Here is a 144,179-nt window from a genome sequence, read left to right on the forward strand (position 1 = left end):
CAAAGGCAGTTTCAATGAGAAGGGAGAACAGATGGTTGGAGAAGGGCTCAGGCCACTGTATAGTGGCAAAATCAAGAATGACCTTGTTTTGTGGGCAGGCTGGTAAGGACTGCTCTTATAGCTATGTGTGAATGTGACTGAAATCCATTGTGACTGTGCTCAATTATTTTTGGGAAAATTCATTCTATAAATATTTATTTCTTCTCTTCCATTTGAAACCACTTTATTTTTCTCTCTTTCAACACAATCATTTTAAACAGTGGGGCACTTTTTATCACATGGTTCTATCATATTTGATTTTAGGATCTTGCTATTTTTGGACTTTTAGGCTATTTTGTGCTATCATTAATTATGATACAGTAAACATCCTTCTTAATACAGTTTTGAGCACAACTATTATTTTCTTAAAATAAAAACTCTAAGTGAGGTTCCAAGATGGCCAAATAGGAACAGCTCCAATGTACAGCTCCCAGCGTGAGCAATGCAGAAGATGGGTGATTTCTGCATTTCCAATTGAGGTACCGGGTTCATCTCACTGGGGCTTATTGGATAGTGCGTGCAGCCCACAGAGCATGGTGGGGCATCACCTCAACCAGGAAGCACCAGGGGCCAGCACCCTCCCAGTAGGGGTCAACTGACACCTCACACAGCCGGGTGCCCCTCTGAGATGACGCTTCCAGAGGAAGGATCAGGCAGCAACATTTGCCGTTCTGCAATATTTGCTGTTCTGCAGCCTCCACTGGTGATACCCAGGCAAACAGGGTTTGGAGTGGACCTCCAGCAAACTCCAACAGACTTGCAGCTGAGGGTCCTGACTGTTAGAAGGAAAACTAACAAACAGAAAGGACATCCAAACCAAAACACCATCTGTTCGTCACCATCATCAAAGACTGAAGGTAGGTAAAACCGCAAAGATGGGGAGAAACCAGAGCAGAAAACCTGAAAATTCTAAATATCAGAGCACCTCTTCTCCTCCAAAGGAATGCAGCTCCTCACTAGCAATGGAACAAAGCTGGATGGAGAATGACTTTGACGAGTTAAGAGAAGAAGGCTTCAGACGGTAATAACAAACTTCTCCTGGCTAAAGGAGGATGTTTGAGCCCATCGCAAAGAAGCTAAAAACCTTGAAAAAAGATTAGATGAATGGCTAACTAGAATAAACAGCATAAAGAAGACCTTAAATGACCTGATGAAGCTGAAAACCATGGCACAAGAACTACGTGACACATGCACAAGCTTCAGTGGCCGATTTGATCAAGTGGAAGAAAGGGTATCAGTTATTGAAGATCAGATGAATGAAATGAAGCAAGAAGAGAAGTTTAGAGAAAAAAGAGTAAAAAGAAATGAACAAAGACTCCAAGAAATATGGGACTATGTGAAAAGACCAAATCTACATCTGATTGGTGTACCTGAAAGTGACGGGGAGAATGGAACCAAGTTGGAAAACACTCTTCAGGATATTATCCAGGAGAACTTCCCCAACCTAGTGAGGCAGGCCAACATTCAAATTCAGGAAATACAGAAAACGCCACAAAGATATTCCTCGAGAAGAGCAACTCCAAGACACATAATTGTCAGATTCACCAAAGCTGAAATGAAGGAAAAAATGTAAGGGCAGCCAGAGAGAAAGATCGGGTTACCCACAAAGGGAAACCCATCAGACTAACAGTGGATCTCTTGGCAGAAACTCTACAAGCCAGAAGAGAGTGGGGGCCAATATTCAACATTCTTAAAAGAAGTTTCAACCCAGAATTTAATACCCAGACAAACTAAGCTTCATAAGCAAAGGAGAAATAAAATCCTTTACAGACAAACCAAGGCTGAGAGATTTTGTCATCACAGGCCTGCCTTACAAGAGCTCCTGAAGGAAGCACTAAACATGGAAAGGAACAACCGGTACCAGCCACTGCAAAAACATACCAAATTGTAAAGACCATCGATGCTAGGAAGAAACTGCAACTAACAAGCAAAATAACCAGCTAACATCATAATGACAGGATCAAATTCATACATAACAATATTAACCTTAAATGTAAGTGGGCTAAATGCTCCAATTAAAAGACACAGACTGACAAATTGGATAAAGAGTCAAGACTCATCAGTGTGCTGTATTCAAGAGACCCATCTTACATGCAGAAGCACACATAGGCTCAAAATAAAGGGATGGAGGAAGATCTACCAAGCAAATGGAAAACAAAAAAAGACAGGGGTTGCACTCCTAGTCTCTGATAAAGCAGACTTTTAACCAACAAAAATCAAAAGAGACAAAGAAGGCCATTATATAGTGGTAAAGGGATCAATTCAATAAGAAGAGCTAACTATCCTAAATATATATGCACCCAATACAGGAGTTCCCAGATTCATAAAGCAAGCCCTTAGAGACCTACAAAGAGACTTAGACTCCCACACAATAATAATGGGAGACTTTAACACCCCACTGTCAACATTAGCCAGATCAACGAGACAGAAAGTCAACAAGGATATCCAGAACTTGAACTCACCTCTGCACCAAGCGAACTTAATAGACATCTACAGAACTCTCCACCCCAAATAAACAGAATATACATTCTTCTCAGCACCACATTGCACTTACTCCAAAATTGACCACATAGTTGGAAGTAAAACATTCCTCAGCAAATATAAAAGAACAGAAATTATAACAAACTGTCTCTCAGACCACAGTGCAATCAACCTAGAACTCAGGATTAAGAAACTTACCCAAAAGTGCTCAACTACATGGAAACTGAACAACCTGCTCCTGAATGACTACTGGGTACATAATGAAATGAAGGCAGAGATAAAGATGTTCTTGAAACTAATGAGAACAAAGACACAACATACCAGAATCTCTGGGATACATTTGAAGAAGTGTGTAGAGGGAAATTTACAGCACTAAATGCCCACAAGAGAAAGCAGGAATGATCTAAAATTGACACTCTAACATCACATCACAATTAAAAGAACTAGAGAAGCAAGAACAAACACATTCAAAAGGTAGCAGAAGGTGAGAAATAACTAAGATCAGAGCAGAACTGAAGGAGATAGAGACACAAAAAACCCTTCAAAAAATCAATGAATCCAGGAGCTGGTTTTTTGAAAAGATCAACAAAATTGATAGACCGCTAGCAAGACTAATAAAGAAGGAAAGAGACAAGAATCAAATAGACACAATACAAAATGAGAAAGGGGATATAACCACCAATCCCACAGAAATACAAACTACCATCAGAGAATACTATAAACACCTCTACACAAATAAACTAGAAAATATAGAAGAAATGGATAAATTCCTGGACACATACACCCTCCCAAGACTAAATCAGGAAGAAGTAGAATCCCTGAATAGACAAATAACAGGCTCTGAAATTGAGGCAATAATTAATAGCCTACCAACCAAAAAAAGTCCAGGACCAGATGGATTCACAGCTGAATTCTACCAGAGGTACAAAGAGGAGCTGGTACCATTCCTTCTGAAATTATTCCAATCAATGGAAAAAGAGGGAATCCTCCCTAACTCATTTTTTGAGGCCAGCATCATCCTGATACCAAAGCCTGGCAGAGACACACACACACACAAAGAATTTTAGACCAATATCCCTGATGAACATCGATGCAAAAATCCTCAATAAAAAACTGGCAAACTGAATCCAGCAGCACATCAAAAAGCTTATCCAACACGATCAAGTTGGCTTCGTTCCTCGGATGCAAGGCTGGTTCAACCTATGCAAATCAATAAAAGTAATCCATCATATAAACAGAACCAAAGACAAAAACCACATGATTATCTCAATAGATGCAGAAAAGGCGTTCAACAAAATTCAACAGCCCTTCATGCTAAAAACTCTCAATAACCTAGGTATTGATGGTACGTATCTTAAAATAATAAGAGCTATTTATGACAAACCCACAGCCAATATCATACTGAATGGGCAAAAACTGGAAGCATTCCCTTTGAAAACTGGCACAAGACAGGGATGCGCTCTCTCACCACTCCTATTCAACATAGTGTTGGAAGTTCTTAAACTTTCAACTTAACTAAGAACTTAAACTAAAGAGCTTCTGCACAGCAAAAGAGACTACCATCAGAGTGAACAGTCAACCTATAGAATGGGAGAAAATTTTTACAATCTAGCCATCTGACAAAGGGTTAATATCCAGAATCTACAAAGAACTTAAACAAATTTACAAGAAAAAATCAAGAACCCCATCAAAAAGTGGGCAAAGGATATGAACAAACACTTTGCAAAACAAGACATTTGTGCAGGCAACAGACATATGAAAAAATGCTCATCATCACTGGCCATCAGAGAAATGCAAATCAAAACCACAATGAGATACCATATCACACCAGTTAGAATGGCGATCGTGAAAAAGTCAGGAAACAGCAGGTGCTGGAGAGGATGTGGAGAAATAGGAACACTTTTACACTGTTAGTGGGACTGTAAACTAGTTCAACCATTGCGGAAGACAGTGTGGCGATTCCTCAAGGATCTGGAACTAGCAATATCATTTGACCCAGCCATCCCATTACTGGGTATATATCCAAAGGATTATAAATTATGCTGCTATGAAGACACATGCACAGGTATGTTTATTGCAGCACTATTCACAATAGCAAAGACTTGGAACCAACTCAAATGTCCATCAGTGATAGATTGGATTAAGAAAATGTGGCACATATACACCATGGAATACTATGCAGCCATAAAAAAAGATGAGTTCATGTCCTTTGTAGGGACATGGATGAAGCTGGAAACAATCATTCTGAGCAAACTATCGCAAGGACAGAAAACCAAACACCGCGTGTTCTCACTCATAGGTGGGAATTGAACAATGAGAACACTTGGACACAGGGTGGGGAACATCACACACCAGGGCCTGTTGGAGGGTGGGGGGAGGGGGGAGGGAAAGCATTAGGAGATATACCTAATGTAAATGACGAGTTAATGGGTGCAGCACACTGACATGGCACATGTATACATATGTAACAAACCTGCACGTTGTGCACATGTACCCTAGAACTTAAAGTATAATAAAAATAAAATAAAATAAAGACTCCAGAGGGGGTCAAAGGATACAGTTTTCAAGTTTTTAATAGCACTACACCTTATCCTCCACAAGGTTGTGCCCATTTACACTCACGCTAGGAGGGTAGAAGTGTTTACCCACATCCATTTTAACAGTGGGCGTTGTTATATGAAACACTTTTGTGTGTGCGTGTGTGTATGTGAAATGGCTTGCTCTGTTACCCAGACTGGAGTGCAATGGTGCGATCATAGTGTGCTGTAACCTGGAACTCCTCCCACCTCAGCCCTCCCAGGTAGCTGGGACTATAGGCATGCACCACCATGCTCAGCTAATAAAACATTTTTTTTAGGTGAATATTGGTGTCTTGATTTTTCACCTATGTTTGACAGTCATTAGTGAGGTTAGATATGCTTTCCTTTATTTGTTGGCCACTTGTATTTGTTTTTTTAAGTCACTTTTTAAAACATTTACTGACATTTAATGTGTGGAGCACAAAAAGAGATAATAAACCTTAAATTAGAATATTAAGGCCAGGCGCATTGGCTCACACCTGTAATCCCAGCACTTTGGGAGGCCAAGGCAGGTGGATCACTTGAGGTCAGGGCTCAAGTGATCTTCTCACCTCTGCCTCCCAAACTGCTGGGACTACAGGTATGAGCCACTGTGCCCAGCCCCCATGTGATATTTAAATGGCTTTTCTTTGTGTCTCTGGTGGTTAACTCCCATTTCCCCCTCTGCCCAGATCCTTTTAAGAACTGAAGTCTGCTTATCAAGTAAGTTTGAAGGACAGACTCTGCAAGTTTAGCCTGAGGCCCTCCCTGCCCTACTTCCAGGAATGTAATACTCATCCTCTTGCATACAGCTGATAAGCATGCATGCTTTGGGAAACTCCGAAACAGGATGCTTCCTGTCCCTCCCTTCTTTTATTTTATTTTATTGTTTTAAAGACAGTATCTTATTCTGTCCCTATCATAGCTCATTGTAACCTTGAACTCCCAGGCTCAAGGGATTCCCCACAACCTTAGTCTCCTGAGTAGCTAGGATTACAGGTATGCACCACACCTGGCTATGTTGAAAATTTTTTTGCTGGGACAGTCTCCTTATATTGCTCAGGCTGGTATTGAACTCCTGCACTCAAGTGATCCTTCGGTCTCAGCCTCCCAAAGTGTTGGGATTACAAAAGTGAGCCACCACCTCATACCCTTATCCACCCCTTCTAAGAAAAAATACTAAAGCAAAATATCGCTGAGGTCTCAAAATACAAATAGTTCAGTTTTGAGATACATGAATTGCCCTAGTCACTCAGTAATGACTTTGGAAAAACACACAGGCTAATGTATCCTTTTCAGCAGATAACATTTCTAAGGCTGTCCACAGGGACACATTTATTTTTAGAGTCCTGTAGCTAGCACACTAGCCTAGGGCATGATTGATCTCTTCATTTCTTTTTTTTTTTTTTTTTTTTTTTGAGACGGAGTCTCGCGCTGTCACCCAGGCTGGAGTGCAGTGGCCGGATCTCAGCTCACTACAAGCTCCGCCTCCCGGGTTCACGCCATTCTCCTGCCTCCGCCTCCCGAGTAGCTGGGACTACAGGCGTCCGCCACCTCGGCCGGCTAGTTTTTTGTATTTTTTAGTAGAGACGGGGTTTCACCGTGTTAACCAGGATGGTCTCGATCTCCTGACCTCGTGATCCGCCCGTCTCGGCCTCCCAAAGTGCTGGGATTACAGGCTTGAGCCACCGCGCCCGGCCCTGATCTCTTCATTTCTGCTCTCTTTAGGGTTGAAGGAAATTGCTGCAGTTGAATCAACTGTGTCATGAACCAAACTCGTAACCACCAACACAAATGGTTTAGTGGTGCCTTGGGCTTTTATTTTGTGGGCAAAGTCATCATTTCTCTTTGGTTCCATTCAGAATCTGAAGGAAAAAACTCTTTGTAGCCATGATGAATTTTGGGGGGAACATAAATTGCGAAGTGTTGATTCTCTGACTGAAAACCTTTTTAGGTGGTGATGTTTTCACTGCTGGATATAGCTGCTCCCATTTAGATATGCAAGTCTCTCATTCTTGGTCTAAGTGCTGGTGCCCTTATTAAAGAGTTGTCTGGGCCAGACGCCGTGGCTCATGCCTGTAATCCCAGCACTTTGGGAGATTGAGGCGAGTGGATCACCTGAGGTCAGAAGTTCGAGACCAGCCTGGCCAATGTGGTGAAACCCCGTCTCTACTAAAAATACAAAAATTAGCCTGGTGTGGCGACGGGCGCCCATAGTCCCAGCTACTCAGGAGGCCGAGGCAGGAGAACCCCTTGAATCCAGGAGGTGGAGGTTGCAGTGAGCCAAGATTGTGCCACTACATTCCAGCCTGGGTGACAGGGCAAGACTCCATCTCAAAAAAAAAAAAAAAAAAAAAGAGTTGTTCAATTGTGTTTTGTGGGAACCTGCAATTCATGGCAGCCAAGTTTCCAAATTGTTCGTTCTTTGCATTGCATCATTTCTTTTCTCTTTCTTATGTGGAATCTTGTTAGCATTAAATAAAATGATGTTTTAGCCAGGAAGACAGGAGAACAAAACCCTAATTCTGGCAGGAGCAGGACTTGAATTATTGGGCTAAGCATAAGGAAGGAATTATTTCAGAGACAGAGAAACATTAAACACCAGTTGTAAGCAGTAAATTTTATCATTGAGGTGATGCCAATGTATAATCACTGTTAACAGTCTATCATCCAAGTCTAAGGCTCCTTGGATGTTTTTTGCCATAGTTGGTTACTCTTTGCAGAATTTACACATTTTGAGGGCGTTTTCTTTTAACCAGCTTGGGAGGTAGGGGCTGGGGGAGTTGCTGATGAGAAAAACAAAGACATGAGCCAAAACCAAATGTGCAAATAAGTGCAATGGGAATGATTGGATAGACTCACCTCTCAAGAAGACAGAAGAGAAACTATTGAGAAGTGGTTCTGGTAGACAGTGCTCAAATGGCACAGGAAGTACTTGACTTTTTTTTTTTTTTTATGAAACAAAGTCTTGCTCTATCACCCAGGCTGAAGTGCAGTGGTGTGATCTCAGTTCATTGTAATCGCCACTTCTCAGGTTTGAGTGATCCTCCTATCTCAACCTCCCAAGTAGCTGGGGCTACAGGTGCATATCACCATTTCCAGATGGTTTTTGTAGAGATGGGATCTCCCTATGTTGCCCAGGCTGGTCTCGAACTCCTGGGCTCAAGTGATCTGCCCACCTCAGCTTCCCAAAGTGCTGTGATTACAGGCATGAGCCACTGTGCCCAGCCAGGAGTTACTTTAATGTGAACACTCCATAGGTATGCTGTGAGAAGTTATTAATTGACCTTGTGAGAAAAGCAGTGACTAATTCAGACTGTGCTTTGAAAATAATGGCTGGAAATCTTTTTGCTTCAAAGCAAGCAAAGCAAGAACACAGATTAATGAAAGAATTTTGGCTATCTTGAAAATAGGAAAGAATAAATAAATAATAAATAAATAAATAAATAAATAAAAATAAATAAAAGAAAGAATAATAAATAAATAAAATGTTTTTAGCAGTTGGTACCATACTTTTGCTTCTAGTATTCTTGAAAACATATTTCTCTGACTTAATTTTAGATTATAGAAGCATTCGGCCAGGCACGGTGGCTCACACCTGTAATCCCAGCACTTTGGGAGGCCGAGGCGGGTGGATCACCTGAGGTCAGGAGTTTGAGACCAGCCTGGCCAACATGGCGAAAACTTGTCATGGTGAAAAATTACCCGGGTGTGGTGCTGCGTGCCTGTAATCTCAGCTACCTGGGAGGCTGAGGCGGGAGAATCACTGGAACCTGGGAGGCGGAGGCTGCAGTGAACCAAGATCCTGCCACGGCACTCCAGGTTGGGTGACAGAGTGAGACTCCATCTCAAAAAAAAAGCACTCACTAGTTAACCTTCCCAGGCATCTAACTCTCCTCCAGTTTAATCAATTAGTGATTATTAGATTATTAGAATTCCTGAATTTTTCTTAGATGAGATTGATTTTACCTTTGTTTCTGATGTTCAACTTTCACCACATTCTGATGATCTTGGCTCAGTGACCAATTACAAAGCCAAGAACATGTTCAGTCTATGAGATTTCTCTCTCTCTCTCTCTTTTCTTTTCTCCTTTCCTTTTCTCTTTCTCTCTCTCTCTTTTTCTTTCTTTCTCTTTCTCTTTCTTTCTTTCTTTCTGTCTCCTCTCTCTTTCTTCCCTCCCTCCCTCCTTCCCTCCCTCCCTCCTTCCCTTCCTCCCTCCCTTCCTTCCTTTCTTCCTTCCTTCCCTCCTTCCCCTTCCTTTCCCTTCTTTCCCTTCCTTCCTTTCTTTTCTTTTAAGACAGGGTCTCACTGTGTTGCCCAGGCTGAGTGTAGCAGCACAAACACAGCTCACTGCACACTCAACCTCCCAGTCTTGAGTGATCCTCCCACCTCAGCCTCCCAAGTAGCTGGGACTACAGGGACTATATGTACATGCCACCACACCTGATTAACTCTTTTGTGGTTTTTTTTTTTTTTTTTTTAGAGATGGGGTTTTGCCATGTCGCCTAGGCTGATCTTAACCTCCTGGCCTCAAGTCCTCAAGTGAACTGCCAGCTTTGGCCTCCCAAAGTGCTGGGATTATAGGCACAAGTCACCATGCCCAATGAGATCTTTTTTTTTTTTGAGATGGAGTCTCCCTCTGTCACCCAGACTGGAGTGCAGTATGGTGCAATCTCAGCTAACTGCAACCTCTGCCTCCCAGATTCAAGTGATTCTTCTGCCTCAGACTCCTGAGTGGCTGGGATTATAGGCGTGGGCCACCATGCCTGGCTAATTTTTGTATTTTTAGTAGAGACAGGGTTTTACCATGTTGGTTAGGCTGGTCTCGAACTCCTGACCTCATGATCTGCCCACCTTGGCCCCTCAAAGTTCTGGGATTGCAGGTATGAGCCACCATGCCCGGCATGCCCAGTGAGATTTTTAATTGTCCCTGGCTCTCTAGGTATTGGTCATTTGTACCTCACGTACCATGCTCAACCTGTTCATTACCGCAAGTCTTCATGACACCACCTGTTTTCTGCCTAGATGGATCATAAAAAGGTGTTAGGGCCTTTTTATAGTTTAAAGTCAAGTCTTATTGCTCAGCTCATACTTTCCTACTTACCCCCTCTCTTCTCTGCTTGCTCAAAAGTAGTAACAACAAAACCCATAGGTACTTCTCATTTTCCTCCACTCAAACATTGAGCTCGTTCAGGTCTCCAAGTCTGCTCCCAGATTCAGCTCCAGGACCCCAGTGAGGCCTCTAAACATCCGTCTAATTCAGTTTTTATACAAGGGGTATTTTTCTCCAGCCTGTCCGAGGTGAGGGTGTCCAATTCTTTAACTTTCAATAGAACGTATTAAGTCAGATAAAATCACAAACTTTAACACAATTATCACTTGCAAGGGCTCACAAACCTTCCTTGTTCAATTCTGAAGAGCTAAATAAAAATGCCTTCAATATATAAGGAGCACTCAAACTATAAATAGGATCCATTCCCAAGTATATATTGGTTGTTTAGAATGCTAAACACGTTTTTCTTTAAACAAAGATTTATTGAGAGCCTAATGTGTGCTAGTCACTTTTTCCATCAAAACAATAGAATGAGTATTATTTGGGTTCCAGGGCCAGCTGATTAAAGCCGTTTTACCTAACATGGAATTAAACTATACCACAAATTGTGCAACTCATATTTTTATTTTATTTTATTTTATTATTTTATTGAAGCAAGGTCTTGCTCTGTCACCCAGTCTGGAATGCAGTGGTGCTATCACAGTTAACTGCAGCATCAACCTCCAGGGCTCAAGTAGTCCTCCTACCTCAGCCTCCAGAGTAGCTGGGAATACAGGTGTGAGCTCCTACCACACTACCACCAACCCCCATGACAACTCTGCCTCCCACCCCCGGTGGCAAGTAATATCTTTGAGTCTTGGAAACAGCAGACTATGTGATAAGAAAGGAGGGAGAAGAAGGAGAAGAATAGAACTTTCTCTCCCTGTTGTGGCAACTTACTAGCCCTAGGACCATTGATTAGTAAATACTTATTTGGGTCTAGGTGCTATTCTAAATGCTTTATATAAGCAGCTGTTCAAACATATTAAGCATATGTTTTGGTTTGTGTTGTCATTCGTCTTCCTTCTGTACCCCTTCTCTACTCTTTGAGAGCCTCTCTGTAAGGTACAGGGCACACCTGTGGACCTGGGCACTCCCTCTGCCTCTTGCCCTGGCCAGTTCTACCCACCAAAGTGTTCCATGCTCTCAATGTCCTATTCTCCAACCTCTGCTCATCAAAATCCCCATTTCCTCAGTGTAGCTAATCTCAGGTGCTAGGAAGAAACTTTCCAGAGATGTATGTATGTATGTATGTATGTATGTATGTATGTATGTATGTATGTATTTGGAGATGCAGTCTCACTCTGTCGCCCAGGCTGGAGTGCAATGGCACGATCTCAGCTCACTGCAACCTCCGCCTCCTGGGTTCAAGTGATTCTCTTGCCTCAACCTCCGGAGTAGCTGGGATTCCAGGCACCCGCCACCATGCATGGCTAATTTTTTTGTATTTATTTTTTAGTAGAGATGGGTTTCACCATGCTGGTCAGGCTGGTCTTGAGCTCCTGACCTCAGGTGATCTACCTGCCTCGGCCTTCCAAAGTGCTGGGATTACAAGCATCAGGCACTGTGCCCAGCTGAGATGCTTTTATTTTTAAAGAGGATACCTCAGAAATCAAATGCATTTCTTTTTTTTTCCTTTTTGAGACAGGGTCTCACTCTGTAGCACAGTGCAGTGACACAATCACAGCTCACTATAGCCTTGAACTCCTAAGCTCAAGCAATATTCTCGCCTCAGCCTCCCGAGTAGCTGGAGCTACAAGCATGTGTCACTATGCCCAGCTAAATTTTATTTTTAAAATTTTTTGTAGAGACGGGATCTCGCTATGTTGCCCAGGTTGATATTGAACTCCTGACCTCAAGCAATCCTCCCACGTCAGCCTCCCAGAGTATTGGGATTATAGGCAAGAGCCACTGCACCCAGCATCAAATGCATTTCTGGTGGCATTCAGGCAGATGGATCTGGCAGTGAAGGACTGGCAAGGGAGTCCTGGTTACTGGGTGGAAGGGTTGATCCTTTTTAAGAGTCAGTCCTGGCCAGGTGTGATGACATGGACCTGTAATTCCAGCTACTCAGAAGGCTGAGGCGGGAGGATAGCTTGAGCCTGGAAGGTCCAGGCTGCAGTGAGCTATGATTGCACCACTGCATGCCAGCCTGGGTGACAGAGCAAGACCTCATCTGTATAAAAAACCAGTCAGTCCTTGGAGGCCACACCTCAGAGCCATTTCTATTTTTATAGCCTCTTCCCTTCTCCACTTTGAACATAAAGGAAGCACAGGGGGAAAGTACCAGCAAAGGTAAATTAGCACCCTCAGCTTCTCAAATTCTGTAGAACACAGCAAGGCAGGGGCAGCGAAGACAGTGTTGTGAAGGAGATGGAGTCGTCTTTGTGACCAGTTTCCTATTCTTGTTGTTAATGTGCTGACACCTGTATCTGCTGATTACTGACTGACCCATATGAAAATTAATTCACATTTACCCCATTTCAGGGGACCTATGGGAAAATAAAGTCTTTTTTTTTTTTTTTTTTTTTTTTTTTGAGATAGGGTCTCACTCTGTCGCCCAGGCTGGAGTACAATGGTTACAATGGTGTAATGTCGGCTCACAGCAACCTCTGCCTCCTGGGTTCAAGCGATTCTCCTGCCTCAACCTCCTGAGTAGCTGGGATGACAGGCGTGCACCACCATGCCCAGCTAATTTTTTATTTTTAGTTTCACCATGTTGGCTAGGCTGGTCTCAAACTCCTGGCCTCAAGTGATACACCGGCCTCAGCCTCCCAAAGTGCTGGGATTACAGGTGCGAGCCGCCATGCCTGGCCAGAAAAGAAAGTCTTAAAATTAATTTCAACAAATTCTTAGTCCCTGATGGTATTTTTTTATATCAGCTTTTAATGATGACAATGGACTAAAGCTTTCAAAGGCAGGAACTGCTGGTTTATCTTCATCATCTTTTGAGTATAACTTTCTGATGTAAGAATTAATTATTTCACAAATCTTTGCTTGTCAATCTTAACTTCTACACAGGTTAAGACTCTATTAGTCTTTATCTTTTCCAAATTAATAACATAGATGCCAAAAGAAAAGACATCTTTTTAACTCAATTTTCATTTTTATTATAGCAAAACTACTTTATATATTTAAGAGATGAATTTTTAAAATTATAGTCATACTGAAAGAAAAAAATGAGAGCAAGAATACTTATTAGGTGCTCCCTTATAAGTAAAAGGGATATTTATGCCTCTTATTTATTTTAATTTTTTTCTAATATACTTACTATGAAATTATATACAATGAGATATAAGCATATAATAGAATTGCCGACTGAATCACAAAGTTTGCTTCCAGAGGTTCTTTTTATTAACCAGTTCATTAAACCAGGCCTGTTTCCTGCACAGATCATGCTAACATTTATTTACCATTTGTGGCTCTTGTCACATTATGAACAATCATTTCTGTTATTTATGTACTTTTTCTCTCCCTTGTTAGACTGTGGGCTACCTGAGGAGATTTCTGTTATGTTTCACCATATTCTATATCCCCAGAGAGTTTATACTCCTGGCAAAAAATAGACCTCATAAATATAATAATCGTATGTTGAGTAAACAAATGATACCACTAAGCACCTGAGATAAGTTCACTGCGATAGCTGAACAATGAATTTGGCAAGGTTTCTAGGCAGTTAAGGATTAAGGAAAAACATATTGGTTTATGTAACTTTTCTTCTAACTAAAAACAGCATGTGCGTAGAGACGGTTTTTCTTGAACTAAACTCAAAGACATTGAGTAACAGAAATGACCACATCTGTGGTTTCGCAGGACAACCAAATGGCTATTCAAATGAATTATTTTATAGACCCTCTGTAAAAGTTTGTTACATTTAACTAATAAGAATGTTGTCGCAGATAACAAATTATGTGGCCCAGGTGCGTTGATAGCAGTTAACCAAGACCATTTAGTGTTTAATTGCTTAAGCTTTGAGTAAGAAAGATCTGGGTTTGCATCCTGGCTGTACCATTTAGAAGCTGTGTGATATGGGCAATTGACTCACTCCCTCTGAGCCTGTTTCCTGTCCATCAACTGTGACACTAATCCCTAATCATAAATGTATGAATTAACGAGATAATTTGTGTTATCCTTCTAACAATAAGTAAATGCTCAAGTATTATTCGCCAGCAATATGGAAACAAAACTAGAGGAATTTGAAAGGATCAATAATAACCATAATGATAAATCAGTTTTTTCCAATCTCAAGTCCTTAAATAAGCATTATGTGAGTGGTATCTCTCAGTCAATTCTTAACTAAATTTTTCTGGTCAGTATGGGAAATGAAGAAATTTTATGTTGATAGCTAAGGAGAGAGTATGTTTTAGATACCACGTAGTAGGGAGCAAATTTGTTCTACTAGGAAAGAAAAATATCCAGACTTATCTTTTGATCCAAACAGGATTTTCATTCAATCAGAAGTACAGGCAGCAAGAGTGCTTGGGGATATAATCAAACCCTTTTATCAAAACTTAAACAAGGCTGGGAGCAGTTGCTTACGCCTGTAATCCCAGCACTTTGGGAGGCCGAGGTAGTTGGATCACGAGGTGAGGAGCCAGCCAGTTCAAGACCAGCCAGTTTGAGATGAGCCTGGCCAACACGGTGAAACCCCATCTCTACTAAAATTACAAAAATTAGCAGGGCGTGGTGGTGCGCACCTGTAATCCCAGCACCTTGGGATGCTGAGGCAGAACTGCTTGAACCTGGGAGGCAGAGTTTGCAATAGCTGAGATCTCGCCATTGCACTCTAGCATGGGCAACAGAGCAAGACTATCTCAGAAAAAAAAGAAAAAAAAAACCTTAAATAACTACTTGATTGACGTTCCAAATGCCACCTAACAAGAAAGAGCAGCAGAAAACTATGAAAACTATGTCATCCTGATGGACTGCCAGATGAGTCAAGTAAAAAAAATGCATCTCCCAAGGTGGTGAATAAATTGAGGTGCCTTTTAGATCTGCTTAAGGGCTCTGTTAAAATGTTGCAAACTTGGCTAGATACAGTGGCTCATGCCTGTAATCCCAGCACTTTGGGAGGCCAAGGTGGGTGAATCACCTGAAGTCAGGGGTTCGAGACCAGCCTGACCAACATGGTGAAACCCTGTCTCTACTAAAACACAACATTGGGCATGATGGTGCGTGTCTGTTATCCCAGCTATTTGGGAGGCTGAGGCAGGAGAATCACTTGAACCCTGGAGATGGAGGTTGCAGTGAGTCAAGATCACTCCATTGCACTCTAGCCTGGGCAACAAGAGCAAAACTCCATCTCCAAAAAAAAAAAAAAAAAAAAATGGCCAGGCGTGCATGGTAATCCCAGCACTTTGGGAGGCTGAGGTAGGCGAATCACCTGAGGTCAGGAGTTCGAGACCAACCTGGCCAACATGGTGAAACCCCATCTCTACTAAAAATACAAAATTAGCCAGGCATGGTGGTACGCACCTGTAGTCTCAGCTACTCAAGAGGCTGAGGCAGGAGAATCGCCTGAACCTAGGAGGCGGAGGTTACAGTGAGCTGAGATTGTGCCACTGCACTCCAGCCTGGGCAACAGGAGTGAAACCCTGTCTCAGGAAAAAAAAAAAAAAATGTTGCAAACTACCTACAGAGTACAACTCTTCAAGTTTGGGAGTAATGACCAGCAAGACATTTGTCAGCAACTCTTCAATGGGTCTGATTGTTTCTTAGGACAACATTTATTATAAGAAACCACAGAGGCTTGGACAGTGGTTTCGAATTTGAATGGCGGTGGGGTGAGGGGCAGGTCTCAGACCCATCAGAAATGGAATAGCCTATCACAGTAGACCATTAGTGGAGGGGAGAATTTCAGAAAGTTGGAATCTTTTGGCAAATCTAAAGTAACATTTCATTTTCATGGAGGACTAGTCTTCATTATTCTATTCCTTCTGCAGATCGAGATGTCACAGACAGGAGTACAGGAAGACAGGATCAAAAACATCAGCCAATAGCAAAGGAACCATTTATTATTACACAACCTGATTGAATATATATATTTTTTTCTTTTTTAAAAATTCTTTTTCCTTTTCTTGTTTTTAAAAATACATGGGGTCTCATCATGTTGCCCAGGCTGGTCTTGGACTCCTGAGCTCAGGTTATCCTCCCTCCTCGATCTCCTGAAGTGCTGGGATTACATCACTCCCTGGGGCATGTCCTCATCCGCACTTTTGAAGACTGTTAGCCACAAAGCCAGGCTATATAGTGGGAAAAGCAGTGAGGACATGGAGAAGGCATTATCAACTGTTAAAACCCAAGCTTAGGAGCATACACATCATTTCTACTCATGCTCTGTTGGCAAGAGCTTAGTAATACAGCCACAGCTCAATGTTCAGAAGACTGGGGACCGTATTGCAGGAAGGCAGCCACGTGCCCAGGAAGGAGAAGATAATGAATTTTGGTGGGTAAATAATAGTCTCTGCCAAGGGGTATTCTCCTTCCTGGACTGACTGGGCTTTATGCCTTGGGCAGAAGGAATGATATATCTGCTTGGGGAGTTTGGGGGAAAAAATGGGCAAGAAAGCCCAGTCCCTTCTTGGATTTCCTTTTCTTCAAACTTGCCTGTCCAGGTCTGCATTCTGATTTGCTGTAGGGGAGGGAGAGGCATGTGCCTGCCCAGGAGGGCTTTGTTAGTCAGAGGTGAAGTTCACTGCAGATACAAAGACAAGTTCTCCAACCTTTCTTATCTGTAAGAAAGGTGATATTCCATATGTCTGTCCCCTGAATCTCTTCTCCAATTGGTTTCAAACTTAGGCAGGAAAAATAGGTTTTATTTACCAGTTCCCTGGAACCCAACAAGTAAATAGAATCCTTCACCTTCTTTGCTCATGAAAGTATCCTACACTCATTGTAAAACTGTGTCTGAACCAGGTGAGGTGGCTCATGCCAACAATCCCATCATTTTGGGAAGCTGACATGTAAGGGTCGCTTGAGGCTGGGAGTTTGAGACTAGCCTGGGCAACATGGCAAAATCCATCTCTACAAAAAATTTAAAATATTAGCCAGGCTTGGTGGCTCAAGCCTGTAGTCCCAGCTACTTGGGAGGCTGAGGTGGAAGGATCGCTTGATCCTGGGGGTCCAGGATGCAGTGAGCCCTGATCATGCCATTGCACTGAAGCCTAGGTTACAGAGTGAGACTCTGCTTAAAAAAAGAAAAACAAGGCTGAGGCAGTGGCTCACACCTGTAATCCCAGCACTTTGGGAGGCTGAGGCGGGTGGATCACCTAAGGTCCAAGACCAGCCTGGCCAACATGGTGAAACCCCATCTCTAGCAAAGATACAAAAATTAGCTGGGCATGGTGGCAGGTGCCTATAATCCCAGCTACTTGGGAAGCTGAGGCAGGAGAAATGCTTGAACCCAGGAGGCGGATGTTGCAGTGAGCCGAGATTGTGCCACTGCACTCCAGCCTGGGTGACAGTGAGGCTTGGTATCAAAAAAAAAAAAAAAAAAAAAGAAAAGAAAAAAGAAAAACAAATTGTGTCTGAGCTAAGCTATAAATTATTATTATTATTTGAGATGAGGTCTGACTATGTTGCCGAGGCTGCTCTTTTAACTCTTGGGCTTAAGGGATCCTCATGCCTCAACCTCCTGAGAAGCTGGGACTATAGGCACATGCCACCTAAATCATTTTTGATATATGAACCAAGTTTTACCTTGTAGATATGAAGAATTCTGCTTTGTATATAATTATGAACCTAATTATTGCTTTTCCATAAAAATTATAGTTTTTGTTATTGGTGATTCTGATGAAATTTGTTAACTATCCCAGAAGTTTCAAAACATCCTAAGAGCAAACGATACCAAAAAAGAACACCTGAAGAGATAACATAATAATTATAATGGTAATAAAATACCACTGAAGTTGGAAAAATGGAATTAAAACACTTCTTTTTGCTTGTTTGCTTCTGAGACAAAGTCTTGCTCTGTAGCCCAGGCTGGAGTGCAGTGGTGTGATCTCGGCTCACTGCAACCTCCACAAGTGATGTTCCTGCCTCAGTCTCCGAGTAGCTGGGACTACAGGCACCTGCCACACACTTGGCTAATTTTTCTGTATTTTTAGTAGAGACGGGTTTTCACCATGTTGGCCAGGCTGGTCTTGAACTCCCGACCTCAGGTGATCCGTCTGCCTTAGCCTCCCAAAGTGCTAGGATTATAGGCGTGAACCACCGCACCCAGCCCTCTTATTTTCTTCTTAATTTACACCTTTTCCATGAATAGCTCTCCTTTCTGCATGCACACTAAAGATTTCTGAATCTGTGCTTGCCCCACAAGTAATTTTCTTGAACCATACAGTCAAATTTCTAACTGCTGGACATTCTACAGCTAGCGAAAATGTAGCATGTCCAGAACAGAGCTCATTTTATACACTCTTTCTCCCAAATTGGAAGATTTCATATAAAAATATATTTTTCCAGTATCTCTTGAAAAATTGGAAAATGTGAGAATACTGTCCCCATGTAACAACAACTAAGGTTGGTAGCTGCCCCCTTTATTTATTTATTTATTTATTTATTTATTCATTTATTATTTTTTTAGAGCCAGGGTCTTGCTCTCTCAGGCTAGAGTACAGTGGTGAGATCATAGCTGGGATTACAGGCGTCCACCACTGTGCCCTGCCCAGCTTCCCTCTTTAAACAAAGCCTGTGGTCTCCTGTTATTCATAATTCTTATTGCTCCCCACTGTCTTACACTTGGCTGACTTCACACAATACGTTTCTGGAATGGCCCCTATAGGTATTTGCGTCTGTAATCACCGATCTAGGCCATACTAGACCATCTGTTGAATTAATAAATTAATTAAAGTACAAATAGCATCTTTTCTGTGAAAGCTGGAATTTGGCCAGGCGCGGTGGCTCACACCTGTAATCCCAACACTTTGGGAGGCCAAGGCGGGTAGATCACCTGAGGTCAGGAGTTTGAGGACCAGACTGGCCAATATGGTGAAACCCCATCTCTACTAAAAATACAAAATTAGTCAGGCATGGTGGTGGGTGCCTGTTTTCCAGCTACTGGGGAGGCTGAGGCAGGAGAATCGCATGAACTCAGGAGGCAGAGGTTGCAGTGAGCTGAGATTGCACCACTGCCCTCCACCCTAGGTGACCACCCTGGGTGACACCCTGTATCAAAGAACACAGAAAAGAAAACTGGAGTTCCCTGATGTCATTGAACCCTGGATCCGGCAGTTGCTAAACTGATTGCAACTTTGTGTAAGTTACTCAACCTCTCTGTACCTCAGTTGCCTCATCTATAAAATAGAACAATACAGTAGTCTCCCTTTATCTGTGATTTCAGTTACTTGTGGTCAACTGCAGTCGGAAAATACTAAATAGAAAATTCCTGGCTGGGTGCGGTGGCTCAGGCCTATAATCCTAGCACTTTGGGAGTCCAAGGTGGGCAGATCACGAGGTCAGGAGCTCAAGACCAGCCTGACCAATGTGGTGAAACCCTGTCTCTACTAAAAATACAAAATTAGCCAGCATGGTTGGCACGCGCCTGTAATCCCAGCTACTAAGGAGGCTGAGGCAGGAGAATAGCTTGAACCCAGGAGGCTGAAGTTGCAGTGAGCCACAACTGCACCTAGGCAACAGAGCGAGACTCAATCTCAAAAAAAAAGAAAAAAAAGAAAAGAAAATTCCAGAAAGAAACAACTCATAAATTTTAAATTGTGCATCATTCTGAATAGGATGATGAAATCTCATGCTTCCCCACCCTGTCCCACCCAAGATGTAAATCATCCCTTTGTCCAGCATATCCCCACTGTGGAGTCTGCCCTCCCCACTAGGCTGTAGCTTAATTGTAGTAGATTGTTGCGGTATTGCAGTGCTTTTGTTCTAGTATCCCTATTTGACTTAAATATGGCCCCAAAGTGCAAGAATAGTGATGCAATTCAGATATGCCAAAGAGAAGTTGTAAAATGAAAAGGTGAAAGTTTTCAAATTAATGAGTAAAAGAATCGTATGTTAAAAAAAGTTTGTTATAGTAAGAATGAATCTAAACGTGAAATTCTGAAGAAGGAAAAAAGAATTTGTGCTTGTTTTGCTGTCGCACCTCAAACTACAAAAGTTTATCACAATGCATAACTGCTTAGTTAAGATGGAGAAGGCATTAAATGTATGGGGTTGAAAACATGAATAGAAAACATGTTGTGCCAGAAAGTTTTGAGGCTGTATAAAGACTTCAGCATGGGATCCCCTGAAGCAAGTGACATTTAGCCATTTACTATAAGAAATGCATAGTGTTTTTGTTTGTTTGTTTGTTTGTTTGTTTTTTAGACAGTCTCGCTCTGTCGCCCAGGCTGGAGTGCAGTGGCGCTGTCTCGGCTCATTGCAACCTCTGCCTCCTGGGTTCAAGCCATTCTCCTGCTGCAGACTCCTGAGTAGCTGGGATTATAGGTGCGCACCAACACAACTGGCTGATTTTTGTATTTTTAGTTGAGATGGGGTTTCATCATGTTGGTCAGGCTGATCTCGAACTCCTGACCTTGTGATCCTCCCACCTTGGTCTCCCAAAGTGCTGGGATTACAGGTGTGAGCCTCCGTGCCCGGCTGTTATTATTGTTAATCCCTTACTCTAATGTATAAATTAATTTATCAGAGGTATGTACACATAGGAAAAAACAGTATATATAGGGTTCGGTACTATTCATTGGTTTTAGGCATTCACAGAAGGTCTTGGAAGATTTCCCCCGCAGACAAGGGGGGATTACTGTAGTAGTTACTTCACAGGGTTGTTATGAGAGTTAAATGAGATAAAGCATACAGGCAATTTAGAACAGTGCTCAACAGATAGTTAATGGTAGCTGTTCTTGTATTGCTATAAAGAAAAACGTGGCCAGGTGCCGTGTCTCATGCCTGTAATACCAGCACTTTGGGAGGCCGAAGCAGGCAGATCATGAGGTCAAGAGATCAAGATCATCCTGGCCAACATGGTGAAACCCTATCTCTACTAAAAATCCAAACATACAAAAATTAGCCAGGCATGGTGGTGCGTGCTGTAGTCCCAGCTACTCGGGAGGCTGAGGCAGGAGAATCGCTTGCACCCCAGAGGCGGAGGTTGCAGTGAGCTGAGATCGTGTCACTGCACTCCAGCTTGGCGACAGAGTGAGCCTCCATCTCAAAAATAAAGAAAAAAAAAAACCACCTGAGGCTGGTTTTATGAAGAAAAGAGGTTTAATTGTACACATGGTTCTGCAGGCTGTACAGGAAGCATAATGTTGGCAGAGTGGAGTGGGGGAGGTACCACAGTTTATAACAACCAGATCTCATGAGAAATCATTCCTCACTCACTATGGTGAGGACGGCCTCAAGCCACGAAGGATTCTATCCCATGACCCAAACATTTTCCACCAGGCCCCACCTCCAACACTGGGAATTATATTTCAACATGAGATTTGAGCAGGGACAAATATCCAAACTATATCACACTGCCTCTAGGCTTCCTCAGTGGGCAAAGCTAGGAAATATATTAGCCTATGTATATGTACATCTTTATTGTCCATCTATTTATCATCCATCTATCATCTATCTATCTATAAACATGACTTCATTCATACTTCTATCTCTGACCCTAATCTAGCACCACATGGTTCATTCTAGCCTTCTCTCCTTGCTTATTTGTGACTTGTTCCCTGGTAGCAAGAGACCTGGCTCCCATTATCTACAATTATTTAGTCATTTGCCAGACCCTAGTGTTAGGAGTTGAATTGTTATCCTAAAATTCATACATTGAAATTCTAACCTCCAGTACCTCATAATGTGACCTTATTTGGAGATAGCATCTTTACAGAGATAATCAAGTTAAAATGAGGTAATTAGGATGGGCCCTAATCTGACTGATGTCCTTATACAAAAGGAAAATTCAAACAGACACACACATAGAGGGAGGCACAGGGAGAGGACAGCTATTTACAAGCCAGTGAGAGAGATCTGGAACAGATCCTTCCTCCACAGCCCTCAGAAGGGACCAACTCTGCCAACAACTTGATTTTGGATTTCCATCCTCCAGGACTATGAGAAAATACATCGTATTGCTTAAGCCACCCAGTTTGTTATGGTAGCCCTAGCAAATGAATAGCGGTATCTTAGGATACAGGGAAATTAGTTTCCAAATTGCTAATGCTTATTATCCCTTTGATAAATAAATTTATCAACTATAGTGCAATGCTTATGTGTAGCTCTTTTTGCCTTTAGCTTTATAGTGTCCAGTCAAAATACTGTTTTCAAAAGTCAACTCCTTTTTCACTCACCCCCTTGTGAGATTATATGTTTATAACTCAGTTAGATGAATTTGTCACAGTCTGCGTTTTATCCTAGTATTTCCCCAACATCTGGTTGACTTTCTGAGAAACTGAATATAGCAAATGGATTTTGCTCAATGTATGTAGTCATATATGTACTACCTATAGAATATAGAACAATTCCATTATCTTTAAAAAATCCCCCTACAACCCCTTTGGAGTCAACTCTGCACCTCTCACCCAACCCTTGGCAATCACTGATGTTTTCTCTCTTCATAGTTTTGCCTTTTACATATGCTGTAGAAAATGGAATTGTAATATATAAAGTTTTGAGTCTGACTTCTTTCACTTAGCAAAAATGCATTTGAGTTTCATCCATGTTGTTGAGTGAATTAATGCAGGACAGGTGAGCTCCAGAATTGAGGCTTAGCCCTGGAGGGTTCTTGGCTTTGCCCAGGAAAGAATTCAAGGGTGAGTGGCAGTGTTAAATAGCAACTTTTATTGAAGTGGCAGTGCACAGCAGCAGCAAATGTACTCCTCCTGCCAGAGCAGAGTTACCCCATAGGCAGTGTGCCAGAGTAGCAGCACAGAGGCACTTCTACAGTCCTATTTATACCCACTTTTAATTATATGTAAATTAAGAGGTGGTTATGCAGAAGTTTCTAGAATGAGGGTGGTAACTTTCAGGTCATTGCCATGGAAAGGGGTGGTAACTTTCAGGTGTTGCCATGGCAATGGTAAACTGACAAGCACACTGGTGGGCATGTCTTATGGAGAGGCGCTTCCACCTTAGACTTGTTTTAGCTAGTCCTCAATTTGATCCTAATGTCCAAGCCCTACCTTTGGAGCCAAGTCCTGCCTCCTACCTCAGAATCAGTAGCTTTTTTCTTTTCATTTCCATCATATGAATGCGCCAGTTTGCTTATTCACTCACCTGCAGAGGGAGATCTTGGCTGTTTCCTGGTTTTGCCAATTAGAAATAAAGTTGTATATGTGTGTGTGTTTGTGTGTGTACATAAATTTTCAATTCATTTGGATAACTACTCAGTAGAAAGATTACTGTGTCATATAGTAAATGTATATTCAACTTTATTTCATTTATTATTTATTAAAATTTTTTGTTCATTTTTGTTGTTGTTTTGTTTTGTTTTGAGACAGAGTCTTGCTCTGTCACCCAGGCTGGAGTGCAATTGCGTCATCTCAGCTCAGTGTGACTTCCACCTCCCAAGTTCAAGTGATTCTCTTGCCTCTCAGCCTCCTGAGTAGCTGGGATTACAGGTGCGGGTCACCACGCCAGGCTAATTTTCTATTTTTAGTAGAGATGGGGTTTTGCCATGTTGGCCAAGCTGATCTGGAACTCCTGACCTCAGGTGATCTACCTGCCTTAGCCTCCCAAAGTGCTGGGATTACAGGCGTGAGCCACTGTGCCTGCCAGCCTATTTTTAAATTTTTTTGAGACAGGGTCATGCTCTGTCACCCAGGCTGTAGAACAGTGGCACGACTGCTCACTGCAGCCTCGACCCCCCCAGCATACACACACCCCCTCCCCCCGGCTCAAGTGAACATCCCATCTCAGTCTCCTGAGTAGCTGGGACTACCGGCATGCACCACCATGCCTGGCTAATTTTTAAATTTTTTGTAGAGACAAGATGTTGCTGTGTTGCCCAGGCTGGTCTGAAACTCCTAAGCTCAAGCGAAACTCCCACCTCAGCCTCCCACCTCAGCCTCCCACAGTGCTAGGATTACAGGCATAAGCCACTAAAGAAACTGCCAAACAGTCTTCTGAAACGATTGAACCATTTTGCATTCCCACCAGCAGAGTTAAGAGTTCCTGTTGTTTTATGTCTTTGTCAGCATTTTGTACTGTTATATTTTTTAAAATTTAAGCAATTGTAATAGGTGTGTAAGAGTATCTCATTGTGGCTTTATTTTGCAACCGCTACATTTTAAAGATTCAATATTGCCATATTACATTCAATGTTCTGCTACATAATACTCCATGTTGTGCGTATAGGACATTTCACTCTCAATTGTCCCAGTAATGGACTCTGATCGTCTCCAAATTATACCATGTAATTTGTTTTAGTTATTCATTATGATCTAAAATATATCAACATTTCTTTACTTTCTTTTTACCAGCAAATGGATGAGGGAAAATAATATCCTAACAAATACCCAAATAATATTCAAATGAAAACCCAGACAATGTCCAAACCATATCCAAAATCTTCTTGTGCAGATTAGTCAAATTTGTCTACTATAGACTCTATGATAAATGTAGAATTGATGTAATTGACTTCAAAAAAGGATTATTTACATAAAATATTGTGACTTCCTGATTGTTTTCAATAGGTTCTTTATTTCCTTTCTCCATCCTTCCCTTCCTTTCTTCCTTGAATCTTTCCTTTCATTTCATTTTTTCAAGCAAATAAATATCTACTGAAAGCCCTTCACAGCCAGTCACTGTTTAAACCAAGGGTATGTAAAAAACAATAACACTGCCCTGCAGCAGTTAACAGTCTAGAGTAGTGCATGTTGTGGGAGAAGGAAACACGGGCTCAGGAATGAATGAATACATATCTACATAAATACCCACATACAAGTGTTGTCCACAAACAGAAGGGTTTGCAGCCAGCTTTGTCTTGACGAGTCAGAGAACCTTCTCTGACTTGATTAGACTTACATTTTAGAGCAATAACTTTGGTAGATTGAAGTGGAATAACAGATTGGTATTAGGGAGACCAACTGTGAGGCTATTGCAAATGGTTTAGGGCAGAAATATTGAAGGCCCGCACAAAACAATGGCATATTTTCTTTTTTTTTTTGAGATGGAGTTTTGCTGTTGTTGCCCAGGCTGGCGTGCAATGGCGCCATCTTGACTTACTGCAATCTCCGCCTCCCAGGTTCAATCAATTCTCCTGCCTCAGCTTCTCAAGTAGCTGGGATTACAGGCATGTGCCACCACGCCCAGCTACTTTTGTATTTTTAGTAGAGACAGGGTTTCTCCATGTTGGTCAGGCTGGTCTTGAAATCCCGACCACAGGTGATCCCCGCCCCCTGCCTCGGCCTCCCAAAGTGCTGGGATTACAGGCATGAGCCACTGCGCCCAGCCTAACAATGGCATATTTTCTACCTAAGTGGTCTATGTGTGAGAAACAAAATAAAATCTAGGAATGCAGAACATTGTGTGGCATATAAAAAAACAAAAAAACAAAAAACCCTGACCGTAACAAAAGGTCAACATACACTGCAATAATCCTGTCCAGGAAAAAAAAGAACTAAAATTTAAAAATAAATGAATGAATAAAAGGGCAACATAAAGGATCCTTGGGGTGATATAGCTGATCTGTATCTTCTTGGTGATAGATACACAAACCCACAAATGGTAATATTGTATAGAACTAAATCCATAAACACACAAATGGATGCAAGTGAAACTGGGAAAATCTGAATAAGATGGTGGATTGTTACCATTATGGTAAACTGGGGAAAGTTTTCATGGATCTCTCTGTAGTTATTTCTCAAAACTTCATGTGAATCTATAATCATTTCAATAAAAAGTTCAGTTAAGTAATGACAGCAAAATAAAAATATTCTTAAACAAGGCAGGCACAGTGGCTCATGCCTGTAATCCCAACATTTTGGGAGGCTAAGGTGGGAGGACTGCCTGGGCAACATAGTGAGAGCCCCAAAATAAAAAAAAAATAGTCAGGCATGGTAGTGTACATCTGTAGTCCCAGCTACGTGGGAGGCTGAAGTGGGAGGATTACTTGAGCCAGGGAGGTCAAGCTGTAGTTGCACCACTGCACGCCAGCCTGAGTGACAGAGTGAGACCTTGTCTCCAAAAAAAAAAAAAAACCAAAAAACAAAATACAGGTGCCGTGGCTCACTCCTGTAATCCCAGCACTTTGGGAGGCAAAGGAGGGAGGATCACCTGAGGTCAGGAGTTTGAGACTAGCCTGACCAACGTGGAGAAATCCCGTCTCTACTAAAAATACAAAATTAGCCAGGCGTGGTGGCGCATGCCTGTAATCCCAGCTATTTGGGAGGCTGAGGCAGGAGAATTGCTTGAACCCCGGAGGTGGAGGTTGCAGTGAGCCGAGATCGTGCCATTGCACTCCAGCCTGGGCAGCAAGAGCAAAACTATGTCTCAAAGAAAAAAAAAGATATTTTTAAACAAAAAAACTATTAATCCTTTTTTTTTTTTTTTTTTTGGATGTAGAGAGAAAAATTTAAGGCATCTTGTTCCTAATTTTCCACTTTGAATTTGATTACATTGCAGCTATAAATTAATTTGGGGAAAAGTAGGAAAAAATAAAAAAATCCAGATCTAACCAAGGTAACTGTTATTTAAATGTATCTTGTGCAGTTTTTAGATGATAATTATTATTAGTTCCTTTGGATGTTTTACCTACAGATTAATTCAGAGGGAAGAAAATAAATATTGAGTACTTAAAGGGCAAGTCATTGCTCTGGGAACTTACAGACATTTCTTTATTTTATGCTAATAAAGAGACAGGTTTTATTATAATTATTAATGCATTTTTCAGATAGGGAAGCTTGAAGATCAGAGTGGGTAAGTACTTTCACAAGGTCACAAAGTGTTGGAGGGAGCCTATACCTGTCTGATGTTAAGGCCTATGCTTTTTTCCTACTACATAGGGGCTGAAATACAGACACAAGCACAGGTGAAATACCATCTTTGTCATCAACTTTCTTGTTGATCTCTATAGTTCTTATCCAATATTGAGAAACGTTGACTATAATATTTTTATTGTAATTGGTGTGGATTATTGCAGCTCAGGAAAATGTCTTTTAAAAGTTGTGACTAGATAGCTTTTAATAAAATATTTCACAAAAAGTGTCAGATACTATCAGAAGACTTTAAACCTTAAACCTTTAAATAAAACAAAAATAAAAACAAAACTTTGGTAAGAGGTTGAAAATGGTTACCTTTTATTGAGCATTCACTATATATGTCAGGCATTATGTTAAGCAACTTAAATGTGTTATTTAAAGTTTCACAGCTAAGCCAGGCACAGCAGCTCACACCTGTAATCCTAGCACTTTGGGAGGCCGAGGCAGGTGGATTGTCTAAGCTCAGGAGTTTGAGACCAGCCTGGGCATTGTGAAACCCCGTCTCTACTAAAATACAAAAAATTAGCAGAATGTGGTGGCACACACCTGCAGTCTCAGCTACTTGGGAGGCTGAGGCACAAGAATTGCTTGAATATGGGAGGCAGAGGTTGCAGTAAACCAAGATTGTGCCACTGCACCTCAGCCTGGGTGACACAGTGAGACTCTGTCTCCAAAAGTTTCACAACTGGGCAAGGTGGCTCAGGCCTGTAATCCCAGCACTTTGGGAGGCTGAAGTGGGAGGATCTCTTGAGTTCAGGAGTTCAAGACCAGCCTGGGTAATACACCAAGACCACTCTTGATTAAAAAAAAAAAATTTTTTTTTCTTTTTTTTTAAGTTTCACAACAACCTTGTGAGAAATACATGCTTATTTTCCTCATTTTACAGATGTGGAAAGTGAAACCTGGGATGGCTAAGTGACTTAGCCAACGTTACACAGCTATTAAGTGGTAGAAAAATAGGGACAAAACAGGCTGTTTGACTCCAGAGCCACACCTCTAAGCCTCTAGGCTACAATGCTATAAAAATCTACCAAATGAAAATCATGGGAGATAGAGAAAAAAGAAACTTTATTTTAGTATATACGCTGCCAAAGAGAGCATGAGAAAAGGAACCATAACAGAAAATTTGGCATTGCCCCAGATCAGTGACCAGGGTCACCATTTATTGCAATTAAATTAGATGAGTTAACTACATTGTGTGATTTGGGGGTATAAGAGGGGCCAATGTAAAAAGCTCAAAGGTGGCCAGGTGCAGTGGCTCACACCTGTAATCTCAGCACTTTGGGAGGCTGAGGCAGGCGGATCATTTGAGGTCAGGAGCTCGAAACTAGCCTGACCAACATGGTGAAACCCCATTTCTACTAAAAATACAAAAAAAATAGCTGGGCGTGGTTGTGCATGCCTGTAGTCACAGCTAATCAGGAGGCTGAGGCAGGACAATCGCTTGAAACCCGGAGGCAGAGGTTGCAGTGAGCCGAGATCGGTGCCACTGCACTCCAGCCTGGGCAACAGAAAGAGACTCCGTCTAAAAAAAAATAAAAAAGCTCAAAGTTATCTTCAAGTCAGTCACTTTCTATCCCTTTTCTCATTATATTTTCTTTATAGCTTTCACTTATCAATTATTTATTATTGATAAGTGAAATTGTTTTATTACTAATAAAATATTTTATTAGTAAAATTATTTTATTGCTAATCATTTGCCTCACCTCACTAGACCATAACTTCAATAAAATCAAGAACCTTGTCTTTCTTACTAAATGCTGTATTTCTACAGTCCAAAGTTGTGCCTGACATAAATATTTGTTGAATGAATGCATAAATGTCTGCCCTTCCCTGGACTTTAATTCAAAAGACTATATAAAAAAGGCATGCATTATTAGAAATATTTTATTGTTTTAGTTTCTTAGATTGGCTAGGATACACTGAAAAAAGAAGAGGAAGCTGGAGAAAAGGGGGAAAGAGCATATCCACTGGTAATGATAACACCTAAGTTATAGGGGTTGGCAGGGACTGGCGGTGAAACCTAAAAAATCAAGAGCCTTCATGGGTGAAGTGCCAAAAATTGGTGAGGCTCTCTGGTGTAGGATAAAAACCATCACAAAAGCTAACTTCTCAATTTTGTCTCAGAAATTCTGCTACCATAAAGATTTATGGAAAGTGAAAGTTATTTAGTTCATTTTAATATGCTAATTACCTTGCATTGTGCAAAGCTTTGATTAAAATGCAACATTCCTGAAGTTCTCATTGAAATTAACGTGTCAAATTTATGTTCAAACTGAGCACTGATCTACATTGTTTATGTATAGTGGGTTCTTCCTGAAGATCCATTATTGATGCTATTACGCTCCTTGTTAGCATTACATCAGTGTTGAGAAGGGTGTATAGGAACAGGCTCTGAGAACAACAAAGGAATTGTATATGAAAAACTAAAATGAATGAATAAACAGAGGCATCTGCAGTGTAGAGTGGGAAAGGCAATTAATTTCAATGAGGTTCTGGAGCGCCAAGGAAAACATCGTATCCCCTCAAATGGAAGATACAGCTGTTAAATGTGTGGATTACAACAGGGGATTCTAGGCAGTTTGAAGTTTCAAGAAATGTAAGATTTAGAGAACAGGTTCTCAAACTTTGTAGTCTTAGGATTCCTTTACACTCCTTTAAAAGTTGAGGACCCCAAAGAACTTTTATGTGCATTATTGATACTGATACTTATGTCAGAAATTAAAAGTGAGAAATTTTAAGAGTATTTCATTTAAAAACAATAAAGCAATCAAATATTAACAAAAATAATTTTTTATATGAAAAATAGGCCCGGTGAGGTGGCTCACACCTGTAATCTCAGCACTTTGGGAGGCTGAGCCGGGCGGATCACGAGGTCAGGAGATCGAGACCATCGTGGCTAACACGGTGAAACCCTGTTTCTACTAAAAATACGAAAAATTAGCCAGGCGTGGTGGCGGGTGCCTGTAGTCCCAGCTACTTGGGAGGCTGAGGCAGGAGAATGGCTTGAACCCAGGAGGCGGAGCTTGCAGCGAGCCGTGATCGTGCTACTGCACTCCAGCCTGGGCGACAGAGCGAGACTCCCTCTCAAAAAAAAAAAAAAAGAAAGAAAAAGAAAAAAGAAAAATAACTACTCCCTCTTGCCCCCAAATCGAGTTTTTGCAAATCTCTTTAACGTCTGGTTTAACCGCAGATGACTGGATTCTCCTATCTGCTTCTATTTTCAGTCTGTTTCCTTATCACATGTCACATAGCCTCCGGAAAACCCCACTGTACACTTGTGAGAGAATGAGAATGCAAAAGACAGTCTTGACATTAATATGGAAATAGTTTTGACCTTCCTCTTGAAAGGGTCTGGGGACCCTCAGACCATATTCTGAGAACAACTTTTTGAGTTAATGTTAGTCAATTCATCATCACTTGAAAATTAGTTATGAGGTTTTACAAGCCTGAGGATTTAATGCGATTTACTTTTTCAGAAAGATGAAACAACAGACATACTGAATGTCCTCATTACAACGCATCCAGAGAATGCACAAATATGCCATTTTCATCCGTCAAAAGAACTGAAGGGACTGTACATCAGGTACAAGTATGTGGCGGGGGGATGGGGAGCTAAGGATGACGAGCACCCCCTAAAGGCACGGAGACCCGCTGGCATAGTTCGAAGCAAAACAGGCAGAAGAGGCCGCCGAAGTGGTCTAGAGGAAAAAACTGTTTTTCTTAGGCGGGGAGGGAAAATAGTTACCGGGGGCCGGCGAGTTGCAGGAATTAGGCCCTGACAGGGAGCGCCCGCCGTCTAGGCTGCGGCGAGAGAGGGACCAGGCGACTAGCGCCCGCCCTCAGCATTCCCAGCACAACGCCGAAGGGGGCGGAGCGGGCCGGGCGCCGGGCACGCGGGCCAGGCCTTCCCCACAACTGATGGGGTTGAGATTTCCTTTCCGGCTCAGCGGGGAGAAAAGAGATGGTGGGGTGCTTAACAGAGAAGGTTAGACACCGGCGGGAACCAGAGGAGCCCAAGCGCGGCGCTGGGCCTCGGGGCTGCAGGAGTCCTAGGGTCTGCAGGAGTCCTCGGCTGCGGTATGGAGGTCGCCGGGGAAGAGGGACGGTTCAGTTGCTAGGCAACCCGGCCTGGACCCGCCTCTCGCTCGCGTTGCTGGGAGACTACAAGGCCGGGGGGAGGGCGGCGAGAGGGCCCTACGTGCTGACGCTAATTGTATATGAGCGCGAGCGGCGGGCTCTTGGGTCTTTTTTAGCGCCATCTGCTCGCGGCGCCGCCTCTTGCTCCTCCCGCCGCCGCTGCCGCCCTGAGTCACTGCCTGCGCAGCTCCGGCCGCCTGGCTCCCCATACTAGCCGCCGGTAACGGATGGGGGCCTGGAAGGGAAGGGGGAACGTAGTTTTCGCTGGGCGGCCTGCGCAGATGGGAGGGCCGGAGGGATAGAGGGACTGGGAGCGGGGAGTCGGGGCCGCTGGCCGCCCAGGGCCTCCGGGGTCGTCCTGTGAGGTCGGACAGGACCGCGGAGTCTGGACCCCGGAGTCTGAGAGGGGCCCTAGGGCCGACCAGCGCTTTTATCTGGGACGGCTGAGGCGACGTAGGGGTTGGCGCGGCCTGGCGGCGTGAGGTTCTCTGAGCTCCACCGTCTTCTCCGCGTGTACCGGAGCGAGGCCGCGGTGACGCCCGGGTGCCCTGAGAGTCGACTGCGCCGCGGGGACCGGGAGGCCCCCGGCGTACGGGCCGGGCCAAGTGCAGAGCCGGCCGCCTTTTCGACACCCCCCTGCTTTTCCCTCAAAAATAATACCAGGAGGGAGGCCGCTGGGAGATGAAAGAACGGCGGAGGCTGCGAATTCCGACGGGAGGGAGGGGCTGTGGAGGGACGAGGCCCCGAGGCGGGGAGGGGGCGGGGGAGACTGCGACGCTCCCGGGCTCTCCGCCCATTGGGGGCGGCCGCGCGGGGAGGGGAAACCCCCCGGCGGCTTCCCTCCACACGTGGTAATGGGCTTCGTGGCCACCAGCTGGGCCTGGTTGGAGACCCTTGCCCTCGGGCTATCCTTACTTTGAAAGTTGTAGAGACGGTGGAACGTGAAAAGGGAGAGTAAGCTAGTAAGCCCTGTCCCTGGGTTTCAAACTCTTCTCTGCTTCTCTTTGGTCTTAATCTTTCTATTGGTACCGGAGATTGTGGATGTTAGCTGATGAGGAAGGGCCTCCACTGCTAGTATTTTAAAAAGTTAACGCGTATATAGCGCTTATGTTAACTGTTATTAGCAAAAGGTTGTTGTTGTGTTTCCCAGGTACAGTTAGATGGGTGTCTTGATCAGGATTTTTTATTTGGGGAGTATTGACCCTAATCGATCTAAACCCCTAAACCAAGCTTGTCCAACCCGCGGCCCAGGACGGCTTTAAATGTGGCCCAACACAAATTCATAAGCTTTATTATTATTATTTTGAAAAAGCTCATCAACTAGTTAATGTATTTTACGTGTGGCCCAAGACAGTTCTCATGTGGCACAGGGAAGCCAAAAGATCGGACCACCCCTGCAAACGGTTCTTAGATGAAAATAAAAAGTTTGGCCCTTTGTGACTTTAATTGTTCTTGGCTTTCTTATAAATTAGTTCGTTTATTGAAATCACTAGAATAAGATACTTAAACTGTTTCCTTTTTAAGATAGGAGGTAGGATGGAATGAGGTGTTAGTATAAACTTAGCCAAGTTTGTAGCCTGCAACCTTGTCAACGAACCCCACTCCCCTAAAGATCTCGGGGATGGCAGTGTAGGGAGGCTGGGACTGAGGTCCTATCTTGGAAGGCTAGACTTTGAGAGTACAAAAAGGATGAACCAGGCACAGGATGTCCTCAAGGAGCCCCTATTTTAGACGGTCACTGATCAGTTCTGAAACAACTACATTTTAAAAATATCACTGCTAACATTTTAAGGTATCTCACTGCTGCAATTAAAAATTCACACTGCTTCCCTGGTTTCAGAAGAGCTGTAAAATGAAATTTGGCCTTTTGAAAATAGGTGGATTCAAAACATCTTTGGAAACGGGTATCTGGGTCCTCTTTTTTTGGTCAGCTTAAATTAATACTCACTTTGGAGTTAATGGAATTAACTCACTTAAATTAATATTTACTTTGGAAGTAATACACATGACCTGTGGTTGAATAAGGGAAAAACCTTTTACGTATGGGTTACCATTTAAAAATCAAAGGGAAATAAATGACATTTACAGTTATTTTCAAGGCACTCTTGTGTTTCAAGCTTGTTCGAATTGCCCAAGTTTAAATAAATGGCCTAAATCTATAGTTTAGTTCTAAGAATACCATCCTTTGGAGAATATGTGGAACTAAACCCTAGTAGGTGGACTTGGACATCTTCTATCATAAAACCTGACTTTCATGGATTCTCCTTCCAAGTCAACATTATGTTTTTTTTTTTGTTTTTTTTTTTTGTTTTTTTTTTTTTTTTTGAGACGGAGTCTCACGCTGTTGTCCAGGCTGGAGTGCAGTGGCGCGATCTCGGCTCACTGCAAGCTCCGCCTCCTGGGTTCACGCCATTCTACTGCCTCAGCCTCCTGAGTAGCTAGGACTACAGGCGCCCGCCACCGCGCCCGGCTAATTTTTTGTATTTTTAGTAGAGACGGGGTTTCACTGTGGTCTCGATCTCCTGACCTTGTGATCCGCCCGCCTCGGCCTCCCAAAGTGCTGGGATTACAGGCTTGAGCCACCGCGCCCGGCCAACATTATGTTAATAAATAGAAATTTAAAAGTTTTCAGTATACCGATTTGAATATTTTTCTAAATTTTATCTGCTAGAAAGTACCTATTTTCATATTAGGCCCATTGATTTGCAGAATTATAAAGCTAATACCGAATATGGTAAATTACTGCACTTGGCCTTTAATGAGATTTTTGAAAAGAATACCTGTACCATGACGAGTGTAATCCAAAGTGCCATCTCTTTTTATTCAGCTTGCTCCTGTTGGCTCCTGGTAACTGAGTTGATTCTAAGTTGCTGAAAATATGTTAAAAACTAAGGGTCTTTTTGTAGAAGGGGCTACAGAAGCAGTATCTGTTGGACTTAAAAGGTCTGAAGATGTCAAAATACAGTATTTTATTTGTTTACTTCTTGGTTGTAAATTTGAAACGAAGGATTAGAATGAAACCTCATCAATATCAAAATATTAATGATCAGTGTATTCAGATCTTCAAGTTTAATCAAACCTGTAATTACTTGTGTTCTCAGTTTATTCTTTGGGTAACTATCTGGCACCTGTATGGACATGTATCTCATGAGCAAAAGAGGCAAATTGGTTGCTTAGATGTGAAATGTCAAATTGTGATGAGAGCTGTGAAGGAAGAAAAAGGTAAAGGGGGCATAGGGTAATACAACGTTTGCACGAAGGAACCTGTTATAATTGATGATTTTAAATTCCGTTTCAAACTGGTTTCATCTAAGTAAGTTTTTGGGCAGTATAGGGGTTAGAAGGAGACTTGTTACTTTACACCTATCCATATGTAAGTTGTTTAGCTCAATGACTGCAGAACATTAGAGTACATTACTGGGCTTGCCATAGAAATTGGCTTCTATACCTTTGGTTACCAACTCTGCCTTTTACTTCCTGCATATTTGTATACATTTTTACTTATTCAGAAGTTTTGTACATTTTGATTTTTATTGGGAAACAGGGTTATATATATTTTTTCCTTGTGGAGACAGGCTTTTGCTGTGTTGCCCTGACTGGTCTTAAATGCCTCAAGTCAAGTGATCTTGTTTTGGCTTCCCAAAGTGCTGAGTTTACAGGTGTGAGCCACCACACCTGTCTAGAGTTATAATTTTGGTCTTGGAATTACTTCCTGAAGAGGGTACAGAAGGGCATAACAGGGGTAAAAATAATGTGGTAGGCAACACTTACTGATTGATTATTCAGGCATTGTTTTAAATTCTGTGTGTATTATTAGCTCATTTAATGCACTTAGAGATAGGTAGCATCAACATTTTAACAAGGAAATAGGTATGGAGTGGTTAAATAACCCGTCCATGGTTATGTACGTGAGCAGTGATAACTTATGATGAGATAATTTTTGTCCTGGTTTTGAAAGAATATTGACTTACACTGTTTTACTGTAAATCAGCATGAATAAAGAATTTATTTCTTGAAGTTATAGAGGCTGAGAAATCCAAGATCGAGGGGCCCGATGTGGTGAGCACCTTACTTGTGGGGACTCTGAAGGTTCCCAAGGCAGTGCAGGGTATCACATGGGTAGGGGGCTGAGTGTGCTAACTGGGTAGCTCGGATCTCCAGTTCCCCTGGTGGGAAACTGTGTAATTTATAAAGAAATACGTTAATCCACTAATGGATTAATTCATTTGTGAGGGTGGAACCCTCATGATCCAATCACTTCTTAAAGACCCCACCTCTCAGTGCTGCCACATAGGGGATTAAATTTCAATATGAGTTTTAGAGGGGACAGATACTCAAACCATAGCAGCATGGAATTCAAAAGCACTCCACCTTGTATCTCGCTGTGCTCTAGGGAAAAGCTGTATAGCAGTTATGGTCATTAAGTCTTCTAACATAGAATTTGTTTACATATACAGTCATGCATGGTTAATAATGGGGATATGTTCTGGAGAAATGCATCATTAGGCCGTTTCATCCTTTTATGAATGTCATAGAATGTATTTACACAAACCTAGATGGTACAGCCTACTACACACCTAGGCTATATGGTATAGCCTGTTTGTTGTTCCTAGGCTACAAACCTGTGTAGCATGTTGCTGTGTTGAATACCATAGACAGTTTTAACTTTTTAAAAAATAAGAGTGTACTCTAACCACCAAAAGCATAGGAAATACATAAACCAATAAGTCATTTATTGCCTTTATCAAGTATTATGTACTGTACATAATTGTAAGTGCCATACTTTTATATGAATCAGCTCCATTATAATCTTATGGGACCACCGTTGTATATGCAGTCCTGGGTTGACTAAAATGTTATGTGACTGCAGTTGGGTAATGGTTTCTTAGCCTTATGTCAGCTCTATGTATCTAGTTCAGTCAGTTGCCTCCCCGCTTCGGTGGAAGATTTTCTTTGTTTTTGGTTCAGTTTAGGAAGGAAGATTTGCTTTCGGGAGGCCAGGCGTGGTGGCTCACACCTGTAATCACAGCACTTTGGGAGGCCAAGGCGGGAGCACAGGATTTCCAGACCAGTCTAGGCAACATAGTGAGACACTCTGTCTTTACAAAAAAAATTTTTAAACATTAGCTGAGTGTGGTGGTGCATGCATACCTGTAGTCCCAGCTACTCAGGAGGCTGAGGTGAGAGAGTGAGAGGATCACTTGAGCCTGTGAGGTCAAGGCTGCAGTGAGCTGTATCACGCCTAGGCAACAGAGCAAGGCCTTGTCTCCAAAAAAAAAAAAAAAAAAAAGAAAAAAAGAAAAAATGCCTTCAAGCATGTTTTTAGGGTCAGTTATGTCTTTTGAGATCTTATATACACCATATATGTATGAACCTTTTATTATAAAGTGACCTTTTTATCTCTTAATGTTTTTCCTTGAAGTCAATTTTTTCCTGACAATACATGCTATCTTGGTTAGTGTTTTATTCTGAAACTGTCTTTTACTTTTTTTTTTTAAGGAGATATGTTGAAGTGCAGCAGCATGGTCATAGCTCACTGTAACCTCAAACTCCTGGGTTCAAGTGATCTTCCTGCCTCCGTCTTCCAAGTAGCTAGGACTACAACAGGCATTTTAATTTTTTGTAGAGATGATCTATATTGCCCAGGCTGGCCTTGAACTCCTGGCCTCAAGCGATCCTCCTGACCCAGCCTTCCAAAGTGCTGAGACTATAGATGTGAGCTACTGCACATGGCCTCACCTTCGTTCTTAAAAGATGTTTTGGTTGGGGATAGTATTCTAAGAGCCTTAGTTATTTTCAACATATAGAGGATTCTTTTGTCTTTTGGTGTCTTATTGAAGAGAAGACAGCTGTCAGTCTTTTTGTGGCTTTGAAGTTAATCTCCCTTTTCTGTGTGTGCTTTTGAGATGAATTTGTTTTTGCTATCTTGCCTTTTTACTGATATATCCTGAGCTGGATAAATAAACCATATATATATATATATATAAATAACCCATATATATATATATATATAAATAACCCATATATATATATATATATATATGGGTTCTTTATTTTATGGTTTTGATTTGTAGGGCTACCTGAATCTGTGGATTAGTGTCTTTCATCACTTAAAGAAATGGAAAATTCTTGCATATTAACGTCTTCAAATATTCCATCCTTCTGCTCTTGGAACTTGTATGAAGTCTTTTAGGCTTTTTTGGATCCTAAAATGTCTTTTCTTTTCAGTATTTTCAGTCCTTCAGATTCTGTGGCTCTACCATATTTTGAAAGTTTTCTTCTAAGCTTCATTTCAGGTCACTTAATTCTTCAGCTGTTTATCTTACTCTTAAGCCAGCCCATTTAGTTTGATTCCAGTTATTTTTATTTCTGGAAGTTCTAGTTTTACAAATTTGTTATATCACCTTTAATAGATGACTTCCTTGCAGACAGTGTACTTTCAAACTTAGATCAAAGATAGCCAGGCTTACTATGCCTATAGGTATATATTTGTTTGTAGTCTGTATGACAGTATTTAAGTCTTTGTGTAGGATTGATTTGTGTTTTATTTTGTTTCTCCTGTTGGCTGTGAAAATTACTTGTATGAATTTTTTAAGGTCTAGAAGGAAGCTTTCATTTATATTTGGATGTGCAGGTGTCTAAATATACCAGGGACAGGTCATTTTAAGTACATAGGTTGGGGTTTGGAGGGCAATACAGATGAGGTAAATTGGCGCTGTTTGTCCATTAGAATGAATTTATTCTTGAGGATATAGCATTTTGGGGTTCCTGCTTAATTTGGGAGAGTTGCCATAAAGATACCCATCTTGGACAGGCCCAGAATTTTAACTGGTTAAAACCAAAGTTCACATTGCTGATAATTGGCAGTTGACCTTAGTGTGCAAGTGCCTTCCTTCTGCTTCCTGTTTTGCCTTCAGTTTTGGACTGGTAATTCCTTACTATCTTGTTAGTATTTCGGTGCTTTTAAGATTTTTAACAAAATGTTTTTGTTAAAAAAGTCTCTACTTTTAATTATTTTTCTTTCTTTTTTTTTTTTTTTTTTTTTTTAATTTGAGACAGGGTCTCGCTCTCACCCAGGCTGGGGTGCAGTGGTGTGATCTCGGCTCACTGAAGCCTCCTCCTCCTGGGTTTAAGCAATTCTCCTGCCTCAGCCTCCCAAGTAGCTGGGACTACAGGTGTGCGCAATCATGCCTGGCTAATTTTTTGTGTTTTAGTAGAGGCTGGGTTTCACCATGTTGCCCAGGCTAGTCTTGAACTCCTAAGCTCAGGCAATTTGCCTGCCTTGGCCTTTCAAAGTGCTAGGATTACAGGTATGAGCCACTGCGTCCAGCCGTATTTTTCATTGGTAGAATTGATCTGCATAATCTAGTTTGTTGCTTTCAGGAATGAAAGTTTTTCACAGAGATCTTGGAATGCAATTTAATGTCTAACAACTAAGATTCTCACTGATTTTATTTAATGTCAACTACAGAAAAAAATTAACACAGGTATTAACCTAAACTTGTGTTTGTCAGTGTGGTCTAACTGAGAACCACCTCTCAGAAGCTGAGTTTTTTGTTTAGACTGCAGATTTTTGGGTCCTACTCCCTCAGATATTTTTCTACTTTATATAGGTGATGAAATAGAGCCAGAAGTTGTTTGCCTTAGTTTATGGGTTGCTACAAAGTTGATGTCAGCCCAAATGATCTGAATACAACTGACTAGAAAATTAGGTCTATCTTACAACCAAGAAATACAATGTAGCCAGAATGGGCAGGTTAGAGCAGCCTTCTCTGTAGGAGTAAATGCCTCCTGTTAATGTTCTTTAAATGTTCTGTCTTGGATCCTCTTTACTAAAGATAAAGTTTCATTTTAAGAATTTAAACTATAAATATAATGCTGCAAATGGACATTGAGGTTAACAGTGTAGCCATTCTTCTGTGAGCACATTAGAATGTTATAAAAATTAAATTTGGAAGTTTTGGGTTTTGTTTCTATTTTTGACAATTGCTGGGTTTACTAGACACTATATATTAAACCCAGAAAATTTCAGAATACATTTGTGTATTGGAAATTATTATATAAATCTGTGTATTGGAAAACCAAATGCAGTCATGCACCACATAAATACTTAGCCATTACATTAAAGTTGCCTACTGTGTTCAGTACAGTCACATGCTGTATAGGTTTGTAGCCTGGGAGCAATAGTCTGTATCATAGCCTAGGTGTGTAGTAGGCTATACCATCTCGGTTTGTGTAAGTATACTCTGATGTTTGAACAACAATAAAATCACTTAAAGACACATTTCTCAGAACATATAATCCACACATGACCGTAATAGTGAATGGGAAATTAGTTCTCATTACCCCCAGTCCCTTCTTTCTCGTTAGGTTACTCTGGTTGGGTTTTTGGTGTATGTTTTTAAAAAGGTTTTATTTATATTAAAGCATGTGCATATATGAGTGGAGATTTTATATATATATATATATATATATTTTTTTTTTTTTTTCCCCCATATCCAAATGGGATTTTGGCATACATTCTCTACCTTGCTTTGGTGTTCCTTCATATCAACTCAGATATGTTTCATTTGTGACTACAAAGCATTCCATTTATGCACATTCCGTTATAGTACTAAGTTTATAATAAGCTTTGTGTGCTACCCCAAAGAAGACAACACTGTGATTGGCAAGATCAGATTTAATTCTTGTAATCATGAATCTTGTCAGTTGGAAGAGACAGACCATAGGTCACCCTAATTTATAATTACAAACTGAGACATCTTATGGTGGAAAGAAAGCTTTACAGGAGTGTGTGTACAACCAAGAAATCTTACTTAACCAGAATCTGCAGGTTGGAGAAAGCATCTCTGGGGAGTGAAACTTTGAACTGAGAGCCAAAGGATGTGCAAGACTTGTTCAGAGCTGTGGAAGAACCTTCTAGGTGAACATGGAAAGCAAAGGCATTAGATTCTTTGTAATTTTTTCATGGTAGATCTCATAAGTGAATAAATCTGGAGATGGACATACTTTGTTTTTTTAATTTTTATTTTTTAAGAGATAGCGTCTCATTGTGTTGCCAAGGCTTGGCTTGAACTCCTGTCCTCAAGCGGTCCTTCTACCTTGGTCTCCCAAAGTACTGGGATTGCAGGTGTGAGCCACGGTGCCTGGCTGAGATGGACATGTTCAAGACTTTTGATATTCCTATTGTCAGATTGCTCTCCAGAAAGAACAATAGCCAGAAATAAGGATACATGTGCACCACAAGTTTCTTGGTATTAAAAGGAAATTACTGATGATGTGATAGACAAACTGGAATCCTACTTGCATTTCTTTGATGTCAGAGATTCAATGTTTTTCTTATTTTTGATTAGTATTCATAATTGCTAAACACTTTGTAAATGCTGAATCATTACCCAGCATCACTAGAAAAATTCATCAGTACTATTAGGAATTATTTACAACAAATACAAAATATTTACAAAGTTAAATACATTAGGAAGAAAAATTTTCTTTATAATTACTCTAAAGGATAAGTACTAGGTCAGTAATACTGTTTCCCCCAAATATTAGCACTTAACTGCTAAAATCAGGATCTTTTCCATTTGCAACTCTTTGTTCATAGGCATAATACGTTGCTGTGAAAGTAAACACATGCAGGATTTTGTGGATTAAATATGTACTAAGATTTTTTTTTACCAGATAGCTTGATTCTATTTATTTATTATCACTTTTTTAGAGATAGGGTCTTGCTGTGTTTCCCAGGCAGGCCTTGAACTCCTGTGCTCAAATGATCTTGCCTCTTGGGCTGCTGGAACTACAGGCTCGTGCCACTGTGCCTGGCTAAGAAGATAAACTTGATTTTAATGTGGATTCTATCAAAACTTGGTTTAGTTTTTTTTGTAATTTGTAGATTACCTGTGGCATTCTACCATTGTTTGCTGCCTGAATATAGCACATCTACTTTTAAGATTTTTCTAAAAGCAGTATTCTCCAGGTTCATACTAATCTTTTAGTGAGAAGGAACTTAGGATGCCCTCTGGTCAGTCTTAACAGTAAACTTACTCAGGTCTGGTAACCACAAGTCTTGACAATGTCCCCAGCATATCTAGGGGAAGCTGGAGGTTGGTGGTTATCAGTTATCTAACATGAGGTACATGTACGTTTGAAGAGATAGGGAAGGCTTACCTGACATTAAGATTGGGACCCACAGCTTTTGAAATAGTCTAAATGGCTATTTGATCCAAGGATTAAATCTTCTTTAAAAAGAGATCTAGGGGGCATAGTGAGTACAGTAGCCGTCAGGTTTTGGTTTTCTTAAACATGAATTACATAAAAATGAATATTGCTAAATACAAAATGGATTTGTTTAAGATGCTAAGTAGTCTAAAAATTTAAGCAGAAATTGACCTTTCTTGGTTGTTGAAAGAATTTGAATGAAGATCCTTTGTACTGTTCCTTTCCTATGAGTCTAGCAAATGTTAGTTTTTTTTTTTTTTAACCAATGGTGCTATTATCATAGTCTATATACAACAGATTCTAAAAGCTTAGTCTATATACAACAGATTCTAAAAGCTTAGTGGTAACTTTTCTTGTTTTAAATAATATCCTTTGAAAAATTACTTTTGGTACTAGTAAGGAAGAATTTGCATGTTCCGTGAGTTTTTCTTCTTAACACCGATGGTATTTTAAAGGAAATAGACATTTCTTGGGATAGTTTTCAGCATGGTATTGATTTAAAGGGTTTTGGTTTCTTTTTTTTTTTTTTTTTTTTTTAAATAAATCATATACTTTTTTTTTAACATTAATGTTTCTCTCCATAGATATTTGGAGTTCTTACAACATGGCAGACATTGACAAGTAAGTGGCAGAAAGTTGGTTCTTTTTCCGAGATTTGGCATCACTTTGTACTCTGTTACTAACAGCAAGTAGCATGAATTATATATCATGAAAATGTAGTTACTAATGCTTACTACCTACTTTTACAAAAGGGTAGTGCAGTGTATTCAAGATAAAATATAGAATATATGATCATTAGTATATTTATGATCATATATTCAAAACCATCATATATACTGAACCATTTGTCACTGTTTTTAAGAAAGTGCAGAGCATGATAATGGATTATAAATACTTGTAGAATTCATTTTTATTGTATATATTTCCCAAAGATTTTACTGCTTGCATTGTAATGTACCAAACACCCAAAATATGTATAAAATGTATTTATATGTAGAGCTTAAGGAATATTAAGACAAGTTAAAAATAGAACATTACTATCAGAAGCCTTGTGTGCCCCTTCTCATTTGCACCTTTCCCTTGCAGACATATAAGTGCTATCCAGGCTTTTGCTAATTCCTTTCTTTGCTTTCCTTTAGCGCTTTACCACCTATAAATTCTCAACCAGTGTTTAATTTTGAAAATCTGAATAGTGATCACCAAATTAGCTGTGTAAAGCAACATTGCCACTTTGCCACTGTTAATTGAAGGCTCTAAGATAGGATAACAAGGAAAAAAAGACTATCTGGGTCATAGTCTGGCCTCAAGTGTTCTGAGGCTTTATAAAGACTTATGGAGAAGTATCGGGCAAGGTCATGTGTCCTGGGAAGCATAGGTTTAATCAGTTTGGCATGTGGCAGAATTCTAATGTGGATGGATGTTTTACAGAAACAGGGTCAGGAAGAATGGGATGAGGTGCACAGGATTTGTTGTGTGTAATTTTACAGTAGCCCGTGTTAAAATAGAGCACTTGGGAGTGAGGGGTTGCTAAATGATTTTCCATAGCTGTTGTAGGCATCAGCGAATGATAGTGGGAGGGCTGGAAACTTCAGTACAAGATCAACACATAGAAGTACAAATAAGAATTTGGGCCATTCTTATGCATTCTGTCTTCAGCATTAAACAAACCAGAAGAGTGGAAACAGCATTTTTAGTGATAGTAGTTCTCAAAATGATCGTCTCCTGTGTCACACTTCTAATTTGGATTGCTTAACCTTGGTGACATAGCTGTCATTGGATCTATTTTACTATCTTCCTGAGTTTTCACCTTGTTTCTCCTCTTGGGTTTGTTGTTTGCCAAATCTCCCATTGCTTTCTTGGTGTGTTAGTACCTTCTTGGAATAGTACAAGGGAGGTAAATTATTTTAAGACATGTCATGACACAAAATGACTATTCTACCTTTATGCCGGATAGTTTGGGTGTAGGATAGTAAGATGGGAATCATTTTTCTTCAGAATTTTGAAGGCATTGCTCCATTGTCACCTTGCTTCCAGTGTTGCTGTGTTGAAGTTCAGAGTCATTGTAATTAACTATTTGTGTATGATAATTAAGAAATAGATACAGTTACAGTTTATATACATTTCTTTCTGGAAGCTACTATGGCTTCAGAGTTCTGAAATTTTCACATTATTTTTTTTTTCTTTTAACATTACATGTTCAGTGGTGGACCCTTTCAGTGCAGCAATTCAGGGGCTTTTAGTTTCAGGGATATTCTTGATTTAACTTTGTGATTGCTTCATTTATTTTTTCTCTTTCTGGAGCTACTATTAGGTGTTGTGTGTTGGATTGGTCTTCTCATGATCTTTTGTCCTATTTTCCATCTTTGTCTCTTTGCTCTTCTTTCTGGGCAGAACTGAAGACTTTCAGCTCGTGTTGAGTTTTAAGATTTCTGTTGTTTTAGTTTCCAAGACCTGCTTTATTCTTCCTGTTTTTTTTTTTGTTGTTGTTTTGTTTTTTAAAATAGCATCCTGTCCTTGTTTCACTGATGATAATCTCGTTTGTCTGGATATTTCTTCCATCTTTATAGTCCATTTGCTCTTACATTTTCTTTCCCTCATTTGGTCTCAATCTAAGACGCTTTCCTAAAATATAAATCAATACTTGGTTGGCTGCTCATTAAGATTGGGTTGGGTGGGGTGCAGGGACAATTCAGAGATGATTAAAAAAGAAAATTGATTGGAAAATTTGAGTGTTGAAAGGGGAGGCTCGTTAATTTGGGATTTCAGTGTAGGGTCACCAGAGTGGGCATTTGTTAGAAACCCCAGTGTTAGAATGTTTTTTTTTTGTTTTTTTTTTGTTTTTTTTTCCTCTGGGCTAGTCAGATTAATCATTGAACAGTGTCTGGGTAAAGATCTGGCCTCTGGTGTTTCTTGAAATGTAGAGGAGGCTCTACATTTAGCATTCTAATGTGTACATAGTCCTGTATCTTTGATACTGTTAACTGTGTCTGTTGTCTTCCAGTCCAAGTTCTGAATTTTACCCTTTCCGAGAGGAAACTGAATATGTCTGCTAGTGTAGAAGAGAAGATATAATGATTTAACTGCTTATCAGTTTTTACTTTCTTGTTTTAGCCACCTTCTCTCCTGCCCCACCTCTTGCCCTAGTTCTAGAAATGTACCTGGTACCACCAGTTCTTATCCTTTTGAAGACTGTGATTGGGCTGCTTCTCAGCTTTCCCCACTGCTAATCTTAGATTTCAGTTCTCTCAATGAAATTATCACCTGTCTGGTTTCCAGCTTCCAAAATGTTGCTGCCCTTGTTTCTTTGATTTCAGTGTTAGTCTGCTAACAAAACAAAACAATAAAACCCTTTATCATAATTTTAGTGTAGATTTTAGGGATTAAGATCAGATGAGTTTGTGGTATCTGCCATCTTAACTTTGAAATTCTCATTTTAAACTTTAAAAAGAGCAAATTGGTTGTGACAGCTTGATTTCCCTCTTCCTTATTATTTAATTTTGGATGCTTGTTAGTCCTGGGAGGGTGGAAGTCAGAAGGGATTCTTGTTCTTGAAAACCAGAGTCAGTAAACCTTCCTCTGTAAAAGACTTGGTGGTAAACATTTTCAGCATTTTGGGCCACATGATTCTCTTAACTGCAGTTGGCCCTCTGTGTCTGTGGTTTCAGTTTGCATCTATGAATTCAACCAACTGCAGATAGAAAATATTAGGGTAAAAAACAATAAAATATAATAGCACAATAATAAATGCAAATAAACAGTAGAACATAACAACTGTTGTTTGTTTTGTTTTTAATAGAGAATTCTCACTGTGTTGTTCAGGCTGGTCTTGAACTCCTGGCCTCCAGTGATCCTCTTGCTTTGGCTCCCAGAATGTTGGGATTGTAGGCATGAGCCACTTTGTCTGGCCCAGCATAATACAACTATTTACATAATGTTTACATTGTATGTAGTATTATTACAAGTAATCTAGAGGTGATTTAAAGTATGCAGGAGGATGTGCATAGGTTAGTTGCAGTTACTGTGCCATTTTATATAAGGGACTCGAACATCCCAGGATTTTGGTAGGGAAGTTTCCTGGAACCAGTCTACCATAGAATCTGAGGGATGACTGTACTCAACTCTGCTGATGTAGTGTGAAAGCAGATAATACATACATGTAGTACATCTGTGTTCCAATAAAATTTTATCTACAATAGTAGGGTGGGCTGGGTTTGGCCACATGGACATAGTTTGTGGACAGCTGTTTTAAAGCCTTTGCATATAGATGTTCAATAAATGATTAAAGACACTAGAGGAGGAGTTGCTCCAATTATCTGTAACCAGTGGCCCTTAAGTGTGTATACTTATGAAACACTTAAAGTTTATACTAAATCAAAGTTCTTCCAGAAATAGGCTGGGCGTGGTAGCTCATGCCTGTAATCCCAGGATTTTGGAAGGTCGACGTGGGAGGATCACCTGAGGCCAGCCCAGCCCACATGGTGTAACCGTGTCTCTACTAAAAATACAAAAATTAGCCATGTGCAGTGGCGCACTCCTGTAGTCCCAGCTATTCAGGAAGTTGAGGCGCAAGAATTGCTTGAGTTTGGGGGACAGAGGTTGTGGTGAGCCGAGATTGTGCCACTGCGCTCCATCCAGCCTGGGTGGAGCGAGACTCTGTCTCAAAAAAGAAAAAAAAAGCTTTCAGAAATAATATGTATCATTTCTGAAGACTGAATTCTTTCCCTCAGTTGACAGGAACTTAAATTATGCTGGCAGAGTACAGTTGATTTTTTTCTGTAGTTGTATGAAAATTAAGTCGTCGTTTGTCCCTATGGAAAATTAATTTTTCAAATGCTGTTTAAACACAAAAGCAACTGTATTTCTAATCCAAATGTTAAAAAAAAAATTCACACAGGAATTGTACAATGACCTTTTATATTGACTTTGGAATCCTTATTTTCCTTTCTAATGCTAGATGTAATCTCATTTTCAAAAATTTGATTTTTGGTGATTTTTTTTTTTTTTAAGATGAAATGAGAAGGATGCTATCTAACTGCTTTTTAACTTTCTCTTTGAATGGTGCTGTCATCTTGGCTTTGTTCTAAACAAGAGCTAGACTCTGAAGTCTTCACTTTATTCTTTCTTAACCTCCACTATGAAGTAAAGAAAAGGAAAGTCCAAAGATAGTATAGGCTGGTATAGTTGCTCCACATCCATAAGGGATCCAGGATTCTTCTGTTTTTCCTTACTCCTTTTTCTTTAGCTGGTGGCTTTCATTCCCTAGGATGCCTCCTAGTCCAGTGTGGCTGCTGGAGCTCGAGCCACCACATTAATACTCTAAGTGGGAGGGGGAGAAGGGATTAAGATAAAGGCTTCCCAGCTGTCTGCTTTCCTGTTAAGGATACTTCCTCAAAGAAATGCAGCACTTCTGTTTTTCTCTCTTGCTGCCAAAATAGTCTAGCTGAAGGTAGGCTAGGAAATGTAGACTTTTAGGTTGGTGTGTTGCCATCTCATATAAAATGAGGATGTTGTTACTAAAAAGAAAAAGTAAAATCAGTAGATACTGGGTTGAATGCACATACTTGTTGACATCACATTCCCCAAAAACCTACAAAACCAATTTCATAAAGCTTGAAAAGTATAAACTTCACATTTGACCAGATGCTTTTAATGAAAGTTTAAACACTTCCAGTTTGTACTTGTTTACATCTGAAGTTAGAAAATGGAATTACCTTTTGAATTTCCTATTTCATGTCTTTGAAAGAGATACTAATTTTGAAAATGAATTTTAAGTTTTTCTGTAATTTTTTTTTGGTAATTGGTACATTTGAACCTTGGTGTGATACTATGATATTATAGCAAAGAACAGTCTGAACTTGATCAAGATTTGGATGATGTTGAAGAAGTAGAAGAAGAGGAAACTGGTGAAGAAACAAAAATCAAAGGTATTACTTTAAATTACTTCAGGAGCCAATGATTGCTGGCACATGTCTACTAGAGGGTAGTTATAAGTACCAGTCTGTTTTTTTGGACCCTTCTCATTGTCCCATTTTATCTACTGGTCCATACCTCTAGAAACTGTGTGTGTGTGTGTGTGTGTGTGTGTGTGTGTGTGTGTGTGTATATTTGTTCGAGAGAGAGAAAGGAGAGGTTAGGTATAGATACAGTGACTCAAAAGTCATTGTTTGCATCCTGCACTGTTGGAGCGACTTGGTGTACCTGTGTCAAACAGCTGCCCATGAGTTCTGTCTGAATTTAAAAGTGTTACAGGTTGTGATGTGGTGCTTATAACAGTATGTTTAGTGTTTAATTTTGTAGAGAACATGTAGTGTGTGTCTTCTTAAAAATCCACTCCTTCAAGCAGAAAAGCCATTTATTAAATGTAGGTAATATTCACAATTTATTTTAGCAGATACTTTTTAAAAGGAGTGGTGGTGGGGGCTTGTACTGCTTATGGTATGTCCTGTAGATCTGGGCCAAGAATATTAAGGTACCTGATGACTCAGCTTTTCATTTTTAAGCCAGATGGAAGTTAATTGTGAAAAGACTTCAGAACTTGTATTAATAGCTTCAGCTTTCATTTTGTAACATTTTCTTAACAGATATAGAACTGTATCCTCATTGACCAATATTGATATTTAAAAATCTATATTGGTTATCCTGGCTGTACATCATCCAATAATTGAATTATTATCAGAAGTAAATTGACCTCCAAAAACATAATTGGGAAAATTAAGTTTATGGCACTTTGTGTAATAACTGTATTGATGATGAAGAGAAGATTAGTAGCGTAATTTGTTTTGTAAAAATCTAGTGTATATTTGGATTATGTTTTTAAAAAGCCATTTGTAACCACATTTTGTTTGGCTTCAGTTGCAACTGTTGACTGTCTCAACTATTAACTTTATTCATACACATAGAAATACATTACACAAGCATCAAACATAAACATTCAGATCACTCACTTCACCTTTCTCCTGGGCTTAAAACTGTCAATATATTTGCAGTTTTTCTGATATGTGTTGTCTGCATTCAGAGGACTGTCAAGAGTCATAGATAGGCATCTGAATGAAGCTTTAAGCTTCCTAAAATGCAAGGTGGGTGAAACACAAGATACCAGGAAGAGGAAGGATATTGTTCATAGTAGTTGTGGCAATGACCTTGAGAAATGCCTTGACTAGGGATAGATTAGGAATCTGAATTATTCCTGAACATTGGGTTTTCCTAGAGTATATTCTCTTTAGCTTGCCCTGCCCGTCTCTACTCATTAGATACACCAGCAATTTATGGGCCAGTTAGGAAAACTTCATGAGATTGGATTGTCCTATTAAAAAAGCATAATACATTTTCATAAAATCCTTCTTTCGATGCCCTTTTTTTTTTTAAAGCACGTCAGCTAACTGTTCAGATGATGCAAAATCCTCAGATTCTTGCAGCCCTTCAAGAAAGACTTGATGGTCTGGTAGAAACACCAACAGGATACATTGAAAGGTACAAGTTCTCCTTTTCCATGGTCCTTATTTATCTTTCTATAATCAATCAACGTTGCAGGCGTATCTGTTTTTAAGACCATCTAGGATTTAGGTATGCAGTAGTGGAAACCTGTTGTCTGTTAGTATCCAGTATAGGATTATTGGAAGTTTAAAATTGTGCTTAGTACCACCTGTTTACATTGGTCTTTTAAAGTTTATTGTGGTTCAAGTTTATAGGAAGTATACTGATCTTAAGCATTTCAGAGATTTGTTTAGAGGTATGTTAGAAATGCACAGAATTAGAAGAAATACAGATTTCTTATTTCACTGGTGACATAAATCATTACTAATAGCATGAATATCTTATGCAGCTTACACGTTAAAAAAACTTTTTTGTGATTTTAAGATCCATTCAGGTTACTATCTATATGTTAATTATAGTTAGTAGCTTCTGAATGTTGCCTAGTTCTGTGTGGTGTGTGTTCGCTGTGTTTTATTATCTGCTTTTCCTACAATGGACTCCTTTATCAACACAAATTCAATTACGTAGCCTGTAAAGGAACTGTGTGAGAATTTCTTTGAGATGTGTACTCAGCAGTGGGAGTGCCACTTACATAGAGTATGCAAGCCTTTAAGCATTATGCTTCTAGCATGATTTCCAGAAATACTGTACCCAGTGCAAGAAGATGGATTCATCTTCATGTCTGCCAACAATTGGCACCATCCAGCTTTGTAGTGTTTTTGTTTATATTTTTAAATCAGTCTAAGAGGTACAGACTCATTTTGTCTTATTTGTGTTTTATGATTTCAAATGAGTTTTTAGCTTTTCTTCATAATGCTTGAATCTTTTTGGTTGCCCATGTTGGGATTGCAATTTTTTTTTTTTAATGCTTTGCAAAAGTCTTTGTATTCCAAATATTATTCCCTTATCAGTTTTTAGACATTCTAAATAATGTGTCATTTCTACTAATTTAGCCATGGAGTCCTCTGGTAAACAGTTAAGTTTTATTTTAGTAAAATATTTTGCCCTAGGGCTTGTGCTTTTGAAACTGTTTAAGAAGTCCCTCCTGGATTCTGCTACGTTTCCTATTGAATAGTTTTACCTTTTACATTTAGGTCTTAAATCCCTCTAGAGTCTACCTTTCTATTTGGTGTATGTAAACTTCCAGTTCCTTTTTTTTCTGCCTCATTTTTTAATGAGCAAGGTTTATTTATTTGTTTATTTTGGGTCTTCCTCCAGTGACATGAGCTAGTTTTTTTTTTCACTATTCACTAATCAATCCATTCTTCCCCCATTTAGGTGTACCACCTACCTTCATTGCATATCAAGTTGTAAACACCTGTGTTTGTCTTTGAGCAGCACTCTTCTGTTTTATTGGTCTTTGTCTCTTGTCATTGTAACACTTAATTACTATGACTTTATAGTTGTCTTAATATTTGGCAGGGCAGGTTGCATCCTTTCACACTTTTCCCCCAAACACAATCATCCACATTTTTGACAGTTATGTTTATCAGGGTTGTCAACAAGCAAAAAAAAATATTAAAACTCTGATAGGAATTGTATTGCATTTATAGATTTACAGAATTATATCTTTTAATATTGTCTCATCCACATACTTCTAATTATTCAGGTCACATTCTGTGTCTTTAGTTTCAAAGTTATCTTCATAGAGTCTGTTGGTTAAGTTAATTTCTGTGTATTTTGTGTGGCGTTGTGAATAGCATTTTTTTTATTGTATTTTCTGTTTGGCTGTTCTTGATTTACAGAGGATTGCTGTTGTTTTTTTTTAAGTTGCCCTTGTATCCGGTAACTTTGCTAAATTTATTGTAGTAATGTGTTCTGTTTTGCCCCCTTAGTCACAAGATTTTTATCTGCAAATAATGGCAGTTTTAGCTCTGTTCTTCCACATTACGTTATACCATGTATTTTTCTTTACAACATTACCAGGACTTTCACTACTGTGTTAAACATTAGTATTAAAAAAGGACATCTTTGTCTTATTTCTGTTCATATTGGGAATGAATATAAAATCTCTATTAAATTCAGGCCTATTTACTGTTTTTTAATCTGACCTTTGTTTTTTTCTATCAATTAAGATGCTCTATTGAACTTTTTCCTTCAATATATTAAGTATATAGTAAATACATGTTTTGGAAATATTTATTTTGGATATCAAACTAGCCTTGCATTCCTGTAGTAAATTGAATCATGATGTGTTATTGATACATTGTTGAGTAATTGAATTTTACAGTTCTTACTTGTTAGTGAAATGAGCTTGTGTTGTGTGCATGCATGTAGGTATGTGCATAAAGAAACTTTCAGGAAGTGGTAATACTTAACTGGTTTTTGTAGGCAAATTTCAATTGCCTACTCTAATGAATGGCTGCTTTTTTTTATTTTTACTATTTCCTGAAACAACTTGTATAAGATAGGAATTAGCTGTTCTTAGGGTAGAACTCTTCTAAAAATTTAGTTTGTACCTTTGGAGTTTGGGAAGTAGAGGTCCTGGGGAGTTTTGGAGAATTTTTTTTTTTTTTTTTTTGGTTTGACATACTAATTTATTCAAGTTCTCTCATCAGTTTTGGAGTTTCATATTTTAAACATGTACACATTTAGGTTTAAAATTGATTAGTACATAGTTGACAATAGTTTTAAAAATCTGGTTTTCATATTCTGTATTTTGCATCTTAATTCTGCTAGTTGTCTTGATCTTACTAATTTTTTAGAATATTAATTTGGCTTTTGATTTTCCTTTTTTCCAGACTGTCTTTCGTTATTGTGGCTGTCTGATTTCTGGCATTAATGTTATTTCTTTTTTAGGTTTGCTTTACGGTACTCTCTCTCTCCAGTTTTTTAAATTGAATGCTTAATTCATTTGATTTTATTTTTTAATTTGTGTTTTTTATGGCCTTAATACTCTTACTTTTGTAAATGTTGACTGTGAAGATCTGTATGCTGAAATTAATAGCTCAAGCTTATTGTATTGTTCACAGCTTCTCTTTATTTCTGCTTATTGGTTGTCTGTTTGACTTGACAGTTTTTTCTGTCATTTGTAGATTGAAATATTTTGAAGCCATATTAGGTGTATAATATTTGTGATAAACATTTCTTCTCTTGTTTCATTTTACTGATATGTGTCTTCCTTTGTATTTTATAATTTTTGGGGGGGGCCATAATTTTTATTTGTCTGATATTACGATAACGACCCCCAGCTTTTATGACAAAGCCTCACTCAGTGATCCACACTGGAGTGCAGTGGCACACTCATGGCTCACTGTGATCCTCCCACCCCAACCTCACAAGTAGCTGGGACCCACAGGTACATACCATCGTGCCTGGCTATTATTTTGTAGAGATGGGGTCTCCCTGTGTTGCCCAGACTGGTCTCGAACTCTTGGGTTCAGTTTGGTGTTCCAAAGTCCTGGGAATACAGGCATAAGCCATCACCCACAGCCTTTTTTTTTTTTTTTTTTTTTTTAGACTTTTAACCTAGTATGTCTTTTTCATCTTTTCATCTTTGTTTCTTCCTGTAGATCAATGTTTGCTGCTTTTATATTTTGGATATAGTGTCTCGCTTTGTCTCCAGGCTGGAGTGCCATAGCACAATGACGGCTCACTGCAGCCTTAGCCTTGGGCTCAAGCGATTCTCCTGCCTCAGCCTCCCAAGTAGCTGAGACTATAGGCACGCACCACCATGCCTGGCTAATTTTTTTATTTTTGTAGAGATGGGGTTTCACCATGTTGCCAAGCTGGTCTCAAACTTCTGAGTTAAAGCGATTCAGCCACCTGGGCTTCCCAGAGTGCTGGGATTACAGGCATGAGCCACCACACTCAGCCTCAATGTTTGCTTCTTTATTATTAGTAAGGCTGACTTTGCATTTCTTAAAAGTTATATTGTTTTTGGATTTATTGCTGCCATCTTTCTCTTTTTTAATTTATTTTACTTTGGGTCTTTCTTCTTTTCGGCTTCCAATTGGATAAATCAAGTTGTCTTCTGCTGGTTCCAAAGTTAATGCATTGATTTTTGTTACTATGGTAGTGGCTTATAACCTAGTATCTAAGTTTATTTACCCCTATTGATATCTTAAATTTACCAATATTTATATTGTTTATAAACGTGCTTTCTCTGGCCCTCTATTTTTCCCTTCAAGGCAAGAAATTTACCAAGATATTTGACTGCACCCATACCTTACATAGAATCTGCTGGATTTTTTTTTAATTTCCTCCAAAGTTGCTTTTAGTAATATATAGTGAGTATCTGTGGCAAACCTGAAGCCTGGTATACCTGATACAATTTTTGTCTTGCTTTTATATCTGAATAATAGTTTGGCTATGAAGTAGTAAATTCAGAGTTCTTAAAAACTACAATTTATTTTTTCTTTATTTCAGCGTTTCTTTTAATGCCTGTTGTTAGTCTGATTCCTTTTTCTTTGTAGGTTATTCTTTTTCATTGGATACCTTTAGAAATTTCTTGTCTTTGATATTCATAAATCTCATTAACATGTCTAGGAAGCAGAGTAAGGATTTTTATATTGCTTTAATTCTGAGAAATGTATCATTCTCATATGTTAAGATTTTGTACCCCTTCTCTGTTTGTCAGCTGTTGCTACTTTTGTCATCCATATCTCAGAGCTTTTCTATTTTCCATCTGTCTTTCATGCTGCCTTCTGGTAGAACTTTTCAACATCATGGACTTTATCTTCAGTTTAATCTATCCTGTTTCTCTTATTTGTTGCCTATTTTAGTTATTGTATTTTTCATACTTAACATTCCCTCTCTGTTTTAGATTTCTTGGTCTTGTTGCATGTTGTTAATCTTCCTCATCTCTAAGTATATTTACATTCTTGTTTAAATTCTCTAATTATGCTGCTTCAGATGATAATCATTTCACTCTTTCATAGAAATTGTACCCTTGAAGTGTCTAGTTATTCTTCAAGCTCTGGCACATTAGGCAATACCAGTTACCCTAATAATGAATATTTGGGGAGAAATGAAGGTTTGTGACAAGGAGAAGGGCACAGGGTGAGCCTAAGTAGTGCAGCACTAGTTGCCTTAGACTGAAAGTTTGCTGCCAGTCCAGGCAATTTTTATGGTGTGCTTTGTAGGGGTGGGGGACTAGTCTTCTTTGGTTGTCAATTCATTATTCCTAGATTGGAGCAAATACATGTTTGAGGGCTTTGAACCAGTGCAGCTTTCATCAACCCTGGCGTTCGGCTCTTGTGAAGGGTGAAGATGACAGACAATGATTGTTGCAAGGCAGGAGCAGAACTTAAAAAGTTTTCTTGTGGAATTGCTATCTTCCAGCCTGTCCGCATGGCTACCTACTGTGGCCATTCTCTCCCGAAGTTGTTGGTCACCCTGTACCAGTTAAACACAACCTCCAGTCTTACCTGAAATTGCTTATGGTGTGTGTGTGCCTCAGTAGTTGCTTCATTCTTGTTCTAAAGTTTCTGGGATTAGCTTTTTGGGGGAGCAAGAAAAGCCAGAAGCCCATGCTGGTTCACCACCTTGGCAGAGTAGTGCTTTTTACTTAAAATTAGCAGAAATAGAAAGTTGGTATCTTCAAGGGTTTGTTTTTTATTTCTAATAATATTAAATAAACTAGTGACTAAGTGAATTATTTGATTCACAAAAGTTTGTGGCAGGAAATTTTAACCTGGATTTTGTATCTGTTGCATAGATTCCCTGATTATTAGAGAGGTTTAATCATTCTTTAGGAGACTCAAAACCTAGTGTGTATAACCTGTTAAAAATCAGTGCCCCCATTCACAGTAGCAGACATGGAATCAACCTAAATGCTTATCAATGACAGATCTGATACAGAAAATGTATACATCACATAATACTATGCAGCCATACAAAGAACGAGATCATGTCTTTTGTGAGAACATGGATGGAGCTAGAGGCTATTATCCTTAGCAAACTCACACATGAACAGAGAACCAAATACCACACATTCTTACTTATAAGTAGGAGCTAAATGATGAGAACTCATGAACACAAAGAAGGAAACAACAGACACTGGGGTTACTTGAGGGTGGAGTGTGGGAGGAGGGAGAGGAGCAGAAAATTAAGTATTGGGTACTGGGCTTAATACCTGGGTGATAAAATAATCTGTACAGCAGACCTTCACATATACCCATATTTTAGGGTATACATATATATAGGGTATACACATATATTTTAGGTTGACCTAAAATAAAAATTAAAATAGTGCTTCACAGTGCATTGTATGGTGTATGTATTTTATCTCATCAAAGCTGTTATTTATTTTTGAGACAGGGTCTCATTCTGTCAGCCAGGCTGGAGTGCAGTGGTGGTGCAATCTTGTTCAATTCGGCCTCGACATCCCAGGCTCAGGTGATCCTCTCATCTTAGCCTTCCAAGTAGCTGGGACCACAGGCATGCACCACCACACCCAGCTAATTTTTGTATTTTTTGTAGAGACAGGGTTTTGCCGTGTTGCCCAGGCTGGTCTTGAACTTTTGGGCTCAAACAGTCCACCCGCCTTGGCTTCCCAAGGTGCTGGGACTACAGTTGTGAGCCATAGCACCTGGCCTAAAGCTGTTATTTTAAAAATACATGTCTGCTCTTTATAGTATGTTACACTCTTATTTAATAATGTGATTACTAGTTCCTAATTAAATATGGAGACTAAAATAAAATAATGGTGTGTGGAATCTTGTCCTTTTTCCTGATATACATATGCTCCCCTCCTTTTCCTAATAACTAGTATAGGTGAGATATATGTAAAAGAAAAATCTAAGTAATCATTATTCTCAGAATTAAAATGATTAGTCCATGACTTCAGCAATGACAAGTCCAGCACTTAACTTGGGTAAAGATTTAGGGTTGACAATATAATGTACATTTTATCAATTTACCTAGTTACATTTCTACTTTTGAAATATAGCCAGTGGGTCAGTATATTTATATCTATTTGATTTTTATTTACTTTGACTCTACCTTTTGCTTCAGATAAAAAACCTATCATTCACTAACTCCAGTGCTTCAGTTTCAGTATGACAAAAGAAGTGTGACTTCCGTTTTAGTGTGATGCTATGTAACTGATTTCTAACCTTTCAGCCTGCCTAGGGTAGTTAAAAGACGAGTGAATGCTCTCAAAAACCTGCAAGTTAAATGTGCACAGATAGAAGCCAAATTCTATGAGGAAGTTCACGATCTTGAAAGGAAGTATGCTGTTCTCTATCAGCCTCTGTTTGATAAGGTAATGCTTTCTCCTACTTTGTTTAATTTAACATTCTAGAAGATGAAGTGTGGAAATATAAGCAGACTTGGAAGAGGTTAGTCTTTAGAACTCTCATTGAAATTGTTATTAGAGGCACTTGGAGGAACTATCAATAATAGTTAAAGTTGTGGTATGCATTTGTTAAATTTATAAGACTTCTTAGTGAGAAACCACTGGTTTTACCTTGGATGCCAGTGATTTTATACAGCCTTTTTTTTTTTTTTAATCATTTTAGCGATTTGAGATTATTAATGCAATTTATGAACCTACGGAAGAAGAATGTGAATGGAAACCAGATGAAGAAGATGAGATTTCGGTTAGTACCAACTTTAGTATGTTTTATAGATGGTAAAATCTTAGGACTTGTCAGAAATGTTAGCATTTAATGATGGAGTACAATATTATATAACTAGTTGTATTTTTTTCATTTTTTAATTTTACATCTTACATTTTTCTAATACTTTATATTAAAAAAACAGTCATTCAAGATTGTAATTTGCATGGCAATAAGCAGTGGTTTCATGGATTCTTTCTTAAAAGTGTCCACAGCATTAAAACTACAAGTCTTCTATCCAATTTGCAGCACCTGACTTAAAGTTTAAATTCATCTAATGCATCATTAAAACTGTCATTTTCTCTTGTGAGAAGACATATTTCAATTGCTATTTCCAGGACTATATATTGAGCGTGGGTGTACATTATTTTTAATTGGTTAGCAGAATTTTACTCATGTGATTTATGGCCAGAATAAGAACCTCTAGCATCTCTGAATGGCCTTCCACTCAGAATGATGATGATAAATGTCTAAGATGTATCTGGTATGCCCCCACTTGGCATTACCAAACATGTTTCCAAATAATCTTAGAAAATATGATTCTTTAAACATATATGCAAACCACATCTTTAAACATAAACATACCGCACAGTGTGCACCATCAGTTCCTTAACCATTTTCCAATTGTTCATTTATAACATTTGCAATTTTTTATTATAAATCATATTGTGAAGAATACTTTCATCCATAAGTTTTATTGCAAGGCTTATTGTTTCCTCTAATGTCTTCTAATGTCAAAGAAGTAGCTTATTGGTTCAAACAGTGCACATACATGGTTTTAGGGCTTTTAGTATACTTTACCAAATAATCTCCAGAATAGCTCGAACACCTCCTACCAACAGTATGTTATTGTGCCCATAGGGTGGACTTCATAACAACGAAGCAGATTCTGCCACAAATCTATTAGATTCTCACCCATCTCAAAACTATCACATCAAAGAAGAAAGGAGACATATTATTGGTGAGGGAGCCAAATTCAATTTCTTTTAAAAAATCACTCAGCTTTAGGTCAATAAAATAATCAACAAAAATGCTCCCCACAAAAAGTCTGCTGGGTTTTTTCAAAAAATAAAAAGAGAAAGAGAAAGGCTAGGCACAGTGGCTCATGCCTGTAATCCCAGCACCTTTGGGAAGCCGAGGGGGCCAATCATGAGGTCAGGAGTTTGAGACCAGCCTGGCGAACACGGTGAAACCCTGTCTCTACTAAAAATACAAATTATTAGCTGGGCGTGGAGGCAGGCGCCTGTAATCCCACCTACTCAGGAGGCTGAGGCAGGAGAATCACTTGAACCCGGGAGGCAGAGGTTGCAGTGAGCCAAGATCACGCCACTGCACTATGGCCCAGGCAACAGTGCGAGACTCCATCTCAAAAAAAAAAAAAGTCAGTACCAAATGACTGAAATTTTTTATTTGACTAAATTGTATTCATGCATGAACATGATAGTCTCCCCTGTTTATTTGACTTTGGCAATAAAAACAAGCAGCCTTGTACAGAACAGTGAAAATGCCAAGGATGAGGGAGGGCAGTCTACAGTTTTACTGTAGAAAATATATATATATATGTTTATAAAGGCCTCTCTCCCTTTGGCCATATCAACTCTAAGTTCAGGCCATTAACTACAGACAAATTTTCAAATTCACTTCTCCAAGATCTTCGATGCTGTCATCATGTACTTCTGGCCATTTTTCCTGAATGACATCAGTTGTGTCATCTGTAAAGTCTCCTTGAATGATAATTTCATCCTCCCCTGTTGCTGAGGCACCACAGGAGAATTTTTGAGCAATAAATCTTTGTGTGTTTTAAGATCAATTTCAAAAGTTACAAGGCTACACACACTTGTCACATATTTCTTTGCTCTGGGAATTTTGGCTATAGTAATCTTTTGTGGTATGGTCTTTGTTTTTTGTTTTATTTGACCCCTTCCACCTCTCTTCTGTTTTTTCTTCTCCTCTTCTTCCCCTGCTGTTCCTTGACCCTGACTAATTCCAGCTTCTTGTTTGGGTGAATTTTCTACAGTAAGTTTTGCAAATTCATTTGGAAAATTCTTCTCTAATCATTGTCTACATTTAGCAACATCACCTCCTGGGTTCAAGCAATTCTCCTGCCTCCTCCTCCCAGTAACTGGATGACAGGCATGCGCCACCATGCCTGACTAATTTTTTGTACTTTTAGTAGAGGTGGGGTTTGGCCATGTTGGCTAGACTGGTCTCCAACTCCTAATGTTAAGTGATCCACACGCCTCAGCCTCCCAGAGTGCTGGGATTACAGGTGTGAGCCACCATGCCTGGCTAACAGTTTTTAGTTTGTAGATTCATTATATACTTTTTTTTTTAACTTCATGATAGGCTGAGGATTGTTGCCATTTTCAAGTGAAGACATGGAGGCTTCTAAGTGACCTGCCCACAGTGAATAATGGCAGAGCTGTGACACACATTCAGTGCTGTGTTAAGTGATCCAACTCTCTAGCATTGCTATTTTATGTTGTTTGGTAAAGAGAATATAATGTTTTGATTAATAACACCATGGGGTGAGGCATTGGACCAAGTTAGTATTTCTGTTGCTTTTCTTGTTTACTGTGCTTAAGTCTTCATTTTTAATTAGTTAAAAAAAATTTTTTTTTTTTTTTTAAACTAAAATGGTTTTTCCTACAGATCTTGGTCACTTTAGTGGCTCTCTTTGGAGGGGTGTGGTAGCAGTAATTTTGAAGGGATTAATTAAGGTTTGTTACGGACAACGGCAGTGTTTACACAGATAGACTAGAACTTTGAAGGTAATATCTGGTGACTGTGCGTTTTGGTTTTTATACCTTTGTTACTTAATCAAGAGGTCTAATCTATGTATTACGTAATGTTTGCTGTCACTTATCAAGGAGGAGTTGAAAGAAAAGGCCAAGATCGAAGATGAGAAAAAGGATGAAGAAAAAGAAGACCCCAAAGGAATTCCTGAATTTTGGTTAACTGTTTTTAAGAATGTTGACTTGCTCAGTGATATGGTTCAGGTAATTTTATTCATAAACGTGCCAGTTTACTTTGAAGGGTAAACTTTTGAAGTTTATATGGCTGTGATGACTGTTCTCTTCAGTGTTGATCTTTCTAGAATGATTGCTTACTTTTTAAACAGTTAATATCTGTAGAAGGGAAATTATAGCTTTGATTAATGTCATCAAATAAATTACAGTTTATTTTAAAAAATGAGATGATCAAATGGTCCCATTGATAATTGCTCATTATCGACTAGTGTTTTCTCATTACCCTGTGCCTTCTGTCTTTACATACTTAGTATGGAAGTATGATGGGAAAGTTATTCTTACAGCTGCAATTATACAATTCCCTTAACTCTTCCAGGAGAAATTTGCATTTTAAAAGAATGCTATAAAGATGTTAAACTCATTCACAGTGGTTACATTGTCTGGCAAACCATAATAGTTGTCACCTTTGGGAAACTTTGCTTCAAGCATTTCTTGAGTGAGCCCCTACCCCTACCGTCTACATTGTAGTAGTACATGTTGCCCTGTCTTGTCGTCGTTGGAAGTTACATGGAGAAAAAGAAATGATTTCCACATAATTACTACTTAATTACAATTCTACTTTAGCAAAGTGGAAAAGGAACGACCAGGAGGAAGGAGACAAGCAGCTGGAAAAGGCAGCAGTTATAATCAGGAAACATTTTTAAAGCAGATATGCCTTATTTAGACTTGATTTTGAATTTTTCAGCCTATATAATGATTTAGTTGTCTACTTGGACACTTTTTCTCTACCAGTGGCAGTAGAACTACAGTATAAATTAGCTTTAGTGTATAAGCCATAACCTGGAGAGTAAGTCTTAAGGTTCGTAATTGCTGTACAAAACTACTTTAAAATATATTATGTCTCAGTCAGCTAGTGTCTGTGTAGTAATAGAAGACAATCCTCAAATGCCATGTTACTCATTTTTATTATTATTTTTTAATTTGAAGGAACATGATGAACCTATTCTGAAACACTTGAAAGATATTAAAGTGAAGTTCTCAGATGCTGGCCAGCCTATGGTAAGAGAACTTTGAAATATTTATAATTTTGTAACATGCTTACAGATAGATAGAAACTTACAGGTAGATAAATAGAAACTTTTAAAAAGATAACATTCAAGGGTAAGGTTGGTGCTCTTGGTTGTAGTGAATAAATATTTGGATGCTGCTAATTGTGAGGCAGTATTTTTTCCTTTTCCTCCTTCTGAACATAAACTGTGTTTGAAACACAGATAATCCTTATTCTTGGATAAGTGGATAAAAATAATGCCAAGGGAACGTGAATAAGTACTTTTTCTGCATTAATGAAATTGGGAATTACATGAAACTGATGTTAGAGGACACCCACCCCTTAATAAGGAAAAATCAGCGAACAACCTGTCCACCAAACCACCAGTGTTAATGTCAACTATGGGCAAAACTACTAAGAATATAGGCTGTAGATGCTTAAGGTTGGGCTTTTTCTGTGTCAAGTTCACGTTTAGTATGCTATTTAAAAGCCTGATTCCTCCGGTAGTTGGGGAGTAAGGGAGACGACATGGTCACTTTATTCAGGTGTGCCTAGCCTGTTGTGTAAACATGTTAATTATTTAGTAGTTGTAAATTGAAACTAAGCTTTATTCAGTTCAATTTGTACCTCATTTTGATTTTAACATAATTTTTTTGATTTTAGCATAATTTGGGGCTTATCTGACAGTCTGTCCCATTCTTAAATATTTCAGGGCTGGGCGCGGTGGCTCACGCCTGTAATCCCAGCACTTTGGGAGGCCAAGGCAGGTGGATCACTTGAGGTCAGGAGTTCAAGACCAGCCTGTCCAACCTGGTGAAACCCTGTCTGTACTAAAAATACAAAAATTAACTGGGTGTGGTGGCACACACCTGTAATCCCAGATAATTGGGAGGATGGGGCACAAGAATTACTTGAATCTAGAAGGCACAGGTTGCAGTGAGCTGAAATTGTGCCACTGCACTCCGGCCTGGGCAACAATGCAAGACTCTTTCTCAAAAAGAAAAAGATTGTATTTCAGAGTAGAAAAAAAATTACCATTTAGAATATTATACATGTTTATTAAAAAACACAGATTAAGCTGTATTTACTAAAGTATTGAAATGTATGAGGTAGGTATTTAACTGATTTTTATGCTTCCTCTCCTCAGAGTTTTGTCTTAGAATTTCACTTTGAACCCAATGAATATTTTACAAATGAAGTGCTGACAAAGACATATAGGATGAGGTCAGAACCAGATGATTCTGATCCCTTTTCTTTTGATGGACCAGAAATTATGGGTTGTACAGGGTGAGTTTAATTTTACTACCTTAACAAAATGGTTTTTTTCTGTTTTTGTTATACTTGATTTGTATACTCGGTTATTTTCAGTTTCATATATGTACATAGTCTGTCTCTGAACATTTTGGTAATATGTTTTCTGAAAAGTGCTTATCAATTTTCCTGTAATTCTCCTTGGGCCCACGACTGTCTCACATATATTTCTGCAAAGGAATGCTTCTTTAAATTATACTATGTGTTTATGCTAGTTGTAAATATGTTTATTTTAAATATTTGATTAGAAATAAAATTTTTCCCTTTATACTGCTATAGAAAACATTTGAAGCAATTCACCCTTCTAAAATTTGAAATCTAAATAGAACATTTACTTCTAGAAGTTCAGCAGTTGAAAGATTGTCAATTGTAATAGATTTTTCTTCTTTGTTTTGCAAGGTGCCAGATAGATTGGAAAAAAGGAAAGAATGTCACTTTGAAAACCATTAAGAAGAAGCAGAAACACAAGGGACGTGGGACAGTTCGTACTGTGACTAAAACAGTTTCCAATGACTCTTTCTTTAATTTTTTTGCCCCTCCTGAAGGTAAATAATGTTTTAGCGTGAGTATTAGTGGTTATTTTATAATAAGCGTTGTTTAGCTTCTTATTCATTGTAATTTCTTTTCTGAATTTTGCAGTTCCTGAGAGTGGAGATCTGGTAAGTTGAATTGTTATTTATTTATTGAATTGTTAACTATATTTGAAATTAAAGCACCGAATTTCAAGTGGAGAGTGGGATGGTTGTTACATTGAGTTCTGAGGCCTACAATGCATGGGGCAGACATTTTGGATCTGAAAAGTAATTCCATTCAGAATGATATCAGTGCCTCTACTGAGAAACACTGAGATAAAAAGCTTAAGGTTTTCTTTTCTTTTGAAACTTACAAAGCTGTGAGAGATTTAACTTTTCTTTTTTTTTTTGAGACGGAGTCTCGCTCTGTCGCCCAGGCTGGAGTGCAGTGGCCGGATCTCAGCTCACTGCAAGCTCCGCCTCCCGAGTTTACACCATTCTCCTGCCTCAGTCTCCCAAGTAGCTGGGACTACAGGCGCCCGCCACCTCGCCCGGCTAGTTTTTTGTATTTTTTAGTAGAGATGGGGTTTCACCGTGTTAGCCAGGATGGTCTCGATCTCCTAACCTCGTGATCCGCCTGTCTCGGCCTCCCAAAGTGCTGGGACTACAGGCTTGAGTCACCGCGCCCGGCTGAGATTTAACTTTTCAAAACTATTGTCTTCCTTAGTAAAACCAGAATGTATTAAGTCATTTATACTGTTATATTCCTAACTACATTATGGTTAGAATGCATTCCTGAATTTGTTACCCCAATGTAAATATGATTTCATATTGTGACTATGTATGTTCATATATATGGCATATGGCAGAGAACCATGAAATGTTCCTGCCATATAGCCTGAACTGAGGAACAACCTTAAAGAAAGTCTATACACGCAAGGTATGGCAGGTATGTTTTGAATTTGGTTTTCTTTTGGGCATGTTTTTGAATTTAAATTAACTGAGATAGTTTAAATAGTTTGTCCATATATGGAATTAGAAATTAACCTTAACTGAATACTTTTGAATTGGAATACTCTTGGCTAAGGCTTAGAACAAATCTGTAAAAGGCAAAAGTAAGTATTTCTGGCTTGGCTTATAGGACAAAAAAAGAGAACATAAAGCAGTGTTGAGTTTCAGGTGAGAAAAACTACTTTAGTAAGATAGAGCATCACACTATTTTCGTATCAGTGGATGTGTTGGAGTTTGTATTCAAGTTCTATTTTTTTTTTTTGTTACTAAATATTGATGATGACAAAACAGTCTAGTTAAGGATAGAAAACCTCCACCTGTGGTTTGAATTCCTCCCCACCCCCTTTTTGGACTTTTTTATTTATTATGTTGTTGACTCAAACATTCATGGAATTCACAGAGGGCGTGCTCATTGTTTAGTATCATAGAACTTAAAGTGAGATTATTTATTTTTTTATTATTATTATTGTTATTGAGATGGAATATGGCTCTGTTGTCCAGGCTGGAGTGCAGTGGCGCAATCTCCACTCACCGGAACCTCTGTCTCCTGGGTTCAGGCAGTTCTCCTGTCTCAGCCTCCCAAGTAGCTGGGATTACAGGCGTGCACCACTGAACCTGCTAATTTTTTGTATTTTTAGTAGAGATGGGGTTTCACTATGTTGGCCAGGCTAGTCTTGAACTCCTGACCTCAGGTAATCCGCCTGCCTTGGCCTCCCAAAGTGCTAGGATTACAGGCGCTAGCCACCACGCCCTGCCGAAGTGGAATTATTTTAATTGTAAATAATGCCAGACCCACTTTTACCCTGTGCTTTGCCATTAAATAGAAATCCTAAGCCAGGTACAGCTTCAGGCACCTGTAGTCCCAGCGGCTCTGGTGGCGGAGGTGGAAGGATCACATGAGACCAGCCTGGGCAACATAGCGAGACCCTGTCTCTAAAAAAGCAAAGTGCTAGGGGCAAAGGAAAATTGCAGACATATGTAACAATTGCTTTTGTGTATTTCTGTTTAAACCAGCAAAAACTAAGTAAACAGTTCTAATTTTTTATTCTTCACAATTTCTTAGTATGCATACTGGCCTGCTAGCTTTTCTTTTTGTTAAAAACTTGGAAAAGTTATTAAGGAAATTTAAAAATGACAAATTGTTTGTTAATATGGTGTGAGAAAAATCATGGAAAGTAAAGAGTAAAGTTGAGCGTTTCTTTCCTTCATCATGTAATTTAAACTGAAGAGGTTTTTTTGTTTTGTTTTGTTTTTTGTTTTTTTTCCCGGTTGCCCAGGCTAGAGTGCAGTGGTGCGATCACAGCTCATTTCGGCCTCAAGCTGCTGGGCTCCAGCAATCCTCCCACCTCAGCCTCTCAAGTAGCTGAGACTACAGGCATGTGCCACCCTGCCCAGCTAATTGTTTATTTTTTGTAGAGACGTGGGGGTCTCACTGTGTTGCCTAGGCTGCTCTCGAACTTCTGGGCTCAAGTGATCCTCCTACTTTGGCCTCCTGAAGTGTTGGGACTACCGGTGTGAGCCGTAACACCCAGCCTCTAAGAGTCTTACATTGCCACGTTAAGTAACACAGTTATTCCTAAATTTTCTGCTTTTGTTTTCCTTTAAAAATAGGATGATGATGCTGAAGCTATCCTTGCTGCAGACTTCGAAATTGGTCACTTTTTACGTGAGCGTATAATCCCGAGATCAGTGTTATATTTTACTGGAGAAGCTATTGAAGATGATGATGATGATGTAAGTGAATTTGAATCCTGCAAAGAAATAATTGGGTGAGGGTATGGTGGTCAGAATTGGTAATAGATGAGTTTAGTTTTTAAGAAACAGGACATAATATAATTCAAAATTAGGCTAATTACTGATGTTCTGGATATAGCTTTTCTGGGTTTTCAGTATGTCTCCTTAGGATTTTTGGATTCATTTAGCTTTTGATTCTCTGCTAATAAGATTGTTCTGAGTTTGTGAAACTTTTTTATGTTTGGTTAGTGCTATAGATGTATTATGCCCTTGCCTTGACTTCACAGAACTAGGACTTTTCTTAGTGCACAAGAAAACATTTACTGGGAGGCATAGAATTTCTATTCAAGGTAGTATTGAGTGATGATTAGGTTAAGATTAGGCTGCATATAGATGTTTTGGATATGTTTATTGCTAAACGGCCATTGTTAGAGTAGGCTTTAGGTCCTTTTCGTACAGTGCATTCCACACGTAAGTGTGGGTGAGTAATATTTACAGTAATACTTGTCTGATCACCCATTTTATCCACATGATTGTACTCTGTTCTTTATTATAAATTGGCAGTGAGCTGAGTGATTATTGCAGCCACTATGTGTTAATTTATAATCAGCCTCTTGATAGGAAAGTAGGTTTTCTCTTTTAAGACACTAGTTTTACAGTGATGAATGTTACTAATGCTACTCTGAAATGTGTGTTACATTCACTCAACACATATGCTGTTTTTCCTTTTCAGTATGATGAAGAAGGTGAAGAAGCGGATGAGGTAATGTTTACCAAATGAGCAAATAATTCTCTGTGGTTAACACATTGAGAAGCAAATTGAATGACTTATGTATTCCTTTGCTATAATCATTCTGTGATTTGGGATAAAAACATTTTGGAAAACATGATTTTAGAATTCTACAGCCAAACAATGTATGTATAAGGTTTCAATAAATAAATTGCAAAACTCAGCAACATTTTTTTATTTCAAATAATTTTGTTCTGCTGCAGGGTTATCAGCTCTTTGAAGAAGTCAAAAGCTGCAGTAAACTTTTCCAACGTTGGCTGCAGTAACTATTTTCAATAAAAGCTGTCTGGATGTCTCAAGTTGTGTTGGGAAATTTTTCATATTAGAAGCTTTCAGATTAAATTGTATTATCGTCAAACTCTGTAATCATGAAAATCTGTTGACCCATAGAGTAACTTGTATTAAATTTTCCCTACATTATGAGCCAATTTACCTACTATGTACATACTTCATGGATGCATTTTGAACTTTAATATAGGAAGGGGAAGAAGAAGGAGATGAGGAAAATGATCCAGACTATGACCCAAAGGTGAGCAAAATTAGTGCTGCTTTCTATTAAATTTAAGACAGCTAAAGTAAGAGTTGGTGTTTCTGAATATCAAGTTTCTCTCCGTTAAAGTCTTTAATCAGTAAAGCCTACTGACTGGATAACTTTCTTTTTTCAGTCCCACTGGCATTTTGAACAGTACACATAATTTCAGTGGACCTTTTTCTAAGAAACGTTGTTTTTTGTTTGGACTTTGTACTTTTTATAGTTTCAGGTACAGTGCACCCTAGGATTCTATTTTAATGGGATAAATTATAACAGTTCTTAAGCATTAGAAAATAAACAAAGGTTTTTAAAAGATCTGGTGGTAGGAGTGTCCGGGAACTGGGGAGCAGTGCAGTTTGTTAGATCCTTCCAACTACTCTTACTCAGTCACTGAGAGTCCTTGTCTATTATTCCTTAAAATTTGTTATATTAGGATTAGCAAAAGCAAAGCTGATTGGTAATATAACTAAATAAATTGCTTGGTAACTTTATTTTTTAAGATTATGGTTTAGTGTGTGTCATTTTATGGAATTAATTCTACAGTGTAAAGTTTGAGCTTGATTTTAGCATTTCAGTGACTTGCTAATAAAATAATTTACCATCATTGTCCTATACCATTTCTTTTGACAACAGTGAGCTACTGTTATAATTAAGGCAGTAATTACTATTGAGAAATTCACTGAAGCAGGTAGAAGAAGATAGATTGACTTCTTGTTTTCCTTTAACAGAAGGATCAAAACCCAGCAGAGTGCAAGCAGCAGTGAAGCAGGATGTATGTGGCCTTGAGGATAACCTGCACTGTAATAGCCTAAACACAACTCTTATTTACTTACAGCCTTATGTTTTTGTATTTTCTTGGTAGACTAGGTAATTTTTTTTTAAAGGACAGGAAACTGATATTTTAAAGACCAATTTGTTCTACCTAGCATTTTAGCTAGTTTTTCTGCCAGATATGTTGAATGCACAAATTCTGTCACGCATGTTCATTCATTGCTACATAATTTGGTTCTTCTGGAATATTTTTATGTAGCTCTTGGAGTACAGCTATGAAAATTAACAACTGTTAAAGGAAATACCTTTTTTTTTTTTTTTTTCATGATTTTTTCCTTGAAGAACCAAAGTATTTTTTCAGCTGGTTGTTGAATAGGGTTAAGTCCGCTTGGATTAGCTGTGCCTTTCATTACTTTGTTACAGAAATGCAGTGACTTATACTAAGATAATGTATCGTTAAAAAAAAAATTGGCAAGACAACGATATGGTTAAGAATTTCCAGTATGACCACACCCAATAACTGTATTAGATTGTTAGTGGATTATTGTGTTTTAGGTGACATAGTTAACTGTAAAGTAACCTGGCTCAGTGTAGTTACTGGTACCACAGTGAGGTGAATAAAACGGGATTTTCAGAAGTTAGCCTGAATTTACCTGTACTTTTAAATTTAACCTCTATTAACTAAGCATCTTTTCTTTGTGGTAGGGTCTACCTTCTGCTTCCCTGGAAAGGATGAATTTACATCATTTGACAAGCCTATTTTCAAGTTATTTGTTGTTTGTTTGCTTGTTTCTGTTTTTGCAGCCTAAAATAAAAATTTCAAATACAATTTTAGTTCTTACAAGATAATGTCTTAATTTTGTACCAATTCAGGTAGAAGCAGAGACCTTCCTTGAATTAAGGGTTATACTCAGTTTTTACCACATTATTGAAGAAAAGGGTAACAGCTTTGGCATGAGATACTATACTAATAAGCAAGTGTAAAAAGAGAAAAAAAATCTTAAGTGATTTGATGCATTTTTTTTTTTTTTAATTCATTTTCTTTGGGTTAGAGCTAGAGAGAAGGCCCCAAGCTTCTGTGGTTTCTTCTAATTCTTACTGCTTAAAGTATGAATATGTCACTTAAACCCATGCTTCTGTTTACTGTGTATTAAAATGGGTAGTACTGTTTACCTAACTACCTCATGGATGTGTTAAGGCATATTGAGTTAAATCTCATATAATGTTTCTCAATCTTGTTAAAAGCTCAAAATTTTGGGCCTATTTGTAACGCCAGTGTGACACTCAGCATTTTGTTCACACCACGCTTTGATAACTAAACTGGAAAACAAAGGTTAAGTACCTCTGTTCTGGATCTGGGCAGTCAGCACTCTTTTAGATCTTTGCGTGGCTCCTATTTTTATAGAAGTGGATGGATGCACTATTTCACAAGGTCCAAGATTTTTTTTCAGATATTTTTGATGACTGTATTGTAGTAAATACTACAGGGATAGCACTATAGTATTGTCATGAGACTTAAAGTGGAAATAAGACTATTTTTGACAAAAGATGCCATTAAATTTCAGACTGTAGAGCCACATTTATAATACCTCAGGCTAATTACTGTTAATTTGGGGGTTGAACTTTTGATGACAGCGAGGGTGGATTATTGGATTGTCATTAGAGGAAGGTCTAGATTTCCTGCTCTTAATAAAATTACATTGAATTCATTTTTAGAGGTAGTGAAAACTTCCTTTTTGAGATGTTAGTGTTAAGGTCTTGGAATGTGAACACATTGTTTGTAGTGCTATCCATTCCTCCTGAGATTTTAACTTACTACTGGAAATCCTTAACCAATTGTAATAGCTTTTTTCTCTTTATTTTCAAAATTATTTCCTTTGCTTTGATTAGACACTATGTGCTTTTTTTTTTTTTTTTTAACCTATAGTTCATCGAAATGCAGCTTTTTCTGAACTTTAAAGATAGAATCCCATTTTTAATGAACTGAAGTAGCAAAATCATCTTTTTCATTCTTTAGGAAATAGCTATTGCCAAAGTGAAGGTGTAGATAATACCTAGTCTTGTTACATAATGGGGATGTGGTTTGCAGAATAATTTTCTTAAGGGATGTCAGTGTTTATGCCATTTTTCCAGTTCCAAAATGATTCCATTCCATTCTAGAAATTTGAAGTATGTAACTTGAAATCCTTAATAAAATTTGGATTTAATTTTATAAAATGTACTGGTGATATTTTGGGTGTTTTTTTTTTTAATGAATATATATACTTTTTTTTGAAGAGTGGAGAGTAGTGATGTCTAGAGTGAGCTATTTTGTGCTGAGGCCACTGTGTTCAGTAAATCCATAATTTTAAGAGCAATCTCACAATCCCTGCTAAGTGGAGTTTATTATTTGAAGACTAAAATGGAATTCCATAGTTCCCGATAGATTATATTCTGAGTTACTATTCTGAGTTATCTACAAACATTTTTGAGACACTTGAAGATTTGTCTTTACACTAGTTTCCAGCAGCCCATGCAGACTGCCAAGTAAGTCTCATTTTTTTTCCTGTTAGAAATGGTGAAGTGTCATATAGTCACTTAACAAAGAACACTGATTAGAAAAAATTTTAGCGTTGTTTGCTTTATGGTCACTCAAATATGGTAAGTGTTCCACATATTCCACAAATTGATTAGTTGATAGTTTAACATGGATATCTGAAAGCCACATATATAATTTCTTAGGATTCTTAAATTAGCAAATCTAGCTTACTGAAGCAGTATTAGCATCACTATTTTAGGTTGCAAAAATACTTTAATTGTGTGGAATTGGCTAATAGAGTGGTACTTAAGAAAAATGGGATTCTACCTCTATTTCTGTTTTGGCACACTTAAACATGAAAGGATATATTAACTTTCATAGAAATATTTTTGTTGTGTGAATAGGTTAATGATATGGTAAGGCCCCTAAGATAACTGAATTAACTGTTTATTGTAATTGTAGGCCATTCCCATTATTAAAAATAAAGACAAAACTTTGATAAACTGTGAAAATCTTATCGTGCTATGTAGAAACATTGAACTAATATTCAAATAGTTGAATGCTTTGGTTTCAGGGATTGGTTTAAAATTTGCGTCCTTTTTCATGGGTTAGTCTTATAAAAATTTAAGCCTTTATATTTTTGACTTTAAATCAAAACAAATGTTATTTTAAATGTACAGAATAGATTGATAGTGCAGAAGAGCGTAAGTTCTTCATAGGAGCTTTAGAAAAGAGAAGTATATGCCAATTCAGTTTTTTTTTAATCTTCTGCACTGTACATATACACTTGGTAATTATGAGCTCAATTTTGTTTTTGGAAATAGTGTTGATAATTTAGGTAATTTGCTACTTAAAGCACTAAGTCTCTGATACCTGAAAAGTAAATGTAAATGGTGATGGTGAAATAATACTGCAATTAACTTAATAGATGTATACTGCTGATTTTTGTATGCTGGATTAAAACTCCAGATATTAAAATATAACCTGGATAAAAAAGTTCTTGGACTGATTGAGGATCACTTACATGACTTTACATAAATGGAAACATCCTTGTTGGTATATGATATTATTTTACTCAAGGATAAGTGTTTATTCATAAGAAATTTTGATTGATGTATTACATTTTCAAAAATACAGTGTGCTTTGTATCTTGTGTTTCTTCCTTTTGACCTCATATTGTCAGGTTTTCCAGTTTACAAAAATTAAGCTATTCACTAAAATCTTAGTACAGACAGTCCCTGACTTATAATGGTTTGACTTAAGACTATATTAAACGCATCTTCGACTTACGATATTTTTGACTTACAGTGGGTATATTGAGGCCTGACCACATCATCCTCAACAGTCTGAATAAAAGAATAAATGGGGTATTTAGAAATAATAGATTGCTGACGGGAAATAAGTCAGTCTGGTTGTTTAATTTTTGTATGGGAAATTGGGCGTTTTAAGTTTTGTGGATCCTAGAACAAATTGAGTTTTATTATTTTGAAACTCAGGATAAAATATTGCATAAAATAAAAGCATTGCTTTTTAGTTTCTTACATGTTTTATTTATTTTTATTTTTGAGATAGAGTCTCGCTCTGTTGCCCAGGCTGCAGTGCAGTGGCATGATCTCGGCTCACTGCAGCCGCTGCCTCCCGGGTTCAAGCCTCCCAAGTAGTTGGGATTACAGGCGTGCGCCACTGAGCCCAGCTGATTTTTGTATTTTTAGTAGAGATGGGGTTTCACCACTTTGGCCAAGCTGGTCTCGAACTCCTGACCTCCTGTGATCTTCCCACCTCAGCCTCTCAAAGTGCTGGGATTATAAGTGTGAGCCACCATGCCCAGCCAGTTTCTTACATGTTTTAAATTTAAAGCCAAAAAGAAGGAACTGGGAATGTGTGATAAACATGTGAGTGCCAGAAGTTCGACAGCAACTTGGAGATCAACAGCCCAGCGTATTTAATCTGCATTTGTACTGTTTCAGCTCTGCTTGGCTACCTTTTCTTTTACTTCTGCCACTGGACTTTTTTGTGCATGTGTTTTACTAGTTCAGCATAGAATCTCCTTTTCATTCATACCTACTCTGTTTCTATAAGTCTGAACTGTTCCATACCAGTTCAAAATGTACTCTAGAAATACTTGCTCATTAATGAGTTTCCTAATTTCCAGCACTGGGCTTGGAACATGGTAAGTGTACAGTAAAGTTTTGTATGTGTAGGTCTGTTAGGATTTATCTAGACCTATTCGATGTACCAACCATAATCCCGTATGGGACTGTGTAGCAAGTCAAATGATTGGTTCTCAGTAGTTCAGTCTCCTAAGGTCTTTTGTAGTTGTTACATTCGTGCAGATTGAGAAAACCAATGAAACAAAGCTGGATTGTGTATACAGTTGGCCCTTTAATAATGCAGGGACTAGGGGCCCCAGCTTCCCTCAATTGAATCTGTGTATAAACTGTTTCCCCAAAAACTTGATTGATAGCCTACTGTGGAAACCTTACCAATAAGACATTTAACACACACTTTGTATGTTACGTGTATTATATACTGTAAAAAGTTAGCTAGAGAAAATGTTAAGGAATCAAAAATATGTTATCATGGCCAGGTGCGGTGGCTCATGCCTGTAATCCCAACACTTAGGGAGGCTGAGGCGTGCCAGTCACTTGAGGTTAGGAGTTCGAGACCAGCCTGACCAACATGACGAAACCCTGTCTCTACTAAAAATACAAAACTTAGCTGTACGTGGTGGTGGTGCGCGCCTGTAGTCTGAGATACTTGGGAGGTTGAGGCACAAGAATTGACTGAACTTGGGAGGTTGGAGGTTGCAGTGAGCTGAGACGGTGCCACTGCACTCTAGCCTGGGCAACAGAATCTGTATCTGTATCTGTGTGTGTGTGTGTGTGTGTGTGTGTATTTACTCTCAGGTGGAACTGGATTATAAAGGTCTCAATCCTCATTGCCTTCATGAGTAGCTGAGGAGGGGAGTCTTGCTGTCTGAGGGGTGGTAGAGACAGAAGTAAACCTGTGTGTAAGTGGACCCTTTTAGTTCAAGTTTGATATTCAAGAGTCAGCTGTTCAGGGGAAGGCATATCAATAGTTGCAGTTACCTAGTACTGCATAACAAAACCTCCAAAACATTACATATTGTAATAAATTACATATTGTATGCCTCCTTTAGGGAAAAAAACAAACTTTTTCCCATCATTTTGGAATATTTTACTTGAATTATAGCTGGACGATTGAGATTTCCAGATAAATACATAGTGAACTCAGACAAAAATGTCAAGCTTGATTGGTAAAGGAACCTCAAGTGGTATGTATAAGGTGACCATTAAGTACACGTGTTTACAAAAGTTGGGTATAATGTAACTAGACTGAGAGGTTTTGAGAAAAAAAACTTCATTGCTATTCCATGTATAGTTTAGTGAGATTTCAGTTGACAGTATTAATCAGCAATTTTGGGAGAACTAAATGTTCATTTAACATTAAGATAATAAAAATAATGCCTTAATCATACTTGATTGAGGATATTCCCTTTTTATGCGTAAGGATAGAAGTTAAGTAACTTTAACAAGGACACAATTGATTTGTGTTGGAGCCAGCATTTGGATGAACACTGCACTGCCTTGTAGATATTTCTATCACACAACTAGTGGTTAAATAAGCATGTTCTTTAGGCTAGAGCTTTCAGAATATGAAATATTTTAGAGACCCGAGTTAATCTACATTTAAACAACATTCAGATATTTTTTCCTTTTTCTCTCCCCTGCCCTGAAGAGTTTGTATTTATTATAATGTATAACACAGCCCCAATCCAATGTGGCTTATATAGGTTTTTCTGAGTCTAGGCTTAGACATAGACTTTGGGACTGATATGGGAGCTTCATGGTTCTCAGACTGACTTTCATTATTTTTGTTGCAAGTTGGTTTATTATCAAGTGACTGCTGGGGCTCTATACATCTTGTCCAGGTTCAAGGTACAAGATGGGCTGAAGGAGGCTAAAGGCTACTGGCATCCAACCTCTCCTGTAAAAAGAACCTATGGTTTATGCTCACAGTGCCAAAAGTAGGGTAGTAAATAAAGGAGAGCTGGGTGTGAATGCCAGGAGAGGTTAGGATGACAGCCACATTGGCCACATATGTTGAAATAAGTTGATTTAGAAAAGGATTATTTGATCAAGGATATCCTGGAACATAAGGCAAATGACTGCATTTCAGAAATAAGTGAACAGGGCTGAGAAAAGTAATTTTCTTTAAATACGGCCCAAAAGGATTAATTATGATTGGAGTCCTACTTTGCCCAAGGCTTTTTATTTCATTTTGCATGATAACCTTTCTCAGAACCATGCATGCACAAATGAGGTTGAGACAATGCCTTAATAGTAAATGAAATCTCATTAGAAATAAAAACTATTATGTGTTTTCTGGTTTCTGACCTGTTTAAGGGGTGCTCATTGTTACTCAACAGTGATTTACTTAAATCAGATAGTTATAAATTGTGATGGGGGTTTCTAATGGGATTTGCTTTTTCTGGTAGGTTTAGTGGCAACGTACAAGCTTGCCATAAACGTTTCCTGGGTTTTATCTTTTATAAAAGTGTTATTCCACCTTTCTGAGTCTGGCTACCCCACAGAATTCTTTTATCACTTTTACTCTTAGATTACCTTGTCTGTAATGAAACCTACCCTCTCTGAAGCCTGAGTTCCTCTTCTAAGGTAACACCACTACCACCTTTTTTCTTTATTCTCATATTTTTTGGGAGAATTGTCTACACTCACTGCTATATGTCCTCTATCACCTAAGAAAGGTATTTGCCCATTACTGGATATATATATATGTTTTTCTTACAGAGATAATAGTGATCAAATTGAACAGCCTATGACCTCAGGCTGTGTGTTCTGTGGCAATGGAAAAATGGTAGCAAAAGAGGGAAATATCCTTGGAATCTAGTTCCTTAAATGGAAGTATTTGCCCAAGTGACCATCAATTAGATATTTGAGTTGCAAACAACGGGTGCATTTACCTGGTTTCAGAGTAGAAACACACTTAGGAAAGGGGATAGGTGTTCTTGGGCTCTTAAGAGGGGACCGAGGATTGCTATTCAGCCAGAGCAATGCTTCCACTGTTAGTTACTGGGGTATCTTGTCACCCCAAAGACCCAGAGCCAGAATATCAACACTTTTGAGTGATTGCAGTTTTGTGACAATGTAATACTGGGTCTCAGCCTCCTTCATTGGATTACCTTCCTCTCTGCTCCACTTCATTCAGTTCCATATTTTCGTTTGTCATTTCAAAGCTAATATTACCATAACAAGTTTACAAATCATCAGACTCCCTGGTTACTTGTTAATAATATTCAATAAGATAGCCTGCTTGCCCGTTTTGAGTAATAACATTTCCAGACAAAACATTAGTCATTTCCCCTCATAAGTGCTGTCAATCAGCTCTCCGTTAGGTACAATGGTGAAAACACTTATCCAGGATCTTAGATACTTAGGGAAGTAGACATGTGCTTTGGGAGGCCGAGGCGGGTGGATCACAAGGTTAGGAGATAAAGACCATCCTGGCTAACACGGTGAAACCCCGTTTTGTAATTTTTGTAAAAATACAAAAAAATTAGCTGGGTGTGGTGGTGGGTGCCTGTAGTCCTAGCTACTCTGGCTGAGGCCGGAGAATGGCGTGAACCCGGGAGGCAGAGCTTGCAGTGAGCCAAGATGGTACCACTGCACTCCAGCCTGGGCGACAGAGCGAGACTCAGTCTCAAAAAAAAAAAAAAAAAAAAAAAAGATGTGAAAATCTGGTAACTACTCATCAGAGTTTGAAGTGATTAGAAAGGAATTAACTCAGCCAGAAGAAATCTAAGAGGTAGGAGTTGAACTGGGCTTTGAAGAATGAAAGCTTACAGAGGATTCGGGAAAGCAAATTGGAGGCAGTGAGGACAAGTAGATATATGCATGGCACTCACTCAAGGTTGAGCCGAAAGAGAGTCGAAATAAGGCAAGCAGGACCCATTCTGTGGAGGACTTGCCATGCAAGGGTAAGGAATTGGAATGTTATATACAATGGGAGGTGAATAGAAGTTTTCTGTCATATTTTAGGAGTAAAACTGAAGACCATGTGTATGAGAGTATGGATCAGGTGGTTGGGCCACCCAAAAACTTAGATGAGAAATGAGAACTGAATTAGGCTGCTGGCAGAACGGAAAGGATGGAGAGAGCTGATGGACGGTGCTTGAATCCACAAGGAGGTTGTACTACAGTTAAAAAAAACAGCACAAAGCACTCTTATAAAGCACTTTAAGCTGTTACACAGATTGATCACTAGGAGGCATCCGTTCATCAACTAGTAAGGCGAAAAGGAAGGCAGCTCTGGACACCCACCTAAGAAGTCTGGATAGTTCCGTGTTAATGTTTAACCTTTTCAACTCAAGGACTTCTGAAAACCAGAATCTAGAATATTTCTTCTGAATAGTACTTCAAAGATTAAATAAGGCCAAGAAGTCTAAACTGCACTCTGAATGTGGGACTATTTGATTATTTATTTTGAGACAGAGTCTCACTCTGTTGCCCAGGCTGGAGTGCAGTGGCACTATCTTGGCTCACTGTAACCTTCACCTCCCTGATTCAAGCAATTCCCTTGCCTCAGCCTCCCGAGTAGCTGGGATTACGGTCGCATTTTTTTGCGTTTTTAGCAGAGACCGGGTTTCACTATGTTGGCCAGACTTGTCTCGAACATCTGACCTCAGGCAATCTGCCTGCCTCAGCCTCCCGAAGTGCTGGGATTGCAGGCGTGAGCCACTACGCCCAGCCTTGGTTATCTTTTATACACTGATGAGGGCAATGTGACATGTTCATAATTTACTGGGTTTTAACTATTTTTTGAAAGATGTTTGACTTTTGGACTATCCAAATCTTTAATAATGATCATTGTCAGGAGTTTCTACTGTATATTGCAAATTAGTTTACATATCAGAATTTTGTAATCATTATGAATTAAACACTTCATAACTTTCCAAGTTCTGTTACATGTCTTTAAGCTAGTATTGATTAATGGACTTTTAATCAAGTGTTTGACTATGTAACTGCCAAGTAAGAAACTTACCAACTCAGTTCCATTACTGTGTTTCTCGTGCTTCTAAATACTCTTACTAGAAAACAGTAGGATGCTAGTTTATATAAACACCTCTCACAATATTAAATTGCATGTTGCTTGGGAAAAGATTTGTGGGATTTATTTTATATGATGTCTGGACTATGAAAGCATTTAAGATTCAGAGAGGCCTAGCATGTAGTTATCCATTTAAAAATTATAGCAGAGATATATTTGTAGGGCACATTTCAAGTCCTTACATTTCAAATTTTAGGATGCATCATGAAAAATCTGTCAGAAGCATTTGAAAAAATTGATATTCTTTTAATGATGGGTATGGACTTCTGACTCAAGTCAAGATTTCTACCTATGTTGAGCATCTACTTTGTATCAGTACTTTTTCTAGGTGATTGGGACACATCAGAAATAATGGTCCTTGCCCTCTTGAATAGCTTGCATACTATTCTAGTAGGAAGGGGAACAGAAATAAGCAATAGGTACAATAAATTATTAAGTAGCATGTTAGAATATATGCTATGGGAAAAATTAAGGGGAATTGGGTGGCTACCATTTGAGAGTGATCAGGATAGGCCTGTTGAGCCAAGACTTGAAGAAAGTGATGACCCTGGGTGCTATGCTGAAAATAGATAATAAGGATAGAATCAGGGAGACAGGAGGCCATTGTAGTAATCCAACGGGGGGATATGATGGTGATTTGGATCAGGGTGGTAATTAAGGAAGTAGACAGAATCCAGATGTAGTTGAAGGCATAACCAATGGGATTTCCTGCCTAAATGTGTAGATTAAATATTGGGAAAGAAAAAAATCAGAAGGCAGGCATGCTTCTATGCCCTTGAAGGCCTGGGGCAAGAGTACAATGGAGATACCATATGTTTAAATATTTAAAAGTTCTGTTTAATGAAAATATGCCCAATGTGCCTGTCTTGACAAACTTTCATTAGAACTGGGAAGCCAGGTTTTATTTATGCCAGAACATAACTTGGGGACAGAGCTGACCCTCAGCCCATGTCCCACCTTACTTTTCTTCCCACTCCGGCTCTGAACTGTATGGCAAGGGGCCTCCTGCATATTTACTTGGATGCCATAACAAGTATATTCAAACCGTGCCATCCCCCTAACACATCAGTGCATGCAATGATGATGTAATGCATTTCCTGGAACAGCCGGGGCTATTCTGGGCAGGGTATTTGGGGTCCTGAGTACCTAGAGTGTAGTGCAGAATGAGTATGCCCTTTAGATGACATGTCATTTTGACTCTAAAGCGCTCAATCCTAAAGCTCAGGGCCTTGGTAAGGGCCTTTCCTGGCCTGGTGTAAGGGCAGTACTGATTTAGGGTTTTTAGTTTGAGCATCTGTACAGAGGATTGCTGTCAACTGAGAAAGGGGGCTGCAGATAGAATAGGTTAGGGTGAGGAAGATAGTTTGGGAGCTCATTCACATGTTTTATCTTAGATTACACAGGCAGTACTGTAGAGAAGTGTAAATGGAGAATTTTCAACTTATAGTAGCACTCACTGGCCTAGAATATATAAAAACCGAGGGCTGTTTTTCACTGTAGTTAATTCTAACCTATAAACTGGAGCAGTTCCATGTAGGAATTTGTTATAACCTATTGTGTATGAATTATAGACGACTCTGACCTATCCGGAGTGTTGTTTTTCAGTTTTGTTTTGTTTTTTTTCCTATGACCTAAAATCCCCTCAGACTTAAGCCTCTAGTGAACTACTCAGTAAATGGCTTTACTAGTAAGTGTTCCCTTGCCTGGTATGTCTATTATTTTTTAACTTCAGTGGTTTATTCTTCAGCAGTAAGCAGTTGGATATAAGTTGGGGGTATAAATTTGGGACTCTGGCATATGAATGTTATTAAAAGTGATGAGACTGGATATCAACAAGGGAATGAGTGTAGATAAAGAAGAGAGCCAAAGACTAAGACTTGGGGCATCCCAACATTAAAAGGTTGGAGAGAAGAGAAAGAACCTTGTAGAGGAGATACCAGAGATGTAAAGGAAAACTGAGTGATGTCCTTGAAGCCAAGTGATAAACTTTATCCAAGAGAAGAAAATGAACTGTCCAATGTTGCTGATAGACAACTTGATATTGCCAACTGTAAAATGTACTTTGAATTAGCCATTTCGAATTTGTTTACCAAAGCAATGATTTTGTTGGTTAGTTTTCTAAACTTTAGTAACTTTTAAGTGACTTGTAGGTTTTCATTGCATATACAGCTGAATTTTTTTTTTTTTTTTTAAACAGGGTCTTGCTGTCGCCCAGGCTTGTTATAGTGGTGCGATCCTAGTTCCTGCAACCTTGAACTTCTGGGCTCAAACAGTCCTCCACCTCAGCCTCCCAAGTAGTTGGGACTACAGGTGCATGCCACCACACCTGGCTAATTTTTGTTTACTTTTGCAGAGGGAGGCCTTGCCATGTAGCCCAGGTTGGTTTCAAACTCCTGGGCTCAAGGGATCCTCTTGCCTCAGCCTCCTAGAGTGTGTATTACAGGTATGTGCCACCATGCCTGGCCCAAAGCTTTTTTATTTTTTTAAGTTCTGTAATGCATTTTCTGTGAATTTATTGTCTTAAAAAATTGGCAAATATGGCCATTTTGACATATTTGCCAAATATTAGCATATGGCAACTATGCTCTTAATTTGTTAAGTCACCAACTGTTGGTGATGACTGTTAAAATAACAAGAGCACAGCTGTCACCAATCCTTACACTACTGGATCCTTACACTATTGTAATTTTTAATAATGCCCCATAGTCAGACGTTGTAGACTTAACCACTGAGCTGCTCACAAAATTACTAAATCATTGTGAAATACGTAACTGGAAATTCTGGGCTTTAAAGTCTCCAGTTATAATTAAATGGGTGATTTTGAAAATTGTGGTGGCTGTTCAGACATTTTCAAATGAGACTAGAACGCATTTGTTTCAGACTGATAAGCTGCAGAAGGTTAGATAACACCAAATACATTTGGGTTTCTCCTTAGAAAATGATTTGGGCCTCCAGATTACATCTCATTTTTTTTTACCCTATCAAGTTTGTTTTTCCATATGAAATGTCTTTTCCAACTACACCTGCCCTTGGAGACTGTGAATAACAGACTTAAAGGAAGTATCCTTTCCAGATGAGCTGAAGAATGTCATCCTCTTAAAAGAATGAACAGCTGGTCATGTAGAAATTCTCTGGAATGCTCACTTGTCCTACAAAGGCAGGGGGCAGAAAGCATGTTTGTAGTTTTTTTGTTATTGGTATACATAATTGTAAATCTTTGAGACATAATTTTACTAGAAATCCACATAATTTTAATAACTGCCTTTCTCCTGGAAAGATGGCTAATCAGTTAACAATGTGAAGGTTAGAAAGCTGGCCAAGCATAATTTAGTGGGATTCAGGATTGCTGGCTGGATTGTCCCGTTTGATCAGACCATGTTTCTTAGATGAAGATTCAGGACGCCCTCGTGTATAAAAGTTATCCTTTCTTCTGATTAGGTTGGTATTAAGTTCGAATTTCTTACCATGACACACAAAGGATTCGACTCTTGCTTAGCTGTCTAAGCTCCTCTCACTTTCTCTTCCCCTCTTGAATTCTTTGCTCTTGCCACACAACTAGCAGATGAGCTAATCTATCTGTTCCAGTGTGGGCACAGTAGCAGCCCTTCCTCTTACCTTGGCCCACTCTGACTTGTCCAGCCCTGGTTTAAGTCTTCGTAAGGGTCCGCACATAGTTGGGGCTGTTTACTAAACGGATGAATTTCCCTACCGGGAGGCTAGGTCTCCGTTATGCTTTAATTCCCAGGAAGCGACTTCTATAGGCATTGTTTAAATGTAAGGACTAGGAGGGAGCTGGGGGTATTGCATTCCCCAGGTCACAGATAAATGAGATTCCAAAACCAACATCTGGCTAGGCGCTTGGAAAGAGGGACCCGCGAGGTCGACCAGGCGTTTAGAACTGTGCCTTGCAGTGTGGGATCTCAGTACCGGATATTACCCCGGTTTGTAGAGAGTTACTGTTTAAGAGACGATGAACACCGTAAGGACGGGTCAAGAAGAAAGCCGAAGACGGGTTAGCGCCTCCGGTCGGGGTAGAGAAAAGGCAGGCGAAATGCGACCTGACGTGGGTCCGCCTTTCTCCACCCGTGGCAAACCCGACAGTCGCACCATTGCTTTAACAGTCGCCCTCTTTCCAAGAAGAGCTAATTAGTGACCGTGAGCGAATATGCCTGGGAAGACACGATGTCCTCTCGGCCTCTGTGCGCTCACTTGTTTACCTAGGCGTCCGGGGGAGGCACACTCGCGGGACTCGCGAGCCTCGGCCCCGGCCTCCCGGCTCACCCAGGCTACGACGCTGGTTCTGCCGGCTCTCGGAGCCAAGCGCGAATCCCCAGGGCTAATTCCCAAGAACCGAGAGAGAGCACAGCCTGGAGGCTGCCCCCGCCTCCGCGCCCCAGTCCTCACTTTCTGAGGCTGTTAGCAGAAAGCCCCGCGGGCCGGGGAGAGGCGGGACGCGGGGGATGGCTTCGCAGAGCCCTGTGAGCGTCGGCATTAGTCGTCAGGCAGCCAGGACTCCTTGGGCGATCGCCCTGGGTGGAGGAGAGGAGTTTCCGGGGCTCGGGTCCGGGTCGCCTTCCAGGGGAACAAGCGCGGAAGCAAGTGGGCGGCGAGAGGCGGAGCGAGGGACGCGGGGGGCGTGGACGCAGCCGGCTTTGGAAAGGCCCCAAGTTAATGAGGCGTGCGCCGGCTGCCGAGCGCCTTTCGGAGCTGGGCTTTCCCCAGTGGTGCGGGCGCCAGGAGCCGCCTTTTCCGCTGGGTGTCACTCGGGGGTGGGGAAGATGGCCCATTCAAAAGCGCCGCGAGGGGGCCCGGCCAGTGCCCTTCAGTGAGCGCTCGCAAGAGGACGGCAGAGGCCCGGCAGCTCGCGGCTCCGGGACCTTGTGGCGCATCAGGACGCGGCTGTCCCTCTGCCGGGACCCACAGCCGCCGCCGCCGCTCTGCCTCCTGCGTGTTAGCCTCCTCTGCGCGCTCCGGGCAGGCGGCCGTGGGAGCCGCTGGGGCGAGGACGGCGCGCGGCTGCTGCTGCTGCCCCCGGCCCGCGTGGCTGGAAACGGAGAGGCCGAGCCAAGCGGCGGCCCCTCTTATGCTGGGAGGATGCTGGAGAGCAGCGGCTGCAAAGCGCTGAAGGAGGGCGTGCTGGAGAAGCGCAGCGACGGGTTGTTGCAGCTCTGGAAGAAAAAGTGCTGCATCCTCACCGAGGAGGGGCTGCTGCTCATCCCCCCCAAGCAGCTGCAACACCAGCAGCAGCAACAGCAGCAGCAGCAGCAGCAGCAACAACAGCCCGGGCAGGGGCCGGCCGAGCCGTCCCTACCCAGTGGCCCCGCTGTCGCCAGCCTCGAGCCGCCGGTCAAGCTCAAGGAACTGCACTTCTCCAACATGAAGACCGTGGACTGTGTAGAGCGCAAGGGCAAGTACATGTACTTCACTGTGGTTATGGCAGAGGGCAAGGAAATCGACTTTCGGTGCCCGCAAGACCAGGGCTGGAACGCCGAGATCACGCTGCAGATGGTGCAGTACAAGAATCGTCAGGCCATCCTGGCGGTCAAGTCCACGCGGCAGAAGCAGCAGCACCTGGTCCAGCAGCAGCCCCCCTCGCAGCCGCAGCCGCAGCCGCAGCCGCAGCTCCAGCCCCAACCCCAACCCCAACCCCAGCCTCAGCCTCAGCCTCAGCCGCAACCCCAGCCCCAGTCACAACCCCAGCCTCAGCCCCAACCCAAGCCTCAGCCCCAGCAGCTCCACCCGTATCCGCATCCACATCCACATCCACATCCACACTCTCATCCGCACTCGCACCCACACCCTCACCCGCACCCGCACCCGCACCCGCACCAAATACCACACCCGCACCCACAGCCGCACTCGCAGCCGCACGGACACCGGCTTCTCCGCAGCACCTCCAACTCTGCCTGAAGGGGGCAGCTCCCGGGCCAGACAAGGTAAGGTCCCGGCCCTCGCGCTCCAGAGGAGTGGGTCTCGGGAGTGTGTTGGGAGGAGTAGGAAGCTCGCTCACAGGTTCGGCTCCCGTATGGAGAAATCAGAACTCATTCCGAGTTTCTGGGGCGATGGAAGGAAGAGAAACAAACTGGAGCCAGGAGGCCCTGGGCAGAGAGGGAAGGCTGGGGAGGCCCGGGCCAGGCAGGGGGCCTCGCAGACCGCGCCCGCGCCCATCATGACCGTCCCTGTCCGGTGGTGCGCCCCCCAGCCACACTTGACTGTGTGTTTGGGCACTTGAGGGAAACACCGCGGTGCCTTTCTGAGCCCGCTTTGTCAGCCGAACTGGCCCGAACAGAACTGGTCTGGGTGGGTTCCTAGCCACCTACTTCACTCGGTGTCATTTCTTTCCAGGTTTTGAGGACTTGAGGAAGTGGGACGAGCACATTTCTATTGTCTTCACTTGGATCAAAAGCAAAACAGTCTCTCCGCGCCGCACCAGATCAAGTAGTTTGGACATCACCCTACTGAAAACTTGTGATTCGTCTTAGTTTTCTGCATACTTTTCATCACGATGCAGGAAACGATTTCGACTCAAGAAGACTTTTATTTATGAACCTTTGAAAGGATCGTCTAGTATGGTGAATTTTCTAGGAGCGATGATGTACTGTAATTTTATTCTAATGTATTTTGATTTATGATTATTTATTAGTTTTTTTTTTTAAATGCTTGTTCTAAGACATTTCTGAATGTAGGCCATTTTCCAAAAAGGAAACTTTATTTCCAAAAACCTATTCCATAGTAAGTCCTAGTCTTGGAAAATAAAAAAGGGCGGTGGAGGGGAAAACATTAAGAATCTAGTCATTATTCCTGGAGTACTTTCAGAAGGTATGACACTTTCATTGTTATGCCAAGTGATTGAAATTAAAACTCCGATACTACTATTTTTGAGGATTTTTGTTTTTGTTTTTGCTTAGACATATAGTTTGTCTAGAAGTTTAAAAAAGCTAAAAGTTCAAAATGGTGTAATTATGAATATCTAATGCTCAAGATAGTTTCTAAAAGGAAATCAGTAGTAGGGATACCTGATTTCAAAATATTTAAAACATAACCTAACTGATGATGGTAGGATGATTGTATCTTGAATATGTGGTAGGGCCACATCTACTGTAGGAAAACCTCTTATCATCTGTGTGTAAAGGGCTTAACAAGGAGAAGAGGTCTTTTGATTGATTTATGAGTATAAATGCATTTGCTGTTTCATTTCAAAAATGTTGTGGAGGAAAATAGTATATTTAACTTGTATAAGAGAATATTTGTGCTCCTGTCCAGGCTGCAGGACCTTTCTCCGAGAGCTTTGCACACTTGAACCACATTTTCTGATCCCTTTACTTTGTTTTAGAAGCACACTGAAAAATCTCGTTGTTTAAAGTACAATTTGTAAATATTTCAAAGGTCTAGGTGTCATAACTTTTTGTTTTCATACTGAAAATGATGTTGATCAGAGAAACCAACTCTTCTGCTTTTCATTGCTCTGTGAGAAATTTGAGGATTCTGTTTTGTTGTTAGGTTAGCTAAATCAGAAATTGAAAAGGAAAAGACTGGATAAACACAGGATTTTCAGTAAGAAAACAACCCCAGTCTTGTCTTAGAAGCCACTTGTTGAGGAGTCTGTGGGGGGAAAAAAGAGGATGTGCTTTTAAAGGTAGAACAAACCTTCTTCTGTGTTAAATCAAAAGGATGTTCAAAATCCACCAGGGCAGATGCTACTTAAGTTTAAATGGAGCCATAGATGATACAAAGTCCTCTTGGGGCTGAAAATCACTTCCTATCTGCATGGCTTTACTAACTGGTTTCTGTTTTCCATTATCTTTTTCACAGAAAGTCTTGGTCAGTATTTTTCCAGCATTTAAATTGAAACGGTCAGTATCAGACCACTGCTAGGTTATGTAGTCAAGAAATAAAAATAGAATTACATGCTACAGATGTCTTTATTCTCCTTCCATCTAGAGAGGAGTTCCAAGGTCAAAGTACTTTTTAGTGCAATAGTTAAATGACATTTTGAGATCATAACTCTTATCCAAAAAGTTGCAGGGAAAATTAAATAGTTTTCCCCTATTAAGCAAATGGCAAACAAAACTTAAGTGGACCCCCACTTCCAGTGGTTATTTAGGTTGCAGTTGTGAAAATATGCTGCCAATATTTAAAAACTCATTTCATATGTATATATGTATATACATATATGAATATGCATGTACATATACATATATGAGAACATGTATGTACACATATATGCACATATATGAATATGTATGTATGTATATGTGTGTATATATGTATATGAAATGAGAGCCGGATCTAAAGATTTCTTAAATCAAGTTTGGTTCAGCTTCCTTACAAGTACGGCTGTACTTTTTGAGGAGTGCCTCATAGTACTATACTTTTAATGCATGCAAATCATAATAACTCCAAATGAACCACAATTTTTTTCCCAATGGAGGATTTTTCTTTTAAATTCTTGTACTAAAAATTAAAAAATCCATACCAAATACTTTACAAATTAAGATTGGTGTAGGTTTTAAAAAAGGCATTTGTATGTTGTTAGCTTACATATGGGGCTAGGTAATTTCATTGCTTAAAAAAATATGCCCAGGCTCCCTCTTGGTGGCTGGATTTCCTTTTTTTCCCCCCATGGTGGCCATGGTTCTTAATAGGGCCACGAGAATCATGGTTTCTTTTCTTTTCTTTTTTTTTTTTTTTTTTGAGATGGAGTCTCACTCTGTTGTGCAGGCTAGAGTGCGGTGACATGATCTCGGCTCACTGCAACCTCTGCCTCCTGGGTTCAAGCAATTCTCCTGTCTCAGCCTTCTGAGTAGCTGGGACTACAGGCATATGCCACTATGTCCGGCTAATTTTTGTATTTTTAGTAGAGACAGGGTTTCACCATATTGGTCAGGCTGGTCTCGAACTCCTGACCTCAGGTGATCCACCTGCCTTGGCCTCCCAAAGTGCTAGGATTACAGGCATGAGCCACCATGCCCGCCCCAGAATAACGGTTTCTTGACTTTCCATAGCCCTTGTTCCTTAGTCTTTTGTGATATTTATGTTGACCTTTATCACTTTCTATTCTGAACCCCTCTTAACATTTAATGTGAAAGCTAAGAAATCAGAGAGAAGTAGAATGGCTTTTATTGTTTTGACACCTTTGAAATTATTATTAATAATTTTTCCAGAGCAAAAAAGCAAACACGCTCAATAAGTCTAACCAAAACAAAATATAAATGTACATCATTTAATGTCTCAGTGGCTCTATCTACCTGTAAGAAAATGATACAAACCACCTAAGGCATTTTGAAGCCTGACAAATCAACTTCATGGAAAAAGGTAAAAAATGCATTTTTCAACCCAAAGAAAAGATGACCGAAAGGGCAGATCCAATAGAAGACCCACTCCTTAAATAAACATAAAATGTAAAAAGTTGGAAAATTAGGAGTAATGTTGCATCTGGAAACTGAACTTTTTATCCTTGAACTTGTGTTGGCACCAAGCCTCATACACAGTGAGCTCAATAACTGTCTGTTGGGACAAAGGAAGGAAGGACAAAATGTGTAACTCCCCAGCATCTGGGAGATGCTGTCTCTTGCCTCGCTGAGTGTTCCTTTTATTTGCTCTCATGTCATTCCCTGAGAACAATGAATTCCGGGACAGGTTAAACATCATGACGAAATTTCTTAAACAGACTTTCTGAGTGGAAATCCATTTAGATCTGTGTATGCTCTATGGGGAGTGCTGACGTCAGAGAGTAAACGTCTATAAGGGGCCCTTTTAAAATGAACATTTTCCTCATTGGGATTCTCTAATCATGTAGAAATCAAACTATCTTTATAATTTCACTTCAGATGTTTTTGGTTTTGTGTTTTTGTCTCCAATGATGGTAAAAATAAAAAACACACATTACTTAAAGGAGTTTCCCTCACATGTAAACACTGTTAGGAAGTCTGGATTAAGTTGAAAGTCTTGTTTTAACTATTTTTTTCTCTCATATACCAAACACTCTGTATTTCTCTTAAAGAAGCTCTGTAAGAGAAAGCCCTAATTTTAAATCTGACAGTAAAGTTTGCTGCAAGTGTATGAGTTCAAACACATCCCTTGTTTTCTGTCCCTAGGGGAAAAGTCATCTGGTGTTAGCTTGGCTCCTGCGTTAATATTATATTCAGTAGCAGGCTTAGAAGAGTGGTCTAAGACTTGAACCTGGAGCAGTTTTATAGCACAGAATCCTATGAAGATAGGACTGTGAGCATTTGTTTTCTTTTTTTGTGTGTCAAACTAATTGGCTTTTGCTTTAGCAATAAAATGTCCTCAACAGAATAAATTTTAAATGTGAAAATTATAGATCTTGGTATTGAATCCATCAGTGATTCAAGAGATACACCTATTTGCCTAAAACAACATAAGATGTATTAGTTATGGAATTACGTGTTGGATAGGTTCTTAAGACCTGTTTCCTCAATTCTTGACACAGTTTTCAAGGGTGGCTTTTTGACTTGCATGGTTGGGCAGATAATCCAGATTTACCTAAGATTGGGTAAAAAAGTGATCTGTGAGTTTGCTGGCAGGGCATTTGCTAAATGGAGTACAGGATCTAACAGGGTTTTCTTAGAAAGGGCAATATTGTCCAATGAAGGAAGCAGAAGGACTTTGGGTTAGAAGCATCTGCACAAAAGCTGGTGAGACCTACTCTCCACTGCTCTGCAGCTGGTCAGCCGATGGCAGGCTGAGCAGTGGGGAAGCAGGTTTTAACAATAGGTAGTCCTTCCAGGTCACTGTATATTGAGAAGAAACATAAAACTATTTTGTGTCACATTCCGAGGTCAGCCTTCTTCTTAACGTTTTATAGTATACAAACGCCAGCTTCTGGAAAGCAAGTGTCATCATGTACCAGATGCTTTATACACCATCACATTCGTGAATTTTTTAGCATGGTCAGAACTTGTGTAAATATGTCTCTTAGATGATTTTGGGGAGATGTGATTTATTTTTCATATTTTCAAAATGCATTCCATTTCAAATAAAGTATCTATTGAGACAACCGACCTGTGGACCTTTTGAAGGCCTTATTCAACTGGCACATGCACTGTGTGTTCCTGTGAAACAGAGATTCTGAATTGCTTGGGCATTCTGGGGGAAAAAAAAGACGATTTTTGAGGTTGGGAATTCAATTTTTAAAAAATTCACTGGGAATTTGGAATATGAAAATTCTCTCAGGTCTGTTGGTGAAAAAATTAGCTTTCAGAATGCTAATGAACCTTAGTGGAATTTTCCATAGTTTCCCAGAGGACCAGAAACAGTCCCTAGTGAATCAGCTCAACAGCAATTCCCTCTTGAGTCCCAGAGGTAGTCTAGTTCTCTTATGTCTCTTGGGAGGGTAAAGCTTTGTCTCTGAGTCATCCTTCAAACAGGTATTCATAAACCTTCCTATTTTGTGTTGAAAGCAGAAGGACTTGATTCTTTAAAGAAAAACAGCATAACTTTATTCTTACAATCTCCACTGGCATCTAAAGGCCTTTAAATCTCAAAAGACTTTAAAGTAGGAAACTTGAAGTCTTTTTTTTTTTTAATCCCTTAGCATAGTCTTGCACTGACAGCTTTACTACTCTAGTTTTATTGTTTGTTTGTATTTTTAAAGAAAAAATGTGAGAAGACAAATTACTGTCATGCTAAGGGGACTTCAGGGACACTGTGCAAAATAAATATATATAGTAGGTGGTAGCCCAGGATTGGTAAGAGCCAGGATTTGAGAGTCATAGTACATTGGTTCAAGTCCCAGTTTCACAATTATTAGCTGTGTAGATCTTGAATTACTTAAACTCTTGGAAACTCAATTTCCTTTTCTGTAAAATGAAGTTTATAAAGGTACTTATTTTAGGGTGGTTGAGGAGATTTAATAAGTTAGGATACATAAAAGTACTTAGAGCAGTGCCTGGCATCACTGTGAAAGGAAGCTCCTTGCATTAGGGCAGATAAACAGGTGGGGAATCATTATAGCCATATGAATATATAATATATGGTATTCTGAAGCTAGGCATTGTATTTTCTGAGATCTCAGCACTTATTTATTTATTTATTTAAAACAGAGTCTTGCTTTGTTGCCCAGGCTGGAGTACAGTAGCGCCATGTTGGCTCACTACAGTCTCCACCTCCAGGGTTCAATTCTCCCACATCAGCCTCCTGAGTAGCTGGGATTACAGGCGTGTGCCACCACAATGGCTAATTTTTGTATTTATAGTAGAGACAGGGTTTCACCATGTCGCCCAATCTGGTCTTGAACTCCTGACCACAAGTGATCCAGCTGCCTTGGCATCCCAAAGTGCTGGGATTACAGGCGTGAGCCACCATGCCTGGCCTCAGCACTTCTTTTTCAACGGTAAGAACAGTATGGTTGACCACATCCTTGTATTCAACTTTGAAAAAAGAGAAAAATACATTATAGAAATACTATTTAAAATTTTGTTATTATTATTATTATTGTTTCTTTGGAAACGGAGTTTCTCTCTGTAGCCCAGACTCTGAGATGCAGTGGCACAATCTCGACTCACTGCAACCTCCGCCTCCCGGGTTCAAGCTGTTCTCCTGCCTCAGCCTCCTGAGTAGTTGGAATTACAGGCATGCACCACTATGCCTGGCTAATTTTTATATTTTTAGTAGAGACGGGGTTTCACCATATTGGCCAGGCTGATCTTGATCTCCTGACCTCAGGTGATCCGCCTGCCTCAGCCTCCCAAAATGCTGGTTTTACAAGTGTGAACCACCACACCTGGCCAATTTTTATTATTATTTAGAGACATGATCTTGCTCTATTGCCCAGACTGGAGTTCAGTGGTGTGATCATAGCTCACTGCAGCCTGGAACTCCTGGGCTCAAGCATCCTCCCACCTCAACCTCCCAAAGTCCCAGGATTACAGGCATCAGCCACCATGCCTGCAAACACTACCATTTTAATGACAATTTTCATATGCTTATTACTTTCCAGTCTTGGTCCACATGCTCATGTATTTTAAGTTACTTATAAATTAGTCTATCAAAAAAGTCATATATGTAGCTGTGGTGCTCTGCCCAGGTTGCCACTTCAGGACAGAGAGGGCATTCAGTCACCATATGTGGAAGTGTTGGTGACTATCATGTTCGCAGCAAGTCCTTTCCCTGGGGACCCACCTTGTCCTAGAACATACCCCCTCCTTGGGGGTAGCCCACATCCAGTGATGGGTCTATGGGGAGTGGATGAAGGTCAGGCCAACTGTAAAGGATCATCCCAGCTGCAGAGCTGCCTGTGGAATTGCCAGAGGCCTATCACAACCAGTGTGCATTGTATTCCAACTCTCACTCTGCTCAATTCTGTTTCCCTTGCTTCCTCACAGGTGAGGTTCCCAAAAACACTCCTTGGGGTGGGAACACTCGCTCTCCCCCAACCTCCTGCCATCAAATCTCAGAGTCTCAGAACCTGTATCTCAGGGAATCCTGTCTATGACCATGTCTGTTTCTGTATGTGAATATATGTATGTTCCCACCACCAGGTTCTAGAGGAAGGCTGGTGGTGTCGGGAGGGGAATAAACAGCATAATGGTGAAGCATAGGTTTTAGGGTAGTGGCTCTCAACCTAGAGCAATTTTGTCCCTCAGAAGACATTTAGCAACGTTTGGAGTGATTTTTGGTTATCACAAGTGGTGAGCAGAGGCCAAGGATGCTGCTAAATATCCTACTATGCACAGGAGAGCCCCACCTACAACAAAGAATTACCCCGCCCAAAATGTCAACCATACCAAGGTTGAGAAACCCTGCTTTGGAATCAGATAGTCTCATTCTTATTAGCTGAGTTGCTTTGGGCAAGTAATTTAATTTATTTTAGCCTCCGTTTTCAGCATGTGTAATGCAGAAAATGATAGTACCTGTCTCATGGAGTTGTGAAACCAAAATTAGTTAGTTCACATAAAGGACTGTGGCTGTTCCTGTCACAAAGTAAGCATTCAATAAGTGGTAACTATCATCCTTATTATTATTGTTTAAAGTCATAATGTTAATGACAGCATAATATGCCATTTAGTTGGTGTATTATTTCACTTATTTGCCTGTTGCCATCTGGTGATTTTCTGTTGTTATGCTGTTCACAATACAGCTGCAATAAACATCATCATGCATACATTATATTGAATAAAAAGCATGAACTGGGATTCTAGTTCTGACTCTTAGTCTTCTGACATTAGCAGCTCATTAAATCTCTATGAGCCTTAGTCTGCTCATTTGTAAGTGGGAATAATAGCCCTGCCTGAGAGAAGCTATTATGAAGATACTATGAAGTGGCAGTAAAATCTGCATGAGTTCAAGTCCCAGAGGCACCACTTAGCCACTTTACTTACAGTAAAGCATCATGAAAAATGCAAACATTATTATCTGGATTCCATTTTAAGAGGAATTAGATATTATATATTCATATACATATGTATATTTCAATCAAAATAATCTGGTTTTAAGAAATAGGATGGGCTGGGCATGGTGGCTCATGACTGTAATCCCAGCACTTTGGGAGGCCAAGGCAAGAGGATCATTTGAGGCCAGGAGTTCAAGACCAGCGTGGGCAGCATAGCAAGAACTCCATCTCTAATTTTCTTTTTTAAGATTCTGACAAAGGGTTATTAAAAAATGCAAACCATTCAAAAAAAGAGAAATAAAAATTTTAAAAAGAAAAGGAAACAGGATGTTACTGTAACTAAAAAAATAGTATCAAGTAATTTCTAGTTTTTTATAGAATTTGACCCAAATTTATATTTATGGTAAAGTGGAAGGAATCATGTCAACTTATTGACGGAGGAAAACGTGAATAATGAACTCATTGACCATATGAATCTATTCAGCAAAATATTCTTACTTGCTTTTCTCTCAAAGACCTGGTGGGAAGCCCTCACCAGCTACATAGAAAGGCCATAATCAGATGTCATGGTGTGAGTGTTCCAGAGCTCTAGCCTTACTTGCCTACAAAGTAGGTCTGTTTATCAAAGATGGCAGCAGTGGGGGCCAGAACACTGGAAATTTAGATGATATGGGATAGACTGTTGCTGTGGGCAAATCCAATTGGTTTGAGGATTGTTCAGATTCTGATTTTATCTTGAAGGACCTGGGGATAAAGAGGTCCACTTTGTCACTCCTAGACACAGAGTCAGAATTAGCTGCTTCGGAGATACAGTCGATGTGAGAATGGCTTGCTTTTTGCCAGACCATTCACCTGAAGCATTTGATATTTAGTTAGGCTCCGGAAATGAAAACTTGAAAAAGTAGTCAATGCGGTTATGTTGTATACTCTTAAGGCCTGCCAAAGTCGTTTATAATGGAGTGAGCAAACACATACTGCCGTCTTTTAAGACCAGACATCCTGTGCTTCCAAAGCAACTGATAAATGAGTATTCAAGTATGGGAGAGAAAGAAACAGGAAATGACCCTTGGGGAGTTTCAAAGTTTTAATTATGTTACTATCCTCAACTGGCTTTCTCCAGAAGCTGATAGTTCATACAGTGGAGTTATTTTGCAAGTATTTTGAACTTTGCCGTAGCAAATTCTAACCAGTAAGTGTGGCTTACCCCGTCAAGGCTGACTCACGACCTCAAAACTGCAGACCAGCTTTGTGACTAATCACAGCCAAAGAAGCCAAACTTGTAGCAATTTTAGGCATATTCTCTCTCTCTCTCTTTTTTTTTTTTTTGGTTTTTAGTTGTTAAAGAAATGTTCATTTCTACAAAGCTTGGCTGCAGTTGGTTGGCTGTAGTTGGTAAACACCTGCCTTTAATGATCCTTCCAAGGAACTCCCAAATATATACATTGTGTGTGTGTATGTGTGTGTATTATAATTACTGTTTTTACTCTTCTTGCTGGTAACTTTTCATGGCATGTGAAGGCGGGCTTGTCAGTTTTTTGGTGCGGAACCTGATCTCTAAGAGTTTGAAGCAGCCCTGGGCAGAGTGGCTTCCTTAGAGCTTTGAGCGCCCTGCTTTGAGGGTGAGGCCTGTCCTGCCCGAACACCTATGACAAAGCAGTGGTCTGTGATAGTGCCAGGTCCCTTTGTAATTTCCTGTTGCTACATTTCAACACCACCGCTGGAGGGGATGACTCTGGTCTCAGTGGGAGAACAATTCAGTGACTTACTTTTTTAGTTTCTAACAGAAAAGGAGACTCCTCAGGTGGATTGCATTTGTATATGGGTTGCATTTGCAGGCGTAAGAAAGCATGTAATCCTTGCCACGATGTGCTGGCTCACTACGGAATAATTGTAATTATTGCCAGAGGTTCAAACAAAATCCCTGATGCCTGTAAGTAGCGCCAAGTAGCTGCTGGAAGACCTGAGCTTCATGGCTGTCTTAACAGCTGGTGGACCCTGGTTTGAGTTTGTGTTCTAAAAAATGTTAGGCAATCATCTGTCTCCTACCTGCAGAAATACTGAGTTTGAAATCAGAATTGATCATGGCATTTTGGAAGTTTAGATGATGTAGCATCCATTCTTCCCCATTTTACAGTGAAAAAAAATGAAGTGAGGAGGTGTCAGTTAGCCACCCAAGGTCACACAGGCAGTTAAAGACATGATTAGAACCCAATTCCAGTTTCCATGATTCTTAATTAATGCTCTTTCAATACTGTACCACTGCTTTGTAAAGCCTGAAAGACAGTTTACATAAATCCAAGGTGTTGTTATTCTTGCAAATAATCCCTCAAAGCATTCGGACATCATTTATAGTCTTTTCAGCATTTAGATGAAAAGATTCATCACATCTTTTCCCCAGAAACATTAGATTGAAATGAGATTGAAAATTGGTATAAATGAGATTGAAAGTAAACTGTTTAATTCTATAGTTTTAAAAACGGAATCATGGCCAGGCTCAATGGCTCATGCCTGTAATATCAGCCCTTTGGGAGACAGAGGCAGGAGGATCACTTGAGGTCAGGAGTTTAAGACCAGCCTGGGCAACAAAGTGAGAACCCTTCTCTACAAAATATAAAAAACATAGTCCGATGTGATGGCACATACCTATGGTCCCAGCTACCTGGGAGGCTGAGGCAGGAGGACCGCTTGAGTCCAGGAGTTTGAGGACGCAGTGAGCTCTGATTGCACCACTACACTCCAGCCTAGAAAACAGAGTGAGACCTTGTCTCGGGGAAAAAAAAAAAACAAACACAAAACCCAAAGTTAATCACGTTTTAGCCTTTTCAAATAGAATCCACATGGATTAACGAAACTTCAGGAAATAGGCACATTCACAACAGAAAGCAGAGTATGTGTATGTGTGTGTGGGTACATATATATAGACACACACATTTTCTTTTTTCTTTTTTTTTTTTCTCTTCTTCCTCCTTCTCCTCCAGAAGTATATTTTGAAATAGACTTATTTTAAAATGTGATTATTAGAATATATTCTTTTTAAAAAGCCATTTGGAATTGATTTCATCTTATGACTCCTAAAATATTCATGGAATGTTTCCTGTTGCTAGTCACCCTCAGGTACTGAAATTATCTGTGGAGTTGAAAAATGTTGAAGTGATTTGAATGTTTATACAGTTACTTGAGGAGGTAGCTGCCTAGCTTTTGTAGCCTGTGTAAGGTGTTGGGAGAAATATTTTCTGAAAAAGGTTTGTTGAGGGTAGTGGATCTACGGGCACTGGTGAGATCCTAATACATGGGGTGATAACATTTGTTGCTGCTCTCCTGGGGAACTAGGTGAATGCAATTGACATAGCTCCAAATTAAACCATAAATAACAGTTTTTGACCTACCTAAGATATTAAGAACTTCAAACCACACAATGTTTTCTTGTGTGCTTCTTTTACTTAAGGATTTAACTTGGAGAAGATTTCAGAACTTGTAATAACTTTTAATGAAAGGATGGGGAGAAAAAAGAGTGGGATCTCTAATAAGTAGATGTACTTCTGCATCCAGCAATCCAGCTTTTAATTCAAAATTGTGTATGTGCTCTGGGTGACGCCAACATTTCCTCTCATATAAAGCGACCTTTTACGGGGTTTCATTCATAGCACTTGGCTCCCTCCCGGAGTCACAGTGCTTGTCACAAGGCAGCGGATTGCCTGCTGGTTCTTATGCAAGTGATGACTGGGAGGGCTGATAGGGGGTAACGTGGACAGCCTCTCTCTCTGAAAGCAGATTGTCAGCATTCTTGACCCGGGCACTCTAAGAGCCTGGGAAAACACTTTGATTTCAATGTGGCTTTAAAAAATGATATTCAGCTGAACCAAATGACTGTGTAAAATAGGACCACAGGGAGGGCCAGGAGCAGTGGCTCATGCCTGTAATCCCAGCACTTTGAGAGGCCAAGGCGGGCGGATCACCTGAAGTGAGGAGTTCAAGACCAGCCTGACCAACACGGTGAAACCCCTTCTCTACTAAAAATACAAAAAATTAGCTGGGCGTGGTGGCGTGTGCCCGTAATCCCAGCTACTCGGGCGGCTGAGGCAGGAGAATTGCTTGAACCCGGGAGGCAGAGATTGCAGTGAGCCGAGATCACGCCATTGCACTCTAGCCTGGGCAATGAGAGTGAGACTCTGTCTCAAAAACAAACAAACAAATAAACAAACAAAAAAAAAAACAAAAAAAACTTGTTGTTACAGATAAATCAAAATAAGTGTATTAAGATAAAGATTTACTTCTCTTTTATGTAAAAGAAATCTAGATGTGGGTGGCCCAGGGCGGGTACGGTGACTTCAGTTTGTCACAGATCCGGGTTCCTTCTTTCTTTTCTCTTCTACCACCCTTGGTACAGGACTTCTAGCCTCATGATTCAAGAAGGCTGCTGGAGTTTCAGCTACCATATTCGAGTTCTAGACAGGAAGAAAGAAAATTAGGGAAACAGCAGCTCACGGCAGCCTCAACCTCCTGGGCTCAGGTGATCCCCCTTCCTCAGCCTCCTGAGTAGCTGGGATCACAGGCACTCACCACCACACTCAACTAATTTTTAAATTATTTGTAGAGACAGGGTCTCCCTATGTTGCCCAGACTTGTCTTGAACTCGTGGACTTAAGTGATTCTCTCAACTTGGCCTCCCATAGTGCTGGGAGGTTTTTTTTACAGGTTTGAGCCACCACATTCAGCCTAGAAAAATTTTGGAATCCCAATATGGTGACTTCCACTTAACACCTCATTTGCTATCCAGAGTTGCAAGGGGAGGGCAAGAAATGTACTGGACAAATTGCCATCCCAAATAAAATTAGGGTTCTGTTAGCAAAGAAGGAGGGGAGAATGGTTATTGGAAAGGAAACTAGCAGCCTCTATTATAGTTCTTATTAGCCTCTACTTAATAGATAAGAAATTGAGGATTAGGGAACTGAAGAAACTTGCCAAACGAACGGCAGGATGAGAATTGTTATCTGGGCATTTAACTCCACTGCCTTTCTGCTTAAAAAACTATGCAAACTGTGGCTGTGTGCTAGCACTAAAATACGATGCAGACCTCTCTCAGAGATGGGAATGCTCTTAAAGACATTAATTTAGACTCGTTTAGGTAATCTTTTTTATTTTATTTTTTTTTGAGACGGAGTCTTGCTCAGTTGCCAAGGATGGAGTGCAGTGGCGTGATCTCCGCTCACTGCAAGCTCTGCCTCCCGGGTTCACGCCATTCTCCTGCCTCAGCCTCCCGAGTAGCTGGGACTCCAGGTGCCCGCCACCACGCCTGGTTATTTATTTATTTTTTTGTATTTTTAGTATAGACGGGGTTTCACCGTGTTAGCCAGGATGGTCTCGATCTCCTGACCTCGTGATCCGCTCACCTCGGCCTCCCAAAGTGCTGGGATTACAGGCATGAGCTACCACGCCCGGCTGTTTTAGGTATTCTTATAATTCTTACTAAGGTTTACACGTTCCTTTCTAATATGGTACAGTTGTAATGATTTTCAGTTGGTCCTTCATTACATCTGAACAATTTAAATAGAACAAAACTAAATTTCAAAACAGAAATAGTAGTTGCTTTCAGTGCCTTCCTGTCAGAGTCATATTGACATGGTAAAGATATAAGAAAGATCGAAGGTTCTTAGCGGAAACTGGAACAATAAAGCCAAAGACACCATCAGTGGTGCTTGCTGGTTTTACAGAAGTTAGCTCCCTTAGAGACCTCACGTCCAGCACCAGTCACAGACTCTATCACAAGATCCAAGTCAAGAAGACAGGAGAAGAAACCCAGTCTTTTCATTCATGCTCAACAAGAGAAGCATGCTTTTACACTGTCCCCGGAGATTCCTCAAGGGTCAACAAAGAGTAGTAAAAAGAGTCCTAGATTCTAAACTTGGCTTTGCCGTTAACAAGTTGTGTGACCCTAAGCACATGATTTTGCATCTCTGGACTTTAGTTTCTTTGTCTTTAGAGTAAGATATTCTTCACTTGCCCCATTTCAATTGTAATAGTTTACTAATTAGTTATTTCTGTACTCATTTGCCTTTCTTTGGAAAGACTACGACTTTGAATTTGAAGGACCTGGATGTGAATCTTAGCGCGGACTCTCATAAGCTGTGTAACTTTGCACAAGTCACCTAACATTTTTGAATCTTAGTTTTCTTACCTGTAAAATAGGAATAATAAATCCTGTCTCATAGAGCTAGTGTGAGGATTAAAATAAATAATGAGATGTGAGAGCATTTTGTATAGTATAGGTGAGCAATAAATATGCTATTAACCCATTCTAGCACTTTCTTTTTTAGTACTTAATGCTTAGTATCTACTTTATACCCAAATAAGAGAGGATTTTTTGTTTGTTTGTTTTTTTGTTTGTTTGTTTTGTTTTTGTAATCTCTCTTTGCACTGGGAGAGATGAGAAAAGAATGGGTTTACAATAGTAACTTTTCCCCATAAATCAAAAAACAGTCTCTTCAGTTCATCTAGTGAGTTTAGAGACAGCACTAAAGACCTCTTTCCCTTCTGGGAAGCTTTTGCTTGTCTCCATTCAGGCAAAACATCTAGAAAATGCTTGTCCCCACTGTCTCTAAAGAGCATCTGCATTTCATGACCCACCCTTCCTTCCTTCCTTCCTTCCTTCCTTCCTTCCTTCCTTCCTTCCTTCCTTCCTTCCTTCCTTCCTTCCTTCCTTCCTTCCCTCCCTCCCTCCCTCCCTCCCTCCCTCCCTCCCTCTTTCTTTCTTTCTTTCTTTCTTTCTTTCTTTCTTTCTTTCTTTCTTTCTTTCTTTCTTTCTTTCTTTCTTCCTTCCTTCCTTCCTTCCTTCCTTCCTTCCTTCCTTCCTTCCTTCCTTCCTTCCTTCCTTCCTTCCTTCCTTTCTTTCTTTCTTTCTTTCTTTCTTTCTTTCTTTCTTTCTTTCTTTCTTTCTTTCTTTTTCTTTCTCTCTCTCTCTCTCTTTCTTTCTTCTTTCTTCAAGTTCTTACTGGGGTACAGTGGCACGAACATGGCTCACTGCAACCTTAACTTCCTGGGCTCAAGTGATTCTCCTGCCTCAGCCTCCCTAGTAGCTGGGATAACAGGCATGTACTAACATGCCCAGCTAATTGTTTAAATGTTTTGTAGAGATGAGGTCTATGTTGCCTAGGCTGGTCTCAAACTCTTGGACTCAAGTAATCATCTTGCTTCGGCTATCCAAAGTGCTGGGATTACAGACATAAGACACCTCACCCTGCCCTTTTAATTTCTTTTTCTTTCTTTTTTTTTGTTTTGTTTTTTGTTTTTGTTTTGTTTTTTGTTTTTGTTTTGTTTGTTTGTTTTGTTTTGTTTTGTTTTGAGACAGAGTCTCGTTCTGTCACCCAGGCTGGAGTGCAATGGCGCAATCTTGGCTCACTGCAACCTCTGCCTCCTGGGTTCAAGCAATTCTCTGCTTCAGCCTCCCAAGTAACTGGGATTACAGGCGCTTGCCACCACGCCCGGCTAATTTTTTTTTATATTTTTAGTAGAGATGGGGTTTTACCATATTGGCCAGGCTGGTCTTGAACTACTGACCTTGTGATCCACCTGCCTCGGCCACCCAAAGTGCTGGGATTACAGGCGTGAGCCACTGCACCCAGCCTGCCCTTTTAATTTCAATCTCTCGGAGTCACATGCAGCAAACATCTTTATCAATTTACAAAAGCATCTGGTTTTACCTGTGATTTTCCCCTTCCTTCCTTTAGGAAAAAGAAGGAAACTATAAGACCTGCTATTTTATAAGATTTTGTTTTGGTTTTGGTTCTTTTGACACACAGTGTGCCTTCAACCCACTTATATAATAAGAACTACTTAGAATAATGAAGAATGCTAAATAATGAAAGTACATGGTTGCTTGCTAAGGTCGGAACATATTCTAACTTGATCTAGAATTATTTTCTACAGCATGACCTGAAAGTGAAAATCGGTGGTTCTAAAAGACTTAATTTAGGCAGAAAATTTATTTAAGCCAAATCCTCTATTACCTGCACACTGTAATGAGCGGTGTTTTACTTCAATTAGGTAAACAATTATGTAAATGGAGAGAATAACGTTTGAGGAAATACAATAAAACTTGAACAATAATAGTTCCCATTTTCTAAGCATTTATTTTATGACAGGTCTTTTATCATAACAGTGCCTCGAGATAGGTATTGTTATCTCCCTTTTACTGATAAGAAAACAGAAGCTTACAGAAGTTGAGAAAGTTCCCAAGAGCAGAGGGCAATTATGCGGCAAAGCTGTGATTTGATACGGATCTGAGATACTCCAGAACCCCTATTCCTTTCACGGCAGGAGGCTGACTCCCAACCCTTTAATGTAAGCAGGCCTGGGGGAGACGAAGGGCAGCGGGCCTTACCTTTCCTCATGAGAAGAGAGTGGCCGGGGAGAGGGCAGCTGTGATTTTCCAGCGATGAGTTTGGAGCCACAGGCCAGCTCAGGCAGCATCTCTCCCAGACCACCCTGCAAAGCAGTCTGTAGGCTTTGAAGGCATCATTTTATTTGTGGAATGATGAGGTTATGAATTGAGGGGAAAAAAACAGAAAGACTAGTTTGATTTAGCATTTATTCAAGAAAAACATATGACTTTATAAGGAGCGGGATGGAAGTCATGTCTCCCAACTGCAAACACTGCTTCCTGAGGAATTAATGAGAACATGTCATCGTCCCAGAGGCCCCCCACAGTGCTAGGCCTGCACGCAGGGCCTTAGCTGAGGAAAAGCAAGAATCGTGGAGAATGGGTAGGCTCAGTGGAGAGGTGTCCAGCTGATGGGATGAGGGCAGGCTTACCACATCTCAGCAAGGGGATGGACACGCAAGCTCTTCATCCAGCTCGCTTTCACCCAGCTCAGGACGTTCCTTGCTTTAATCTGATTTTTTTTTAAATAAAATAATTTATCAAAGCCCCTTCTGGAGCTGTTGTTTCTCCCCTTTTAAAAAGAACTTTCTGGCTGGATGTGGTGGCTCACATCTGTAATCCTAGCACTTTGAGAGGCCAAGGCAGGAGGATCACTCGCACTCAAGAGTTCAAGGCCAGCATGGGCAACTCATCTCTATTTAAAACAAAAAACAAAACAATTAAAAAATGAGCTTTTTGTTTTGCTTTGTTATTAGACAAGATCTCACTCAGTTGCTCATGCTGGAGTAGTGCAGTGACGCGATCATAGCTCACTGCAGCCTCAAACTCCTGGGCTCAAACGATTCTCTCACCTTAGCCTCTCAAGTAGCTGGAACTACAGGAGCATGCCACCATGCCCAGAGAATGTTTTTAACTTTATATTTTGTAAAGATGGGGTCTCACTATGTTGCCCAGGCTGGTCTCAAACTCCCAGGCTCAAGTGATCCTCCACCTCAGCCACCCAAAGTGTTGGGGTTACATGTGTGAGCCACTGTGCCCTGCCAAAATGAGCATGTGAGGGTCTTTGTGGTGTTGTGGAAGTGCTGCAGCCCCTCCTGTCCTGGCTCTCTCATCTGACTGCCTGCACCCTGTGTGTGCTCTCTGGCTGCAATGATATCACCAGGAGACTCACCAAGTCGGCTTTCTGCAGCTCCTTGGTGATTATTGGGTTTGGGCCTAATCCTCAAGGACCCAGGCCCTAGGCATTCAGATAGGGCTACCACTCAGGCAGGAGAGATGCTGAGGCTCAGCATGGGAGTGTGGAAGGGGCAGCTGACCCTGACCCTTCTCCTCCCAGCTTTGCATCTCATCTTACTTCAGGGACTGCAGAGCCCTGAAGCAGAGCTGCCTCCCTCAGTCTGCAGAATCCAGGTTGCTCTTCAGGTAGGTGAGGCACCTTTTTGTCCTAAGGGATTCCTCTTACCCACTGTTTGGGGGGGCTGGGGAATTTTTGAGTGTGTGCAGTGGGTGAGATGGCAGGTGGAGGTGGGGGTATGTGTGAAAGACACTTTCCCAGGAAGACCAGGTTCCTAAGGGATGTAGGAGTTATAGAGGGGGCACAGATGCAAAAAGCAAGACAGACTTCGCCAGGGAAGCAGACACGGGAGAGATTTTGAGTAAGATGCGAACTCCAAGTGTTACAAAGACACTAAAAGCAAATCGCCTGGAAGGGTAATGGCAAAGCTCTCACACTTTTACTTGGTTCTGTCCATGCCTTCTAGAGGAGGTGATGGTTGTTGCCTAGCAGCGAGCATCTTTCTAAGAGCTCTGTTTCAGTACTTCCTCCCCTCCCCTCCTCCACCTTCTCCTTGGTCTGCCTGCAACCTCATCTCTTCGAGGCCCTTGCATGGGACATCTGGACAATCTGCCTGTTATGTGGATAGAACCTTTATTTTTGATTCCTGCCCAGGGTCTGTGCCTCCCCCGCCCACACCACTTCACACAATCAGCTCTTGGTGCACATCTGACCACCCAGCATGCGGTGCTCATGGGACTTTGCAGAAGGAGGCTTCTCTCATGGAATGCCTGGGGCTTAAGAGCACTAAGACTCCAGGAATGGGGCAGCTCCAATCTCTCTGGTGGCAAGTACAGTTGGAGCATGTGATGTCACATCACCAGCAAAGGAATGAACTTGGAGATGAAAATGGAGTTCAGTGGAGAGTCAGACTCACGGCTGAGAAAAGACGGAGGCCTTATGGGGAGCTCAGCAGGGGTAAGCACCGGTGGCAGGAAGGGAAAAGGAGCTGACCTAGTCCTCACTGATAGCATAGTAAGAAATTGGAATGTCCCAGATCCCAGCCCTTGACCATGGAAATCACTGTGGCTTGGGCAACAGTGACAATAGTATTTCGTTTGATGTCCCCACCCTCTCAGTGTTATCTCCTCATCTCCTTCCCCACAGGGTCTAGGCAGCTCATTGAATACCTGGTGTTAACCCTTAATGTAACAAGCTACTATCAACCGTGGCTGCTGCTGTGGCCTCCATCGTAGGTGAGTCTGGCTTTTCCAGTTTACAGTGTCGTCCCCTGAGGAATTTAGAAAGGCTTCCTTGGGCCTGGGCCAGGTGCCATTTGAGGCTCCATCATGTGTGATATTTATTCACAAGCGTCCATCAGTTTGGATCCCCCTGCAGGCCCTGTCCTTGGCTGCCTTTCCCTCAGGGTGGTTCCTGATAACCAGTGTGTCTTCTTTCTTTCCTCCTCCTCTGCTCTTTCAGGAAAGCAGGGCAGCCTTGAGTCTCCTCTTAGCTCAGGAGTGCTAAGCCCAGTCTCCTGGGTGTCTGACTGTCAAGACCAAAGTCCCGTTGCTGTTTCTCCTTGGAAGCTTGAGGGTTCCTCACACAGACAGAGGAACCCTAGTAGCCATTTCTCAGGGTTTCCAAAATAAGCATACAGATTAGTACCCGACAGTGCCATATAGTTTAAAAAGCAAGTAGCAAAATAATTCTTTATGAGTCACTTGTAGAGACCAGGCCAGACTTGTGTTTTTAAGCAAAAGCAGGGACTCTTTCAATGAGGTTTTAGTAAGCCCCAAGCTATTTTTGAAGTTGAGTGCTGGGAATCCTTTTAAGCACAAAGGCAGAGTCCCTTTGGGCACATTGGACCACCCCTGGAGTCATGAAGTGGATTGAAGAGGCATTCCAAAGACAGGCTGGGAAAAACCTGACAGGAAGTATTCCCAGAACAAGCTACTCCCAAAGTCCCCGTTGGCTAATGACTAGGGCATAATTGTAAACAAAGCAGACCAGCTTCAAAGAATAGCGATCTGTCTACGAGCATCAGCCACTCAGCAGAGAGGAAAATACCCTCCTGGCTTTTGGCAACTCACAGCACCCCTTCTGCCAGAGCATTCTAACTTTAACCAAGAAACACACATGTGCTTTTACCCAGAGCCATGTCCGAACCCACCTCCAGCCTCCCAAGCCCCCTCTCCTCAGCCCCAGTGTTCTCCATCTCTCAGCCCGATTTTCCCAGGGTGGAAAAGAAGAGAGGTGGCAGGGACGTGAGGAAAGGGGATGGAGAGGCCAAGATGGCCAGGGTACTGGGTCTCCTTTGATGTCCAAACAGGGTGGGTTTCCGGTGGGTAAGGTCCTGAGACAACCTTGCTCATTGACCAGTTAATCCTGTTCAACACAGCCTGGTGTTGCAGAGCAAGGCCTGGGCAAGCTGTGGAATTAGTCCTAGACTCCACGTCTCAGCTCTACTGCTTAGTGGACTTAATATTTTATTGAACCTGTTTTCTCATTTGTAAAATGGTAATGATAATCTTGATCTGTGGATAGGCCTTTGAAATTATAAATGTGTATAAATAAATATATTTAGTGCCTGGCACATAAGTGATAGATACAACTGTTATCATTTCTAGTACTTCTGCAAGTATTGTAAATAGCTTCTGGCTAGTGACTGCTTACTGTATGTTGGGTATTGGTTTAAACACTATGCATAAACACATTTTATGGTCTCTACTTCTATTATAAAACTATTTTGTTTTTTATAAAAACATGATTTTTAATACAACAGAGTATTGCTTTATATCAATTAAATTAACAAATCTCAAGCCAGGGAAAGGAAGTTTGAACAGACCAACATTTCTGTTTGCATTTGCTTACCTGAAATCCAGTCATTATATTTCACAAGCAATCTATTCTTGAGCCAAGATACAATATCATATTTCAGCAGGTGTTAATCCTGACTGTGTCTAAATTCTAAATGAATATTAAGAATTGGGACAGTTAGCTCTATCAGCTAGACGAAAAACCTGCGTTTAAGTAAATACTCAGGTAATTGAAACCCATGTATAGGTATCAACTGTTTTAATTATTTTACCATATGATACAATCATTCTTGACTCTGCTTCTGTATAGATGCAACTTTCTTATGATGCTTTACATTTATCCAAAATTTCTGCGCTCTTAATAAGCAGAAAGGAAACATTTGCTGTTCTCGACCATATCTGTAAGAAGTCAAGAATCATTAGCTTTCAATACATCATGTGCCAATAACTGGAGGAATTAGTAGCTTTGATGATTCTCATGAAGAGTGCCTCAAATCTAACTGAGAAGAAGAAAAGTGACTGGCTGCATGAAATTCTCTAGATGAGGTGTCACCAGCCAGTAAGGAGGGGTAGGTCTGTGCAGGACAAATACCACCTCTCTATCCCTGCTTTCCTGCAGTGTCTGGTGAAGACTATCTGCCCTGTGTTTCCTGTGAGATAGAAATACTGCTTTTGTTTTAAAATGGTTCAGCTTGGCCAACAGGTTGAGGTGATCCAGTATTTTGGGGACACTGAAAACTGAATACATTTTTCTCTGACATCTGGTCAATGGATGAGAGCTGCAAACAGTGGGGTGGGAAAAATGAAGGAGACTTTAACTGTAACTACCCCCTTCCTGGTGTCAGACACTATGGTAATAAGATGCTTTGTGTATGTTACCTCTTGTTTTTGTGTGTGTGTGTGGTTTTTTTTTTTTTTATTTTGAGACAGCGCCTCACTCTGTTACCCAGGCTGGAATGCAATGGCACAATTTTGGCTCACCGCAATCTCCGCCTCCCGGATTCAAGTGATTCTTGTGCCTCAGCCTCCCAAGCAGCTGGGATTATAGGAATATGCCACAATGCCTGGCTAATTTTTTGTATTTTTAGTAGAGATGGGGTTTTGCCATGTTGACCAGGCTGGACTTGGACTCCCAACCTCAAGTGATCTGCCCACCTCAGCCTCCCAAAGTGCTTGAATCTCTTTTTTTGTTTTGTTTTGTTTTAAGAGACAGGGTGTTGCTGGGTTGCCCAGGCTTGACTTGAACTCCTGGGCTCAAGTGATCTTCCCCCCCTCAGCCTCCCAAGAAGCTGACTATAGGTGCATGCCACTACACCCAGCTCATGTGTTACCTCTTGTAATTCCTACAATAAACCTATAAATTAATTATTGTTATCTGAACTTTATAGATCAGGAAATAAAGAGGCTAAGGAACTTGCCCAAAATAGCCTGTGGCAAAATCAGGATTTAAAGCATGGTCTTTGGACTCCAAGCCAATATTGTCTCCGCTGTACTAGGTAATAACTGGTATATTCAGAATAGCTGATATACTGGTAGTAAGAACATTTACTTTGTTGTCAGGTTTTATGAATTTTAGTTCCAGCTTGCCCATTGTGTGAGTGTGGGCAATTTAATATCTCCAAGACTCATCTATAGAAAAGAACAACAATAATAACACATACCTTAATGCATTGTTGGGAGGATTAAACAAGGAAGTGAGGGTAGCGTACTGGCATAGTAAAGGCTTAAAATATATCAGCTGTTGCCATTCTACTTTTATTTACCTGATACATCGCTAGATTTATGGTCAAGGATATCATAATGCCTCTGTTAATTACACAGTGATTTTTCACAACATCTTGTTAGAGACTCCATTACCAGAGGTGAAGATAAGAGAGCAGGTAACAGTATTTAACTGAGAATGACAGAGTAAGGGCTAGCAAAACACTCCGTACTGACTGGAAGGAATTTACGTGCTGTAGAAGCACAAAATATATACCTGAGTGTCTTGAGCAACAGGAGGGTTGGACTGACCTGTTGTTCGGGGAGATGTAGGACGGAGCCCTGCGGTACTCCTGCCCGTGAAGGGGAGGAGAGTGGAGGATTCCTATTCTGAAGGAATTTTGTGACAAGGGCTAGCATTGTTTGTTACCTCCTATTCCAAGCAGGGGTCCCTTGCAGCTATTCCTGAGCCAGTCCTTAGAAAACCATGTGTGTGTGTTGTGTGCATGTGTGTATATGTGTGGGTGATATGCATGTGTGTGTGATGTCTGTGTTTGCGTGCACTTGTGTGTGGGCATATGTGAGTCTTGGTGATGTGTGTTCTGTATATGTGTATGTGATGTATATGGCGTCTGTGTGTAGCATACATTTATGGTATGTGTGTGATGTCTGTGTGATGTGTATGTAAATGTAGTGTCTGTGTGTATGTGTGTACTCGTATGTGTGTTCACATGTGTGTGCATGTGTGTTTGTGTGTGGTGCCTGTATGTATGCACTTGTGTGTTTGTGATGTGTATGCATGGTGCCTGTATATATGGACTTGTGTATTTGTGATGTGTATGTGTGTATGTGTGGTGGCTGTATATATTGACTTGTGTATTTGTGATGTGTATGTGTGTATGTGTGGTGGCTGTATATGCATGCACTTGTATGTCAATGGTGTGATGTGTATGGTATCTGTGTGTATGTATGCACTTGTGTGTTCATGTGTGTGTTGTGTGTGATATGTATGTGTGTGTAATGCCTGTATGTGCACGTACTTGTGTGTGTGTGCATGTGTGTGTGAGAGAGTATTTGAGGGGCAGAAAACCACTGTTGTGTCATTCTAGTTCATCATCACTCACTCTTTTATTAATTTCCTTTGATAAACATTTATTGCATATTTCCTTGCCAGGAACTTTGATAAGGTCTATGATAAAACTTGAGTAAGATACAATCTCTGCTCTGAATGAAATTACCAGCAAATCAATCAATCAATCAATCAATCAATCAATCAATGTGATTTGACAGGTCTAGTACAGGCTTTTCAGATAGTTAGCTCTCTACCTGTCAGGGGACTACATAAATTTCAGTTAATAGGGAATTATGGATTTTGCCCCCAAATCAGACATAGATAAAAGCCTTAAAATACAAATACGGTTGAAGTAATGGATTAAAATGCATTCATGTTACTGTATAATCAAACAGTGTGGCTGAAAATTACTTATTTAAATCCATCCTGATTTGGATGGGACCAGAGGCGGGGACCAGGTGGAGAGTGACAGCTGCCGGGGAGGAGGCACAGGTGTGGAGACAAGGCCAGAACAGAAGACAAGCCTGCCAGCTGCACCCAGTAACCGCTCTTCTACTCTCAACAAAGGACAGCTGTTGGGGGCCTGCCTGCAGTGTCTTTCTGTGTTATTGCTGCTGATTTTTTTTAAAATAGAAGAAAAGGCAATTTATTATAAAGTAGCTTCTAAAAGATTTGTTAATGAACCCATCACTCTATTAATTCTATGCCTTCGGAGGCCCCCTGTCTCAGTTTGAGCCACTCTCATAGGAGAACGCTGAAAAAAAGCCTTGAATCCCCCCAGGAAACGTAAGATGTTCTCACAGATTGGTGAAATTCAAGCCTGTTATTTATTCTGCTGGAAAGCGGCAATAAATCTAATGAAAGATGGGGAGGTAGATTAACCCACTGAATAATTAGCTCTGCCAATAAAGGGTAAATAACATTTTCCCTCTGCCTCTGTAGTTCCCAAGAAGCCTCCAGGTTGAACTCCTGACCTGCGGACCCTGAGGGAGCGTGGCAGGGTGAGAGGACGCAGGCTCTGGAGTTCCTGGGACCCAAGCACAGTGACTGCAACTTCTTTGCGGTATGTCCTTAAGTGTACTCAAGACTTCTTAGTCTTGGTTTTCTCATCTTCAGAATAGGGAATGGTAACTTCTACTTCATAGAGTTAGTGGTTGGAAGAACCAAACAAGGTTTTATATATAGCTATGTGATCCTGGGCAAGTTATTTCAACACTTTATACCTCTCTTTATCCATCTGTGAAATGTGAACAACGATAGTACCCACCTAATAGAATTCAGAGAACATAAGTTAATGTTCGTAAAGTGCATGCAACAGTTGCTGGCACATAGTAAGAATTATGTAAGTTATTATTATTTAAAGCATTCAATAGGCACTCGATAAATGTCAGTGATTTTATTATTCCTTCTTTAATCCCAGGTACGCCATTTTGTTAAAGCACTGTTTCCGTCACGCAGATCCCTGGCTCCATCAGCTAGAATTGTTATGTTACATCGCAGTAATAATAAGACTACTACAAGTAGCAGCACAACGAAGTTTATTTCCTGTTCATGTAACAGTCCAGGATGCTTCCAGGTTGGAGGTGAGACTCCGATTCACAAAGTCACTGAGGGCCTTAGGTAGACAGAGGTTCTGGTATCTGTAACATGTTAACATTCGAGGTCCTGCTGGAAGTTCTATGTCAGCTGGAAGAGGAAAAGTGGGAGGGAGAACCTGTAGAAGAGGCTATTATGGGCTTAGTCCTGAAGCAGAACACATTATTTCTTTTCTTTTCTTTCTTTCTCTTTCTTTTTTTTTTTTCTTTTGAGATGGAGGCTCACTCTTTTTGCCCAGGCTGGAGTACAATGGCATGATCTTGGCTCACTGCAACCTCTGTCTCCTGGGTTCAAGCAATTCTTCTGCCTCAGCTTCCTGAGTAGCTGGGATTACCGGCATGCACCACCAACACCAGCTAATTTTGTATTTTTAGTAGAGACGGGTGTCTCACCATGTTGGCCAGGCTGGTCTCAAACTCCTGACCTCAGGTGATCTGCCCACCTCAGACTCCCAAATTGCTGAGATTACAGGCGTGAGCCACTGTGCCTGGATGGAACACATTATTTCTACCCATGTTTGTTGCCTGGTTCACAATCACATGACCATGCTTAACTGCAAGGAAATCTCAGCACATGATCCACCCATGCCCAGGTACACGACGAGACCATGACGTTTGGAGAAAAGCTGGCAGCCTCTGCCTTATTAAGTCACACACCAGCAGTAAGTTCTCCTGCCTTCATGATCAACAGTCTATCACTATACCTGGCTGTACAACCGCTGCTGCCCTTGGACCTCATGGTACAGGCCAACACAAATCCTTTGCTCCTATTGGCCCAGTCTCCTTGCTGTCAAATAAAAATGCCATGTTCACAGACTCATGTTTTCCCCTGCTGGATTCTCCAGACATTTGCTTCAGATTCAGAGTCAGCTAAAATTTGCAGGCCTACTATGTGCCAGCCACTTCCATAATCCCATGTAATCTTCACAACAATCTGTGAGGTGTGCATCATAATACCCATCTTATGGATGAGGAATCTGAACTCAGAGAGGTTAAGGAATTTACTTACAGTCATAACTTGCCCGCTACTCTCCTCTATCTTCCAATTCCATAGCACTTAGAATCTTTACCAAATCAGTTAGTACTCAGTCCTCCATGGTTTTGTAAGAATATGTCCTACCTCCTCAACAACAATAGAGTTAAAGCTTCTAGGTCAAGCATAGAGCCTTTATATAGAGAGTTATGCATCACTTAATGATGGAGATATGTTCTGAGAAATGCTCCATTGGGAGATTTCATCATGCAAACATCACAGAATGTACTTACACAAACCTAGATGGCATGGCCTACTACACACTTAGGCTAGATGGTATAGCCTATTGCTCCCAGGCTGCAAACCTGTACAGCATGTGACTGCACTGAATAGTACAGGCAATTGGAACACAATGGTATGTACTGGTGTCTCTAAACAAACAAACAAAAAGGTATAATAAAAACATGGTATTATCATCTTTCTGTCATTGACCAAAATGTCTGTTATTCAATGTATGTCTGTAGTTTTTTGGGTCTCTTGAAGATTCTTACATGGTATGGAGGACACCATTGATACATAAGATTCACTGAACATGAGCTCAGCAAAATTCTTTTTTTTTTTTTTTTTTTTTGAGACGGAGTCCTGCTCTGTCACCCAGGCTGGAGTGCAGTGGCGCGATCTTGGCTCTCTGCAACCTCTGCCTCCCAAGTTCAAGCGATTCTCCTGCCTCAACCTCCTTAGTAGCTGGGACTACAGGTGCCCGCCACCACACCCAGCTAATTTTTGTATTTTTAGTAGAGACGGGATTTCACCATATTGGCCAGGCTGGTCTTGAATTCCTGACCTTGTGATCCACCTGCCTTGGCCTCCCAAAGTGCTGGGATTACAGGTGTGAACCACCGTGCCCAGCTGAGCTGAGCAAAATTCTGATTGATGAATTTACTAATTGTTCTTCACAACTCAGGTGTTAGTCTTCATTCAGGCCAAACCAAAAACGGTTCAGACCCTAAGTCACCTACAACCTTCTTTCTTTTTCTTCCTTTTGGTGCATGTTGAAAGGAATGCTATTTCTTGAGGAAATGACCCCCCACACCCCCAGACTGATTTCTGACCTCTCATTACATGGTGTGTTAGTTGGCTCTCAAAAAGGAAACTTAAGCAGAGATACCCAGCTGTGATTTCTCTTCTCCAACTTCCCGTGTTTGACGTGAGGTATATAGGCTGGAAATGCCAGCTCCCTGGCTGCTGAAGGAGAGACTCTGCAGTCTCTCCTTTGTGATTCTTGCAGCTGCTGATAGATACCATGTCTTCAGTGCCAGAAGATCAACAAAGAAAAACAACTTGGCCTCAGATGATAATGACCCCAAGTGGCTGGTCAAGAACAAATAAGTGGCAATGGTGAGTTTTATTGCTTTTTTTGTGTTTCGTCTCTTTTTAGGGATTTTTGATTATTTAAAGTCATTTACAACAAAATAAACAGTTACAAATGTTAGGGAGATTGTGTTGCACCGGGGTTCTCTCTCACAGCTGCAAGTGTTGCCTCCTACATGTTGTTAATTTAGAGGTAATCAGGTTTGCATTTGCAGCTGTGCAGCATATGTTTTTCTAAAACAGTCATGGCCATGGGCACCAGAACAATTAAGACTGGAAAAAATGCCAGGAAGCATTTTTTACTTCCTCTGATAAACTGATAATGTCTTTCTTTTAATTCTTGCTTTGTATAGTTTTATCATTAAAGAGAGTAAAACAAACATTTTTTGCACACCTGCTATGTGTCTGAGCTAGTTGCTTTTCATAAATGTTATTACATTTAAATATACTATCTTGGATTTTTTTTTTTAATGGTTTAATTTTATTAGTGGAGAGAGCAGCTAAGGCCTTTTGGTAGGAGACAGCAATACCATGTCAGACACAGCAGAACATACAGTGTTATAGCTGGAATGTTATATCAGGGAAAAAGCTGATTAGATATTGCTGGTTGGAAGTTGCTATTTTTTTTTTCCAATTTCAATTGAATTCTAAATCATTCTTAGATTACTCTGATAGAAAATTCCTTATTGCCATAATCTGATTTCCGAATCAAACACAAAAACTGTCTTTACTTTTTGAATAATCTTGTAGAAAGAACAGATTATATATTTCTTTGAAGAATTTGAACTGAGGGAGATAAACCCAGAACAAGGCTTGCATCAGAGAAATCCTGAACCACGATGTCCTTTTGGTATCTAAGCATCTCTGTTTCTTTCTCCATGCAATGCAACTTTTTCATTCTCTTGCATTAAGTAAAAATATCAATATAAATAAAATTCATTTGAAGATTTACCTAGCTAAATTAACTCCTGTATGAATTTTTATTTATTCAGTAAATAATAATTTTATTTTTATTATTTTTTATTTTCTTTCTTTCCTTTCCTCTCCTTTTTTTTCTTTTCTTTTCTTTCTTTTTCTTTTTTTTTCTTTTCTTTTCTTTCTTTTTTTTGATGAAGTCTAGCTCTATTGCCTAGGCTGGAGTGCAGTGGCACAATCTTGGCTCACTGCAACCTTCACCTCCTGGGTTCAAGCAATTCTCCTGCTTCAGCCTCCCAAGTAGCTGGGATTACAGGTGCGTACCACCCCACCCTGGCTAATTTTTGTATTTTTTAGTAGTGATGGGTTTCATCATGTTGGCCAGGGTGGTCTCTGGGGTTTCGCCATGTTGGCCAGGCTGGTCTTAAACTCCTGACCTCAAGTGATCTACCCGCTTCAGCCTCCCTAAGTCCTGGGATTATAGACATGAGACACCACGCCTGGCCTATTTTCTATTTTTTATGTTAGCATTTCGTAAACTTTGTGAATACTATGAGCATGCTGACATGCTAAAGGTCTACTTCCGGGGTTGGCAGACAACAGCCCTGAGCCAAATCCTGTTGCCCCCTGCCCATTCATTTGCTTGTCTATGGATTCTTCTGCACTGCAATGCCAGGGGCAAACAGTTGTAATAGACCAGGCTGGCTTCACAGGCGGGAGACCTGTATGGTCATAGGAAGCCTCAGCCTCTAGAATGATCTGCTTGGTTTAATGCTCAGCCACAACTATCTTGCAGATATTAATCATTTTTAAAAAGGGGACTCTGCATTTTTATTTTGCATTGGGCCTTACAAATTATATAACTGGTCCTGGTGACAGAGACTGCAAAGCCTAAAATTCTTTAGACCTATAAAACCTAATATATTTACTGTCTGGCCCTTTACAGAAAACATTTGCTGACCCCCGACTTCATTGATCTTCTATTTTCTTCTATTTGTAATTATTTAAATTAGTTAATGAGTTAAGAATTACCTGGAGAGAATGATGAAAATGTAAATACTTGGTCCCCACACCCAGAGATTCTGGTTCAACAGAGGTCTCGTGTGTGACTCAGGGATCTACATTTTTAAAAAGCTGAATAACAGTTTTTTATTCAGTTGCTCCTTGGTAGCTCCCGGATGAAAGCTGGTGGGCCCTTCCTACCTTGTGTTTGGAATGTCTCAGTAGAGTCTTACGACTTCCTTGCCACCACTCCCTCCCTTTTCCAATCCATTTTTTATACAGTACAGGCATACTTTGTTTTATTATACTTTATCACACTTTGCAGATATTAAATGTTTTCTAAATTGAAGGTTTGTGGCAATCCTGTGTCAAGCAAGTCTGTACCATTTTTCCAATAAGCAAGTGCTCAGTTTGTGTTTCTATTTCAGTAATTTTCAAAATATTTCAAATGTTAAAAATTATTAATATATATCTGTTGTGGTGATCTGTGATCAGTGATCTTTGATGTTTCTACTATAATTGTTTTGAGGCACCAAGAACCACACCCGAAACTTGATTGATAAATGTTGTGTGTGTTCTGACTGCTCCTGACAACCTGCTGTTGCCCCATCTCTCTCTCCTTGGGCCTTAGTATTCCCCGAGACACAATATTGAAATTAGGCCACTTAATAACTTACAATGTCCTCTAAGTGTTCAAGTGAAAGGAAGAGTCTCATGTCTCACTTTAAATCAAAAGCTGGAAATGATTACACTTAGTGAGAAAGGTATGTCGAAAGTGGAGATAGGTCAAAAGCTAGGCCACTTCTACCAGTTAGCCAAGTTGTGAATGTGAAGGAAATGTTCTTGAAGAAAATTCAAAGTGCTATTCCAGAGAACGCACAAATGATAAGAAAGTGAAACAGTCTTCTAGTTGGCATGGAGAAAGAACAAACCAGCCACAGTATTCCATTAAACCAAAGCCTAATCCAGACAAGGCCCTAACTCTCTTCCTTTCCATGAAGGTTGAGAGAGGTGAGGAAGATGCAGAAGAAAAGTGTGAAGCCAGCAGAGACTGGTGTATGAGGTTTAAGGAAAGAGGCCATCTTTATAACATCAAAGTACAAGATGAAACAGCAAGTACCGATGTAGAAGCTACAGCAAGTTATCCTGAAGATCTAGCTAAGATAATTGGTGAAGACAGCTACACTAAACAACAGGTTTTCAATGTAGACAAAACAGACTTATATTGGAAAAAGATGCCATCTGGAACTTCCATAGCTTGAAAGGAGAAGTCAGTGCCTGGCTTCAAAGCTTCAAAGGACAGGCTGACTGTCTTGTTAGGGGCTAGTATAGCTGGTGAGTTTAAGTTGAAGCTACTGTTCATTGACCATTCCAAAAGTCCTAGAGTCTATAAGAATTATTCTGAATCTACTCTGCCTGTGCTCTCTACATGGAACAACAAAGCCTAGATAACAGCATATCCATTTACAGCATGGTTTACTGAGTATTTTAAGCCCACTGTTGAGGCCTACTGCTAAAATACACACACACACACACACACACACACACACACACACACACACACGTTCCTTTCAAAATATTACTGCTCTTTGACAAAATGCATCTGATCACCCAGGAGCTCTAATGGAGTTGTACAAAGAAATTAATGTTTTTATGCCTGCTAACACAACATGCATGCCTCAGCCCATGGATCAAGGAGTGATTTCAAATTTCAAGTCTTACTATTTAAAAAATACATTTCATAAGGCTATAGTTGCCATAGGTACTGATTCCTGATGGATCTGGGCAAAGCAAAATGAAAACCTTCTGGAAAGGATTCACCATTCTAGATGCCATTAAGAACATCTGTGATTTGTGGGAGGAGGTCAAAATATGAACATTGTCAGGAGTTTGGAAGAAGTTGATTCCAACCCTCATGGATGACTCTGAGGGTCTCAACACTTGAGTGGAGGGAGTAACTGAAATGTGGTGAAAATAGTTAGAGAACTAGAATTAGAATTAGCCTGAAGATGTGACTGAATTGCTACAATCTCATGCTGAAACTTGAATGGATGAGGAGTTGCTTCTTAGGGATGAGCAACGAAAGTGACTTCTTAAAATGGAATCTACTCTTGGTGAAGATGCTGTGAACGTTGTTGAAATTAGGACAAAGGATTTAGGCTGGGCGTGGTGGCTCACACCTATAATTCCAGCATTTTGGGAGGCCAGTGCAGGCGGATCACTTGAGGTTAACAGGTCAAGAGTTGGAGAACAGCCAGGCCAACATGGTGAAACCCCATCTCTACTAAAAATACACAAATTAGCCAGGTGTGGTGGCGCATGCCTGTAATCCCAGCTATTGGAGAGGCTGAGGCAGGATAATTGCTTGAACCTGGCAGGCAGAGGTTGCAGTGAGCCGAGATCACTCCACTGCACTCCAGACTAGGCAACAGAGACTCTGTCTCAAAAAAAAAAAAAAAAAAAGAACAAAGGATTTAGATGATAAACCAGTGGCAAGGTTTGAGAGGATCAACTGCAACTACGAAAGAGTTCTACTGTGGATAAAATGCTATCAAAACACACTGCATGCTCCAGAGCAATCCTTACGGCAAATTTCATTGTTGTCTAATATTAAGAACTTGCCACAGCTGCCTCAACTTTCTGTAATCACCACCTGATTAGTCAGCAGCCGCCAACATCCAGGCCAGACCCTCTGCCAGCAAAAAGATTACGACTCACTGAGGGCTCAGATACTTGTTAACATTTTTTAGCAATAAAGCATTTTAAAATTAAGGTATGTCCATTGTTTTAAATATTATGTTATTGTGCACTGAAAGACTACAGTATAGTGTAAACATAACTTTGACATGCACTGGGATATCAAAAACTGTGTGTGACTTCCTTTATTAAGATAACTACTTTTTCGTGGTGGTCTGCAATGTCTCAAAGATATGTCTACCCTGTGGTCAGGTTAATTGCCTCCAAATACTGCTCTTCATGTCTTAAGACCTTGCTCAAGCTCTTTTAATAATTACCTGATCTCTGAATACAGCTCTAACTCATCAGTTTTGCATTCCAACACCTCCCACGCTGACTTTTACAAAGTCTCATTCCAAACTTTCTTTTTTAGATGGAGTCTTTCTCTGTCACCCAGGCTGCAGTGCAGTGATGCACGATCTTGGCTCACTGCAACCTCTGCCTCCCGGGTTCAAGCCATTCTTCTGTCTCAGGCACCCGAGTAGCTGGGATTACAGGCACACACCACCATGTCCCGCTAATTTTTGTATTTTTAGCAGAGACGAGGTTTCACCATGTTGGCCAGGTTGGTCTCGAACTCCTGAGCTGCAGTGATCTGCCCGCCTTGGCCTCCCAAAGTGCTGGGATTACAGGCGTGAGCTACCTTGCCCAGCCCCCAAATGTTTTTCATCCATTTTCTGTAGAGAGGCAGCGAGTGACAGTCAAACTTTTGTTTCCATATCTAGGTGTTGCTACTCATTAGCTGTGGATCCTTTTCTGAGCCTCAGAATCTTCATCTTGAAAAGTGACACAGGCCGGGCACGGTGGCTCAAGCCTGTAATCCCAGCACTTTGGGAGGCCGAGACGGGCGGATCACAAGGTCAGGAGATCGAGACCATCCTGGCTAACATGGTGAAACCCCGTCTCTACTAAAAAATACAAAAAACTAGCCGGGCGAGGTGGCGGGTGCCTGTAGTCCCCGCTACTCGGGAGGCTGAGGCAGGAGAATGACGTAAACCCGGGAGGCGGAGCTTGCAGTGAGCTGAGATCTGGCCACTGGACTCCAGCCTGGGCGACAGAGCGAGACTCTGTCTTAAAAAAAAAAAAAAAAAGAAAGAAAGAAAATTGACACAATGACTTAATATGATGCACTGAGAGGAACGTAGCATCATTTCTCGAATATGCTTGCCCAAATTGTATAAGCTCATTCTAATCATGAGAAAACATCACACAAACCCAAATGGAAGGACATTCTACAAAATAACTGACCAGCACTCTTCAAAAGTGTCAAGGTCAGGAAAAACAGGGAAGACTGAGGAACAGGCACAGGAGGAAATTAAGGTGACAACAAATGCAATATAGGATTCTGGATGGATCTTGGACCAGAAAAAGGACATTGGCAGAAAAATTGGTGAAATTTGAATAGAGTCTGCTTCTGAGTTAATAATATTGGCACCAATGTTAACTTACTCTTTGATCATTATACCATGGTTATGTAAGATGTTAACATTAAAGGAAGCAGGGTGAAGATATAAGAAAATGCTCTGTACTATTTTTGTGACTTTTATGTAAGTCTAAAATTAGTTCAAAGTAAAAAGTTTAAATTGAGATACAGGAGAAATTATAAAATACTAACTAGAACCCTGAGGGCATTTATTATGTCCTAGCCACAGGAACTTTACATGCATTTAGTCATTATGACAGCCCTATGTAGTAGGAAATACTTGTCTCAGATATGGTTATCTGACACTTAGTAAGAGTCCCCTGAGTTCCAGCAAACTTTTTTCTATTCACTGCTGCCCAAACATGTCCACTTTTGGAGTTTCTGTAAAGTCTCTTGGGGCCCTTTTTGCTACTCTGGACATCTGGAATGACTATGTCTGCAATACTCCTTTAGCACTAATTTTGTGCAACTTGGTATTGTTAATTTTCTGTGTCTTATTATCCCAGCTAGAAGGGAACTCCTTGAAAGCAGAGGACTGGATTTCACAGACGTTTGGATAGCTCCCAGTATCGGGCACCAAGAATCTTGGATATCGCTCATGTTTGCGCTAACAATCTTGGATATCCCATAGTGCCTTTCAGTAATAATCTTGGATATCCCGCCATGCCTTTCACCAAGAATTTCCCATGTGCTTCATCATCCTTGGATCTCCAAGAATAACTCATCTTGGCTGGGCCTGGGACAAGTTCTCTGGCCTTTCTAGAGTTGTAGACATTGGATTCTGGTGTAGGAGGCAATATTAGCAGTTGGCTTCTTGGATGATTTCCTAGAAAAGCACACATTGCAATCTGACTTCTAGAGTAAAATTCAGCAATCATACACTTTTTAAAAACTTGGGGCAAAAAACACATAACGCAAAATTTATCATCTTAACCATTTTTAAGTGTGCAGTTCATTAGTGTTAAGTATATTTCCATTGTGAAACAGATAGCAATCATACATTTTTTAATTTCAAAAAACATGTTAGCATCCAGAATATATGACAGACTCTCACCACTTAATAAAAAGAGAACAAGCAATAATAACATCCAAACATGGGCTAAAGATTTAAATGGATATTTCATCAGTAAAGATACACAGATGACCAATAAACACGTGAAAAGATATTCAACATCATTAGTCATTAAAAAAAAGAAAGTCCGGGCACGGTGGCTCACTCCTCTAATCCCAGCACTTTGGGAGGTGGAGGTGGGCAGATCACGAGGTCAGGAGTTCGAGACCAGCCTAGCCAGCATGGTGAAACCCCATCTCCACTAAAAATACAAAAAATTAGCTGGGCACAGTGGCGTGTGCCCGTAATCCCAGCTACTCGGGAGGCTGAGGCAGGAGAATTGCTTAAACCTGGGAGGCGGAGGTTGCAGTGAGTCGAGATCGCACCACTGCACTCCAACCTGGGTGAGAGAGAGAGACCATGTCTCAAAAAAAAAAGGAAAGTTAAAACCACGATGCGATACCTATTAGAATGGCTTAAAAAAACTGAGAACATGGAGTGCTGGCAAGGATGTGAAGTTACTGAAATTCTCACACATTGGTGGTGGAATGCAAAAAAGAAAGGGCACTTTGAAAAAATAGTTGGCAGTTTCTTATACTTTAAACATACACTTACCATATAACCCATAATTCCCACTTCTAGATATTTACGCAAGAGAAATAATGACATATACCCACACTGAAACCTGTATGTGAATGTTTACACAGCTTTATTCATAATCACTGAAAATTGGAAGACAGCCCAATGTCTATCCACTGGTAAATGAAATTGGTGAACAAACTGTAGTATATCCACACTACTTCTCAATAGAAAGGAATGGACTACTGATACGACAACCACATGGATACATCTCAGATACATTATGCTAACTGGCAGAAACCAAACTCAAAAGCTACATGATTTGATTCCCTTGATATAACATTTGGGGAACGCATAACTATAGGGACGGATGGGGTGGGGAGATGGTGAACTATGTAGGGCACTTTTATGGTGAGATATCCTATATCTTGATTGTTGTGGTTACAACTCTTTATGATGGCTCAAATTAATGCATTCATCTAAAGTTTATTTTTACTGTGTAAATTATAGTTCAATTGACCTAGCTTTACAGAACTATATTAGCTATTTAGTACTTCAAATATAATTGGCCACTTAATTTATGGTGTTGCTATCAGAAATAGCTGGATTAAGGAAAAAAACCTAATACGTAGGTAGATTTTACTTTGCTTTGGACAATTCGGCTAATGCCTGCTTTTCTCTTGACTCAGTTGGTTTAACATTTGTCCTATGAAATAGAGACGTAGTTTGGATGGCAAATTACATAGTTATGTTAGGTTTAGGACAGTCTGGGAAACACAGTGAGACCTCGTCTCTACTAAAAATTTAAAAATTAGCCTGGTGCAGTGTGCACGCCTGTGGTCCCAGCCACTCAGGAGGCTGATGTGGGAGGATTGCTTGAGCCCAGGAGGTGAAGGCTGCAATGAGCTATTATCACGCCACTGCACTCCAGCCTGGGTGACAGAGTGAGACCCTGTATTTAAACAAAATTTTTTTAAAAGCGGGGGAGGGGTTAGGCAACGTTTTCATATTATTTTGGACAAATTCTCGAGATACCAGGACACTAACCAGATTTTTTAAGGGCATTAGACAAGTGCTAGTCTTTCTCCCGAGGAAAAGGGAAAGTTGGAGAACATCCTCAGCGACCCTCCGGCTGAGTTTAAACAATAAAACATGTGACACAGACTTTGGAGTCCTGTACATTTAGGATTTAATAATAGGACTACTCCTAAGTTAGTGGCCATGATATTTAATCTACGTAACCCTGCCAACAAAATAGGTGTTGCAAGAAAGTGACTTAGCAAATTGCTTGGTACAAATTCAGTGTTCAGTAGTTGCTATAATCACTGTTGTCACTGTCATTGTCATTATTTGCTGTGAGTAAAATGAACTTTTTTTCCATTTATGATGAGCTGCTTTACCACACTGAGGGCAAAAAGATTGTGCCCTGAAATGTGTGCACAGTTTCCATTCACTTTTGCGATCATGAAGTCTTATGTGTATTGGCATTTGCCGCTGCTTTTCTTGCTCATAAAGTGGACTTGCTGAGGCTTATTCCTCACCTAAAACTGGGCCTCCTCTGTGGAATTACTGGTTTCACTGTTAAGTGTCTTCCTTCTCCCTGGCTGTCCATGTGCTGGTTGATGGCTTGTTTTCTGGCGATTTCAAGACAGGGTGAAATGTATTTAAATAATTTTAGGAATGCAGCACACCCAAGGTGTAAGAGCAAGAAGTATGCTTCACCTGTGTCCTTGCCGTGTCACTCTGAGTATGGTTAGATCACTCCCTTAGATACTGGAGTTAGGGAGTCAGGATACTTGAAGCAAGTGTGAAACTCAAGGATGATTTAGTTGAACCTATGGAGAAAAAGATTGTTGCTTAATATTTTCTTAATTTTTAGTTTTTTCCTGCCATGTTAGTGAAAGATTTTGCTTAATGTTTTATTGAGCACTCACAATGTGAGCCACTGTGAACCTCAAGCAATCAGCCAGACAAGTATTTTCTTTGGACTAACAAGTGAGTGCTGTATTATGATGCAGATAGGAAATAAAAAGAAACATAACATCCAGAACCTGCTTTGAAAGTGTTTACACCACAGCTGGGAAGACAAATGAAAATACACAAATCAAGGGAATAATAATATGAAATAGAATTAAATACTATATGTTGTGGTATAGCCCTAAAATAATACAAGATATGAGTGAAAGGAGAGAGAAATACAAATGGGAAGTGCTCAAGACAGGTATTTTAAAACTCCCTTTATATGACTTTAGTGTCTTGCTACATGTGGTTTAAGAAGTTAATTTCTGATTACCAGCTGGGATTTTGGTAACAGTCTACTCCTGTGCCAAAGCTGAATAAGAAGCAGTTAATGTGGTTAGTATTTAAAACTAAATTAAATTAATTGTTAGCAGATGCAAGATTGATTGGAGTGGGAGATAGTGGGAGGAGGGAAATAGGATACCTTTCAGATTTAAAAAAAGCCTATTCATGAACATTTAATAGCAAGCTGCTATGGAAACATCTGAATTTTTTTTTGTTTGTTTTAATAAATTATGGGAATTCTACTTTGCTGTGAGGGAGATGGGAAGCAGAGGTTGTACAGAGGAATCTTCAAAGGGCAAATGAGCCTTTTCTTTGATAATTTTGTCTCAGATAAAGTTGCTTCAAAGAAGACTGTGTGCAAGAAGAGTGTTTGATGCTAACATGCCCTGAGCCCCTTCAACACCAAAGTTCTGGGAAAGGCTCAGGATGAGTGGTATTTTTACCATCTCTTGGTACTATTCCAGTGAAACTAAACGGTGATTTTTTTTTTTTTTTGAGACGGAGTTCTGCTCTTGTTGCCCAGGCTGGAGTGCAGTGGCACCATCTTGGCTTAGTGCAACCTCTGCCTCCTGGGTTCAAGTGATTCTCCTGCCTCAGCCTCCCGAGTAGCTGGGATTACAGGTGCCCGCCACCATGCCTGGCTAATATTTCTATTTTTAGTAGAGACAGGGTTTCACCATGTTGGCCAGGCTGGTCTCGAACTCCTGACCTCAGGTGATCCACCCACCTCGGCCTCCCAAAGAGCTGGGGTTACAGGCGTGAGCCACTGCGCCTGGCCTAAACAGTGATTAAAAACAGTAAAGTGTCAATGAGTGAGGATCTACATTTATATTTGTTTATCTTTTACTATAATTTAAAATTATATGGATATAATGGAAGGAACATAAGAGTGCAGCACTGTGAAAAACAGTATGATGGTTCATCAAAAAATTAAACATAGAATTACCATATGAGGCTGGGTGCGGTGGCTCACTCCTGTAATGCCAGCACTTTGGGAGGCTGAGGCGGATGGATCACCTGAGGTTAGGAGTTCGAGAGCAGCCTGGCCAACATGGTAAAACCCCTTCTCTACTAAAACTACAAAAAATTAGCTGGGTGTGGTGGAGCATGCCTGTAATCCCAGCAATTCAGGAGGCTGAGGCAGGAGAATCATTTGAACCTGGGAGGCAGAGGTCGCAGTGAGCTGAGATCATACCACTGCACTCCAGCCTGGGAGACAGAGCGAGGCCCTGTCAAAAAAAAAAAAAAAAAAAAAAATTTACCATCCTAACCAGCAATTCCATTTCTGGGTATATACACAAAAGAATTGAAAGCAAGGACTTTAATTGATATTTGTACACCAATGTTCACAGCAGCATTATTTGCAATAGCTCAAAGGTGGAAACAGCCCAGATGTCCATCAACAGATGAATGCATGAACACAATGTGATATATACATACCATAGAATATTATGTGGCCTTAAGAAGAAATGAAGTTCTGACATATGCTACAACAGGGATGAACCTTGAAGACATTATGCCAAGTGGAATAAGCCAGACACAAAAGGACAAATATTATATGATTCCACTTATGTGAGGTTCTTACAGTAGTCAAATTCCTAGAGACAGAAAGAATGGTGGTGGCAGGGGAGAGTGGGGAGTTGCTTTTCAATGTATACAGTTTCAGTTCGGGAAGATGACAAAGTTCTGGAGATGGATGGTGGTGATGGTTGCACAATAACCTGATTGTGTTTAATGCCACTGAATGGTACACTTAGAAATGGTTAAAATGGTAAGTTTGATATTACATATATTTTACCACGATAAAAAACCCCAGACATTTCACATAAAAGATACCTATGCTTATGCAATTAATTTTTTCCCTTGAATAAAGAGCTCAATATAAAGCATGGTTGAGAAGAAAAAGTGTTTCTTCCAATTCAGTCAAGCGTTCATTTGCAAATCCTAGCTAATTAGATTACAGTGCCAAGTAAAGCAGTGGTTGCTATCATTCAGGATAAAGGAGCCTGGGGAATTTAGCCTTGCAAGCCTCAGTCTAGAAGAGATAAGGTAGAAAGTGCAGCATCTTCACCTATACTTAATATATTGTGGGTTTACTTGTGGGTTGAGGGTATTTTAGGTGAGTGGAAAACAATGGGCAAAGGCATGCATGTAGGAATAAGTATATGGCGGGAAGGGTAGGGAGTTGAGGGAGAGAGGTGGGATAAGGGACAGTGAAAAAGGTTATATGACAGCCAGTAGTGACATAAAATCGTGGATTGTGTGAGGTGAAACTACAGGGGGAGTTCAGGTTTGGTGCATTACGTACTAGGAATCCATGGTTTTATGTGCATTGCGTATGTCAAAATACAAATGCTTTCCTTTTTTTTTTTGAGAAAGAGTTCTGCTCTGTCACCCAGGCTGGTGTGAAGTGATGTAATCTTGGCTTATTGCAACCTCTGTCCCCAAGGTTCAAGCGATTCTCCTGCCTCAGCCTCCCAAGTAGCTGGGATTATAGGTGCCTGCCACCACAGCCGGCTAATTTTTGTATTTTTAGTAGAGATGGGGTTTTGCCATGTTGGCCAGGCTGGTCTTGAACTCTTGACCTCAGGTGATCCACCCACTTCAGCCTCCCAAAGTGCTGGGATTACAGACGTGAGCCACCACATCTGACCCTTCTCTAATGTTGAGTCTACATTTTTCAGAAAAGAGGAAAAGATATGTCCTTTAGCTTTTAGAATTTCTCATCTTTTTTTATCAGAGTTCTGCTACATCGTGCAAAGATACTTTTAAATGCAAAGCTTTGGGCATGGAAAAATGAAGCAATTGCAAAGAAGGCAAATTATATTTGCACAGCACACAATGACTACACTCCTGTGATCTCAGAAAATGACACAACTGATAACCGAGTTCTTGAAATGCATTCTTGTGACAAACTATGCCATTTCTAGTTATCTGATTTGCTTTTCTTGAAAGCTGAAGTGAAGGTCACAATGTATTGACTTGTGGCATAAATATAAACGTTTCTTTCAACTTTTCTTCTGACTTCATCCACTAGCTGGAGAACATGGAGACTTTTTGTTTGATTTGGAGAAGGCAGTGTATTTACCAATGGCTGAAGAGTGATTAAGAAATAATGTAACTTCAAAGAGTGCGTGGAGAGAGGCCTAGATAAAGATTGCATGGATCTCTTCTAGATACTACGGAAAGTTGACTTAGGTTAAATTTGAACAAGTCCTGTTGGATAGATCATTGAAAGTTAAGAATAGGCTCAAGTGTCTCTGGTGTTATAAAAACATTGTCTACAATGGTAGTCCCTTGCATTGCTTAAGAGGCTTGACTCTATTGTCAGGATCTTGTATAATATTGTGAATGTGCATCCTGGGATCATGAAAAGGTCTTAAGCTTCTTTCAAATGCCTGTGAAGTAAGAGCAAACATTTTTCATGTACTGCAGTCATTAAAGATAGAGTGATCCATTCAAGGGTGATCAACAAATATTATTAACAAAGGGAAAGAAGGTGTCAAAGACACTGGTTCTACATGGATAGGTTATATGTTGGAGAAAATTACTGTTAATTTTCAGGGATTCCCGAAACCAGGCTCAATCAGATGTTTTTCTTTTTGGCTGATAAAAAGCTGCATGATTTAGTCTTGGGAGGGTGTACGTGTCCAGGAATTTAACCATTTCTTCTAGATTTTCTAGTTTATTTGTGTAGAGGTGTTTATAGTATTCTCTGATGGTAGTTTGTATTTCTGTGGGATTGGTGGTGATATCCCCTTTATCGTTTTTTATTGTGTCTATTTGATTCTTCTCTCTTCTTTATTAGTCTGGCTAGTGGTCTATCTATTTTGTTAATCTTTTCAAAAAACCAGCTCCTGGATTTATTGTTTTTTTTTGTTTGTTTTTCTTTTTGAGATGGAGTTTTGCTCTTGTTGCCCAGGCTGGGGTGCAATGGTGCGATCTTGGCTCACTGCAACCTCCGCCTCCTGGGTTCAAGCAATTCTCCTGCCTCAGCCTCCCGAGTAGCTGGGATTACAGGTATGTGCCACTACGCCCAGCCAATTTTGTATTTTTGTTAGAAACGGGGTTTCTCCATGTTGATCAGGCTGATCTTGAACTCCAGACCTCAGGTGATCCTCCCACCTCGGCCTCCCAAAGTGCTGAGATTACAGGCATGAGCCACCACGCCTGGAGATTCATTGATTTTTTTTTGAAGGATTTTTCGTGCCTGTATCTCCTTCAGTTCTGCTCCGACCTTAGTTATTTTTTGTCTTCTGCTAGCTTTTGGTTTGTTCTTGCTTCTCTAGTTCTTTTCATTGTGATGTTAGGGTGTTGATTTTAGATCTTTTCCAGTTTCTCCTAGGGCCATTTAGTGTTATAAGTTTCCCTCTAAACACTGCTTTAGCTGTGTCCCAGAGATTCTGGTTTTGTTCTCATTGGTTTCAAAGAACTTACTTATTTCTGCCTTAATTTCATTATTTACCCAGTAGTCATTCAGGAGCAGGTTGTTCAGTTTCCATGTAGTTGTGCAGTTTTGAGTGAATTTCTTACTCCTGAGCTCTAATTTGATTGCACTGTGGTCTGAGAGACTGTTTGTTATGACTTCTGTTCTTTTGCATTTGCTGAGGAATGTTTTACTTCCAATTATGTGGTCAATTTTAGAATAAGTGCGATGTGATGCTGAGAAGAATGTATATTCTGTTGACTTGGGGTGGAGAGTTCTGTAGATGTCTATTAGGTTCGCTTGGCCTCAGAGATAACACCACACATCTACAACCATCTGATCTTTGACAAACCTGACAAAAACAAGCAATGGGAAAAGGATTCCCTATTTAATAAATGGTGCTGGGAAAACTGGCTAGCCATATGCAGAAAACAGAAACTGGAGCCCTTCCTCACACTTTATACAAAAATTAACTCAAGATGGATTAAAGACTTAAATGTAAAACCTAAAACCATAAAAATCCTAGAAGAAAACCTAGGCAATACCATTCAGGACATAGGCATGGTCAAAGACTTCACAACTAAAACACCAAAGCAATGGCAACAAAAGCCAACATGGCCAAATGGGATCTAATTAAACTAAAGAGCTTCTGCACAGCAAAATAAACTATCATCAGAGTGAACAGGCAACCTACAGAATGGGAGAAAACTTTTGCAATCTATCCATCTGACAAAGGGCTCATATCCAGAATCTACAAGGCACTTAAACAAACTTACAATTAAAAAAAAAAAAACATCAAAAATGGGCAAGGGGTATGAACAGACACTTCTAGAAAGAAGACATTTATGTGGGCCACAAACATATGAAAAAAAGCTCATCATCACTGGTCATTAGAGAAATGCAAATCAAAACCACAATGAGATACCATATCACGCCAGTTAGAATGGCGATCATTAAAGGGTCAGGAAACAACAGATGCTGGAGAGGATGTGGAGAAACAGGAACACTTTTACACTGTTGGTGGGAGTGTAAATTAGTTCAACCATTATGGAAGACAGTGTGGCGATTCCTCAAGGAACTAGAACCAGAAATATCATTTGACCCAGCAATCCCATTACTGCATATATACCCAAAGGATTATAAATCATTCTACTATAAAGACACACGCATACATATGTTTATTGCAGCACTATTCACAATAGCAAAGACTTGGAGCCAACCCAAATGCCCATCAATGATAGACTGGATAAAGAAAATGTGGCACATATACACCATGGAATACTATGCAGCCATAAAAAAGGATGAGTTAATGTCCTTTGCAGGGACATGAATGAAGCTGGAAACCATCATTCACAGCAAACTAATACAGGAACAGAAAACCAAACACTGCATGATCTCACTCATAAATGGGAGTTGAACAATGAGACACAGGGAGGGGAACATCACACACTGGAGCCTAGGGGGTGGGAGGCTAGGGGAGGGATAGCATTAGGAGAAATACCTAATGTAGACAATGAGTTGATGGGTGCAGCAAACCACCATGGCACGTGTATACCTAGGCAACAAACCTGCATGTTCTGCACATGTATCCTAGAACTTAAACTATATATATATATATATATATATATATATATATATATATAAAGCTACATGAATTATGATAGTGCATAAAAGGGCCAAACTATAGTTTCCATTTCCAGCAAAGCCACAGAAAATGTCAAAGGGTAGGAAGCCCAGCTTTCTGTGTAGCCCAGCTAAAAGTGTTTTGCCAAAAAGTAAAGAACGAGAAGGGAAAATATTTTCTTTACTTCTCAGACTATTGTTGCTGTGTAGACCCCTACTTTCTTTCCAATATGGTAGCTACCACCCATTTGTGGCTAAAAAGCAATTGAAATGAGACTAAATTTTCACTGAGATGCTCTATGAGTATAAAATACATACCAGATTTCAAAGACTTAGTACAAAAAAGAAAAAGGAATGTAGAATAACTTATAGATAAATTTTTAATATTGATTTCATATTTAAATGATATTTTGGCTCTATTGGGTTAAAACTAAATAACTAAAATTAATTTCACCTGTTTCTGTTTACAATTTAATGTGTCTAGTAGACAATTTAAATTATATAAGCAGCTGGCCTAATTTTCTATTAGACAGCACTGAGGTAGGTGGTGCCACTTGGACTTTAAGCACAATAACGTTTTTCACTAATGCACTTCATTCTGCTAGCAAAGACAGAAGCCTAAACTCCATTTAAAGTAGGAATCAGTCTTTTTAACCCCTACATTATTGCCTTAAAAATGAACTGCTTTATCTTGCAGAGGTCGTCAGAAATACCCAACGCAGTTATCTTTTTTACACTTTCTTTTGCATTCGTTTAATTATTTTTTCAGTGTGCTGTCATAATGATGACTTTCTATTCTTTGGAAAAATTAGATCAGATGATTAAATCCCCTTCTGAGCATTTAGAAGGGGGTAGCCAAAGAAAGCTGATTTGAATACAGGGAATAAACAGTAATTAAACTGTAAATGTTGATTTCCTTTTGAAGTCCACTGGCGTGTTTGGTGTGAATAAAGAGTACATTGTCAGTTATTATTCCTGCTGCCACAGTTATGGCAGATGAGAATCGTTGAAAGACTAAGTTAAATTGGGGAGTTTCCCAGGGCTGCTGTACTGAGACTTCCTTTGTTTATATTAAACCCTGAATTTTCCCCCCACCTCAAACAGTACACATTGCTTTTTTCAATAAAATCTGAGCGTTTTTTTCTTTTCCTTTCAAACTCATCTGCAGGGCTGTATTCTGGAGAGGAGCTTTAAAGACCTGGAAACGTGGCTTATCGTAGGAAACTAAAAAAGACTTGTTTATTTCACTGTGCATTTTTTTTGGAGACTTTAAAATAGTAATCTCAACCTCATCTGTTTGTCAGACTCGTGAGGTTTGAAAACTTCCAGGGTCCAGGGTGCACGCCGGTCAGTTATGTTAGAAACGCTGGGCTAGGAACAGGGATAGGGATCAGTAAGTAATTGTTAACCACCCCCAGGTGATTCCACTGAGTTGCTGAGGCTGAGAAGCACTTCTGCATTAACAGTCTAAGGAACACCTGTGTCCACCAGCTTTTCCCAGAAGCACTCAAGGAACCCGGCTTGCAGTACACGCAAGAGTTAGGTTTCTAGATGACTTTTTTCCTCCCTCTGATGGAAAATTAGAGGGACAGTACATTGGTTCACTCTGAAGCACATAACAATGTATACTTTTCTCACGCTCTAATATAAACACTGAAGAGACTTTGATGATTATAAAACCGACACAAGTTCAATAATTACTTGAGCTCATTTTATTCAGGATATGTGAGCTAGGCTATTCGTCTTTTAAAGCCACACACACAATAAACACACATATATACATACAGAAGCAAAGTATATTCTGACAATATATTTTCACAAGTTATTACAACAGCAATTTCTGCTGGATTCTAAAGAGGACATTTGGGGCAGGGTGAGTATGTTAGGCATTGTGCTGAATTATTTTGGGTTGGGTATTACTCTTTTTGCAAATGCAATTGTTATCATGGAATCCAGATTTTTCCATTGTGAAACTGTTCCCCTTGAATCTAGTTCTGTTGCATCTAAGGCCTTCGACAGGGGTTCATGTGGTAAAAATATTTTGTAAACTGTAAAGCACTAAGTAAAGTAAGCCAGTTCATGATATGCATTTTGTGAAGTTGGTGGTTTTGTTTAAAATCAATATAAAATGAGAAAATCTCTCTCTCTCTTTTTTTTTTTTTTGAGATGGAGTCTTGCTCTGTTGCCCAGGCTGGAGTGCAGTGGCGTGATCTCAGCTCACTGCAACCTTTGCCTCCTGGGTTCACACCATTCTCCTGCCTCAGCCTCCTGAGTAGCTGGGACTACAGGCGCCTGCCAGCAAGGCCGGCTAATTTTTTTTGAATTTTAATAGAGGCGGGGTTTCACCGTGTTAGCCAGGATGGTCTCGATCTCCTGACTTCATGATCTGCCCGCCTCGGCCTCCCAAAGTGCTGGGATTACAGGTGTGAGCCACTGTACCCGGCCGAGAAAATCTATTTTGTGGGTAGCCAAGAAAGGTGATTTATTCTGGGGTTGTTCTGTTGGGAGGGGTTGCGATCATTTGGTTGTCACAAAATGGATGGAGGGTAGAGTATAAAAATCTTTGAATCAGTAGCAATTTGTTGTTGACCATTTATTATCAAGAGCTTTGTGATGTTCATTCGCTTGTTTATTCATTCAACAAACACTCATTGACCCCTTCCAGGTGTCAGTATTGCTCTGGGTGCTGGGGATACAGCAGTGAACAAAGTAGAACAACAAAACCAATCCTGTTCTCCAGGAGTTAACCTGTGGTTGGTGGAGACCAATAGTTCGTTGTAAATTATGAGAGAAAAATAAAGCAGAGAAAGGGGATAGGAAACACCAGATTAAAATTGTTCATGTGACTACAGCCAGCCTCACCCAGAAGGTGACATTTGAGCAAAGGACTGAAGTAGGTAGGAGAGCAAAGCATAGAAGTATCAGAGGAAGGGTGTTTCAGGCAGCAGGAAAAAGCAGTACAAAGGGCCTGAGGTCAGCGGGAGACCGGGGCTGGCTGGATGAAATACAAGATGCCCAGTTAAATATGCATTTCAGATTGCACATACACATACCCATGCACGCACACACACATGTGTATGCACGCACACACACAGAGACACACACATGTGCACAGGCACACACAAACACACACATGCATATATTCAGAGATGGAGTCACACTCGGTCGCCCAGGCTAGAGTGCAGTGACGCGATTATAGCTTACCACAGCCTCAAACTCCTAGACTCAAGCAGTCCTCCTGCCTCAGCTTCCCAGGTGGTTGAGACTATAGGCATGTGCTGTTGTGCTGAGCTAATTTATTATTATTTTTTGTAGAGATGGGGTCTTGCTTTGTTGCCCAGGCTGGTTTGAACGCCTGGCCTCAAGTGATCCTCCTCCTTTGGCCTCCAAAAGTGCTGGGGTTAGAGGCATAAGCCTATTTTTTAGTATAAATATGTGCCATGCCATATTTGGGGCATACTTATGTTAAAAACTTAACATATAAAACTTAACACAAAAACTTAACATACAGAGTGCCCTGTATTTTTATTGCCCAAACATGGCTAATTCTGGTAACACTGGGTCTACCTGTTTTTTTTCTTTCTTTCTTTTTTGAGATGGAGTCTCACTCCATCCGCCAGGCTGCAGTGCAATGGCTCTATCTTGGCTCACTGCATCCTCCACCTCCTGTGTAAAAGTGATTCTCCTGCGTCGGCCTCCTAGTAGCTGGGATTACAGGTGCTCACCACCATGCCTGGCTAATTTTTGCATTTTCAGTAGAGATGGGGATTTTCCATGTTGGCCAGGCTGGTCTCAAACTCGTGACCTCAGGTGATCTGCCTGCCTTGGCCTCCCAAAATGCTGGGATTACAGGCGTGAGCTACCGTGCCCGGCTTACCTAGCAGGTTTGAAAGTGTGAAAGGACTCCAGTGGCTGGAGTGGAAGTGAGGAAGAGGGAGAGCTCCTGGGCACCAGAAGGAATGGGGAGGGTCCTTTAGGCCACGGTGAGGACTTTAGCTTTTACTCCAACTGAGACTGGACATCACAGGAGAGTTTGAGAGCAGAGAAGTGCTATGACTGCTCTTGAAGTTTAAGAGGACCAGGTGGCCGGCTTTGCTGTGTGTCAGAGAACAGGAGCAGAAGCAGGGAGACCAGTTGGGAGGTGACTGGAAAAGTCCAGGTGAGAGGTGATGGAGATGGTGAGGAATGCTGGGGGCCTGGTGTATTCTGATGGTAAGCCAATAGCATCTGTGGATGGACTGGACATGAGGCATAAGCAAAATAGAAGAGTCCAAGGAGGGATGAAGTTGGCATGAAGTGGAAGGGGGAAACTAAGTGCAGCAAGGTTTTTTTCAGGGGTGGGGATAGGGAAAGATCGTAAGTTCATTTGTGATGTGTTAAGTGTTAGATGTCTATCTGACATTGTGTCCAAGTAGAAACAAGTTGGCAGTTCCGTGTGTCTTTTCAGCTAGCAAAATCTGGAATTGCATCCTTTCACCCAAGTGGAAGAGGACAATGAAAGTACGGGTGAGGAATAGGTGAGAAAGGCTGTTTGGAAGAAAGAGATGTTCTTTACCCCGCTCCGGGGGACTTGACTGACTGTGACAGTCTTTGGGAACTGACAGCTAGGGGAAGCTGCCAATGCTTGTTGATCTCTCAAATCCCAGGGAAGACGGGCTGTCAGAGCTCTCTGATGGCATGTAGTAGAGCTGAGCTGAAGGTCATGTCTCCATGCTTCCAGCTGCCAAGGCCTGGTGGAATCACTTAATGCCACCACCTCCCATTTATCCTCCCACAGCTTTTTGTAGTGTGCCCAGCTTAACCCATTCTTGCCACTTCCCCTCATAACACAGGAGCTGTAAGAAAATATATATGGCTGGGCATGGCTCACATCTGTAATCTCAGCACTTTGGGAGGTCAAAGTAGGAGGATCCTTGAGCCCAGGAGTTTGAAACCAGCCTGGGCAACATAGGGAGACCTGGTCTCTACAAAAATAAAAAAAAATTAGACAGATGTGGTGGTAGGCACCTGTGGCCAACAATCCTTTCACCTTCACCTTTGCTGAGGTGGGAGGATGGCTTGAGTCTGGGAGGAAAAATATACACAGGCATTACTCTCCCTACAAATTACCTCAGGAAGGAAAAAATAATGTCTTTTCATGGAGGAGTGGAAAAATTCTTTTTAATTTTTGTTTTATTTAATAGAGATGGGGTCTCATTATGTTGCCCAGGCTGGTCTCAAACTCCTGGCCTCAAGCAATCCATCTGCCTCATCTCCTAAAGTGCTGGGATTACAGGCATGAGCCACCGCACCTGGCTAATAAAGCCCTTTATATGATGTGTGTTGTTGCTCTTGTCCACAACCACAGTCATGTTCATCTCCGTGATGTCTAGGAACTTGCTCCTACTCAGCACAGCCTCCTCCCGTATCTCCAGGAGCCTTTCTTTTCTCCAAGCGACTCCTGACTCTTTCCTCTCTTCGCGGCTGGCCCTGCGGATGTCATCATTTCCTCTCTCCCACCCACTAAAATTTGGCTCCTCCCCAAGATGCTTTCGCATTTTCCCACAGTTTTCTTCTTGACTCTTCCTGTCAGCTTCTCTGTTCTCTTCTCTCATTTTCTGTAGATTCTGTGAGAACTTGGCAATTTTTCTCTTTGGCTTCTTTTGCCATTTATTCTCCCCCTCCCCTTCCCCTGTTTTATTTCTTACGACTTGTTATGTACTGAGGTTTTGCATTTAGCTTCTATCCTTCTCTACTCCATAAGGCTCAGAATGGAGAATTGTTTTAAAGCGTTCATTATATTACTTGTGAGTTTCTCAGTTTCATTCAGAAATCAGTTATACATATGTAATAATGAAACTTAATTTGGGCAAGTTTTGCTGATCGTCTCTATGCCAAGTTCATGATTTACAGCTGGGATAGGATACATAACAATTATTTTAATATTTTGTTTCAAGATGATCCAACTCCACCTGCCAGTTTCCCACTAGCTTTCTTTTGGAAAGAAGTTATTTGATGCGGAGATTGGGATGTGGGAGAGCTACTTGGCTTATGTTTGTTAAAGACTCTGGGTTAACTCGAACTCAGACTACAGTTTGCATGGTTCTTGTGCTCCGTTTGTCTGACCCTCTCTTTCTGCCAATTCGCTGGGTCTGATTTCAAAAGCCTTTTCCTTTTATGCCAATTATTGTTGATTATCTTGGCAAATTCCCACCTAATGCTCAGTTAAGGGCGAGTTCTCAATCTTTTTCCACTGGTGTCTCAACAGGTTTTCCATGGGGAATGTGATATGGGTAAACTTCCTTGGAAAGGAGTGCCTCAGTAATCACTAAGCTCCCTTGGTTGGGCCCTAAATAGACTTTCCTTATAGCAAAATCCACTTTGTAGCCAGTATTTTTGTGGTGAGTCTTTATTGTGCTGCCAGGCCTTATCTCATGTGGCCAGCCTGTCTTTGGCATCTGTAGTTTGCAAATTGGTAATTGGAAGAATACAATGACGATTTTTCCCTCCTCCCTCCCTCCTTCCCTCCCTCCCTCCCTCCCTCCTTCCCTACTTCCCTCCTTCCCTCCCTCCCTTCCTTCCCTCTTTTTTTTTTTTTTTTGTTTGTTTGTTTGTTTGTAAGCTGCATGTATTGAACTCTTACTCTGTGCCAGGCACTGTGATAGTGCTTTAGACAGAAGATTCATTCGGTTCATACAACCCATTTTATAGATGGAGATGGATGCTTAGAGGGGTTACATAACTTGCTCAACTTAGAGCTAGTAAGTGTAAGAACCAGGATATGAACTAGATCTAATTTCAAAACCTGAATCTTCGAAGACAGTTCTTCCTGTTACACTATGGGATTTAAAACTACATCAGTGAGGCTGGGCTTCCCAACACTTTAGGAGGCCGAGGCGGGCAGATCATGAGGTCAGGAGATCAAGACCATCCTGGCTAACGCAGTGAAACCCTGTCTCTACTAAAAATACAAAAAATTAGCCGAGCGTGGTGGCACGTGCCTGTAGTCCCAGCTACTTGGGAGGCTGTGCCTATAGTCTGAGCTACTTGGGAGGCTGAGGCAGGAAAATCACTTGAACCTAGGATGTGGAGGTTGCGGTAAGCAGAGATCGCACCACTACACTCCAGCCTGGGTGACAGAGCAAGACTCCGTCTCAGAAAACAAACAAACAAACAAAAAACAACAAAAAAGTAAATCAACAAAAGAGAATCAATCCAATTCATTTATCTTTTCCTAAAGATTTTAGTTTTCCTTGAAAATTTCTACCAACCGTGACACTCATTTGAAATCTAAAAGTTGGGTTGTCTGCAGTATCCTTTCTCTATTCCCAGAGTCAGAACTTTGATTAACATAAAGAAATCTTTAATCTCTAAGCTGCTGATTTAAATATATATATATATATATGTATGTATGTATGTATGTATGTATTGTCTTGAACATAATGAGGTCCTGAACCAGAAACCAGTTGTACTGTACATCTGCAATAAACTAACTAGCTACTAAATGGCAAGCTACGGGGAACATGCACTAATTAAAGACAGACTGTCTAATTCTTCTGTGATTGCTACAAAGTAATTGTGATAGTCTCAATGGACATGACAGATGCTCACTAAATTGTTGACAGGTTAGTTCCGGTTCAAAATGGTGGGCGAAGATGAGAGTGTGATTTATCTTATCGTAAATGTTGTCCCTAACAGAAGGTCAGACGATGAATTCCCAATGAGAAGTTGAACTCAATTGGCCCCTTTCTATGTGTGCTTGATGAGGTGTTTCTGATGGGGCTTTTGCTGGTCAAGCTTGAAAGATCATCTTTTCAGAAAGGTCAAATTCCCCATGATCCAGGAGTAGGGAAATAAGGCTACAAACTGCTAGAGCTTCTGCTGCTGTCTTTCTTCCTTTCTCATTTCTTATACGTAAGAAAGAAATATCGAAAATTCACAGATGACAGCTGAGATGTCCTCATGGAAATAAGACTTTGTTATATTTCCCCTCTACTGCCTGCTATGATTACATAAAGAAAAGGTGACCAGAATCACTGTAGAACAAATAGAATTCAATTGCTTCTTTTCCTGCCCTCAGTCTCCTAGGGCTTATAGTGTGGTGCCTGAGAGCTCAGATTCTGGAGGTGAACAGCTTTGGGCTTAAATCCTGGCTCCTTTACCTTTTGACTTGATTTTGGGCAAGTCACACAATCTCCCCTAAACTCATCATTTCCCATCTGAAGTGGGGATGAAAATAGCACCAATCTAATATGGTTACCATGAAGATTAAAAGGATTAATGTTTGTAAAAAAAAAAAAAATTAGCAGTGTACCTGGCATATAGTAAATATCAAATTGATGATAGCTATTTAAAAGAATTATTATTATTGCAGAAAGATCCTAGTTCATTAGTTGCATATACTGATAGAAGTGAGGATGGAACTTCATAAGGGAGTGGAAAGAGAATACTAGCACTCCCTGATACCAATTGTAGGTAAATCACTTAACTGTGTGCAAAGGAGCACACTGCAGTTCTGTGCTGTGAGAGAAGACTGAATCACTTCCATTTCCATTGGTAAATGCTGAGGGCAACAACAGGGTGCAGGGCAATAAATGCTGCCTCTCTACTTGGAAATGACTAATCTCCTTTCTCTAAAGTAAAGTGATGTTGAAGTGGGTAAGAAGAGAGAAGATGAAGGTAGCCAAAGTGAGAAGTGGGATGGAAGGGAAAGGGAAGTTTCTAAGATCAGTCCCAAATCTTCCTTCTTGAGCTGTGACCAGAACATCATCCAATATCCAATGTCTTCTATCAGCCTGAGTTATCAAGCTCAGGAGAGAGCTCCAAATTAAACTGTGTGGCATACGAGTGCCTAATTCCCAGTCTTCTAACCAGTAAGGACAAGGTTTCCTAGCCAAGTTTATTCTGAGGGCAAAGGCCTGGGTGATGTTTTTTGAGGGATGATATATTCTTTTTAAAAAAGTATTTAGGAAGCTGTACTACTATTTGTAGACCCATGTGAGAAGGGAAATTGCGTTTAAAACTCACACTTGGGGTGAAGGGAAATGCCTTTGAACGCTGCAACTCAGCAGGTGTCACCTATTCCCCTCACCATTGATGGGTGAGCAGACAAGCTGAGAGCAATTGCATCTCAGCATACAGTCTTGATACACTTGTATTCAGTAATGTAGGCAGTTTGAGGTTTGCCCTTCTGTCTTCTCTAGGTGTTTGCTTTCTACTCTGTACATGTTTTAGGATGAACTATAGTTACCTTTCAAATTAGCATTTTAAAGATATTCTGATTTTGTTTAAAACAAATCACAACCTGAAGTATTGGACTATGGCTGTAGATAATTCTTCAGATTGTGTTAGTACTCCTGGACCAGTTATTGTAAACTCACGGCCTTTTCAGAATGCAGTCATTGGGCTTTCGTCTTCTTAAATGTGACTCTATCAAATCCATTGCAGCTCTCATACTAGCATCAGTTTGGTCTACTTCCTCTAACGCAAGCCAAGCAAATTCTCCAAATACCAAATATAAGATGGAGATTCAAAGGTCATTGTTCTCTTCCATGCCATTCCACTCCACCCCCACCCCTAGCCAGTGGGGTAAGGGTTCAGATTCCTGCTTAAAACAACAGGTCAGTGGGCACTGCCAAATCATCCTCAATGCTGTTTCAACTGCTAAGTTTTCTGTATCATAAAATCAATGTTTATCCTGTATTTGCAACCCCTGAGCTGCGTTCTCTTGCCCTGATTCTCTTGCTCTCCCCTGCCAGTGAATTTGCATCATTTCTGTGTGTGCCTTGTTTGACTGCCCTGACTCCAGTTCTGCTGAGACTGTCTGTGGGTGGTTTCCCTGAGCAGGGATGACAAGTGCAAAGGTCAGAAGCTTCCATGATTCATTTCCTCTTTGCTGCACGCAGTGGATGGTTTTCTGGGTGAGTCACTCAGATGCCAAACACAGGAGGGATTTCCTTCACATAGAGGCCCTGAGGCTCTGCTATGCCCTGAATTGGAGGAGGGACTGAGTTCTTAATATTTCCTTAAAAATTGTGTGTTTTTTCCAATGATTTTGTAAGCCCATTTGTATTCCGTTTCTTTGCATCTGATGACTCTGATTTGCGAATGCTGCCTGCCCCTTGGAGAACATTTTGGTATCTTGTGGAGCTTCACTGCGTTGTGACTCAAGAGTAATTGGACTCTTTGAAATATACTCCAAAAGGCTGGGTGCAGTGGCTCACACCTATAATCCCAGCGTTTTGGGAGGCCAGGCAGGGATTGCTTGAAGCCAGGAGTTTGAGACCAGCCTGGGCAACATAGTAAGACTCTGTCTCTCTCTGAAAAAAAAATTATGTGTGTATGTATGCTTGTGTGTGTATACCTCAAGCATATTCCTGTATTAAAACATTTCCTGGTATGTTATCTATACCGGAGTATTAACAGCAGTCTACCTGTGGCTCCTCAAAAATTCACCCTCCTAGCCAGACATAGTGGTTCATGCCTGTAATCCCAGCACTTTGTGAAGCCGAAGTGGGCGGATCACTTGAGGTCAGGAGTTTGAGACCAGCGTGGCCAGAATGGTGAAACCCCATCTCTACTAGAAATATAAAAATTAGCCAGGCGTGATGGTGGGCACCTGTAATCCCAGCTACTCGGGAGGCTGAGGCAGGAGAATCTCTTGAACCCAGGAGGCAGAGGTTGCAGTGAGTTGACATCATGCCACTGTACTCCAGGCTGGGCAACAGAGTGAGATTCTGTCTCAAAAAAAAAAAAAAAAACTACCCTCTTCTTCTTCCAGAATAAAAATCTATGGGAGGAACAAGAACATCAACTGAGGATGATAATGTTGCAATACCTAGGGCTGAAATCTACAGCAAAGTATTATTTTCTCAATGAAGAGGGGTTATTATTTTCTTTTTTTAAACCTTTAAAAAATTATGAAATAAAATATACAAACAGAAGGTCTAAATGTATAGTACAATGAATAATTACAAAGTGAATACCCTCCATCAAGTAATGGAACATGGCCAGCCCAGACGTCACTCCTTTGTTTACCTTCTAGACTGTACCTCCTTCCTCCTGTCTTGAGGTATCCACTACCCTGATTTTTGTGGTAGTCATTTCCTTGCTTTTTTTTTTTCCACCTATGTATGCAAGGTTGTTATTTTCTAAAGCAGTATCACTTCCATCTTCTGCCGGTGGCACTATGTAATTCACTTGTATTAAGCAGCGACCACAGGATGACTTTGGGCTAGAGTAGTATGTATCTATTCTCTCCCCACCCTAAAATTCCACAAAAATGCTTATCCATGTCTACTGTGTTATAAACTAATAATACTCCTGCTAAGACACATGTTTAAAGTAATGACAGTGAAGAGGTAAAATAAGCATGAAACTTTCAGTGGTCTCTCTCCTGTGCTCTAGGATTCCTGAGCTGCAAATAGAGTTAAATGATCTGTGATGGGAATATAGGAATCCTCCCCGCCAAACCCCCACCACCTCTTACTATCTCCTCTCTCTGATTTCCCTGGGAAATATCCCAGCAAGTTGTAAAATCTGCAGAACTTGGGCATGAAAAGGATCTATTTACAGGTCCTGAACTTTCCCCTCTTGGTTTCTTACTTGGAAAACATACAGGCTGTTTCAGCATATTTCTTCATCAGGGCAACTCACCCCAAAGATTCTTTGATCCTCTTTAGTCTGACATGTTCTCTGCTGAGCTAGGAAAAGTAGCTGAGTGGAAATAGGACTTAAAACGTAATTCTTAACCGTTTTTACTTCCTTGCTTTGCTTCACTTCCTTGATTGGCTTAGGCAGGTTTGTGGAGGAAGGGAAGGAAATTAATGTTTATTACACCCCTATGTTGTGCCAGGCACTTTTGAGACCATTATCTTATTAAATACAACACCAGGAGATACTTATTTTTTTTGTTGGCTCCATTTTGTAATGGAGGCCACTGCATTTCAGAGCACTTAAGTAACTAAACATGATCATGTAGTTAGAAATGGCCATAATGAGGAACTAAACGGTCTAACTCCAAAGCCAAGTTCTGTTTCTTCTCTATCAAGCTTTCTCTTATTTCATTTGCCTGACGACCTTGGAGTGCCCTTGGCAACCACTTTTTAAAAGAGGGTTTATTTTTGTTAGGCAGAATGAAAAGTTATTGGGTTTATTAGCAGTAATGGGTTCAAGGTCTCAGAGTTTTCTTCTTCTTCTTCTTTTTTTTTTTTCTTGAGAGAGAGTCTTGTTTTGTCACCCAGGTTGGAGTCCAGTAGTGCAATCACAGCTCACTATAGCTTCAACCTCTCGGCTCAAGTGATCCTCATACTTCAGCCTCCTGAGTAACTGGGATCATGCCCAGCTAATGTTTTTATAATTTTTAGTAGTGACGAGGTCTCGCTATGTGCCCAAGCTGGCCTGAAGTAATTGTCCCACCTTAGTCTCCCAAAGTGCTGAGATTACAGGTGTGAACCACCATGGTGGCGTCAGTTTTCTTCTTAAGAGCACTGGGTTAGGGCTGGGTGTGGTGGCTCACACCTTTAATCCCAACATTTTGGGAGGCCGAGGTGGGCGGATCATTTGAGGTCAGGAGTTCAAGTCCAGCCTGGCCAACATGGTGAAACACTGTCTCTACTAAAAATACAAAAATCAGCTGGGCCTGGTGTTGCACACCTGTAATCCCAGCTACTCGGGTGGCTGAGACAGAAGAATCACTTAAACCTGGACAGTGGAGGTTGCAGTGAGCTGAGATCATGCCACTGCACTTCAGCCTGGGCAACAGGAAAAAAAAAAAAAAAAAGCACTGGCTTAGGCTTTGGAGCCACCAGGATGAAAGGCTTCAGGTTATGGTAGTTTCATAAGGGATGGAGGAGGACCGTCAATCTTTGAAGCTCATGTCTGATCCAAGGCCACTTTCTGTGTTTCCTTACATCACGGATCTGGCTGCCTCTGTGATCTGGTGTCCATAGTCTGTAGGAGACATTATAAGCTTAGTGTAAGAAAACCTAATTAGAAAACAAAGACAACATGGAGGGGATTACCCTGGAAACATCCACTGTGCTATAATGCTATTCACTGTGGAGGACAATTTGGTGAAATGCCTACCCCTCTTGCATCTTATCCAAGGAATGTTACTAAAGCAGCACAAGGACTCTGTTTTGTGTTGGTCTTTTGTGTAAGGCAGCTCCCCAGTGTGGTTCCTGTAGCCAGCATTTCCCCAGAAGAGAGCATGTTAAATGCTTACGGGAAACAGTTCGGTCAGTTGAGGAGCAGGTGTCGGGAAAACAAATGAGGCAGGAATTTAATTTTGGAGTATGTCTGGAGGTGGTATTTACAGAGCACATAGAAGTTATTTTTGGAGGTGCTTATGAATTGTTTAAGTCCATGTCCTTAACTTTAGGAGGAAGTAACATCTGTGTCACGCTAAATGTGGGACTTGAATGAGGCTCATAGCCCGTGGCAGAGGCCAGGACCTTGGGCCAGCAGTTTTTGCTCACCATGTGAGGTTCAGTGTCAGTGTTAAAGGGCATGTTTTCAGAGGGGAAGGTTGGAGAGGGAGTAGAGTAGTGGTAGCAGCTCCTACTTCAACCATGTCCAGGATTATGCCCTTGTAATCTGTGAGACATGAGGAACAATTTTTCATCTTCTCCCCAACGCAGGCACTACTCCACAACTCCACTGCAGTGATCATATTGTTGTTATCCTCTTATGATATACTTCTCTCTTGTGTAACATCTATGGCCATTCATTTGTTCATTCTTGATTCATTTGTTTAATCAAAAAATAGTTTTTGATCTCTTAGTAAATGCTAGGCAGTGTCTTAGACCCTGGTGATGCATGACAACACAGATGAACATCATAATTTGTTTCATTTTAAACAGTTTTCCTTTTTTTCCATGAATTTTAAAAACTCAATTATGTAATTGCAAGTAGTATAAAAAGAAGTTACTTATTTTTCATTGATAGGAATAATTTTAAAAACGCCATATGAAAAACTCAATGGTAGGGAAATGGTGGGGATTTTACTAGGAGATGGAGCAGGAACCTGACAAGAATAAAGCCACATGTGTCATTTTCCCTGCTCTTGTCATTGCTGTTTCTACATCGGCAGCAAAAATTTGGGTTATGTCTTCATGGATATTAGTCTTTTCTCCAAGTCATTGTAGAAACATCATTGATCTGTTTTGTCACTTTGTGTAAATTACCAAATTTTTCCATGTATCTTAAATAGTTTAGTATCATACAATGTTAGAACTGGAAAGGCCTTCCAATGTTCATCTGTGAGGAAATTGAGTTTCAGATGGAGATGTGATTTGTTTAACGTTAGTGGCTAGTTAGTAGCAGAGCTAGTTCTGCTCTTCTTCCTCCAAAATGGAGTTCCTGAGTTATTTGTTTTCCTAAGATCTATTGCATGATTGACCAGACTACACTATGCTGCAAGCTCCTCTCTGTATCTAACACATATATTTACTTAATGACTATGGTGACAATATAGTAATATATATTTAAAGCCTACTGTAAGTAAGTGATGAGCTGAGGGCTTTACACACATGATGTTATTAATCTTCACCCTAATACTTTAAGAGGAATGTTTTATTGTTTTCATTTTATAGATGAGAAAACAGAGAGACTAAGTCAACGATTCCTTAACTAGCTTTAAAAAGTTAGATTATTCAAGGCCTGGTGTAGTGGCTCATGCCTGTAATCCAAACACTGGGAGGCCCAGGTGGGAGGATCACTTGAAACCAGGAGTTCAAGACCAGCCTAGACAATAAAGTGAGACCCATCTCTACCAAGAAAGAAAAGACATTAGCCAAGCATGGTGGTGCACACCTGTGGTCCCAGCTACTCAGGAGGCTGAGATGGGAGGATCATTTGAGCTCAGGAGTTCAAGGCTGCAGTGAGTCACAATTGCGCCATTGTACTCCAGCCTGGGTGGTAGAACAAGACCTTACCTCTTAAAAAATTATCTTGAAGAACAAAATAATGATAGCATTGAATTAAAACTCAGAATAAAATAAATATCCACGAGTCCATACTGATATTGATAAGTAATTGAAAAAATAAAGTTGAAGAGAAGGCACAACTTTTCCTTACAGAACACTTCCTTGATAATTCTAACTAATAAAGGTAGAAGGAAGGAAATAGAAACTCACCATTAGAATACCCCATTAATAATTGTTGCAGACATCAGTGTGTGGAAGTTTGAGGAGAAACATAATTTTTTTTTTTGAGACGGAGTCTTTGCTCTGTCGCCCAGGCTGGAGTGCAGTGGTGCAACCTTGGCTCACTACAAGCTCCGCCTCCTGGGTTCACGCCATTCTCCTGCCTCAGCCTCCCGAGTAGCTGGGACTACAGGTGCCCGCTACCACACCCGGCTAATTTTTTTTGTATTTTCAGTAGAGACAGGGTTTCACCGTGTTAGCCAGGATGGTCTCGATCTGCTGACCTTGTGATCTGCCTGTCTCGGCCTCCCAAAGTGCTGGGATTACAGGCTTGAGCCACCGCGCCCGGCCGAGAAACATAATATTTACTCTCGCAGAGTATCTTCCTCAAGGTTATTAATCACAAATGGAGAAATACTAACTTGACAGCAGAAAGCCCCAGCAGACACCACCTTAATTGAGTGATCCAGGTTAACCTCACCAGTAATGAGATATAATGATGTCTTATGCCCCCAGAATGATGCACTGAGAAGGGCACTTCACTTCGGTGGGAGTCTTGCTAAAAATGTAAAACATCAATCTCATCTTGAGAAAACATCAGACAAACACGAATTGAGCAACATTCTATAAAATATTTACCACTCATCTTCAAAAGTGTCTAGATCATGAAAATCAAGGAAAGACTAAGGAACTGTCATAATTTGGAGGAGACTAAGGGGACGTGATGACAAAATGTAATGTGGAATCCTGTAAGAGAACAAAGATTTTAGTGGAAAAACCGGTGAAAATTGAATAAGTATCATTCCATGTAGGTATAGCATTGTGCCAATGTTAATTTTTTATCTTTGATAATTGTATTATGGCTATGCAAGTTGCTAACTTGAAAAGAAGCTAGGTAAAGGACATATGGAAACTGTACTGTTTTTGCAACAAATTTTTCTTTTCTTTTTTTCCTCCCTTTTTTTTTTTTTTTTTTTGAGACAAGGTGTTGCTCTGTCACCCAGGCTGGAGTACAGTGACATGACTCACTGTAGCCTTAAACTCCTGGGCTCAAGTGATCCTTCTGTTTCAGCCTCCTGGGTAGCTGGAACAGGTGCATACCACCAGGCTCAGCTAATTTTAAAAATTTTTGTAGAGATGGTGTATTAGTCCATTCTCATGCTGCTAATAAAGACATAACTGAGACTGGGTAACTTATAAGGAAAGAAGTTTAATTGACTCACAAGTCCACATGGTCGGGGAGGCCTCAGGAAACTTACAATCATGGTAGAAGGTACATCTTCACAGGGTGGCAGGAGAGAGAATGAGTGCTCAGCAAAGGGGGAAACCCCTTATAAAACCATCAGATATCATGAGAACTAACTCATTATCATAAGAATCATATGGTAACCGCCCCCTGCCCCATGATTCAATTATCTCCACTTGGTCCCTTCCATGACGTATGGGGATTATGGTAACTACGATTCAAGATGAGATTTGGGTGGGGACCCAGGCAAATATATCAGATGGGGTCTTGTCATGTGCAATTTTTCTTTAAGTGTAAACATATTTCAAATTTGAAAGTTAAAAAAATAGATTGCCAGGCCCCATCTAAGACTTACTAAATCAGATTATTGCCAGTTCTTATGACCCATAACTCTGTACTAGGTGACCCCTGTGTCTGAGTTTGCATATGAAGGAAGTTGTAGGACCAGGATTTGAACCTAGGTCTGCCTGATTCCAAAGCTCTTCACCAGAGCAGGCTGCCTAATAGAGACTTGAAGTTAAGTGGAAATCCAGATTAAAAATATCAACAATATTTGAGATAAAAACACTCAGTGAGAATTGTTGTATTTTTATATCTTGTACTTTAAATATACATTTGGTAATTAAATTGAACTAAAGACTAAATTCTTCTTCCTGATCATAATTTCCAAGTCATCTTCATTTATTTTAAATAGGCAGCATAATTATCTCAACCAAATAGGCTATTTCCGAGTTATAATACCAAAACTTGCTCCATTGTTGGTAGAGAAGAACTCAAAACTATAATTGCAAATGTCACTGTTGTAAAGTATGGTTAAATCATAAGAATTTAATGATATATGCATTTTGGACAAAGTAAAAAGAGCAAAATCAAATTCTAAAGATAATTATCCAAGCGTGATAAAAAGTCAAGGGCTGTTTAATCTGTTTTCTCTCTCATTTGGCCCAGTTCATCTCTCAGATGGCCTCAGACCCTGGCAAGTAGAAGTTCTGAGCAGGCTGGAATTACCCACACTTGGGGAGATTGGTTGCCAAAGAGGTGTGGCTAGGAGGGTGACGAAAAGGGCTCTGTGCCCAAGACTTCGTCCTTCTCGCTAACTTTTGTGCCAGGCACCCTATTAGTGCCTAGAGATGTAAAGATGAATATGGCACAATCCCTGCCTTCAAGTCACTCCTGGCTTAGTTGGGGTGAGAGAACTGTGGATGGTTCAGAGCTGGGGATTGGACAAGTAAGGGCAAAAGGAAGGGAAAAATTGCTATTGGAACAAAAACTGATTCTCACCATTTCACATACTAGGAGACTGACATGAGTTATCCAGGTGTGATGGCTCTTTGACTTAAAAATTAAACTTGAACTACTTATTTTTGAGTAGTGGGCCTCCCTCCTCT

At 40.4% G+C, this 144,179-nt stretch overlaps 2 protein-coding genes across 6 annotated transcripts; both read left to right on the forward strand.

Moving 5' to 3' along the window:
* The first annotated feature begins 31,300 nt into the window (after positions 1 to 31,300).
* LOC105473331 (nucleosome assembly protein 1 like 1) lies at positions 31,301 to 67,994 on the forward strand. 5 transcript variants are annotated; one of them, XM_011727107.3, is made up of 16 exons: positions 31,302 to 31,449; positions 42,032 to 42,068; positions 47,286 to 47,371; positions 48,815 to 48,917; positions 55,986 to 56,127; positions 56,384 to 56,464; positions 59,353 to 59,481; positions 60,439 to 60,510; positions 61,647 to 61,786; positions 62,210 to 62,355; positions 62,450 to 62,469; positions 64,945 to 65,067; positions 65,801 to 65,830; positions 66,336 to 66,386; positions 67,118 to 67,189; positions 67,866 to 67,994. In XM_011727107.3, exons 2-15 carry the CDS (start codon positions 42,052 to 42,054, stop codon positions 67,151 to 67,153), a joined length of 1,176 nt encoding a protein of 391 aa, XP_011725409.1. In that variant the 5' UTR covers positions 31,302 to 31,449; positions 42,032 to 42,051; the 3' UTR covers positions 67,154 to 67,189; positions 67,866 to 67,994. The 5 variants fall into 5 exon arrangements, with proteins under 5 accessions (XP_011725413.1, XP_011725412.1, XP_011725409.1 ...); XM_011727106.3 differs by having other exon boundaries at positions 67,118 to 67,161; XM_011727111.3 differs by lacking the exons at positions 47,286 to 47,371; positions 48,815 to 48,917 and having other exon boundaries at positions 31,301 to 31,449.
* Positions 67,995 to 68,133: 139 nt separating this feature from the next.
* LOC105473332 (pleckstrin homology like domain family A member 1) lies at positions 68,134 to 87,851 on the forward strand. The gene is made up of 3 exons (XM_071071404.1): positions 68,134 to 74,375; positions 79,025 to 82,763; positions 83,173 to 87,851. The coding sequence occupies exon 2, from the start codon at positions 81,499 to 81,501 to the stop codon at positions 82,735 to 82,737; it is 1,239 nt and encodes a 412-aa protein (XP_070927505.1). The 5' UTR covers positions 68,134 to 74,375; positions 79,025 to 81,498; the 3' UTR covers positions 82,738 to 82,763; positions 83,173 to 87,851.
* The last annotated feature ends 56,328 nt before the right edge of the window (positions 87,852 to 144,179 follow it).

The sequence above is a fragment of the Macaca nemestrina genome, chromosome 10 (assembly GCF_043159975.1).
Source record: "Macaca nemestrina isolate mMacNem1 chromosome 10, mMacNem.hap1, whole genome shotgun sequence".
NCBI classification, from domain to species: domain Eukaryota; kingdom Metazoa; phylum Chordata; class Mammalia; order Primates; family Cercopithecidae; genus Macaca; species Macaca nemestrina.

Excerpts from the sequence above, each read along its gene's own strand:
- LOC105473331 (XM_011727107.3), top strand. Across the intron at positions 62,356-62,449 it reads TTTTTTTGCCCCTCCTGAAG|TTCCTGAGAGTGGAGATCTG; the intron begins GTAAATAATGTT and ends TGAATTTTGCAG. Across the intron at positions 65,831-66,335 it reads AAGGTGAAGAAGCGGATGAG|GAAGGGGAAGAAGAAGGAGA; the intron begins GTAATGTTTACC and ends ACTTTAATATAG.
- LOC105473332 (XM_071071404.1), top strand. The coding sequence starts at position 81,499 with ATGAGGCGTGCGCCGGCTGCCGAGCGCCTTTCGGAGCTGGGCTTTCCC.